Source organism: Gopherus flavomarginatus, chromosome 16 (assembly GCF_025201925.1).
Source record: "Gopherus flavomarginatus isolate rGopFla2 chromosome 16, rGopFla2.mat.asm, whole genome shotgun sequence".
In the NCBI taxonomy this organism is placed as follows: Eukaryota; Metazoa; Chordata; order Testudines; family Testudinidae; genus Gopherus; species Gopherus flavomarginatus.
This window is the reverse complement of record NC_066632.1, coordinates 6,986,124-7,108,019: the sequence shown is the minus strand read 5'-3', so window position 1 is coordinate 7,108,019 and position 121,896 is coordinate 6,986,124. Positions and strand designations below refer to the sequence as shown.

Genomic DNA, 121,896 nt, shown 5'->3' with positions numbered 1-121,896 from the left:
ATGTTGGTCTGGAAAGCACCTTGAGGGGTCACTAGTTCATCCCCATGCAGAGACAGGACCACGTAACCCTAGCCCATCCCTGACCCGTTTGTCCAACCTGTTCTTCAAAGCCTCCAGTGATGGGGATGCCACAACCTCTGGAAGGTGCCTGGTCCTGGGCTGAACCATCCTTACAGCCAATAAGTTTTTCCTAATATCTAACCTAAATCTCCCTTGCTGCAGATTAAACCCATTATTTCATGTCCTAATTCAGTGCACATGGAGAACAGCTGGTCACTGACCTCTTTATAACAACTTGGGACATATATGTAGACTGTTATCCGTCCTTCCCCTCCTTTCTTCTCAGCCCCGGCTGAGGTCTTCTCAGTGGCCAGAAGAGCAGGACACTATATATAAATTCATTCACCTTGAATGCTGCCTGCAGTTCTAGGAACCCCTCTCCACAAAGATATATTGGAATTGGCAACGGTACAGAGAAGGGCAACAAAAATGATCAGGGGGCTTCCTTACGAGGGGAGATTAAAAAGACTTGGGCAGTTCAGCTTGGTAAAGAGAGGACTGAGGGGGGGATATGGCAGAGGTCTGTGAAATCATGGATGGCGCAGAGAAAGTGACCAGGAAGTGTTATTTACCTTGTCAGGTAACACAAGAGCCAGGGCCACCAATTAAATGAATAAACAGCAGGTTTAAAACAAACTCCAGGAAAGTTCTTCACACAACACACACTGGGTCTGTGGAACACGTTTCCAGGGGACATCAGCAAAAACATAAGCAGGTTCAGAAAAGAATGAGCCAAGTTCCTGGAGGCTAGGTCCAGCAATGGTGACTAGCCCAGATGGTCAGGGATGCAGCCCCATACTCTGGGTGTCCCTAAGCCTCCAGCTCCCAGAAGCTGGGACTGGAGGACAGGGGATGATGGATCAATAGAGAGCCCCCTGTTCTGTTCCTTCCCTCTCCGAAGCATCTGGCAGTGTCGGCTGCAATACAAGCCCCATGCCAGGGGTCTCCATGCCTCAGCCTGAACATCTGCACTGCCCTGTTTACCCCCCCCCCCTTGGTGCTGCGGGTTTTTAGACACACTCTCAGAGACAAGCTACGGGACCCGTTGTCTGCCCCAGTGTGGCTGTTCTTCTGAAACAACCCCCTCCCCCTTGTCTGACATGTTAATCCACCTCCTCTGTGGGCAGTGAAGTGCAGGGGGTCAGTTTCACTTTCTCTTTCTCGTCAATTTCCTTTTCTCTTTCCCCTACCTCTGCCCAGCCCGACGGGGAGCGCAAACAAAGCTCTTTTCATTCAAACGCCGCCCCGAATCCCCTCGCTCTTTCCACTGGGTTAATCCTTCTCCTAGTTTTTTTTTTTTTTTTGACCTACATTTCAAGGACTTACGTTAACTTGGCAGCAGCGCTTGCTCTGGAACAGAACCAGCCGCTGTATTTGTGCGCGAACACTTGCTGAGTTGTTCGCCTGGCTTCTCCGGTGGGAATTGCAAACTTTTGTCCTTGATTTCAAGTGAAAGTAGCCAGCCCGGAGGTTCTCAACTTTCGAGGGCTTGGACTGCTGTGTGTGTTCGGGGGCGGGAGTCGAGAGCACCATAAAGGAGAGGGGGGGGGCTCCTGGTTTAGTTCCTGGGAGATGGGTGCGATACCAAAACGTGGAGAATCACTGACTGAACTCCACTAGGACATAGGTCGCCGATGCCCTCTATGGGGCGGAATCAAAGCTGCACAACGGTGTGTCATAGGCAGGGCTCTGGGGAGGGGGCTGGGCCGATGGGGGGGGGGTCAGTGCAGCATCACGCTCTGGAAAGAGCAGCTGTGTGGGGCACGGTGCAATGGAAGCAGCTGCGGTGGGGGAGGGGCGGGCCAATGCAATACACCGTCCCCTCCTCACCCCAAGAACCACACCACCCCCATTCATGAGGCCATGCAACGTCCCTCGGTGCAACTCCTTAGCGCGGGGCGGATAGACTCCTCCTGCATGCAACCCGGGCCGTGCAGCCACGGCGGGGGGTGGCTCGGGCTCTCCGGGTCCTGAGCTGCTAATCCCTTAATCTGCAGGGGAAGGGAAGGGATCTCGGGCGGCAGCTGCAACCCCCGCAGTCTCCGGCCTCGGGATCCCGCCCCCGTTATCCGCCTGCTGCAGCCGGCGGCCTCCTCCCAGCTCCCCCCCGCCTCCCTCCACTCTGGTCATGTGACCAGCCCGGCAAGTTAGGGACCCAGAGAGGGAGGGACAGAGAGGCGGGGTGGCGGCTGCAGCGCGAGCCGCCCGGACAGAACGTTCCCCGGGAGCGGCAGCGGCGCGAGCCGCCCCGGATAGAACGTTCCCCGGGAGCTCCTGGCTCTTCCTTGGTCCCCGCCTGTCCCGCTGCAAGAGGCTGGGGGCTTGCAGCGAGGGATCCGCGCACTGTGCACGCCCCGCAGCCTGGAGTAGGGGAGGAGGATGGAGGGGCGGCGGTGAGGGGGGCCCCCTTGGAGGACAGCCGCAGCAGCCTTCCCAAGGCGAGGAGGAGGAGGAAGCAGCCGCGGTGGCTTGTGCGGAGGCGAGGGGCAGAGATGGCCAACGACTCCGTTCAGGTAAGAGCGGCGGCCGGCGGGCAGTTTGTCCCCAGCCGCCAGGGGGCAGCCCCCCAGCACGTCTGGGACCTGCCAGGGGAGGGCAGGGCTTTGAGCCATTGCGTATTTGGGCTCTATAACAGGAGGGCGGGTGGACCCTCCCCATCTGGGATCTGTAAGGGGGGGAGGTGGAACGTGCATAGGGAGACAGGGGTGCTGGAGCTAGGGGTACGGGAGGCGGTAGCCCCCCCGTGGCTTGAAGTGTTTTTCATCATATACAAGGTTTACAGTTTTGTTCAAGGGCTCTCAACACTCCCGCTATACAAATTGTTCCAGCGTCGCTGTGGGGGGCTCTGGAGTGACTGCACATCTGGAGCCTGCAAAAGAGGGTGTTGAACCTCCTATCTCCCCTATACATCTGGGACGTGCAAGGGGTGGGCCCTATTCCCGTAGGGCCTCCCCGCACATCTGGGATATGCAGCCCCCCTACACCCATTGATGAAACAAGTAGCTCCATGCACAGCTGCCCCCCTCCCACCCATGGTGGGAAGGGAGTGTGGGGCAACCCCCGTGATACAGATGGGACATGCTGGCCCCCAGCTAGGCCAGGTTCTGCTCTTGCCATCTGTTTAAAGCCGGAGGAACTCTGCTGGCATCTGGCCCGGGGGAGGGAGATGGGGTGGGGGAGGGTGCTACAGGCCTTTCCTGGCCAGCTGGGCCATGTTTCTCGCACACATTTCTACTTACAAGTTCAGCTCCATCTGCTCTCTCTGCAGTCCCTGTGTCCCCCTGCCAGGCCTTGCCCATCCACACATGGGAACTTCTACCTCTCTTCCCATCCCTCCCCCCATTCTGGTATGCATCGGTTTGGAGGATCCAGCCCCAGAACCTGACTGTGTGATGCCCCCCCCAGCTCTTGCAGCCTCCCCACCCCAGGTATGACCACAAAGCAGACAGGTGCAAAACCTGATGCAGCTGAAGAGTGGGTGCTGTGAGATCTGGCCATAGAGAGCATTGGGTGTGTGACCATCCCCTGAATTAGATGGGGGTTACTTTTTTCCCCCCTCAGGTATTTCCAGGTTCCCAGTGCAGCTGCTCCTTCTCACTGAACCCCAGTTTGCAATGGCTGAACAGCTCACTTTCCCTAAGGGCACTGACCCTGCAGGTGTAAATCTAGATGCGTCGGCCCTGACTCATTCAGATCCTGCTCCGTTACCCCTGGCCAGCCCTGCTGTAAGTGAGAACAGAATCCGGTGCTCTGTGCTGCTTGGATGTGTGTTTACCTGAGTGACAGAGACCGAGGTGAAATCCCCTCTGGCGGCCCTGATCCTGCACTAGCTGGGCAGGGTGCGGAGGTCAGATGCATCATCTCTTATAGGGTCACAATTCCGTATAGGGGACTGGATCATGCACTAGCTGGGAGAAGGATGGGTTAGACGCTCCATCCCTTATAGGATCACACTTCCCTATGGGGTGCCTGCTCATGCACTAGTGGGGGAACTGGGTTAGTTCCCCCATCCCTTATAGGGTCACCCTCCCCTATAGGCTGCCCCCATCCCATGCTAGGCAACAGATGGGGCATGTGCTCTCTTCCCTGTCGGGAGCCCCTGATTCCATGCTAGCTGGGTTAGGGCTGAGTCAGATGCTGCGTTGCCCCATAGGGCACCCTCCCCTGTAGGGGCCCTGATCCTGCACTGGTGGGAGGATGGGGTAGATGCTCTTACAGTCACTTCCCCAGCGGTTGCTCCATGGCGTGGCAAGCTCTGGCCGCGTCCCCTGGGAACATCCCTGGTTGTTGTGGTTTCGCTCTCTTCATGCTTGTGCCCGCAGGGCCCAGCTGAGTGAGAACTCCACCGTGCTGGGGATTTGCCATTTGTGGCTCTGGCTCAGGAACTGGCCAGGGGGAGAAGGGCCCAGGCCGTAGTTGTGTGCGTGGACCCCACCAACAAGGATGTGCTACAGGGAAGCCCTGGTGCTCTACCTGAAGCTGCAGCAGCTGCTGCTTTTAGCTTGGGAGATCCCTGGTTCAACCGCAGGTGTGTTGGCCAAGATGGCTCCTGAGTCTGCCTCCGGCCCTGGCCTGTCCATGGTCATCCTCAGCTGCTTGTTTAAAGGATCGCTGTCAGGCTAAAAATCAATCGGCTTAAAAAAACCTTCCTCCCCTGCCCTGTTAGCAGCCTGTCAATTATTCAAGCCATTGTATTGATCGAGAACTGGCAGCCCCTTCGCCTGCCCGCCCCACGGGACTGGAAGAGATGCTCTCGCCTGGTTTTGCTCTTGTTTGCATTTTGCTAAAGGACTGAATAATAAATCTGTTACCCAGCTCTTCTGTGGAGCTCATTATTCCCCAGTGTACAGGTGGGGAAACCGAGGCACAGAGGCGCTTCCCAAAGTTACACAGCAGAGCTGGAAAGAGAACCCGGGAGTCCTGCTTCCTTGTCGGGTCTCCTGTCCACTGCCCCACGCTAGTTAGTTTCACTTTTGATTCCATAATACTGGCTCTCACGCAGTTGTGTTTGGGAAGCAAAAACCTGGATCTCGACAATGGGACCTTGAGCCGAGAACGTAATCCAAATAGCAGGCATTTCTCTGAGCGGCGTCTGTAAAATGTAAAGACAAACAAAGTCCTTTGTAGTGTTGACCCTAAACTTCTCTCTAAAGGGAAGCTGGTTGTTCCGGCCTGGCCCCAAACCACTGACAATCTCCTGGGCCTTCCCAGAGCCCTTAGGGGGGTCAGTCTGCATGGAGCCAGTTCCAGGGTCACCGTTCTGCAACAAGCAAGGTGTCGGGTTTTGTAACAAAACCCAGAGGCAGTAGAGAGATCTCCCTCCGCATTTAAAGACCAGATTAGCTGCCTGCACTCAAGGAGAACCCGAAAATGAAATTGACCATGAGCAAAACTGAAAAGGGAGCTCATTGTATATTTTTTGTTTTTGTTTTTAATAGTCCAGGCAGAGAGAGGCAGGAAGCAAACAGTTGGTCTCTATAGCAGAGAGAGCAAAAGAGCTTTGTAAAATATTCCTGGGCTTCTAAGGAGCCAGAGTTTTGTTAATGGCACCGTTCCCTGTGCTGCGTGAGTAACTTGACCCAGGAGGCTATCGCTGTCTCATTGTTTCCCTGCGCTCACCCCTGGCTGCCCACATCTGCTGGCTCCTGGCTGTGTAGATTGTCAGAGCGGGGCCTTGCCCCAAAGAGCCGTGTCCTGGGTCTGGCAAGGACTTGTCGTGCTTGGTGCTGTACGACTGGAGCTCCTGGGTGCTACCGTAATACACCTAATAAATAACGCACAGCGCCCAGCACAATGGGGTTCTGGGCCATGAGAGGGGTGCCTAGGTAGTACCGTAATACCCCTAATAATGTGGCTAATTCTGTTAACTTCAAGGAGCCTGTGCCCACAGTACTGAAGCGGGGAGGGTTTGCAGCAGTACGGAGCTGCAGGCTGGGAGCAGCGGTAGCCCAAAGCCCAGGGCTTCTGCAAGTGCCCAGCGAAACATTGGCGAGATCCGGGGCCTTCTAACAGCTGCAGATCGACCTGGGCAGAGAAATTCAGACTAGGATGCAACGTCTCTACAGGGCAGGCAGTGACTGTCCTGGTGTCTGAGGCCAGCAGGAATCACCGGGCTGACCTGCTGGGGAGCCCAAGCCATTAAATCCCCCCATTATCCCAGGACTGAGCCCAGTGACTTTCCAACCTGTGCATTTCAGGCCTTAAATTGCCCCTAGCCCCATACCCAACCTCCCCCCACCCCCAAGGGCCCAGCCAGACTGAGCTGGGGGAGCTGAGCAGCCAGGCTGGGCCCGGTTAGATTCTCTGCCCTCAAGAGGGTGAGGCAGGACATAATCCCAAGAGACCCAGGTGACTGTAGTGGCCCCATGAGGAAGGGGGGGAATAGCCCCCCCCCCCACTGCAGAAAGGGCTGGGGAAAATTCTGTGGCCTGTGTTTGTTTTGTATTCTGGAAACAGCTGCAGGCCCCCCTGCCCAGATCAGAGCGGTGCTGGCTGCGCCTGGTGCTGTGGGGCCCCCAACCCAGATCCGGGGGGGAATGTGCAGGCCTTGCACGGGCAGTCTCTGCCCCAGAAAGCTCCCGGTCTAAACAGATAAGGGAAGGATTCATCTCATCCCCATTATATGGCATGAGGGAAACTGAGTCACACAGCAACTGAGTGAGGTCCCCTGGGGAGTCTGTGTCCACCCTGGGCATTGAATGCAGATCTCCTGGGTCCACCCTCCCCACCTGGGTGTGGGTGTGGGTCAGGCTAGATGATCATTCTCATCTGGCCTTGAAATCTACAAATCCTCACTTGCTCAGGGGTTGGTGGTTTTTTTTAAGCTGTCCCCCTCCCCTCTGGCTTGTGCTGTGTCTGCTCCCTGCTGCGCCGGGCCTGGTGCGAGGCCCCGACTAGAGCAGCTGGCGTCTCTGTGGGCAGTGGTCCTGGCTGGCTGGCTGTTTGGGGAGCCGCTAGGTGATGGGTTTCCCTGCGCCGCATGGAAGCCGGGGGCGGCAATCACAGGGCACTGGCACTGCGAGACAAGGGCTTCCTCTCGGCGAGGCAGGCAGTGCTGGGGGACGGCCGGAGAGAGGGTCGTGGTGTCTTTGTCTGCACAGGAATAATTGACAGGCCGAGTTAATGCAGCTGATCCAATGCTCCCATCTGCAGCGTGTGTGCCGCTCGGCTCTCTGCTCACCATGGCGGGGGAGCAGCTGGCAGTTGCATTCCCACTGACTTTGCTTGTCACAGAGTCCCTTAACCCCACCCCAGGGTGCTGAGGCTGTATCCACCCCCCAAGTCCAACCTCACTCCCTGTCCCTCTATGTCAGCACAGCCTGCGGGGGAGGGGGGAAGGGCTGTGATGCACTAGCCGTGGGGAGGGGGGCTGTGTGAGTGGGGGGTCATTAGATCAGGTCCCTTCCCCCCCCCCACCAGCTGGTGCTTCTCTTCCAGCTTCAGAGCAGCTGCCAGCTTCCCCCAGCCAGTGCGAAGCTCTGTGCCTGGCAGAGCAGGATGGGTAGGGGGACACTACCCCCTGCTGGAACCCAGAGTCCAGAGTCAGCAGAGGAAACAGCACTGAGCTTTGCTAGCCCAGTGAGGGAGGGGTGGTCCAGGGGGGACAGGGCAGCCAACCAGGGCTTGGGATGCTGCCGTTTGATTTCCCAGATATGCCTCCCTGTGTAGTGTTGCTTAATTTGCCCCTTTCTGCCTCAGTTTCCGTCTCTATACATGGGGGTGACAGCAGGTCCCTACCTCTCGGGTGGGAGGGGATAATCCATTGGTGGCTAGAGGTGACTCCATGGGATTGGGGTGTGCCTCACTCCCTTCGGCTGTAGGGAAACCTCAGCCCTAATCCATTGGTGGCTATGTCTCAGGTGGGGCTTGGTGCCTGTGTGGAGTGAGTGGGGCTTTGCTCTGGGGAAGGGCACCACAGGGTGGAGACTGGCGCGGCGCTTTCAACACCAGCGGGGGCACCGGGGAAGTGTCCGGAGCAGGCCCTGGGCGGACAGCAGCAGTGGCAGCTCCTGGCGTGTGTTGGGCATAGGGCAGGAGGGTCTATATACGGCGCCTGGGGGCAGGAGACCCCACAGGTACCAGAGACCAGGTCTACCACTTGTGGGCTCCTCCCGGAACCTGCAGAGGGTGGAAGCCGGTTCTAACCCAAGTATGCCAAGGAGCAGCAAACTGCTTACTCCAGTGGCACCAGGCTAGGACTCCTGGGTTCTATTCCCCGCTGGCCCTGGCCCCAGCGGTGCCCAGCACAGTTGCTAGCAGTCGTGCTTCTGAGTGCTGCTGTTTGTTCCCTCTCTGCCCACGTGCCACCGACTCAGCCTCTCTGCGGACTCCCTCGTCCCTACTCCTGCCAGGGAGGGGCGTGGCATGCCAGCAGCCAGGGAGCCGCACAGGGCCTGACTCTGCTCTGATCGGTGCTGGTATCAAATGGCGCTTCCCCGCTGGCTGCAGCAGAGCTGCACCCAATGTAACTGAGGGCAGAATCGGGTGCTTTGTTTTTTAGTAGGTCCTATGTAAATATGACAAGCCCCCTCTCTCCTTTTTTTTTTTTTTTTTTTTTTAAACAGAATTCTGGGAAACCCAAACTCCTGCCTGGAGTTGGAATGTGGTCGGCTCAGCCTGGCCGAAGACACCGCACTGCCCATCTTTCTCCCCGCAAGGGGGTCTCCCCTGCCCTTTAACTTCCTTGTGGGTGCTGTTGTCCCTTTAAACACCCCTCCCCCCATCTTCTAGCCCCAGCGAGGCTGAGCTGCAGCAGCTGCAAAGACACACTGGCCGGGGAGTTGGCACCAGCTGCCTGGGGGCACCTGGAGCCTCGGATGGCTCTGGCTGCAAGGATGCCCACTGGCCACGAGGCCGTGCCCCAGCCCTTGGCCCCAGAGCTGGGCACAGTGACCCGGGGAGGCTTTGGTTGTTGTGCTTCATGCTGGCTCCAGGTCAGGTCCTGTTCCAGGCCGCAGACCTGTTATTCAGAACCCCCCATCCCAGGAGACTGGCCCCAGCCTGCGGTGGAACTACCATAGGAGCCTGTGGAACTGCTTGCCACTAGGAGACTGGGGGAGGTGGTCCCAGATGATGGAACCCCTCACTGCTAGGAGACTGGGGCTTTGGGCCCATGGTGATTGGAGCTGCAGTTAAACCCTCGGCTCTGCGATCAAACTTCCCTTCTTCCTGGAGACCAGCCTAATCAAAACACTGTTGTTAACGACTCCAGCTCCTTCTCTGACAGGCTGCGAAATGGGGCCAGGGGGTGGGGAGGAATTTCTATTTATAAATACATTGGAGGTCATCCCAGAATCCCTCAGTGATTTGGGGGGGTAATTACTTGGAGAGAAGTTGCTAATTGGTGGGGTTATGGTAGCACTTAGACCCAGAAAAGCACAGATGTCCTGCCTCAACGAGCTTCTGTTCTCAATAGACCCAGGGTGGAAGGGGAAACTGAGACATGCAGGGTGAAGCAACGTGCCCAGAGTCACCCAGCAGGGCAGTGGCAGAGCCAGGAATGGAACCCAGGTGTCCTGCATCTCAGCCCATTGGAGTCTGAGAAAATCCAGACTGTCCTGTTCTGGCTTAGGGGTGTGTGTGTGTGGAGGGGAGGAGGGATCATGCTAAAGGGGGCGCTAGTTTGGCAGGGACAGGGTGAGGCCAGGCTAGATCGGGGTGGCTCTTGCAGTCAGCATGCAACGCAGAGGGCACTAAAGATGGGGCTGCTTCCCCAAAGGGTCAATGCCTCTGCCTGTCCCTCCGCTGGCCCCCTGCTGACCCTCAGCTCTGGCTGCCTTGCGGAGGGGCATCTGGGCCTTCTTCCCTGCCCCTTGGTGCTGCCAGGGCAGAGGTTGGACCTGGCATGGTTGCGTTTCACACCAGAAGTGTAAGCCACCAGGGAATCGAGCACAGGGGCTCCCCACCACCAAGATCGAGTCCTTGCAGCCTCTGCCTCTCTTCCCTCCGTACACTTGCTCTCCTTGGCCTGCTCCTAGGGGAAACTGAGGCAGGGCTGGGGCAGCAGGGCACCTGGAGCACCGGGGGCCTGGGATATAGAGAATTGACCTGGAGATGACTAGCAGTCCCAGGGCATGTGCAAAGTGAGGCCAGGCCAAGACCCTGGTGCTGGGGTGGCTGAGGAGCATGGGGGTGGGGAATCTCTGTAAGATCCCCCCTGGTTTGGCGTCTCTCTCGTGTCCTGGCACTGATTTGATTCTCACTGGAGTTTTTGGCCTGCTCGGCACTTCCTGGATGCTTGGCACTTCCTGCTTTCCTAGCTTGGGGCTCCCTGGTCAGTCCTCGGAAAGCACCCCCAGCCTGGGGCAGCCCAGTTTCTTTTACTCCTTGGCCCAGCTCTGCCTCCCCTGATGTTCAGCCACTTCTGCAGCTGTGGGCCCTTCCTACCTGGTGGGGGGGCGACATGCTGTTATAGCGGGGGCAGGTTGGCCTCCTCCCAGTGCCCCCCGCCCCCAGCCAGGGCGCCCTAGCCTCTTGCATAGCAGGGCAGACAGGGGCTGCATCCTAATGGGGGTGTCTCTTGGGGGGGGCAATTACCTTGATGGTGTAAGATCCTTGTGTAATCTGAGTGTTGGAAGGAAGTGTTTAAACCTCCCCACTCGGCCAGGACTCCTGGGTTCTGCAAAGCATTCTCTCTCCCTCCCGTCCCGGACTCCTGGGTTCTGCACAGCATTCTCCCTCCCTCTCTCCCGTCCCGGACTCCTGGGTTCTGCAGAGCATTCTCTCTCCCTCCTGTCCTGGACTCCTGGGTTCTAACCTTCCGAGCAGGGGTGCTGAAGGCGGAAGCCATGGATTTGAGTTGTAATCACCATTTCAAGCTAGGGGGTGCGGCAGCCCCCCAGCACCCCTAGTTCCAGCACCTCTTTTGAGTCTGGCCTCTTTCTCCAGGCTGTGATCTGCTGAGTCATGGCCTGGCTTAGCCCCCACTTGCCACCAGTGCAGCCAACGGGGGTGGGGAAGGAGGGGCTGGCTCCTTCCTCCCGTGCTGATCTTGCTGTCACCCCGCAGCCCTGGTTACCCCCTATCACTTTCCCATCCCCCTTGCTCCCAAGGCTCTGTCTTTTAACTAACATGTTTTGCTCCAGCCCCCCCTAAATAAACCTGTCCAGGGGCCCCCTCCCCAGCCTGGGCCCCCAGCTCTCAGACCCCCAAGATACCAGCACAGGAGCTTGGCGAAGGGAGCTGGGTGAGCTGCTGGCGGGAGACCTGGGTGCTCCCATCCTTGCTGCAGCCCCTGTTCTTGGTGCTAGCCCAGCCCTGGATGCCCCTCCAGCTCTGCCGGTGCCCCTCAATCCTGACCTGCAGCCCCCTGCTAGCCCAGCCCTGGGCTCCCCTCAGTCCTGACCTGCGTGGCCTGGCCAGTGCCCTCCCCCCTCACACCAGGCGGGGCAGTTTGCGCCACTGCGGGGCCTGCACCGTGGGTCTGACACCAAGACCAAAGGCCCAGCGTAGGCACAATCAGGGGCAGTTTGCTCTGCTTGGGGTGGGCCCCATCCAGGCCATTCCCCCTTGATCAACAGCAGCCTCTGCCGGCTGGGCTGTGGAGCTGTTCAGTCTGGGAAGAGCCAATCTCACTTCCCTGTATGGACTGGAGGGGGTGTTTTTGCCCTCAGGGACCCCATCAGCAGCACCCCTGAAAGGTGCTAGGTCTGCCCAATGATCCTGCTGGTCTGGGGCGTGCTGGGGGGCACCCAGAGGTGCCATGGGCAGGGTGGCTGCCCAGAGCCGCTGGCAGGATCCTGCCTGATCAGAGCTGTGACCCCCGGCAGGTCCTGCTGCCGCCCCTTCCCATGACTCCGGGTGCAGAGGCATCATGCGTGGGGGTGGGACACTAACCTGCCCTGCGGGATGTGATCTATCTCGCGTGAGTCAGAGGGAGCAGTTCCTGGAGCCAGAACCCAACATGTGGGGGAGGGACTCAAACAGCCCCCCCACACACATACACACACTTCGGGCTGGAGGAGCCACTGGGGGCCCCCCTCAGTGCCCACAATCTGGCCTACTCCTGAAGGGCCCAGCTGGATGCTAACTGAGGGGTCTCCCCAGGCACCCCCCAACCCACAGGGCATCAGCCCAGTGAGTGGCTGGCTGGGGGCATAGGGCTTCATATGTAACCCAGCCTATGAACAGCTGGACCTGCCCCCCCTATGCTATGGGGCTCTAAGCCCTGGGCTGAGTGTCCTGCAGAGAACCTCCCGCCCCCAAAGAGACCGGGGATCTCCTTCTTTGCCAGGCTGTCAAGTGCCTTCTGCAGTAGCCTCTTTGGGTCTGGCTGTCCCCCTGCCATAATGGGAGCTGGGGAGCTGCTCCCCCCCCATCCATGGGGTGAGGGTTCTTCTCCCTGCTATGGGATCAAACTTGGGGTTCCCCCACCTACCGTCATGTTCGACTAGCTGGGGGGGACCCCACAGGGATTCCCCCTCCCCCTCATTTAGCTCTGGGGGATTATGGGATTAGCTCCCAGGCTCCAGATTTGTCTGTTTTCCAACTGTTTTTTTCCACTCTGAGCAAATCCCCCCTCCCCATTCCACGCCTGTAGCTTTAACCCCTCAGCCCCCCAAATTCCCCTCCCTCACCTGTAGCTTTAACCCCTCGTCCTCCCTCCCCCACCTGTGGCTTTAATCCCTCAGACCCCCTCAAATCCTCCTCCTATAGCTTTAATCCCTCAGACCCCCCCAGTCCCCTCCCCCACCTGCGGCTTTGACCCCTCATCCCCCAGGGCACCACTGGCCAGTGGCAGAGAATGACACCCAGAATCAGCCAGGCAACTTCCACCCCTGCCTCTATGGGGCAGAACAGAGCCCCGTCCTGCACTGCGGCAAGGATCCGCTTGGCACCTGCCATGGGCTGTGCACTCAAACTGTGGCATGGAAAGAGGAAGTGGCAGAGTTGAGAAGTCCCCCTGCCCAGAGCTGCGGATAGAACCCAGGAGTCCTGGCTCCCTGCGCCAACCCTCTCGGCCTGGCCTGGCTACAAAGCTCTGTCCCCTTCCACGCTGCTGGCTCCTAGAGCTGCTGCCTCTTCTCCTGCTAGGAACTGTCTGTTGCTGGTGCTGCATCTAGGCAGTGAAGGGTTAAGGCAGCTGAGCCTGGGATTTCCCATTCAACTGGAGCTAGCTGTGGGCGGGGGAAGCTGGGTGCTGGGGGGCAGTTTGGCTGTAGCAGGGTGCAGGGGGACTGGGCCTCGTGCACCCAGCATCGAAGTGAGGGGCGCAGGCCCAGCCCCGAGCGGTGTCCGGGTGCCACCCATCACTGGGAGCTGTATGGGTGCGGCCCACGGCCAGCCCTGGAGCATGGGGACAGGAGTGCTGGCAGGCAGGGCCGGTTCTTCCACTCCGGCTGGCTGCCTCCCGACCCGGCTCTATTCCTTTTCCTGCTCCATGTCCCCAGTGCCTGGGGTCAGCCTCCTCCTTCCTGAGCAGCTGGGTTGGGGGTCTGGGTCTGAGGCTGAACTCCAGGGCTGGGAGCCCTCAGCCAGTGCAGAGCTCTACTCCTCTGGGCTGGTTGGGTGGGGCGGGCAGCCCCCTGTGGCCCCCCAGGAGCAAGCCCTTTCCTGCCTGGGGCAGGCAATGGAGGTGAGCGGTTAGCTGGGTTCAGGGCATTAAGGGGGCAGCCCAGGGCAAGGGGGGGCACACTCACATTTTAAGTTTGGAGGTGCAGCCTCATCTCCCAGCCTGCATTGCCAGAGGTGCTGAGAAGCTCTGGGAAAGGCAGGGTCCATGTATGTATGTGTGGGGGTCCCTCTACCTACAGGCTGGAATGGATCCATGGGAATCTAGACTCCAACATGGGGAGGTCTGGGGCTCCAGGGCTGGAGTAACTGACCCCAGGGTCATGGCTGGGTGTGCCCCCTCCCACCAAGTTTCTGGGGATCTGTCTGGGTCTCCCTGCCTCAGGAAATGGTGAACTGGCTCTATCTGAGGCATCGCCCCGGCCCCCCAACCCTGGAGCATCTAGGTGCCTCACAACCTGTGATGTTTATTCTCAAATGCTTCCCCCCCCCACCCCGGCAGGGCTTTTATCCCCCTTGTACAGCTGGAGGAAACTGAGGCACAGAGCAGCTGGCTCACCCAAGGTGTCTGTAGCAGAGGGACTTGAACCCAGATTGCCTGCATCACAGGCTAGTGCCTGAATCATTGGGCCAACATCTTCATAGGAGGGGATTGCTGTCTTGTATCCATTGTAAATCAAATTGGTCCCCCCAACCCCATGGCGATGCACTGACCCTGGTTACCCCTCTCTTTCAGGCTCATCTGGGCCAGGGGTGTCTCATTGGGGGGGTTGGGGAGAGGTCTGTGAAGCACCCAGCATGAGGGGGCCCTTGATCTCAGTCTAGGGGGAGGGGAGGAGTCTGTGCAGTGCCCAGAGTGACAGGCCCCAGTCTCTGGGAGGGTCTCTATGTGCTACCGTAATACATCTAATAGCACTAGGATACTAGGAGCAACTTCTTTAAGCCAGGGCACTGGTTCAGTGGTGCCTTAACAAAACCATGGAGCAAAGGATTCTGGGATGGCACTGAGGAAGTCTGGTGGAGAGCATTGGCCTGGGGCCAGGGCAACCCGGGTTTGAGTCCCTGCCTCCCTGTGCAGCTTTGGCCAAATCACTTCCTTGCTCTGTGCCTCAGTTTCTCCATCTGTATTGGGGGTGCCACTGCCCTAGGCTGTGTGGCTCAGTCTGCTGTGGTGTGAGGCACTCAGATACTCCAGCAAGAGCTAAACCCTAACATCCGCCTCCTTTGTAGAGTCAGCATGCAGAAAGCAAAGGATTGTGGGATGGCAAAGGTCAGGGTGAGGAGTCTTGGTGCAGGGCTCCCCCAGGGGAAGTGGGGGCAGACGTATGCAGCTCTCTGCCTGGGTGCTGGGTCAGCAATGCTCCCCCCCCCTTGATGCTGACAGCCTCTGCCTCCTAGAGCGGCTGGCCCTGACCCTGAGGGAAGCACAGCCTAGCAGGGGTTTTCATACCAGGGTTTGGCATCCTCAGGGGCTGCTGTAGGACCGAGGTGAGCACCATCCCTCCACTCTGGCTTGGATCCCCCACCTTTTCCAGCCCTTGTATCAGCCAGGCACCATCCCACCTGCCTGCGTGGCTTTGGGCAGCGAGTCCCTCCCCTGGGCTGGAACACTGGGATAGGGACTCGGGTGCCCCTCCAGCACCTCTGATGGGATGGGTGCAGTTAACCCCTGCCGTACCAGTGGGAGGTGGCAGCTGCTAAATCTATCCTATGGATGGGAAGGAAACTGAGGCTTACTACTGGACATTACTGCCTGCCCTGAGGTGGTGTAGAACCCAGGGGTCCTGGCCCCCAGCTTCTCCCACTCTAACCACTAGACCCCACTCCCCTCCCAGAGCTGGGGATAGAACCCAGGAGTCCTGGCTCCCAGCACCCCCCTGCTCTGCTGTAATCACTAGACCCCACTGCGTGCCCGCTGTGCAGCTTATGCCCGAGCAGAGGCTGTGAACATACCTCTACTCTGCCTGTGCTCTCACCCTGCAGGGCCCATATGACTCTCTGTGGCCCAGGAACCTCCCCGGGCATTGCAGATCCTGAACTTGGAGTGGGTAGCAGCTGGGAGGGAGGAGCAGGAGTGTGTGACTTCCCTGGCATTAGGTCAGCAGTGGGGTGGAGGTGGGGGGAGGCAGGGAGCAGGCAGGGAGTTCCCAGCACCCAGCGAGGAGACTGCCCAGCCCCTCTGAATGACCAGCTTGGGAACCGGCCTTGGGGCCTGGCCAGCATCTGCTGGTGCCTGGCACCTGGGCGGAGCCGCTGTGCTGAGCTGGCAGCCTGAGCCACTTAACCCCTTCCCCTCCGCCTTGTCTGGTGTGAGTGGCGCCAGGCCTGGCTCGCTGAATGGGAAGGTGGGGGCTGAGTTTCCTCCTGCATTAGGTGAGGAAACTGAGGCACAGTGACAGGGACAGGACCTGCCTGGGATGAGATAAGAACTGGGAGCCTTGTGCCCTTCTCCTGGCCACTGCCCATGTGCTGTGGGGCACGGCTAGGCCCTGCCCTGGGGTCAGGGTCATGACAGCAGACTGTGTCTGTCTGTAGCTCTCCCTCACACTCAGTCACACGGGTCACAAGTGGTTGGGCTAGACTGGGCCTGCTCCTCTTCTCTCTCTCTCACCCTTGCACTCTGCTCCGGGGCCCCTCCTCACCCCCTGTAAGATGAGTTTGCCGGGTCTCAGCCCAGTTTCCAGAGGGACAGGCCCGTTGCCACGGCAATGGACGCTAACTGGGCTCCTTTGGGGCTGAATGGCTCTCGGGGAGCGAGCCTCCCTTTCTCCATTTGGAGGGGGTCCCTGCGGGGCTGGGCTGTGCTGCCAGCATGGGGGAGCTCTCTCTGCCTGGGCTGTCGCTGCTCAGTGGGCTAGAGCAGGGTGGGGCTGGGAGCCAGGACTCCTGGGTTCTGTTCCTGGCTCTGTCACTGTTAGCGGGTGACCCCTTCTCTCTGCCTCAGTCTCCCCGTCTGTGCAATGGGGGTTGTGAAGTGTGGTCCATGGGCGTGCTATTCTCAATGCACGTTGCCCCCCCTTATGCTAAGCATAGTGGCCAGTGCTGTTATAACCGTACTGGAGCTCAGATGCCCAGTGGACGGGAGTGCAATTGCGTCATGGTACTAGCAATTGGTGAGGCAGCTTGGGTCCCTGCAATGTGACTGGGCTCCCATTGGAAACAAAGGGAGAGTGCCTCCTGCTGAGCCCTGACCCCGCTCCCTGCAGCACAGCGCCCCCTGCTGAGCCCTGACCCCGCTCCCTGCAGCACAGCGCCCCCTGCTGAGCCCTGACCCCGCTCCCTGCAGCACAGCACCCCCTAGTGCCGCCCTGGGGCATTGGGGACAGCACTAACAAGGAGGGCACACCCAACTGAGTCCTGCTCCCTGCAGCACAGCGCCCCCTAGGGCTGCACTGAGGCACCCGGGTTTTGTCCCAGGCAGTGTCCCAATCCTTATCTCTCGGGAGCGATCCCGGCACTGAGCTCCAGCCATTGGCCGTCGTGCTGACTCGATTCCTATCTTGGCAGCAGCCCCTTAATGAAAAGGGCTTTGAGAAATGATCAGGTTAGCCGAGGCCGGCGCAGACAGAGGGCAGCGGGCAGGATGTGTGTGTGTCTGCCAGGGCCTGCGGCTCCCGGGACTGACTCATGCTAGGGAGTGATGGGTGTCTGGGTCGGGGAGAGGGCGCTGGAGCTGGGCGAGCGTTACTGGAGCAGCAGGGAGAGGGGATGTGATGGATCCCAGGTTGGAGAGAGGGTCTCTCAGCCCTGCAGGCTCCAGTGCCTTTTGGATCTCTGGGGGGGGGTGCAACCCCTCTTAGCACCCCCCTCACTCCCTTGTAGGAGAAGAAAGGAAGTCGGTTTCCCTTCATACTTTGGCCGGGCAGTGCTTTTATTTATATTATGCTGCCACTGAAATGCTACTGAGATCACCCTGCCAGGCCGGGAGCTGCAGGGACCCTGCATGAGAGACAGTCTCTACCTCATATTGCTTCCAGTCCTCGTAGACAAAGGCAGGCACCTTGGCCCCGTTCCTGCATCACATGGCCACGGTCACAGTGAGGTTGGTAGAGCCGGGAATTGAACCCAGATCCCCTGGCCTTGACCCGCCAGCCTCTCCTTTCTCGAGCGGCGCCAGCCTGCTCCCAGTCGTGTCACGCCCAGAACAGCTGTTGCCTTGTCACATGGTGGCTCCGTCCCCCCTGCTCCCCCAAAGCCTTTGGCAGAAGGGAGCTGGCACTGCTGCAGCTGTCACCCATGCTGGTGAGGCCCCCTCACTTGCTCCCAGTGCTCCTGATCCCCCCAAACTCCCGACCAACCCCGGGCACATGCTAGGGGAGTTCTCAGCCAAGATCCTGTCTCTCCCAGCTGGCTTGGACTCTGTGAGAGGCTGATACTAAACCCCCTCCCAAGACCTCCCTGCCTCCCCCGCTTGCATCGGGGCAGGGGTGTCATGGGAACAGGCTTGTGGGTCGCACTAGCAGGTCCCTGGGGGTGGTTCATTTGCACCAGTGCATGGTGACAATAGTACCACAAAGGCTGATACTCTCTAGCTCGTCTCATCCGTAGACCTCGTGGCGCTTTCCAAAGCATCACTTTCCCCAGTTTACAGATGGGGAAATCGAGGCACAGGGGGTGACTTGCCCAAGGTCGCCCAGTGGCTGGGCCGGAAACTGAGTCCTGGGGCAGTGATCTGACCACTTGGCCGTGCTGAGACACATGAATTCCCTTTGCACTGGTGAAAATTGCCTCAGTTCTGTCAAGTGGGCCTCTGCACGCGCCTTGCACTGGCTGCTGGGAGTGGCTCTGCCACAATGCCATGAGGCTCTGCATCGAGCAAGGGGCACTGGCCCTTTAAATCACATCCTGTCTCCCGCACGTGTCAGTGCCAGGGCAGGGCCCTGGGAAGGAAGCTACTGCCCACTCTGGGGACTCCTGTTAAAGGTGACCTGCAGCTGGGGGGGCGGTTGGCTGCAGACAGAGGCTGGGGGGGAGCGGATCTGAGCGGAGGAGAGGACAGAGTGGGCTGGCACGCTGGCTGAGTGGGGATCTGCTCATGCCCTAGAAATACGCCTGGGGCGGTGATGTCTCCCAAGGCTGGGCTAGGTGCCCTAAAGGGTTAAATCCCAGTGCACGGGCCCGGCTGCAGTGAATCCATGGGGGCTGCTGGACGCAGACAGACCCTGCGGTTCCCTTGGGCTCCTGTACGGCCTCGCTGAGGGGGATCCTGGACTGACCCCGGCCCATCCCTCGTGGTCTCTGCAGAGCCACGTTCGGGCGGATCCAGCTTCTGCTCTGGTTCGGCTCGGTGGTGGGCAGCGCAGGGGATGGGGAGGCGCAGGCACGACCCAATTGGACTAGGCTGCGCCTGGAACCACTATTTCTAGAACTTGTTTTCTGGCTTTCAGAGGCTTCGGGGAGGCAGGGGGATGCTGGAGTGCCCCCCTGCAGATCCCCCAAGCCATACTCCATCCGCCTTGTGCCACAGCGGGGCCCTTGGAGCAGGCGTCCTGTAGACTCCCTAGGTCAGGCCGGGACACTGCCACGCTGGGGCAGATCACCTGGTCTGTGGAGCTGGGAGGCATTCGGGTCTTGTCCCCCACCCTCCACGGCTGAGTCGGCAGCTATCTGGAGCTGGGGGTGGCAGCCCAGAGCCTGGATCTGTTACTGGGGGTGGTGGGAGGGACAGTCTCTCCTGTCGGCCTGAACCTGGGCCAGCCAGGTCTGCTGGGTGCTGCGCACACCTTGACTGGGATCAGGGCCCCTGCAGGGAGCCCCCTTCTGGGTCAGGGGAGGGGAGGGGTCTCTGCAGCACCTGGCATGACAGGATCTCGCTCAGGATCTATATGCCCAGTAGCACTAATACAGATGAATTTGCCCTCCTAGCTTGCCAAGTGCTGGCTCTCCCAGCTTGGGGAATTGCCTTCCCACTCCCCCCCCCCCACCTCTCTGCTCTGCCAGGGCAGTGCCCCCACCCGCCCCCGCGCCATCGGGCTCTGGCATTGAGCCCCGTGGTGCCGGTGGCCAGGGAGGGTGAATGGCTGCTTTGTGCTGCTCAAGGCTTAGCTGTCCGGAGATGCTGACGGGGGAACTGGACATGGTCCGACGGGAGCGGGTGTCCGGGGGATTGGCCCAGCAGTGGCCTGGGGCCAGTAACCCCCTGGAAGTGAGACCGAATGTGTCGGGTCTGTGGACCTAGGAGTGGGTGAATTACAGGCATGGCCCCATGCGCTCTGGCTGGAAATGGGCACCTGTTGACATCAGTGCCACGCAGGTCTCGTGGGCGCAATGCATCCCGGGCCCTCTCTGCCTGGCATGGCCTGATCAACGGGCACTGGGGTCAGTGATTGCACCGGGCAGCCCACAACCCACTGCTGCGTGCCACCACTCACTGGGTGCTGCCAGAACAGGGGGCAATGCGGTGACTGAATGAGAGGAAGCGCGGCCCAGTGGTTAGAACACAAGAGACCCGGGAAATCTGGGCTCAAGTCCTAGCTCTGCCACAGACTCCCAGAGTGACCTCTGACAAGTCACTCAGCCAGTCTGTGCTTCAGTTTTCCCATCTGTACACTGGGGGTAAGAGCCCTGCCCTGGCCCACAGGGGATGTGAGGGGCCCAGATGCTATGGTGATGAGGGCTCTATAATGATTAGATCCTGCTCTGCTCTCTCAGGGCACCAACCCCCATTACAGGTTTTACTGGGGTTTAATTGTTTTAGTGATGGCATGAGGGGGGAGCTAGAACACCTGGGTTCCATCCATCCCCAGCTCTGGGAAGGGAGTGGGGTCTAATGGTTAGAGCAGGAGGGAGCTGGGAATCAGGACTCCTGGGTTCCATTCCCTGCTGTGTCCCTGGTTCCCAGTACAACTTCAGGCCAATTTCTCTGTGTCTCAGTTTCCTCCCCCCGTGAGTGTGGGGATCATAGGCCCAGCATCCAGGGTGCTTGTGGGACTCAGTCAAGGTCTGTAAAGGGCCGGTAGAGCCTGTGCCCAGGGCAGATTGATTTGGGAGCCGTTGACCTGCGTGTGAGCCGAGGGCAGGGAGGTAGAAGTAGCTGGTGCAGGCGCCTCCAGCACAGGCCGTGGGGCTGCAGAGTAGCGTTGGAGGGAGACATGGGGCTCTGGGACAGCAGCCAAACCCACTTGGCATCCCAGGGTGGGAAATGCTGGGCTTGGGAGATGGCCAGTTGGCTGCTCTCTGCTCAGCTCAGCCTGGTTAACCAAGGCCGTGTTATTAGGTGTATTATGGTAGCACCTAGATGCCCCAGCTGAAACCAGGGCCCCATTGTGCCAGGTGCTGCCCAGACCCAGTGAGAGGCAGTCCCTGCCCTGGAAACCTCAGAGTGAATAGACCGAAGGTGGAAAAGGAAACTGAGGCACACAGCAGAGCGGGCATTTGCCTGTGATCACCCAGCAGTGGATAGAACCCAGGAGTCCTGTGCCCACCTTCCAGCACCTCAGTCCTGGCCTTACAGCATGTTTTCTCCATTCGCCCTGCCTCAGCCCTCCTGGCTTGTAAGACAGCAACAGCTACAGCCTGGGGGGCAGGTGCTTGTCCCTAACCGTGCAGGAGGTCCTAGTGCTGAGCTGGGGGCGCATCTAGCTCAGTCCCCTGGCAGCAGCAGCAGCTGCTGCAAAGGAGGGGGCAGGCACCATGCAGGCAGAGGGCAGCTGCCCCCCCACAGAGATTGGGGTGAGGATGGGGGTTCAAACCCAGATCCAGGCCCCGACAATCCCCCTAGAGCTGCAGCTGCCGAGGGAACATTGACCAGTGGAGCACAGTGGGGTTTGTATCTCTGGGGAGCGCAGAGGCTGACAGCAGAGCCTGGGTCTCTGAAAGGCTGCAGGAGGGAAGGGGGTGTCTTGTGCCTGTGCTGCCGCGCCAGCCGGCTCCTGGGTTTGCTCTCAGGGTTCCATGAAGTCCCTGCTCCCCGAGGCCATGGCTCCCCTGAGCGAGCTGCTCCAGTGACACCAGCGGGGCATCCGTGCAGGGGTCTGGGCTTGGGGCTTGGCACGTCCAGCTGGGGCCTTCCATGTGCAGTTTCCAGGCTGGATCCTCGGCAGCGAGAGGCCCAGTGACGTGGGGAACAGCGCAGCCAGGGCGGGTCGACACCAGCTGGGGGTCTGGCCCCATTGACCCCAGCGCAGCCAGGGCGGGTCAGCACTGGTCGGGGGTCTGTCCCTTTGACCCCAGTGCAGCCAGGGCGGGTCGACACCAGCTGGGGGTCTGGCCCCATTGACCCCAGCGCAGCCAGGGCGGGTCAGCACTGGTCGGGGGTCTGGCCCCACTGACCCCAGCGCAGCCAGGGCTGGTCAACACCAGCTGGGGTCTGGCCCCCTTGACCCCAGCGCAGCCAGGGCAGGTCAGCACTGGTCAGGGGTCTGTCCCCATTGACCCCAGTGCAGCCAGGGCGGGTTGGCACTGGCCAGGAGTCTGGCCCCACTGACCCCAGCGCAACCAGGGCAGGTCGGCGCTGTCCGGGGGTCTGGCCCCATTGACCCCAGCGCAGCCAGGGCGGGTCGGCAGCAGCCGGGGGTCTGGCCCCATTGACCCCAGCGCAGCCAGGGTGGGTTGGTGCCAGCTGGGGGTCTGGCCCCACTGACCCCAGCGCAGCCAGGGCGGGTTGGTGCCAGCTGGGGGTCTGGCCCCACTGACCCCAGCGCAGCCAGGACGGGTCGGCGCCGGCTGGGGCGTCTGGCCCCATTGACCCCAGCGCAGCCAGGGCGGGTCAGCACTGGTCGGGGATCTGTCCCCATTGACCCCAGTGCAGCCAGGGTGGGTCGGCGCCAGCTGGGGGTCTGGCCCCACTGACCCCAGCGCAGCCAGGGTGGGTCGGTACCGGTCGGGGGTGTGGCCCCATTGACCCCAGCGCAGCCAGGGCGGGTCGGCGCCGGCAGGGGGTCTGTCCCCATTGACCCCAGAACAGCCAGGGCGGGTCAGCGCCGGTCAGGGATGTGGCCCGATTGACCCCAGCGCAGCCAGGGCGGGTCGGCGCCGGTCGGGGGTGTGGCCCCATTGACCCCAGCATAGCCAGGGCGGGTTGGCGCTGGCCGGGGGCCTGGTCCCACCGACCCCAGCGCAGCCAGGGTGGGTCGGCACTAGCTGGGGATCTCCCCATTGACTGCAGTCGGACGATGCCCCTTTACGCCCACAGGGAATCTGGCCCCCAGACTGTAGCCGAGTCAAACCCCAGCACTGGGTCTGGGTAGCTTGTCCTGTTGCAAAGGCACTTGTGCGTGACGCTGATTTGCATACAGCTGCCCAGCCTGCCCCTCCTCCCGAGAGCCTGCCTGGGATGCTGGTTATTATTCCAATTTAATTTCTCTAAGACCAGGGACACAGAGAGCCCCAGCCCCGGCCGGTGCCTCTGATGTTATTTAAAGAACCAGTGCAGCTAATGCAACCTGGATCCCAGCATCCTCCCTCAGTCCCACACAAGGAGCCAACTGTCCAGCCAAACTCCTGCCCTTCCCCCTCAGGGCTGAGTGCCCCTCCCAGTCCTGCCAGCGCCCCCTGCTGTTCAGTCGGCGCAGTGCACTGTGGATCCAGGCGCATGCAACGTTTATATGAGGTTGTGCCTGGAGGCTGCACCTGGAATCAGGCCTCGTAGTGCTAGGCGCTGTCCGGCCCGGCTGGGCTCAGCTCCCGCAGTTCCGCTCCCAGTTGACCTCCAGAGTAAACAGGGCACTGGGAGCTTGTGGGCTTTGGAGAAGCTGGTTCTGGTGGGGGCTGGACAAGCCAGGATGCTGGGCGTGAAGCCAGATTAGCTGCACTGTTCCTTTAAATAACGTTAAAGGCGCCAGTGGAGGTGCGGGAAAGGAGCCATGGGGTCCAGATGGGGTCCTTGAGCCATGGGGTCAAGATGACACATTTGGGTCAGGCTCTAAAATCTGAAACAGTGACCAGGTCGCCCCATTGATGGCTGCTGGGCATGAGCAGGGTCTTTGCACATGGGTGAGGGTTTGGAATTGGAGCGTGGTTCTGGCCAGCACCACCAGGGGGTGCTGTTACAAAGCCTGACGTGCTCTTCGTGTGCGAGCGAGTGTTCAGCCTCAGTAGACTTGCTGCTGGTGGCATTGACATGCCCATACTTCGCAGAGGAGTTGCTGCAAGCGGCAGGGGAGTTTGCTCCCAGCCTGGGTCTCTCCAGCAAGAGTCAGTGCTTGGGACAGAGTCACTCCCTGGGCACCGGGCGTCGGTGTAGGGCTATAATCCAGGGTTGCCCTGCATTCTCTTGTGCCCATCTCTGCCCCAGGACTGCGGCAGTGACAATAAACTAGTTATACTGAGGGACTCCCCAGACACTGCACCATCGATTCCTCCCCCAAGAGGAAACTTCTCCATGCGGCCCGACCTCTGCTGCTGCTCAGCGGAGGGGGTGACAACACTTAACCCTTCCACAGTGCATTAGCACTGCCCTGATATGAGCCAGTTACCAACCCCTCCGGCAGGAAGCAGAGTCTATATCGTTCTCACCATTGTGCTGATGGGAAAACTGAGGCACTTAGAGGCAGTGACTTGCCCCAGGTCACCCAGTGAGTCAGTGGCAGAGCTGGGACTGGAACCCAGGGCCCTCTAGGTGGCCACTCCTGTTGAGTTCCCTGCTTCTCAGGAGCAATTGGCTCCTTTTGAATCTGAGCCAGGTGGTGCTGTTGGCCCCATGCTGGCTGCTATGGTAGAATATGTACCCCTGGATGTTCCCAGACCCTCGGCCTCGCAGCTCCCTCAGCAGAGCCCCCAGCGCTGTGACTCACAGACCAGGGGCCGATCGCTGGGAGTTAGAGTGGAAGGTGCATTGGGCAACTGCCGGCTGGAGAAGATGCGCTGGGTGGGCTCCTCGAAGAATGAGGTGTCTGCTGAAGGGAACCAGATCCAGGGCCAGTGCAACCCATTAGGTGACCTAGGCGCTCGCCATGGGCACTAACATTTAGGGGGCGGTGACTGCAGCGGCTGGATCTTCGGCCGCCCCGGTCATCGTTGGCATTTTTGGGGCGGGACTTTCCACTGCCTCTGTCAGGGGCGGAATTTCGGGGGTGGGACCTTCCGCCGCCTAGGACGGCAAAAAAGCTGGCGGCGCTCCTGACCAGATCACGAGGCCACCAGGTTTCCTGCCAGCCATTCTGGGCATGGGGCTGTGGATACGGCCAGCCAAGGACAGGGACGGTTCCTCCTAGCCGGTAACTCGTGTTTTCACTCCTTTTAAAGGGCTTCATCACTCCAGTCACGGGCTGAGCCAGCCTCCGCCTGTCCCTGGAAATCAAGCGCCTCCACCGTAGCCTGAATTTCCAGAGCGAGCTCTCATCTTGGGGGCTTGGGGATTCCCTGCTGCAAGCCGAGGGATGTGGGTCACCCCTAGCATGGCATTGGGGTCAGCACTGACTGCCAGGGGAGAGTGCCCTCTGCTGAGCCCTCCGCCCGCTCCCTGCAGCACAGTGCCCCCCAGTGCTGCACCAGGCCAGCACTGCCTCCAGGGAGCTCTAGTGAGTCAGCCGCTCTCGTTTCCTGCAGCCGGAGATCTCCCGACCAGGCATTGACCCTGTGATCTGGCCGCATGCCTGCGCTGGGTGGAGCTGCCCAGCCAGCGCCCTTGGACGCTAGGCCACAGGTTCTGTTCCCAGGGAGTCCCATCCCCTTCCCTGGTGCAGTGATGGAGCAGCACAGAGGGGTTGCCTCTTGCTCCCGTACACCCCTGCCAGCCGTGGGCTGGCCCTGATGCAGGCTGCTGGCCCCGGGCCTGCTGACCTTTCCAGGAACTGCCAGGATTTGGGAGAGACTCCGGCCTCTTCCTGTGACTCACTGCAGCCTGGTCTGTGCCGGGATTTGCCTCTCGTGGAGACACCCCCTGTGCAGGCCCCGGGTGCAGAGGGGAAGAGCTGCTGTTTGCACCAGTGCAGCTGCCCCCTTGCCCCGGCGCAGACCCCGGCTTTGTCAGCTAGTGTGTGGGACGGCAGCACCAGGGGTTGTAACTGGCGCCAGTCCCCAGGGCAGAATGCCCCCCACCCCCACTTTACTGGTGCTGAGTCTCTGCAGTAACAGGGCTTGCTGCACCTGTTTGGCCTGTGTGCTGGGACCTGGCCTGGCCCTGGCTAAGCAGCTTTGGCCTGGGTCCAGTGCTGGCTGGGAGAACTCAAACCAGTGGGTAGGGAGAGGGGTCGGAGGCGCTTTCCAGTTGAGTCAGTGTTAGGCCCCCGGGACACTGCGGTGCTGCAGGGTGGGGCAGGGCCGCCCAGAGGATTCAGGGGGCCTGGGGTCTTTGGCAGCGGGGGCCCCCCACCACTGAATTGCCACTGAAGACTCGGGGCAGAAGGACCCCCCACCCCCTGCTGCCGAATTGCTGCTGAAGACCCAGAGCGGAAGAAGCCCTGGCTGAGCCCCCACCCCTCTGGGCGGCCCTGGGGTGGGGGCTCAGCCAGGGTTGCTTTCTCGTCTTCCAGTCTGTGCTGCCCCCAATGCCCCCACGTGCCACTAGGGGGTGCTGTGGTGTGGGGTGCTCAATAGGGGTGCCCCAGTATGGCACTAGGGGGCGCTGTGCTGCAGGGAATGAGGGGGGAGGGTCACCCAGCAGAGCCGGGGATGGAACCTGGGTGTCCTGTGTTCCAGCTCAGTGCCCAGTGGTGAGCCCGTCCCATGTCGCACGGGGGCCCATCTGTAGCTCTGGGGTGGGGACAGGGCAGCAGGGCTCTTGTGCAGCAAGGTGCGGCCAGCTGGGGTGGGCACAAGGCCTAGCCTGGCTGCACTGATGTGCGGAGTTACACAATCTGCCCCCCACCCCGTGTCTGTTCAACATCCCCCACGGCTCGGGTGGCACATGGGGAGCAGCTGCTGCGACAGCTGCTCACAGAGGGCCAGAAAAGGGGAAGGAGCTGCCCCCCCTCCTCCCCCATGCTGTGGGTCCCTTCCCAGCTCCGAGTCATTGGACAGGAGAAAGCTGGCTGCCCGGGGCCTGCGCAAGGCTGGTGGGTCTCTAGTACAGAGTTGATCAGGGTGAAGGGAGAGTGCACCCCCCAGGCGCCTCTGGGGTGGGACATGGGGGCTGTCTATACAGGAATCCCTCACCTGGAGCTGAGATGCAGCCACCTCTGGGGTGGGACAGGGGGGCTGTCTATATAGGGATCCCTCACTTGTCGCTGAGATGCAGCCATCTCTGGGGTGGGACAGGGGAGCTGTCTATACAGGGATTCCCTCACCCTGTGCTGAGATGCAGCCACCTCTGGTGTGAGACAAACGGGGCTGTTCAGCTGGGATCAGTTTTGGGGCCCTGAGGGCTCTGCCCTGGGATGTTTCTAGGGGGAGCTTGGCCAGTGTCAAGGCGCCCTGTGTGCAGAGTTGGGGGCAGCATGTTGGGGCGGAGCATTGTCTGGGGGCTGCAGTTTGCAGCCACTTAAGGCATGGTTCAGGGAACTTCTGGAGGGCGTGGGGTGAGCCGTTTGGTCCCTGGGGGTGGGCACTCAGTGGGTTGTCCCTGGGGGCATTTGGGGGTCAGCCAAGCTCTGACCCTGGCTCTGGGGGGCTGCACTTGAGGGAATCTCCCCCTTCCCTGTTAACCCTTTTGGCCCAGGCCTGGCGGGGGCGGATTCAGGCCCAGCCTGAGGTGCTCGGGTGGCTGCAGGCAGTGCTGCGAGGCGCGGGAAGGGGAAGTGGTTTTGTGACATGGGGGGCGGGGAGGGATAGACTCTGAGCAGCAGGAGGCTGGGTGTGGCCCAGCGCACGGACCCAGGGACGGACTGGGGGCCCGGCCTGGATCCCCCTGGGGCCAGGATGTCGCTCTCCGAGTCAGACTCCTGCTCTGAGCACGATCTGGAGGTACCCGGCTGGGTGGGAGCCCCAGGCGGGCACAAACTGCCCCCATCCTGCTGCCCTGGCACAGTGGAGATGGGAAGGGTGGCCCAGCCTGGCAAAGGGGCTGTGGGATTCCCCCTGGGAGGGGAATCAGCCAACTCTCATCCCATAAAATAAAATATGGCTCTGCAAGGCAGGGCACCGTGTGGGCCTGACGGGGGATGAGAGCCAGGGTGGGACTGATACTTGGGTGGCACCATGCAGGGGGCACGGTGCTTTTCTGCTACTGCGCCAGCTGCCTGCAAACAGCTGAGGGGGGAGGGGCGGAGAGGAAGGGACAAGGTTCTGCCCCCACGCCGCCATCTTCTAGTCAGCCCCCCCGCTGCTCCTCCGAGAGGCCATGGCAGCTCTGGGGTGGCGCGTTGTTAACTAAGGAGCCTCCCCCCCGGCTATGCCATGTCCCGGGGGGTGGAAGGCTGCAGCGCCAGGGCTGATTACCCAGTGCCCTGGGGTGGGAGGGGTGGAAATCCCACTGGCAGTGGGGCCAGGAGCCTGCTGGGCTGGATCTGGATGCAGATTTCCAGAGGACCCCCCACGCCCCCCCAACTGACCCCTCCCCAGAGACCCTCTCCCAGCCATCTCTGTGCCCAGAGAGGAGCTGGTATTGTCCATTTTATAGTAGGGCCTACAGGCCCCAACTGGGATCACCCCCACCCCCCCAGTCACTGCCCAGACCCCAACCAAGATCAGGCCCCTGATAGCACTGGGCGCTGCCCAGACCCCGACTGAGCTCGGGACAGGGGGCTGGGATGGGGTTGGGGAGGCTATGAGCACAGGGGGGATTGAAGGGCCGTTGGGCCAGCAGATGCACGAGTCTCGAGGGGTGGGTAGGGAGCTGTCAAGGGTTGGGGGCAGCCGTAGAGGTGGGTGGCAGGGAGGGGGCTGTCAGGGTGAGGGGCTGTCGGGGGGCAGCCGTGGAGGTGGGGGCCAAGGGAAGGGGCTGTTAGGGGGTGGGGGGCTATCAGGGGGCAGCTGTGGAGGTGGGTGGCAGGGAAGGGGTTGTCGGGAGCGGAGGCTGTCAGGGGACAGCCCTGGAGGTGGGCAGCCCAGGGGGAACTATCGAGGGGCAGCTGTGGCGGTGGGCAGCAGGAGGGGGGCTACCGGGGGCAGCCATGGCATGGGTGGAAGGGAGGGGGCTATTAGAAGCAGCTGTGGAGGTAGGAGGCAGGGAAGGGACTGTCAGGGGACAGCCATGGAGGTGGGCAGTGGGGGGAGCTGTTGGGGGACAGCAGTGGAGGGGGACAGCAGGGAGGGCGCTGTCAGGGGGTGGGTGGCAGGGAGGGGGCTATTGGGAGCAGCTGTGGAAGTGGGAGGCAGGGAAGGGACTGTCAGGGGGCAGCTGTGGAGGTGGGAGGCAGGGCAGGGGCTATTGGGGGGCAGCCAAGGAGGGGGCAGGGAGGAGGCTGTAAGGGGGTGGGGGACTGTTAGGGGGAAACCGTGGAGGTGGGAGGCAGGGAGGGCGCTATTGGGGGACAGCTGTGGAGGTGGCTGCAGGAGGGGTCTGTTGGGGTCAGCTGTGGAGGTGGGCAACCCAGATGGGGCTGTCAGGAGGCAGCTGTGGTGGTGAGTGGCAGGGAGGGCACTGTCTGCAGACAGCCGTGGAGATGGCCAGCAGGAAGGGGGCTATCAGGGACAGCCGTGGAGGTGGGCAGCCCGGAGGGGGCTGTCGGGGGGCAGCTGTGGAGGTGGGCAGCCTGGAGGGGACTGTTGGGGGGCAGGTGTGGAGGTGGGCAGCCTGAAGGGGGCTGTCGGGGTGCAGCTGTGGTGGTGGGCAGCCTGGAGGGGACTGTTGGGGGGGCATCTGTGGAGGTGGGCTGCAGGGAGGGGGCTATCAGGGGGCAGCCATGGGAGTGGGGCAGGGCCAGGTGCTGCAGGCCCCTCACCTGCGCTCTCCCCCGCAGGGCGAGCAGAGCTGGTCGTTCCTGGAGCAGCTGGCGCTCGATCCCAGCCCCGACCTGGCGGCCAGCAGTGTCCAGCAGCGCCTGGATGAGGAAAAGGAGCGGATCCGCCGCGAGATCCGCAAGGAGCTGAAGATCAAGGAGGGGGCGGAGAACCTGCGCCGGGCCACCACCGACCGCCGCAACCTGGCCAGCGTGGAGAGCCTGCTGCGTGGCTCCGACCGCAAACTGCAGCAGCTGCACTGCCGGCTGCAGCACCTGGACGCTCACATCATGGTCAAGGAGCCGGAGGAGAGTGGAGGTCAGGGGGCAGGGGCATGGCGGGAGGCTGGGAGGACATGCAGGGGTCATTGGGGGGGCACGGAGCAGGGGTCATTGCTGGAGGACACGGGGGTCATACAGGGGGTCAATGCCAGGGGGCCCAATGAGATGTTTTAGGTGCATTGAGCCAAGTAAAGGAGAGAAACCTCCTGTCTCAGCTCCCAGCAACTCTCCCCTAAGAGCCAGAGACTGGAGATCCCTCCCGCACGCCTGCAGGGTAAAGGCTCAGTGCTCTGAGTGCTAGGGAGGCTTGGGATGCTGCTATCTCAGGGCTATCTGTCCTGGAGAGGAGGCAGGTGCCAGGCGGACCCCACTAGTAGCTGGGGTTCATCAAGGGTCTGGCACTACTCTTCCTCCTGAAATGCGATGCAAGAAGCAGGGAAGGGAACCACAAGGCAGCAAATGCTGAACAGAACCCAGGGGAGTCTCCATCACCCGGCAGCATTGGTCAGCGGAACTTCCCACCACTAGGTCTCAGTGAGGCCAAGGGTTGGGCAGGATTCAAACAGGCTGGGGGGGTTGTCTGGTGTCTGGGGCTGGAATGGAGGCCTCTGAACACCCGCAGGATTGGCAGGGAGCCCCCACCCCGTGGTGTGGTGTCATAGTGTTAGCACTTGTGCCAAGATGCAGCCACCTCTGGGGTGGGGCAGCTCTTTGTACAGCTCTCCAGCTATCGGGGGCAGGAGGGCTCAGCCCTGAGAATGGATTCCCCCATCCCTGTGGGGATTTGCCTGCTTCTGCGGTTGCTGACAGCCTCCACCATCAGAGACGGGATACCAGGGTAGATGGGCCCATTGAACTGCCCTGCCATGGAGATTCAGGCTGCATTGCTGAGATGGCCCCAAGGAGGATTAGGAGGCAGTGCAGACCCTGTGGGTCACAGCCACAGCTCCTCCCAAGGAGCATTTTCACTAGCTCCCTCCTCCCTATCCAGCTGGGAATTGCCCCCGTCAGTGTCTGACTTGAGCTCCCTGAGTGCCAGGCCCCTGTGCGGTGCCAGGGCTGTACCAATGACTGGGATTTCATAACAGGAAGCCACTACATGCCACCTGCCCCAGCAGCAAATCGCGGCGCGAGCCGGGGGGTCTGAGGCAGGAAGCGACACGGCTGCTTCCTCTATTAAGCTAGAAAAACAAATTATCCGGTGCCTGCAACAGCCCCTCCCAGCCCAGCAGCCCCGAGTGCCCCTTCCCTCCCCGAGAAAGTCCATCTGCTTCATTATGCCTTAATCGGCCTCAGAGAGACGTGGTGGGATAAGTCTCGTGACTGGGACATGGGGACGGGGTACAGCTTGTTCAGGAAGGCCAGGCCGGGGGAAAGGAAGCTGGTGCATTACACAAGAATACATAGGCTTGCTCTGAGGGCTAGCAGGAGGCGTCCGTCAGACCAGTTGAGAGTCTCTGGGTAAAGATAAAGGGGGGGGGTGCTGCCCTGGTGGGGGGTCTCCTCTAAACCACCCAGCCAGGGGGAGGAGGCATTTCTAGAAGGAATCACAGAACTATCCAAACACATGCTCTGGTCGGAATGGAGATGTTATCTCCCACACAGGGCAAAGCACAGAATTTCCAGTCAATTGTTGGGACGTGCTGGGGCCAGCTGTTTGTTCCACGAAGGGGAGGAAGTGACGAGGGGGTGGAGGGTGGGCAGCCCGGGATTCTGACCAAATTGGTTTTGCATCTGAAGGCGATTTGGGTGGAAGCGATCGGGAACTAACAGATTTCAGGACTCTGAGGAAAGAAAGCAGCAGAATAAGGGCAATCAGGAGAAAATCTCCAGGATGAAGGAGTCGAGCAGTTTGTCAAAGAGCCAGTGTTAAAGGCACAATTGCAAACCATCCCGAGCTGAAGGCAAGAGAGGAGGAATAGGGAGAGGCCAAGATGGCTCCGTCAGGGACTCGCTAACGACTTGAGAATCAGAAAGGAACCTACAAGAAATGGGAACAGGGACAGATGGCCCAGGAGGAGAACAAAAGCACAGCACAAGCTTGCAGGGACCATATCAGAGGGGCTAAGGTGCAGAATGAATTTACATCTAGCCAAGGACATAAACAGCAGTAAGCAGAGACCCTTTAAATCCATTTGGGGCAAGAGATGATGAAGGAAAGTGCAGGTCCTCTGTTTAGCGGGGAAGGAGAGCAAACAACCAGTGGCATCAAGAAAGCTGAGGCATTTCATGCTTGTTTCGCTTCAGTCTTCACTCAAAAGATTAATGGAGAGCAGATATTCAGCACAATTAGTATTAACAATCAGGGGAAGGAACATGAGCCAATCTAGGGAATGATCAGGTTAAGGAATATTTCGAGAAGTTAGGTGTATTCTCGTCGGCAGGGCCCAGTGCAATTCGTCCTATTTCAGGAACTAGCAGCAGCAATCACACCTCCATTAGCAATTATCTCTGACAACTCCTGGAGGGCTGGGGAGGTCCCAGAGGAGGGAGAAGGGCAAACGCAGTACCTGTCTTTTAACAGGGGAACGGAGAACCCGATCAGCCTGACTTTGATAGCTGGAAAGACACTGGAACAAATTATTAACCAATCAGTTTGTAAGCGGTTAGAGCGCAGTAGGGTTAAGAGGAATAGGCAGCATGGATTTGTCAAGAATAAATCATGTCAAACCAACCTAATTTCCTTCTCTGTCAGGGTTACCGGCCAAGTGGATGGGCGGAAGCAGTAGATGTGATATGGTTTGATTTTAGTGAGGCTTTTGACACAGTCCCACATACGCAAGCTAGGGAAATGTGGTCTAGATACAAATACTCTAAGGTGGGTGCACAAGTGGTTGAAATACCGTACTCAAAGAGCAGGTCTCAATGGTTCGCAGTCAGACTGGGAGGGCGTGTCTAGTGGGTCCCACAGGGGTCAGTCCTGGGCCCGGTTCTAGTCAATATTCTCATTAATGAATTGGGTAACGGAGTGCAGAGTGTGCTGATAAAACTTGCATCTGACGCCAGGCTGGGAGGGGCTGCTAGCATTGTGGAGGCCAGGATTGGAATTCAAAACGACCGTGACACATTGGAGAATTGGCCTGAAATCAAGAAGATGAAATTCAGTAAAGACAAGTGCAAAGTACTTCACTCAGGAAGGAAAAATCGAATGCACAACCAGAAAACGGAATACCTGGCTAGGCAGGCAAAGTGCTGGAAAGAGCTGAGGTTATAGCGGATCACAAATCGAATGTGAGTCAACAGTGTGAAAAAGGCTGTTGAAAAGGCTGATCTCATTCTGGGGTGTATTAACAAGAGTGTCGTATGTATGATGTGGGAGGTGACTGTCCCACTCTGCTTGGCACTGGGGAGGCCTCAGCTGGAGTCCAGTGTCCAGTTTGGGGTGCCTCGCTTTAGGGAAGATGTGGACATGTTGGAGAGAGGCCAGAGGAGAGCCACAAACATGATCAAAGGTTTAACAAACCGGATCTGTGAGGAAAGGTTCAAAGCTGGGCATGTTTAGCCTGAGAAAAGACGACTGAGGGGGACCTGAGAACAGTCTTCAAATATGCTAAGGGCTGTTACAAAGAGGACAGGGATCAGTTGTTCTCCATGTCCCCGGGGGGTAGGACAAGAGGCAATGGACTTAATCTGCAGCAAGGGAGATTTCGGTTGGATATTAGGCAAAACTTTCTAACTCCAAGGGGAGTTCAGCTCTGGAACAGGCAACCAAGGGTGGTTGTGGAATCCCCGTTGTTGGAGGTTTGTAAGGACAGGTTGGACCAACCTGTCAGGGACGGGCTAGGGTTACTTGGCCCTGCCTCAGTGCAGGGGGATGGACTAGGTGACCTCTCGAGATCCCTTCGAGCCTGACATTTGTGTGATTCTATGACTCCCTTCCTGGTGCAAAAAATGCAGCTGCCTCTGGGGTGGGGCATGGCAGGGATTGTGTCATGCACAAGGGGATTTGACCCTCTCCGCTTAATGAGATGTTTTAAGTGCATTGAGCCAAGTGAAAGACAGAAACCTCCTGTCTCAGCTCCCAGCAACTCTCCCCCAAGAGCCAGATACTGGGGCTTTCCTCCCCAGTGCCTGCAGGGTAAAGGCACCTGGGGCCAGGATGAGTTCTTTGTCATTAGGGCCCTGGGTTCAAATGTGACCCTAAGTCAAACTCCCTCTGGACAGCGGGCCAGATCCCCTAGATAGCCTATGTGTGGGGAGCCCTGGGCTGGGCTAGCAGTGAGCTGCCGGTCAGGATTGAGGGGCACTGGCAGAGCTGGGGAGTCCAGAGGAAACCGTCACACCATTACTTTGTCCTTCTCCCTGGGTGCAGACCCCGTTTGGGGGTGGGCCGGGACTGATGCTCTTGTTAACCCATGTGAGCCTAGGAATGAAGCCAGCGTGGCAGGGCCGGAACCAGCCCCAGTGAGGGACCAGCCAGCAGAGATGGGGGCAGGTCGGTGAGAATGCCCCTCCCCTGCCTCATCCAGCCCCCTCCCCCCGGGGGGCACGACCTCCCTCCCCAGCAGGCATTTAGACACCTTGGCTCTGCTGATGCCCCTCAAGCCTGACCCGTAGCCCCCTGCTAGCCCCGCCCTGGGCTCCTGGGTCCTGGAGGGGTAGGGCTACCCCCTGCCGGGCACTGCTGACCCTCTCCCCTCCCCCTTGCAGATGCCCCCCAGTCGCCCAACAGCCTGAGCCGCTCGGCCGCCAACAAGCACCGCCTGGCTGGGCTGGAGAAGCAGCTGAACATTGAGCTGAAGGTGAAGCAGGGGGCAGAGAACATGATCCAGATGTACGCCAATGGCTCCACCAAGGTGAGGGGTCCCGCCCCCTCCTCCACCTGCCTCCTATCCCACCCTCCCCTGCCTGGCCCCCGCCCCCATCCCACCTTCCCCTGCCTGGCCCCTGGCCCCTGCCCCCCATCCCACCTTCCCCTGCCTGGCCCCTGCGCCCCATCCCACCCTCCCCTGCCTGGCCCCTGCCCCCCATCCCACCTTCCCCTGCCTGGCCCCTGGCCCCTGCCCCCCATCCCACCTTCCCCTGCCTGGCCCCTGCCCCCCATCCCTTGCCTGGCCTCTGCCCCAACCCACACCCTGCCCCCTAACCTCCATTCTCCCACCTCTCCACCACAACCCCCTTGCCCCTTTGTCCCCATCTCCCAACTTCTCCCCTCCCCCTTCCCTGGCCTGCTCCCAACCTCCCCTCCCCTCCTCTCCCCATGCCTTTCCGCACCTGGCCCCCAACCCACCTCCTCCCCCACTTACCTCCCTCCCCTCAGCCTCTCCACCCCCCAAGCTCCTCTCCCATCCCAGCCCCCCTTGGCCCCCTGCCTCCCAACTTCCCTGCTCCCTTTGCCTCTCCAACCTACCTCCCATTCCTCTTCCTTCTCCCCTCCCCCCACACTCTCCTTCACCTTTGCCTGCCCCCTTTGCTCCTTGCCCCTCACATCCCCCCTCCCCTGCCCTGGAGGCTCTGGGACCGAATTCCCAAAGAGGCCTCCAGCCCCAAAGAACGGACATGGAGGGAGGAGAGAAGACATGTAGCCCCTCCACCCCACTGGGCAGTTCCCACCCGTCTGCTCTGGGGCACTGATGGAGGGGCTCATGGGGGGGTCAGGGCCTGTAGGAGGGAGCTGGCTTTAGCAGCGAGTTTATATTTAACCCCATAAAAGACCCGGTTCAAAGGGACCCCACCAATGGCCCTGCCCCTCCCCCTAAGCATACAACAGCCCCCCACCCCCAACCGTCCCAGACCACAACCCCCAGCCAGTGTGTGGTTCCTGGGGGACCTTTTAACCACAGTGAAAGCATGTCCCCCCCCACCCTCCTCAGCTTCCAGCCCCTCCCCCTGCCCTCAGACCCCTCCTTTCTCCAACCCCCCCAGCCTCCTGCCAGCCCCTCCCCTTGCCCTTCTCAGCCCCCAGCCCCTCCCCTTGCCCTTCTCAGACCCCTCCTTTCTCCAACCCCCCTCCAGCCTCCTGCCAGCCCCTCCCCCACCCTCCTCAGCCCCCAGCCCCTCCCCTTGCCCTCAGACCCCTCCTTTCTCCAACCCCCCCTCCAGCCTCCTGCCAGCCCCTCTCCCACCCTCCTCAGCCCCCAGCCCCTCCCCCTGCCCTCAGACCCCTCCTTTCTCCAACCCCCCCTCCAGCCCCCTGCCAGCCCCTCCCCCACCTCCTCAGCCTCCAGCCCCTCCCCCTGCCCTCAGACCCCTCCTTTCTCCAACCCCCCCAGCCTCCTGCCAGCCCCTCCCCCACCCTCCTCAGCCTCCAGCCCCTCCCCCTGCCCTCAGACCCCTCCTTTCTCCAACCCCCCCAGCCTCCTGCCAGCCCCTCCCCCACCCTCCTCAGCCCCCAGCCCCTCCCCTTGCCCTTCTCAGACCCCGCCTTTCTCCAATACCCCCCAGCCTCCTGCCAGCCCCTCCCCCACCCTCCTCAGCCCCCAGCCCCTCCCCTTGCCCTTCTCAGACCCCTCCTTTCTCCAACCCCCCCTCCAGCCTCCTGCCAGCCCCTCCCCCACCCTCCTCAGCCCCCAGCCCCTCCCCTTGCCCTTCTCAGACCCCTCCTTTCTCCAACCCCCCCAGCCTCCTGCCAGCCCCTCCCCCACCCTCCTCAGCCCCCAGCCCCTCCCCTTGCCCTTCTCAGACCCCTCCTTTCTCCAACCCCCCCCAGCCTCCTGCCAGCCCCTCCCCCACCCTCCTCAGCCCCCAGCCCCTCCCCTTGCCCTTCTCAGACCCCTCCTTTCTCCAACCCCCCCCCAGCCTCCTGCCAGCCCCTCCCCCACCCTCCTCAGCCCCCAGCCCCTCCCCTTGCCCTTCTCAGACCCCGCCTTTCTCCAACCCCCCCGCCTTCTCAGCCCCCCCCAGTTTCCCTTTCTCCAGCCTCTTGCCAGCCACTCCCCCACCCTTCTCAGCCCCCTCCTTTCTCCAGCCCCTCCCCCTGCCCTCATCAGCCCCCTTCCTTCCCCAGCTTCCCGCCAGCCCCAGGCCTGCCCCCCCGCCCCTCCTCAGCCCCCACTTCTTCAGCCTCCTGTCAGCCCCTCCCCCACCCTCCTCAGCCCCCTCCTTTCTCCAACCCTCCCTCCCGCTCTTCTCAGCCCCCCAACCCCCATTTCTTCAGCCTCCTGTCAGCCCCTCCCCTGCCCTTCTCAGCTCCCCTCCTTTCTCCAGCCTCCCCAGTCCCTCCCTCTGCCCTCATCAGCCCCCTTCCTTCCCCAGCTCCCTGCCAGCCCCAGGCTTGTCCCCGCCCGCCACTTCCCTGGCTGTCTGCCAGCCCCAAGCCCTTCTCTCTTTCTCCCTCTTGTGTGGGTCTCCCCCAGTAATAATCAGCTGCCCCCTGCCCAGCCTCAGCTGCTCCCTCATGGCACAGGCCAGACCCAGCTCCCCCCACGCTGCTGCTGTGGCACAGAACCCAGTGCGCACCACTCAAGGACTGACAGACTATTTAAAGGGACGCCGCGCTATTCCCAGGCACGTCCCCACTGTGTGACTCAGTTTCCCCCAGGGGTAGTGACAGTGTTGTGGCTCTGGCAGGGAGATACGGGGAAAGCAGCAGGGAGGGGTGAGGTGCTGGTGATGCCCCAAACCCCAGAGTTCCCCCATAGTGGAGAGAGGGGATCCTGCTCCTCGGGGCCCATCCAGCCCTCAGGGGGTACGAGGGGTTTGCCCCACAAGGGCTGGGCTGAGACAGGGAGCTGCCCTTGCTATGGGGGTTCGGACTCGTGTGTGTGTGTGGGGGATGGAGGGAGCTCCTCAGACAGCTCTGGGCTCAGCAGCCCTCCCAACCCCCTGCTCTGTCTGCCCCCCAGGACAGGAAGCTGCTGCAAACGGCCCAGCAGATGCTGCAAGACAGCAAGACCAAGATCAATATCATTCGCATGCAGATCCGCAGAGCTGCGCAGGCTGACGTGGTGCCACCTGAGGGCGAGGACGTGCAAGGTGAGAGGGGCAGTGGGGGGAGGGGAAATAGGCTGGGGAGCCATGAGGCATGGGGTAGTTGGGGGGTGGGGAGACAAGGAGGGGTGAGGGATGAGCAGCAGGGTGGGGGCCAGGGTGGTGTGTCCATAAGCTCCTGCTGTAGATACTCACCCTGCCCAAACTCCCACAATCCTCTGCTCCCCATGGCCTCGCTCACTAGACCGCTGTGGGGCCTGGTGGGCAGATCCTGGAGCCCTGTCAACTTGGGAGGTGTTTATCCAGCGAACCCACCCCCTGGTGTCGCATGGCCCAGCCACAGGGTAGGGGGCAGGGATCCCCCCTAACACTGGATCCCCCTGGTCAGGGCTTCCCCAGCACCCAGGTAGCTCAACTCGGCTGCCCCGCCCCCCTGCAACTCTGGCTCTATCCCTCTCCCCGCAACAAATCCCAGGTGGTTCTGCCAATGCCCCTCTCCTGGCAGCTCTGCACCAGGGCGTTTTACTGATCCAAGCACCCGTCACCCTGGCAGTCCCCTGCTGCTGCCTGTACCCAGAGCTGCACCCGTCCACGTGCCAGCCGGACCATCACTGCAGGTCCACTGGGGCCCCTGCAGGCCCCCACCCTACCCCCCGCTCCAAGCCACAGCCACCCTGTTTCCTGCAGCCCATTTCCCAGCCCTCCAGGCCTGGCCTTTCCCGAGCTGCATCCCCCCTGCCTCCAAACGCGGCTCAGTGGGAGGGAACCCTGGCAGCTTTGGCTACAGCCAGGCCCATGGGACAGGCACAGCTGTGGGAGAAACGGGGGCACAGCTCTAGTGCTATGCAGGGTGGGCAGGGAAGGCGGCAACCCGGGGAGGCGCTCCGTTCTCTCCAGAGCCCCCCAAGGAGCAGTGAGCCTGGCTTTGATCATTAATTCCTAGCCTGGTGCTCACCGGTCAGCCCCTTGGAGCTGAGACCCGTGGAGAGGAATTGGCTGGGGTTAATGGGACAGGACACTGGGATGCGCCCCAGCTCCTAGATGTGCAGCCACCTATGGGGTGCGGCACAGAGACAAGTTATACAGGGACCTCTCTCCTGGTGCTGAGATGCAGCCACTTCTGGGGTGGGACATGGGGGCTGTTTGAGTTCACAGTCATGAAACTCAGCTCCGTCTCCTCTTCCATGGTCGGAATAGAACCCAGGAGTCCTGTTCACTGTTCTATGGCTGCAGGGCAGGGCCTCTGGGTCTACCCCCCAACCCCTAGCCGGGAGCTCCCCAGCCAGGGCAGGGGTCTGACCCAGCACTGTGCGTCCCCCCCTGCAGGGAATCTGGACCTGAGCTGCATGGAGCTGCGCATCGAGGAGCTGCGCCATCATTTCCGCGTGGAGCACGCTGTGTCCGAGGGGGCTAAGAACGTGCTGCGCCTGCTGGGCTCTGCCAGGACACCGGACCGCAAGGCCATTGCTGAGGTACTGTCCGTCCCCCTCCTGCACAGGGCCATCGCTGAGATACTGCCCCCCCCGAACCCTCCTCAACCCCTCCCCCGCAGGGCTATCACTTGAGGTACTGCCCCCCTCTAATCCCCTCTCCACAGGGCCATTGAGGAGGACGAGGTCCCAGGGCAGCAAGCAGAGGTGGCTGTAGGGGGGAGCAGGGGGTATCGGGGGTGGTTTGGTGCATGGGGCTAGGGTTTATCTGTGGGCGCAAGGCCAAGATGCCTGGAGGGCCACGGGGGGCACGATGAGTGCATGTGGGGTCACGGGGGTCTCTGGAGCTGTGCCCACACTATGCCTATTGCAGGCCCAGGCGAAGCTGACCGAGTCGAGCCAGAAACTGGACCTGCTGCGCCTGGCACTGGAGCGGCGCTTGGGGGAGTTGCCCGAGGATCACCCCAAGGGCTGCCTCATCAAGGAGGAGCTGATCATGGCCACCTCATCCGCCTTCAGCACCCGCAACAACACCCCCTACCAGCACAACCAGTACAGCACGCTCTGCAAGCCCTCGCCCCTCACAGGTACACCAAGGTACCGGCCCCCCTGGGGAAGTGTCCCCTAGCGTCCCACAGGTACCAGCCCCCAGATACCCCCTGGGGAGCAGCAAGTCCGCGAGAGAGCTGGAATAGAACCCAGGAGTCCTGGCTCCCAACCTCTCTCTGCTCTAACCACTAGTCCGTTCCCCTCCCAGAGACAGGGACAGAACCCAGGAGTCCTGGCTCCCAGCCCCCTGCTCTAACTCCCCCCCTCCCCAGGGATGCTGGAGGTGCAGCTGCTGGGCTGCAGTGGGCTGCTGGAGTTGGTGCCTGGTCGGACCCGTGGTGGTACTGTCTCGCTGCCCTGCAACAACCCCGGCGAGGTGCGCACCATCTTCATGAACCGCCCTGGGCGGGGGCTCTACAGCCGCAGCGGCAGCCTGAGCGGCCGGACCGTGCTCAAGTCCGACGACTTCAGCAGTGAGTGAGCCAGGGCCCCAGCCTCTGACTGGGAACACCCGGGGGTGGGGTGTTGTGCTGCAGTGGGGATTGGGTGAGGGGATTGGACGGATGCAGGTGGGGATGGGGGAGGGGATCCTGTAGGATTGCTGCAGAGAGGGAGGGGACCGAAGGAGGGTGTTGTGCTGCAGGGGAGGGGGATCAGAGGGATGTGGGAGGGAATTGGGGGGGTGCTGTAGAGGGGAGGGGATCGGGGGTGCTGTGTGGGATAGGGGACGGGGAGATGGATTAGACTCTGTCTGCCTCAGCACAGGGCTGGCTTGGAGGTGGAGGATGGTTGTTGTGGAGGGCAGGGGGTGGTTGTAAGGAGTTGTCAGCTGACAGGCATTCGGGGGGCATTAGCACTATCACACAGGCACACCCCCACACACAAGGCAGGGCGGTTTCCCCTTGGGGGAGAAATCATGACACAGAGTCTGGGGAGTCCCTCAATGAAATCAATTCATTGTCGCTGCCCCAGTCCTGGGGCAGAGGTGGGCACAGTAGCATTCAGGGCAGCCCAGGACCACAGCCCTGCACCAACTCTTGATGCCCAGGAAGCAACTCTGCCCCAAGCACTGACTCTTGCTGGAGAGACCCAGGCTGGGATCAGACTCCCCTGCCGCTTGCAGCAGCTCTCTTGTGAAGCATGGGCACGAGAGTGCCACCAGCAACACGCAGCGTGTCTCCCGAGGCTGAACACTTACTCGCACGCAAAGAGCATCGGGCTGTGTAACAGCACCCCGTGGTAGCTATTGGTATAATAGCATTTACTGTGGTACCCACTATGTCAGAGGTGGGCAAAGTACAGCCTGCGGGACCATCCTGCCCGGCCCTTGAGCCCCCGGCCCCTCCCCCGCTGTCCCCCCGCCTCGCAGCCACTCTGCCGCACGTGCAGCGCTCTGGGTGGCAGGGTTGCATGCTCCTGCAGGGCAGTGCAGCAGTGTGTCTGGTGGCGCAGCGCCCAGACATGCTGCTCTGAGTGGCATGGTAAGGGGGCCGGGGCCGGGGGGTTGGATAAGGGCCCAGCTCCAAGGAGGCAGTGGTAGGACAGCTAAGGGATGACGTGCGCCTCTCCCCACAGATGAGGTGAGCGCCGTGCTGAAGCTGGATAACACTGTGATGGGGCAGACAGCCTGGAAGCCTGTGGGCCAGCAGGCCTGGAACCAGACCTTTGCCCTGGAGCTGGAGAGGGTGAGTGTGGGTGGGAGGTGCAACCATCAGGCCCTGCTGCTCCAGGACGCTAGGTCTGGTCAAAGAGCAGCCATGCACCTGAATCAGATGAGCCTCTCTGAGGGAGGTGGAGCCAGGAATAGAACCCTGGTGTCCTGACCCTCAGCACCCCTCACCCGATGCTGTAACCACTGGACCCTACTTCCCTTCCAGAGCCACGGACAGAACCCAGGAGTTCTGGCCCTCCGTCCCCCCTCCCTGCTCCAATCATTAGACCCCACTCCCTGCCCAGCACTGGGGATAGAACCCAGGAGTCCTGATCCCCAGCCCCAACCCCAGCCTGATTGCTGCACTGCCAATCCAAGCCTGGTAAGTGACCAAAGCTGGGCTTCCAGTGCTCAGCTGCTCTGTCCCCCGGACCCTGGGTTCTTAAGCACATTAGGGCACCTGGTTCCATCATGGCCCAGCCCTGATTCTGCTTCATTGTCACACTTTGTAGTGTGGATGGGTCCTCCCCCAGCCCGAAGTGTTTAGCAGGGCACAGACAGCTCCCGTCTGCACTCTAGCTCTAACCGAGTTGTAGTCCCCCCTCCTCGCCCAAAACTCAGCTGAGCCACAGCCGGAACAGCTACTGGAAGGGGTTAAAATGGCCCCAGGTCAGTGGGAAACTGTTTACACTGGAACTTAATAATGGCTCCAGTTCTGGGAACTGTTTTAGTGCTGGACATTTTAGCCCAAATATCCAGCTCCTTGGGGGGGGTTGTGGGTTATGGGTGGAGCTTCCAGGTGGTGGGTGGGGCTTCCACACTGCCTTGCCCCCCACCCCCAGCTGCCTCATAGCCCTGGGCCCTGGGGCCTCTCTCACTCCTGGTTTTGCCACCCAGGCGCGGGAGCTGGAGATCTCGGTGTATTGGCGGGATTACCGCAGCCTCTGTGCCTTGAAGCACCTCAAGCTGGAGGATTTCCTGGACAACCAACGCCATGAGATCCACCTGGACCTGGAGCCCCAGGGCACCCTGCTGGCCGAGGTGATGCCTGCAGAGGGCGAGATCGGGATAACAGCGAGGGGGAGCAGGCCCTGGGGGGAGGAGTGGGGAGCAGTCCTGGGAAGGGGGGAGCAGGGAACAGAACCTGGGGTGAGGGGAACTGGCCGTGTCCCCTTCCCAACACCTATCAAGGTAAATTCACCGGCGGGGGGGAAGCTGCTTGGCCCCTACTCCTCTATACACGGCCAGTCACCCCATGGGCTCGCTGGAGTGTGGCCTGTGGTGGCCCCACTGCACTGGGGGGGTGGGAGCTTCCCCATAGCCCCTGGGAACAGAGCAGTGTTGCAGCGGGCGGGAGGGGGGTGCAGTGACCTCACCCTGTCCTTGCCCTCCCCTTCCTGCCCAGGCCCAGCCTCTCACCCTGGTCTCTTGCCGCCCCAGGTGACCTTCTTTGACCCTGTCATCGAGCGCATCCCCAAGCTCCAGAGGCAGAAGAAGATTTTCTCCAAGCAGCAAGGTGCCATCTCGAGGGGGCAGGACCTAAATGCAGGGCCCATTGCCCCAGGGGGGCTCCTGCGTGAACTCCCCAGCCCAGATATGGGTGGGCACCGGGTGCCAGCCTGTGTCCCCCTCCCCCATTGGGGGCTGACACTGCCCCTTGTCCCCATTCATCCCTGTGGGGGTGGGCTCTGCCTCCTATGCCCCCCTGCCTTGGGGGCTGACACTGGGCTCTGCCCCATATCCCCCTAGGGGATGGGCACTGGGCACCGGAGCCTCTTGCTGCTGAGGCTCCAGGTTCGGCTACATTCCCAGCCCTAAAGCAGATCTGGGGGGGTGACTGGAGGTATGGGGGGGACCAGTCCCACCATGACCTTTGACCCCCCAGGCAAGGCCTTCCTGCGCGCCCGTCAGATGAACATCGACATCGCTACCTGGGTGCGGCTGCTGCGGCGCCTCCTGCCCACCGCCAGCTCCACCGGCGCCTACAGCCCCTCGGCCCACGTGCCCACCGGGCCCGGCTCCGAGGGCCACCACAGCCTGGCCAGGTGAGCCCCTGAGGGTCCCTGGGGCAGCGGGAGGAGTGGGGGGCTGGAGCTCACTGCACCTGGCATGGCCCCCTGGGTGGCTCATTTTGCCCTCGCTCTGGGGCCCGGACTGTGGGGGTTGGGCAAGGTCCCCAGGGACAGCCCCCTGCTGTGGAGTGATAGAGGGACGGGCCCCACACCCCCAGCAGGCAGGCCAAGCTGTCCCCCAGAGGAGTGATGGGAGAGCCCAGATCTGTGGGGCAAGAGCCCAGATACTGCCAGGAGCCTGGGGGTGCCTCACCGCCCAGCTGTGGAAGGGGGCAGGAGGTTTGCCTGGCCTGCCCCACAAATGCTTACGGGGGGGATCACAAGGGGGCAGGTATCTCTTGTCGTCAGACCCGCCAGCCCAGCTCCAGCTGCTCCAGGGATCTTGGGGGAGGGGGCTGTGGGGGGATCCCATGGGTCTTCCACTCTGAACTCTGCCTTCCCTGCCCCGCAGAGACTTCTCCATTGAGAAGCTGAACCTGGACATTGATAAACCGCAGCAGGAGCAGCCAGGCCAGCTGGCCGACGGCGGGGAGCGACCGGAGAGGGGCGCACTGGTAAGACTCCCCCTGCTATGTGGGGGGCTGGTCCTGTCCCTTTGAGCAGCTCCAGGGTGGCGGGGATGGGCTGGGTCCCTGGCGCCAGGCACAAGAACCACCCATTGCCAGGCAGCAGTGCCAGACCCAGGGAACCGCCCATCGTAGGCTCCAGCCACCAGCTATGGGGACCCAGCAGCCCACACCCAGCCCCACAGGGAACCAGTGCCAGACTCTGGGGCTCCCTGCAGTCAGAGCCCAGGGGAGGGAACGGGCCCCCTGACACCAGCGACTGGGGACCTGACTCTCGCTCCCTCCTGTTTGCCGGGGCTGCCATCAGCTGCACCCAGAGTCCATGGGGATGGGCACCCTGGAGATGAAGCGAGGGATTGTGGATGGAGATTCCCTGCCTCATGGCTGGGCCCCTCTGTACCCCAGTGGGGAAGGTTAGGCCCTGCTGACCCCCGGACTCACCCCTCCAGCCTTTGGCACCACCCAGTGCTGCCATGGGATGGTGCTGCCATCTCAGCTACCCCCCCCCACACACACAGCTAGTGCAGCGGGCAGTGAGGGGGCTGGGTGAGCTCCTGTCTGCCTGACCCCCCTCCCCCGTCTGTCCCCCAGAGCCCGCAAGCAGGAGATGAGGAGCTGGTGCCGGGAGGAGACACCCGAAGGCCTGGGAATAGCGCCCTGCACAGGTGAGGGACCCCTGCCCCCATGCTGCCCCCCATCTCCCGCCTGCCCAGCCCCAGAGACCACAGGGTCCCTCCCAGCCCCATTTGCTCCTGACCCAGACCCCCAGCCGCTGTCCCCCCACGCACCTCACTGGTGGTTGCCCCCAGGGCAAGGGGGGACCCCTTCTCCCAGCCCTGCTCCAAGCCCAGCCACTCCGGGGATAAGGCTGGCAACAGAGCCCAACCCAGCCTGATACCTGCCACATGCCAAGCCCCGTCCCCACCTGCTGAGCCCACCCCTCTATCACTGGCCCCTCCCCCACCTGCCAGCCCTGCCTCTCCATCACAAGCCCTTCTCCTGCCTGCTGACCCAATTCCGCCCCCACTTGCCCCAGCCCCACCTGCTGGCCCCACCCCTCCACACCCCCAGGCCTCTCCCCACTTCCTGCCTTGCCCCCCACACCCACTTGTCAGTCCCATTCCTGCCCACAGACCTCTTCCCTTACCCCAGAGCTGCCTCTTGGGACCCCTGCTGGCACTGTCACCCCATCCCCATGGTCCCAGCCTGTCCCCCTCAGCCTCCAGCAGGGGCTCTCAGTGCCCAGGGCTGGCTGACAGAGGGGGTCGGGTTGTGCGGGGGGCAGGGGTGAAGCGAGCAGCCCCATCCCTCCTGGGGCCCTTCTCTCCCCAGAGGGGGTGGGGATTAGGGGGGCACCATTCGCAGCCGCCCTTGCTCAGGGTTGGGCCGGGGGAGGGGTAAGGGGACTCCCTGCCCCATGGTGCGCAGGTCCCTCTCTGCCGCGCACCGGCTGCCAGCCGCAGCGGTGCCCAGTTCTCACTCTGACTCTGCACCCCAGGACGACGCCTTTGACGCTGGATGAATTCAGGTTCCTGGCCGTGCTGGGACGCGGTCACTTCGGCAAAGTGAGTTTTGGACCCAGCCCCACCCGTGCCCCTTCCCCCAGCCCCTCCCCCCTAGCAACCCCCCACTCATTCATCTGCAGCCCCCACCACTGTGTGTGTGGCGGGAAGTCTAACGTGCCCCCCACCCCATCCAGGCCCTTCCCAGCAGACAAGTGATTTGCACCCAGTTGTGCCATGAATCCTTGCCAGAGCTGGGGAGAAAACCCAGGAGTCCTGGCTCCCAGCCCCCTGCTCTCACCACTAGACCCCACTCCCCTCCCATGAGCCCTGGCCCCCTGCTGCAGTGCGGCCCCTAACGCCGGCTGTGTGTGGCTGCAGGTGCTGCTCTCCGAGCACAGCCGCACAGGGGAGCTCTACGCCATCAAAGCCTTGAAGAAGGGGGACATTGTGGCACGGGACGAGGTGGAAAGGTGAGTGCCCAGCACCCCCCCGTGCCATGGAGATCCAGCCAGTCCCCTCTGGAGACCCCTGCTGGGGGCAGAGGGGCTGGGGGCCTGGGGAACCGTCTCCCTTACCCCACCCTTGCCTATGTCCCCCTGCCCCGCAGCCTGATGTGCGAGAAGCGGATCTTCGAGACGGTGAATAGCTCACGGCACCCATTCCTGGTGAACCTCTTTGCCTGCTTCCAGACGCCGGAGCACGTCTGCTTCGTCATGGAGTACACGGCCGGCGGCGACCTCATGATGCACATCCACACAGATGTCTTCACTGAGCCGCGGGCCACGTGAGTGCAGGGCAGCCACGCATCAGCCCACAGGGCCTTGCTGGCAGTCCCAGCAGGCCTGGAACCCAGGAGTCCTGGCTCCCAACCCCCTGCTCTAACCACTGGACACCACTCCCCTCCCAGAGCCAGCCTGGAACCCAGAAGTCCTGGCTCCCAGCCCTGTGCTGTAATCACTAGACATTGCTCCCCTCCAGGGCTAAGAATGGAACCCAGGAGTCCGCACTCCCAGCCCTCTGCTCTAACCACTAGACACACTTCCCCTTCCAGGGCTAAGATTGGAACCCAGGAGTCCGGGCTTCCAGCCCACTCTTTCTCCCGCACTGGGCTGGGTTTGCTCTGTATGGCAGAGCCAGCAGGGAGGGGCTGCCCCAGCACAGGCTGTAGCACTGACACCCACCCCCGCCTCCATCATCCCCTGCAGGTTTTATGCCGCTTGCGTCGTCCTCGGATTGCAGTTTCTTCATGAGCGCAAAATAGTGTACAGGTAAGAGACTCAACGGGGGAGGGGGGAACGTTCCCTTGTCCAGCATGGGGCTCCCTGCTCTGCACCCTGCTGTACAGGTAGAGAAACTGAGGCACACAGCCGGGAAGGGATTTTGTGCATAGCTGGCGATAGAACCCAGGAGTCCAGACTCCCAGCCCTCCCTGCTCTAACCACTAGACATCAGTCCCCACCCATAGCTGGTGATAGATCCCAGCAGTCCGGACTCTCTGCCGGCCTGCACAAACTGACCCTCGCACCCTCCTCCTTCAGGGACCTGAAGCTGGATAATTTATTACTGGACAAGGAGGGTTTTGTGAAGATCGCAGACTTTGGCCTATGCAAGGAAGGTGGGTGCTGGGAACAGGGCAAGGGAGGGGGGCAGGGGTACCAGGGGCAGCTACATGTGAGTGTCAAGATACTTTGCCACTGGGGCCCGGTGGGCAGCTGGGGGTCTCTGTGCCCATTCCACCTGCTGCTGCAATGCAGCCACCTCTAGGGTGCGACATAGAAGCTGCTTATATGAGGGTGGTTCAGCCAGTGCCGGAGTGCAGCCACTTCCGTGGGGGGACATGGCAGCTGTAGGACTCAGAGGGGACGCAGCACTTTGGGACAGGAAGTGAAGGAGAGGTGTGTATCTGGCTGCAGGGGAATGGAAGCGCCGTACTGGGGCACCAGGACAAACGCAACTCTGGGGGGGAGCTCAGGGGTTGTTAATAACCACCCGGGGTATGGCAGCCCCTGCAGCACAGCGCCCCCTGCTGAGCCCCCCACCCCCTGCAGCACAGTGCCCCCTACTGAGCCCCCACCCTGACCCCCTGCAGCGCAGCACCTCCTACTTAGCCCCCCACCCCCTGCAGCACAGCGCCCCCTACTGAGCCCCCACCTCCACTCCCTGCAGCACAGTGCCCCCTACTGAGCCCCCACCCTGACCCCCTGCAGCGCAGCACCTCCTACTTAGCCCCCCACCCCCTGCAGCACAGCGCCCCCTACTGAGCCGCTACCTCCACTCCCTGCAGCACAGCGCCCCCTGCCGAGCCGCTACCTCCACTCCCTGCAGCACAGCGCCCCCTGCTGAGCCCCCCACCAGCACAGCACCCCCACCCCCTGCAGGACAGCGCCCCCTACTGAGCCCCCCACCTCACCCCCTGCAGCACAGCGCCCCCTGCTGAGCCCCTACCCCCTGCAGCGCAGCGCCTCCTGCTGAGCCCCCCACCAGTACAGCACCCCCACCCCCTGCAGCACAGCACCCCCTGCTGAGCCGCTACCTCCACTCCCTGCAGCACAGCGCCCCCTGCTGAGCCGCTACCTCCACTCCCTGCAGCACAGCGCCCCCTGCTGAGCCCCTACCCCCTGCAGCGCAGGGCCCCCAAGTGCCACACTGGGGTATTGGGGCCAGCCCTGCCTGAGGGGATAGTGCCTGCTGCTGAGCCCCCACCCCACCCCCTGCAGCACAGCGCCCCCAAGTGCTGCACTGGAATATTGGGGCCAACCCTGTCAGAGGGGATAGCACCCCCTGCTGAGCCTCCACCCCCTCTCTGGGAGCTCTCTCCATGCACTGACCCTGCTTAGCTTGGGGGCAGTCAAAGGGGGGGTAGTGGGGGCAGGAACCTTGGTGGGTCTGTGGCCTCCAGGGAGCTGGGAGGAAGCCCCGAGCGTAGCCCCCACCCTGTGAAGGGTGGGTTGCTCAGTGCATGGGGGGGACCCCAGGGTTTAACCCTTTCCCCTCCCCGCTCAGGGATGGGCTACGGCGACCGCACCAGCACGTTCTGCGGGACCCCCGAGTTTCTGGCGCCTGAGGTGCTGACAGACACGTCCTACACCCGCGCCGTGGACTGGTGGGGGCTGGGTGTCCTGATCTACGAGATGCTGGTGGGGGAGGTGAGTCGGGGGGCAGGGTCTTCTCCTGGGCCTTCACATGGCCACCCCAGGGCTGGTGGGGGTGGGGGAGGGCAGTTGGAGGGGCAGGAAGGTGGGGGAGGGGCCAGAGTGAGGACTAGTTCAGAGGCGTGCTCCCAGCAGGATGGGGGTTGGGTCTGAATGGAGGGAGGGGGTGTGGCTTGGGCTGGGGGAGGGGCTGGGTCACGGGGGGGGCATGGGGTGGGGTGCACTTGGGACAGGATGGGGGCTGGGTCAAAGGTGGGGAGATACTGGGTAGGGTGGAGGTGGGGGGCGCTTGGTTCAGGGTAGGGGGCTGGGTCAGGGCTGAAGTGCGTGGGCTCAGCCCAGTGGGGTTGGGGTGGGTGCTCGGGGCAGGGTGGTGGCAGGTTTGCACTGGGGGTCGCTCTGAGCTGGGAGGATGTTGACCCGCCCCCCCGGCTCCCCCCACAGTCCCCATTCCCAGGTGATGACGAGGAGGAGGTGTTTGACAGCATTGTGAATGACGAGGTGCGGTACCCCCGCTTCCTGTCCACCGAGGCCATCGGTGTCATGCGCCGGGTGAGTGTGCCAGGCCTTGACCCCATCACACACACACGGGTCTGGGCCAGGGAACAGGGCAGCTCCCGAAGGGCCTGTTGGAGCAGGGAGTAGGCTCTGGGGGGAGGGGCCAGACGCTGGGGGCGGGGATGGGCACCGAGGGGAGGTTGGGGTCCTGCCCCCCGCATGGAGCAGCTCCTGCCCCTCCAGCATGTGGCTTATCCGGTCCAGCTATCCACATGCTCCAGGGCTCTGCTCTGGGCGGGGATCAGGAAGGGTGGCTCAGTGCAGTGCCTGTGTTCCCCTGGGGATGGAGCGTGGTCATGAGGGGTTTCCAGGGATGGAGAGCAGGGGCAGGGAGGGGTTCCTGGGGATGGAGAGTGGGGTGGAGGAAGGGCACTGGAGAGTGACTGTGTCTCTGTCCAGCTCCTGCGTAGGAATCCGGAACGTCGCCTGGGCTCCAGCGAGCGGGACGCTGAGGACGTCAAGAAGCAGCCGTTCTTCAGGGTCAGTCACCACCCCCATGTTAACCCCCCTCCTTCTTCTCCAAACATCCTGCCCTGCGGCCATCCCCCCCACTCCAGACAGAACAACCCTCCACTGCAGCCCCCGGCCCTGGCTACAGCCTGGCTCCTGCGGGGGTTCCCCCTATGGATGCTGGCATTGCCATGCCTGGCTCAGCCAGCAGGAGGCGATGCCCCCTCCCCCCATATCCAGGATGAAGTGCAGCCCCCTTGGTCTAAGATCACGTTAGACAACAGCGACCCCTGGTGCTGCACAGGGGCCTTGCGACCAGCACTGACTACCAGGTGAGAGCGCCCCCTGCTGTGCTTCCCATCCTGCAGCTGCCTTCCGCTGCCCAAGGCTTGGCCAGGGACACCCTGGCCTAGCCTGGTGGAGGTTCCCAAGGGCAGGGCTGACTCTCAGTCTGGCTGCAGCCACCCCCATTTGCTCACTGCTCCGCTCTCCGCCTCAGGTCATTGACTGGGAGGCCTTGCTGGCCCGGCAGCTCCCTCCCCCCTTCGTCCCCATCATCAAGGGGCGTGAGGACATCAGCAACTTCGACGAGGAGTTCACGGCAGAGGCGCCCGCGCTGACGCCGCCCCGCGAGCCACGCCCACTCACCGCTGCCGAGCAGGAGGCCTTCCGTCATTTCGACTACCTCGCGGACACCTGCTAGCCCGGGGGAGAGCTGGACCGCGGGAACGGACGGAGGGTTTTCCACCAGCGCCCCCTGGACTCTGAAGGACTCACTGGGCGGGGAACCTGCCCAGATCCGTGATCGGGGGGCAGTTTGGCTCCAAGGCTGCAGAAGCAAGACAAGGGGAGGTGGATCTCTTAGAGTCCCTGCCAGGGACTGCTGCCCCCCAACCCAACCCGCCCCGTCTGAGCCCCCGGCTGCCCTCTCTGCCCGTGACTTTCTCTTGGACCACTGTAGTTTTGCCAACAAGCAGAGGGGGGGGAACTCAGCGCTGGCCCCACCCTGGTTCCTACCCCCAGCCTGGGTCTGGCCCTGGCACTGCCGTGGGTGAAAGGCCAAGCCCCACTCCCTGCTCCCAGAGGTGGGTGCAGTGACAGGAGGGGTCTGTGCCCTGCATCCTGGGTGGAGGGAGGATGGGCACTGAGGGGAGGTGGGGGCAAGCTCATGGGGGTGGGGAGCTGTTGGTCCCTTGGGGCAAGTAGGGGCCACCCTGAGGGCAGAGGAGTGGCACCCAATGTTGAGTCCTGGGAGAGGACTTGTGGCTAGGTCCCAGAAGGGTGCCCAGGAGGGTCCCCCTCCTGCCCCTGCCATACAGTGACCCACCCCCCTGCCCCTCTCTGAGGCCCTTATCCTACTGCAGCTCTACAGAGGGTTCAGCTGCCCTCTGCCCCTGGCTCTGGGCCCATCTGCTCCCTCAGGGCCAGGCGAAGGTCAGCCTAGCCCTTTGCCTGAGGGCTCTGCCTCATATCATGGACCATCTGGAGCCAGGTGATGCAGGAGCTGGTGAGGGCAGCTGCCGCTGGGGCAGAGCATGGGGGCTATTTATACAGGGATCCCTGACCTGGCACTGAAATGCAGCCGCCTCTGGGGTGGGCTGTATCAGCTGCTTAACAACCACCAGCAACAGCGCAGAACAGTTTTAGGACTGGAGGGGAAAGGGGATCGTATGGGGACTGTAGGCACGTGGTAGGGGGCTGCCCTAAAGGGACTTTGGCCAGGAAGCTGGCGCTCCCACCCTGTCACTGGCCATGGGCTGGGGCATGTTTTTAAGAACATGGTGGCCAAACACCTGTCAGGGATGGTCTAGGTACCGGTGGCCCTGCCTGGGTGCAGAGTGCTGGACGTGACCTTGGGTTCTGCGATGACTGATCAGGGCTCCAGCTTTAGGGAGAGTGGATCCCTTCCCCGCAGCACAGCGCCCCCTAGTGCCGCGCTGGTGTTCTAGGGTCAGCAGTCACTGTGAAGGGAGAGCGCCCCTGCTGTGCTCCCCCACCCTGCTCCCAGTAGCACAGCGCCCCCTAGAGCTGTATGGGGGCACTGAGCCCGTGTCCCACTCCCTGCATTTTCCTTGTCTCTCACCTGTCTGACTGCACTCGGCATGATATCCTAGCCCCCGTGCATTGCATGAAGGTTAGAGGGGCTGGAGCCACATCACTCCTGATAAAGGGGAGCAGGCGGCTCCCTGGGTATGACTGGGGTGAGAGCTGGGAGCTGCTGGCCCCATGGGAAGGTCAGGCAGGCACAAGGGCTGAGGGCACAGCAAATCCACAGGGGCTGGAGGAAGGGGTTCCCTGTGTACCCCCATCCCCAGGGGTAGGGGGAGGCCACTGTCTACGTTCCCACCCACAGGGTGCTGCCCTGTCCTGCAGCACCTCCCCATGGGAGCTTCATGCACCTGCCTGCTGCTCCAGCCCCCACTGAGCTGTGCCCCTCACCGCAGTGTCGGGGATGCAGGGAAGCGTTGCCACAATGGGCTGTTCTCATCCTGCTTGGCAGGAGTCGAGCCCATTGCTTATGAATGGATGCGGGGGACTAGTGATGGAGGTGGGGCTGGGAATCAGGACTCCTGGGTTCTGTTACTGATGGGGAAGAAAGAAGGGTCTAGTGGTTAAAGAGGGGCATATGGCCAGAAGTCAGGGTTTTGTCCTGGACCTAGGAGAGTGGATTCTAGTGGTTAGAGCAGGAGGGGCTGGGAGCCAGGATTTCTGGGTTCTGTTCCCGGCTCTGCCACTTACTTGCTGTGTGTGCCTGGCCGAGTCACTTTCCTTGTGCCTCAGTTTCCCCTTTATCATTCCCACCCCTGTCTGTCAGCCTTTGGGGTGTGGTCGCTCTGGCTTCAAAAAAAGGCTCAAGGTTACAGTCACCCCGCTGCCTGTCTGCCTTTTAACTACCTCTGTCCCCACAGGGAAACTCCCGGGCTGTGTTCTGTGGGGCAAGAGGGAGCCAGTCAGCTGCCTTTGTGGTATGATGTGAGTTGTAAATTATAGACTAGTTAAGCAAATGTTGCAGCCCAGCTGTCAGAGGCGTCTCATTGCAGGAGGCTAGAAGAGCCCTCAACGAGAGCAGCGCTGTGGGAAACCCTTTGGGAGCAGCAGCTGGGACTCAGGACTCCTGGGTTCCATGCCCAGCTCTGGGAGGAGAGTGGGGTCTAGTGGTTTGAGCAGTGGGGAGGGAGCTGTGAGCCAGAACTCCTGGGCTCAGTTCCTGCCGCTGCCACAGACCTTGGGCAAGCTTCCTGTGCCTCAGTTTCCCCACTGGTAACTTTGTGAGACTGATGCTCCCCTCCCCCTGGTTAAGAAGCACATTGAAGGCTGGGTAGGAAGCTCCCCACAATGGTGCTAAGAAGCTGCCAGATGGGACAAGCCAGAGGGACTGGGCAGAATGTGGTGGCACCATGGCTGGGCTCTCCACCTGCTGCAGAAGGCCCAGGAACCAACAGAGGCACCTGGCCTCAGTGCAGAGGGGGTTGATATGGACCTGGTGAGTTCAGTGGAGAGGAGAATCCCCTGGCAGAGATGGTAGCTGCAGCGCCCCCTTCTGGGGAACAGGGCAGTGCTGCAGGGGCCTGGAGTTTATTTAGCTCATCCAGGGCCCTGTGCATGGCAGTTTGGGACAGGAAGTGGAGGAAATGCCCAAATCCTGATGCTCCTATATGGGGATTGAGGGAGGCAGGGGGGATTTTCATGGAGGGAGCTGGAATGGAGCCTGGGCTCTGGGGGATCTATTCAGCATGCCTGGCCAGGATTGATGTCTGTTCTGAGCAGTAGACCTACTAGCAGCACAGCGCCCCCTATTGCCCCACAGGAGCATTGGGGTCATCACTGACTGAGGGGAAATGCTCCCTACTGACCACAGCGTCCCCTAGTCCTGCTCTTGGGTATTGAATTTGGTGCTATCTGCAAGGGGAGAGTGCCCCCTACGAGACTCCCTGTCCCTGCAGCACACCGCCCCCTGCTGCTGCAAGGGGGTAGTGGGTTCATACAGACTGAGAAGAGAGCTCCCCGTACTGGCATCTGTCCAGCTTTCTGCGGAGCCGCTCCACACGCCAGCAAATGCTTCAGCAGCCTCCTACGTGTCCCACTCATGCCTGGTCTTCCACCCAGCACTTGGGGCATCATGGCACAAATGCTCGGAGTCACCTCCCCAGTGGGGCTAGTTGCCAGCTCTCCATTGGTGCCCTACACTGACACCAGCTGGGGATCATTGACACCACTCGCGCAATGCTAAGTTACCTCTGCTGGGGCTCTGCCCTTCTGATGTGCTCCCAGAGCACATGGGGGCTGGGCAGAGGGGCCTTACCTTCTGCTAGTGTCTTGCCTCCAGACAGATGAGCCCTGGAGGAGCTGCACAGGATGTGGGGTGCACCTGGCTCTCCACCCACCACTGGGGAAGCCCACGTGGGCCCTGAGCCCTCCTACTGCTAGAGGGTAGCGGCTGAGCAGGTCAGCCATGGGCTGGTCCTGAAAGCTCATTCATAGCCATTGAGGAGAAGGGATCAGCGTGACCAGCTAGTCTGACACCTGCAAGGCTCAGCTCAGAGGTCTTGCAGCCCAGAGCTCTCTAGACACCTGTTTTGGGCTGGGCTGGGGCACCTGGGGGCCCAGGCTGGGTTGGGCAGCGGTTTGCCTCTCATGCATGTAACAGGCCCAGTGTGCCTGTACTCAGCTATTAACTCCCAATGCCGTGATCCCTGGAGGGCGCATCTCATGGCACCCATGCTGGCCCAGCACTGCCTCCTTGTGTCTCCTTCTGGCCTTGTCCTTAGCTCCTCTCTCGGCAGGAAGTGATAAAAGGCCTGATGCCAAGGTGATGGGCAGCGTGGTCTAAGCTAGCTCAGGGCTCAGAGGGAGGAGAAGAGAATCATGTTTCTTACAATGGTGTCAGGGGAAGCGACAATTAAGAACAGACACCTGCTGGGGGTGCTGTGCAAACACAGAACAACAGACATTGGGATGGCTTTGTTCGGAGCTGCACGGACACCTGCTGAGATGACCCTCGTCCCAAGGCCCTTGCAATCTAAATCAACACAACAAAGGTTAGGGGACAGCTGTAACCTGCAAGCCCTGCCCTCAGTCCCCAAGCCTGGTACAAGCCAGATGTTTGGGCTAAAATTATCAATTGTTAACAAACTGGCCATTTTGGCTGTTGTTGTTAGGGACCAGAGTTAACACCAACCAATATGGAGCATGGATAGTCACCATTGTGATGAATCCATAAGGGCTGGAATCTGGAATTCTGCAGAAATCAATGGAGAAGCTGGAGAAGAAATGAGCCGGCAGCCTATAGCACCTCCTACTGGCTAATCTCTGAGCCACACACCAATGAGTAAGGGGACATCCAGCATTGCTAACCCCAGGCATTTTAAAATCCTGAGTCACCCTCCCTCCACGCCCCAAATTGCAAGATTGTCCTAAAATGTCATGAGATTATTTTAAACAATAAACAGGGTGTGGGTTGCCAAATATATTTTCCATTCAAATGACTTTGTTTAACACATATTGGCTTTTTGATGAAAACTTGGAAAAACCCTACAACAAAATTTTGCCCTAAACTTTAAAAACATATTTTAAATTTGTTCCCAGGAAAACAATTCTTTCCTGGCTTGTTCTAACCCACGGCTCAGTTTATTCTGGTCTCTGAGTTCAGAGCATGTTGGGATCACATTGTATTAGTTAGTTAGTAGGTGTATTATGGTAATGCCTAGGCACCCCAGTCAGACCAAGACCTGGTGCTCAGTGCTGTACGTTATTAGATGTATTACAGTAGTGCCTAGGCATCCTAATCATGGGCCAGGAGCACATCGTGCCAGGTGCTGTACAAATACAGGCCAGGAAGACAGTCCCTGGCCCAAGGAGCAGCATCTCCCTGACCCCAGGACCTCTGCCTGCCAAATCCATCAAAGGTCCCTGTGTCACCACACGGGGGCGCTAGAGCTGCTGAACCAAATGGTTGGGAAAAAATTTCCACATGGGCTAAATGGCCTTTCCCCCTAGTTGTGTGGTTTTAAACTCCCCAAGTTCACCTGAAGCAGATACCCGGCGGGGGATGTTTTGTCCCAAACAATGAAACTTTGGCAAAGTTCTAAGCAGCTGAAAACGGAAACCTGGGGCAAAAACGTAGCTCCAGGCAGCTTACTGACGAAGTGCGTATTCACCCACAAAAGCTCATGCTCCAATACGTCTGTTAGTCTATAAGGTGCCACAGGACTCTTCGCTGCTTTTACAGATCCAGACTAACACGGCTACCCCTCTGATACTTGCTACTAGAGCTGTTCTATTAGTGGAATAACTGCATCCACACGGGGTCTTTACCCTGCTTTCGCAACAGGTCTGATCCAACTCCCAAGGAAAAACTCCCACCCACATCTAAACGGATGGAGCTAGAGCAGGAGGCCAGCTGTGTCTGGCTCAGGCTGATCTGGCCCTTTAAAGAAGATGGGTTTAGCCCACCCTCACCTGTAGTTAATTAGCTGCCCCCCCCAGGTGATGGGTTTGAGAGTGGGGCAGCAGAGAGCGATAAGAGGCCACCAAGCCAGGTGGTCAGAGAGACACAGCAGACCTGCAGGGAGCAGGTAGGGGCCTACAGAAGCTGGATCCTGGGGCAAGGGAAAGAATCAGGTTGCTTTGATTTCTCCTGTCTTGTTCTGGAGCATGAACCCCTTGCTGAAGAATGGGGCTGAAATCCTGCTACTGCTGGGGTGGGTTTATGTGTGCCCTGGTCCCACTGGCCTGCTATAGGGCTGGGGTGCCCCTCTGAGCCCTGGATCTGTATCAGTTTAGAGTCACCTAAGTCTCTGGCCTCAGTGTGGGGTATCGGGGGGGGGGGGGGGTTTCATGGGCTGTACTATACAGGGGGCCAGCGTAGATGATTAAATAATCCCTTCTAGTGTCAATTCTATGAAACGCCTCTTCATGTATGGGGGTAAAAGGCTTTGCTGCAGAAACAAATCCTAGGACTCCAGCATCTGGGGCTTTATGGGTCAGAGCTGGCTCCTCTGGCCAGAAAAATGTTCCTTGGATGAAACTGACACTTTGGCAGGACTGGGTTGAGGCAGATGAAATGTTGAAGGGCCAGAAGGAACCACTCAGATTCCTTGTTTGTAAATTAGACTGGTGGAAATATTTTAAGTACCCCACCCCACCCCCCAAAAAAATTCAGCATGGCCAGTTGTGATTTTTACCATAATGGCAGGTGCTCCTCAACCCAGATCAACAGCTAGAACAGATTCTAATTGTGCTTTAGGGAAAAGTGTGATTCCTCTGACTCCTTCCCACATTTGTTTTCCTTCCACATGGGACCAAAAATCTGTTTTTTTCCGTGAAGTGGCAGTTCTGTCTCCTGGCCACGGCCCCTGCAGGGGGGTGTCAGGGTCAGGGACACCCTGAGCACCCACAAGGAGGGTCAGAGTGGGCAGCCTTGGGGATGTCCCACTTTGTGCCCCCCCCCCCGGGGGAGCTGCTCCCTGCCCCCACACATGGATCCTGGACAGGGGTTGACAATCCAGGTCCCTCAGTGCAGCTTCTGCAGAGGGGGAGGAGTAGGGTGCAGGGGGCATGGGGGGGGTGGCTGTAAGGGCTGTCTGGGCCCCTAGCATGGGGGGGAAACTGGGGCCCCCGCACAGGTGTGGAGCTGGCCCCTTAGCAAGGGGGTCCCTGCTGCAGACACGCCCCCACCCCCTTGATTTGCTCTTCTCTGCCTGCCAAGGCCCCTCCCTCTCCTTTGTGACGCGCGGGGCCACGCCCCTCCTTTGGCCCCGCCCCTGACGGGAGCGGCGGTGGGAAGTGGCCCGCGCGCGAGGAGCAGGAGGAGGAGCAGGTGAAGGGGAGGGGAACCAACCGCCACATGGCCACGCCCCTATCGCTTTGTCCCGCTCCAAAGCTGCCCTGAGCCCCGCCTCCAAGGTCATAGCCCCGCCCACCGCCCCTGCAGTCTGACCTCCAAGAACCCCTCTCGCCCGTTACACCAGTGGGGAAACTGAGGCAGTGAGGTTAACACTTTCTCAAGCAGCCACTTACCTGGGGGCCTGGTGGGAGATGCCCCCTCCCCTTGCCCAGCTCCTTGTCATTGGGGCGCCTAGCCCGGAGCTGGGGCTGCTCCCACTATCGGGCACAGCCCCACCCTGGCCCCCTGCAGGAGGTGGCCTAGATGGGCCCTAACAGGGTTCCCCCGCTGCAGGGCCCTGGCCTGGGGGCTCCTGGGCACACCTGGGCAGGGGGGTTGGCAGCACCTCTGGGTGATCCTGAGACCGCCAAAGCAGGGGGCAGGTGAGGGCCTGTCCCCTCTTCCCCACCTAGGGCAGGGCCTGATCCCTCTCGGGGATTCTCTACAGCCAGGGCGAATCCGGCTTGGGGGCACCTCTATCTGGAATGGGAGCGTCCGGACGGACGGCTCATCTGGTTTGAATTCACCCTGTTAGCTAATTCAGATTATCTTCTCCGTGTAGACGAGGCCTTCACCCCCCACCCCGAGCTGGCGTGCTCTCCACTGCCCTTGGGAGATGCATGGGGGACTGGCGGCATCAGGCTAGGGGGCCAAGTAACCCGCTCTCCTGGCCGATTCCTTCAGGTAATGACTGCTCCCTGGTGGGGGCAAAACCCACGGCCCCCTGCCCCAGCCTCAGTGGCTCCCTGTCTTGCAGACGCTGAGCCAGGACCCTGGGATGACAGCCAAGCAGGGGTACGGTGGCACCTTCTGCCCAGAGGGCTCTGCCAAGGCCCAGTGCTTCAGCCCAGGCAGTGCAGCGAGCCTGGCTCCCTGCAGCCCTGAGCGCGGCCTGTTCTCTTCGCCCACGGCTGAAGCTTGCTGGCTGAGCTGCCCCGCGCCACAGGCCAAGTCCCCGACCCATGAGAACCTCGCGCTAGAAGAGCTGCTCACCCCTGTCACGGAGAAGCTCAAGTACCTGCTGAAGAAAGCAGAGGATTTTCAGACATACCTGCTCTACAGGTGGGGCGGGGGTGGGAGGGTGCCTGGCACTGGAGGGGGCTGGCGTGAGGGGATGTGGGGGGGGTGACTGGCAGAGGGGATGGCACCTAGCATGGGGGCAATGGGGAGGGGAGGGTGTACGGCAAAGAAGTGGGCCAACAGTGAATGGGGGGACAGCAGGGTAAGGGGGTTGGTACCAAGGGGGCAGTAGTGGTGGGGCAGTGGGGAGAGAAGGGGCTGGTGTGGGGGGTAGAGGTGATGGGAGGGGGAAGCCTGGCACAGAGGGGAGAGAAGAGACTAGCATGAGGGGTAAAGGTGGGGGCAGTAGGGGGAGGGGGAAGCCTGGCACAGAGAGGGCAGTGGGGAGTGAGGGAGCTGGCATGGGGGGCAGCGGTGGGGGGCAGGGTTAAGGGGAAGCCTGGCACAGAGAGGCAGTGTAGGGGGGCAGTGGGGAGAGAGGGGGCTGGCGGGGGGGGACAGATGTGGGGGCAGCCTGGCAGCAGGGTGGGAGCAGTGGGCCAGTTCACCTCCACCCCATCCCAAGTGGCTCTGTGTGCTGAAGGGAAGGGTCCAGGTAGCATTGAGCTGGGCAGAGCGGCTGACGCTGGCGAGGAGGCTGGGAACGCAGGGGAGGATGGACCCAGGATGGGTTGGAGCCCGCACTGGATCAGACAGTGCTGGGCAGGATTAATGCCTGACCAGCAGTCACCCCCCTCACAGCATCTCTCAGCCAGTCTACCATGCACAGCTCCCGGTGTGGGCAGTGCCGTGCCGGGATCCCAGCTGTCCTGCTGAGGGGCCAGGGGCTCATCTAGGCAGTACCCCACATAGTGGGGAGGCATGCCCTGCTAGGAGTCTGCCCTCCAGGGGAAAAGGAGAATTTGCCGGTCACCTCTGATCTAACCCAGCTGGGAGTGGAGGTTTCAGGAGCCATCTTTGCCCCCTGGAAGAGGCCAGTCTGTATCAAACAGGAGCTGTGGGTGCCCAGCTCTCTGCCAGGTGGCTCGTGGGCACTCTGAGCCCCAGGGCAGAATGGGGAGTGGTGTTGGGGCAGTACCCCCTGGAGATGCAGAACTTGCAGCTACCCAGGGCCAGGAGTGGGCTGGTGAGGAGCCAGGGAGCAGTAGGGGCCGCTCTTGTCTTGAAGTCACTGTTGATCCACATGGCCCTGCCTGGCACTGGGGCCCTGTGATTCAGGGTCAGGGGTCTCCACTTGTCGTCCGTGCCAATGAGCCTCCTCTGGCCCCTCGTGACCGGGTGCCCGCTGCCTTTCCAGCAGGGACAGGATGCAGAAGGAGCAGTTTGCCAAGGCCGTGCCCACCTTCCTGCAGATGTGCCAGCCCTACTTCGAATACCTGGAGTCCACCGCCCGCAGCTACAACTCTGGCCTGGGTGCCCTGCAGACGTCCGTGCGCAAGAGGGTGAGTGAGGCGGGGGTGGGGGTAGGATCACAGATGCCTGCATAGAGATTTGGGGGGGAGTGGGATGCGTCTGCCCCGCATCAGGGGCAAAAGGTCACCTGCCTTCTCTACTCTCCTGTTAAAGGTGTTGGATGGGGTGGAGGGAGCAGAAAGTGAGAACTCCTGGGTTTTACCGCCAGCTCGGGGAGGGGAGGGGAGTCTACTGGTTAGAGCAGGGGTGCTGGGAGTCTGGACCCCCAGCTCAGAGCTAACTGACACATACCTTGGATGTGACATTGTGATGCATTTGAATACAGGCTCCAGGAGCAGAACTGAAGGCTGAGGGTGATGTACTGGGCCAGAGGGCATGGGGCAGTGGTGGTAGTGGGGGCATTGTGCAGGGTGGGGGCTAGAGGTTCAAGGGGGGGCTAGGTAGCTGGGCATAGTGTGGGGTGTGGCTGAGGAGGGACAAGGCAGGGCTTGGCTGGGGTGTCGTCTGGATCACTGTTGGGTCCAGTCCCATTGAATGTCCTCACTAACGAAATGGGGGGGGGGCTCCAGCCCCCAGTGCAGACCAGCGAAGGGTACCCGTCCTCCAGCCAGGCTCTGTTGGGGGGTAGAAGGGGCCAGGTTACCAGCCTGCCCTAGACACGCTGGGCTGGGATGCCTGGAGGCCGGTGGCTGGCAGGACACAGGAGGCTGCCATTGGGCTCAGTGACTTGACGAGGGGTGGCAGCCCTCCTGTGAGTAAGACCAGGAAGGGGACTGAGCTGCCCATCCTGGGAAGGCTTCCTTGTGACTCCTCCTGCCCCTCACCCCGGTATCAGGGCAGCCCCGAGATCCAAGCTGTTGATTGTGACTGAATGCTGACTCTCGGGGTCCCTCCCTGCCTGGTGCTGCGGGACACCCTCCCCCTCCAGGGTCCTGCCCTCAGCTCAGTGCCAGGTCCACACCCAGAGGCTCCCTGTCTATCTCCCCTGCAGCTGCTGGAGATCTCAGAGCAGCTGGCGTTGCGACTGGAGCAGCTGGTGCTGATGTACGCCTCCTTCAGCTTCGTCTCCCTGGAGGACACCGATCCCTTCAAGTATGTGAGGGTGGGGGCTCAGCAGGGGGCGCTCTCCCTTCGCAGTCAGCACAGACCCCTGTACATCATTAGGGGGCGCTGTGCTGCAGGGAACGGGGTGGGGGCTCAGCAGGGGGCGCTCTCCCTTCGCAGTCAGCACAGACCCCTGTACATCATTAGGGGGCGCTGTGCTGCAGGGAACGGGGTGGGGGCTCAGTAGGAGGAGCTGTTCCTTTTCAGTCAGCCCCAATGCCCTTATGCAGCGCTAGGGGGCGCTATGCTGCAGGTGGCAGAGGACGCTGGCCCCTCCATGGCTCCCCCTGCTGGAGAGGGGCCTTTTACCCCATCTGTTTCATTTTTCTCCCCCTCCCCCAGCGTCTCATGTTTCTTCTGCGGCCGCTTCTGGCTGAGCGAGTGGCGCCAGCTCTCTGTCTTCCGCTTCTGCATCTCCGCGCCCTACACAGCCGCCCACCTGCCCCGCAACCTCTACAAGAAGATGCGCTGGAACCTGGACATTCTGGAGGAGGGGGTGGGCGCCGGGGGGCAGCGGCGGGGGCACCGCACTGAGTAGTGAGCTGCTGGGCCCTGGGGTGGGGCCTGGGCCCGAGGGAGATTTGATGTTGAGCTGCAGCGATTCAGCCGAGCCCCGGGGTTAGGGGACAACCCTGCCCCCCATCCCTTCCTGCCTCGTAGGCAGGGACCTAGGGGCATCTGTGGTGGGAGGGCAGCAGGGAGCTCAGGTATAGATGGAGGGGTTTACTTGGCCCCCCATTGGGCACTGTGTGCCCCCCTGACTACCACCCCTTCCCTCTGCCAGGCATCTCACCCGATCTCCAATTTACACTGCTCCCTGCAGACTCCTCCCCAGCCCCCTGCCCCAGATTGTCTCTTGGGGCGGGGGGGGGGCTTTGCCCCAGTCCGACCCCTCCCCCTACCTTCACCCCCAAATTTTGTTGCAGCTACTTCCTGTGCTTCCGGGACACGGGCAGGGAGAACGCTGTCAAGATGCAGAAGCTCTGGTCCATCGGGCGCTGGGTGCCCCTGAACCCAGATGCAGAGCACTCCTCTGACGTCCTGCAGTGGTGAGTGCCGGGGCGTGGGCCAAGGGGCTGTGGGGCAGGGAGGGGTGTCTGGCTGCAGCAGTGAGAGATGGGGAGCTGCCATGAGGGGGTAGGGGTTTGCTGTCAATCCTAGTGATGTGGTCCGACCCAGTTGACCCCACGTCCCCATGACCCTGTCTCCACCCAAGACCCTCCCTGCGGAGGCAGTGCCCAAACCCATCCTGCTGCAGGCATCGCGGGCTGAGCCTTGAGTGACCCTGGACCAGGGAACAGAGAGTAGTGCCCCCTCCTGCCAGGGCTGACAAGGGCCCCAGGGTTGGGGTGGGGGTCTGTCAGCCAGGTGGGTGAGGGGCAGCCAGAGGGCTCAGGAGACAGGGAGGGGCAGGGAGAGCAATGGCTGGGTGGATCGGAGCAATCTGAGTGCTCTGACTGGGTTGGGCGCCCCTGGCAGTGGGTGAGTGTGGTCCTGGCAGGGTGTGGGGGCCCGGCTGGCTCTGGGCGGGGGCTGGGCAGGGTGCACCTGGGCAGGGCTTGGCTGGGTGCTGGCTGGCCTGGGTGCCCCTGGGCCTGGGCAGAGGCTGTAACGTGCCCCTCGCTCTCCTTGCAGGGTGCTGTGCCGGCAGCCCACGGGTGACTTCCAGCCACTGCTGACCATTGGTTTCGAGGAACCCTCGCACACCCTGGCCACCGACCTGCTGGTGCAGATCCTGAGCGCCCCGGCCTGCGCACCCCTCCCCTGCCCAGGCACCAGCAGGGAGCCCTTACACTGGGGGAGCCCAGGAGGGCAGGGACAGTAGCACAGCCCCTGTGTGGCTTCCTGGGGCGCAGGGGGCAAGTGCTGGCTACTTGCCTCCTGCTGGGCCCCTCACCTTGGTGCCAGGGCAGCCCTGACACCCAAACAGGCCCATTGTATTTTAATTGACACTGACTCTTTTAAAACTCCTCTGATTCTAGGCCCAAGAGGGTCGTTAGCCTTCGCGAGGGGAGGCTACTCAGCCCTGACTCCACTCCGCCCTTGGGGCTGGAGGGCAGGCTGGGGACCCATCTCTGCAGAGTTCACCCCACTGCCTCTAGAAGGGCTGTTACCCGGGAGGGGTGGGGCAGCTCAGGCCCAGTGGGGTAGTGGGGGTAAAAGAGAAGAGGGTTGGGGCTGCTCGGTCCATAAACCCTCCCCTGAAAAAGCCCCAGACAGGGGCTGGATCCCTGCTGTTAATGCAGAACAGGGGGTCTCCACAGGCTCCCCTGATCTGTGAGCAGCCCCATAATCCCACCCCAGGCCCCATCTGCCGGGGTTTCGTCTCCCTCCCCCTCCTGTTCCTCAAACTTGCTGGGCACTGAGAATCCTCCTCTCCCCCCCGCCCCCACCCCCACCCAATGTGCACAGAGCACCATAGGGTCTCCTCCCCTACCCGAATTTGAGCTGGAGACCCCTCTCCCCTGATCTCCACAGAGCCCTGTGCAAGGGCTCCCCCTCTTCCCAACCCAAGTGCAATTCTTATTTATAACCTTGTGTTTTTGCAATAAAAGTTTGGTTCTTGGCACTGGGAAGGCTGCTGGGCTGATTGGCTTGGGGTGGGGGCTGCAGGACTGGCTGGGTCTGGCAGCGTGGGGGGAGAAGGCTTGAAGTGGCACAGCCTAGTGGACTCTGGAAACCTGAGCTCCATTCCCACCTCTGCCACTGAACTGCTGAGTGATTTGGGGCAAGGTTTGTCCCCTCCCTGTGTCTAAGTTTCTCCATCTACAGCACAGGAATAATGAGACTGAACTTGTGTGTGCAGAGCTTTGAGATCTACGGCTGGGAAGCGCTAGATAAGAGATGGATGATGCTATTATTCTGGGGTAAATGGGAGAGTGGACCTAGCGCCCCCCATTGGGAATACCCTGATGGCCTCTGATTAGCGGTGCCTGGTGAGGCCAGGATGTCTTTTATGGGCCCATCCAGCAGCTCCTAGCTATGTGGGGAGCTAACCCTGTCTGCCCCACAAATGACAACAAAGGGCCCTCCCTCCCAGAGCTAAGAAGCCCAGCCCAGCCTGGTTCTGAGGTTGCCACATGCCAGGGCAGACAAGGCCTAAGCCAAAGGGCCTGGCTGGATCCTTATCCCAGTTACTCCAGAGTGAATCCAGTGCAGCTACTCCAGTTTCACGCCAAGGCAACTGCAGCAAGATGCTGCTCTGTACACATGGCCTTCAGCATGGTGAGGGTATGCTGGGGAGGATGGGAACTAGAGCTGTGATGTTTTTCATCCTTTTTTTTCCCCAGCACAAAAATGCAGACTTGGTGATGCTGAGTTTGCCAAATTGTTTCAGTTGGGGCAAGGGGGAATCAGAAAAAATCGAAATGTTTCCATGAAGTTTTTTAATGCAGGACATTTTGAACCAAAAAACCCCAAACAAATCAAAATGGAAGCATTAACTTTGACACGAAACCAGACTCTCTCTCTCTCTTTTTTTTTTTTTTTTTTTTTTTTTTTTTTTTGGCCAAAAACATTAGAGATGCCATCCTGGATCAGCCCAATGGTCCATCTGGCCCAGTGTCCTGTCTCTGGCAGTGGCCAGTACCAGAGCTTCACAGGGTGTGTACAGGACAGGGCAATTGTTGGGTGATCCATCTCTGTCTTCCCCTCCTAGCTTTTGACAGTCAGTCTTAGGGTCACTATGAGCATGGGGTTGCATCCTTGACTATCTTGGCTAACAGCCATTGATGGATCTAATCTCCAGGAACTTATGTACTCCTGTTTTGAGCCCTGTTATACTTTTGGCCTTCACGGCGTCCCCTGGCAATGAGTTCCCCAGGTTAACTGTGCATTGTGTGGAAAAAGTGCTTCCTCTTGTTCGTATGAAGCTTGCTGCCTTTCTGTTTCATCGGGTAACCACCCGTTTTTGTACCGGGTGAAGGGGTAAATAACACTTCTCCACACTATTCACGATTTTGTATCCTCCCCCCCCCCCGTTGTCTAATTTCGAAGCTGAACTGCCCCAGTCTTTTTACTTTCCCCTCCTATGGAAGCCATTCCATACCCTTGACCATCTTTGTTGCCTTTCCCTGAACCTCTTCCAGTTCCTCCATATCCTTTCTGAGATGGAGCAACCAGAACTGGACACCGTATTCCAGGTGTTGGCACACCATAGTGGCTCTGTGATATTTTGTCTTATTTTCTACTCTGTTCCTAACATTGTTTGCTTTTTTGACCACTGCTGCACCCTGAGTGGATGTTTTCAGAGAACTCTCCATGATGAGACCATGAAGCCAAACTTGAACAGCTTAATGGGACAAAATCGGAGGTCCCAGACAATCTTCATCCAAGAATATTAAAGGAACCGGCGCATGAAATTGCAAGCCCATTAGCGAGAATTTTTAATGAATCGGTAAACTCGGGTTGTACCGTACGACTGGAGAATTGCTAACATAGTTCCTATCTTTAAGAAAGGGAAAAAAAGTGATCCGAGTAACTATAGGCCTGTTAGTTTGACATCTGTAGTATGTAAGGTCTTGGAAAAAATTTTGAAGGAGAAAGTAGTTAAGGACATTGAGGTCAATGGTAATTGGGACAAATTACAACACGGTTTTACTAAAGGTAGATCGTGCCAAACCAACCTGATCTCCTTCTTTGAGAAGGTGACAGATTATTTAGACAAAGGAAATGCAGTAGATCTAATTTACCTCGATTTCAGTAAGGCATTTGACATGGTTCCACATGGGGAATTATTAGTCAAATTGGAAAAGATGGGGATCAATATGAAAATTGAAAGGTGGATAAGGAACTGGTTAAAGGGGAGACTACAACGGGTCGTACTGAAGGGTGAACTGTCAGGCTGGAAGGAGGTTACTAGTGGAGTTCCTCAAGGATCAGTTTTGGGACCAATCTTATTTAACCTTTTTATTACTGATCTTGGCACAAAAAGCGGGAATGTGCTAATAAAATTTGCGGATGACACAAAGCTGGGGGGTATTGCTAACACGGAGAAGGACCGGGATATCATACAGGAAGATCTGGATGACCTTGTAAACTGGAGTAATAGTAATAGGATGAAATTCAATAGTGAAAAGTGCAAGGTCATGCACTTAGGGATTAATAATAAGAATTTTAGATACACGTTGGGGACGCATCAGTTGGAAGCAACAGAGGAGGAGAAGGACCTTGAGGTATTGGTAGATCACAGGATGACTATGAGCCGCCAATGTGATACGGCTGTTAAAAAAGCTAATGCGGTTTTAGGATGCATCAGGCCAGGTATTTCCAGCAAAGATAAGGAGGTGTTAGTACCGTTATATAAGGCGCTGGTGAGACCCCACCTGGAATACTGTGTGCAGTTCTGGTCTCCCATGTTTAAGAAGGATGAATTCAAACTGGAACAGGTTCAGAGACAGGCTACTAGGATGATCCGAGGAATGGAAAACCTGTCCTATGAAAGGAGACTCAAAGAGCTTGGCTTGTTTAGCCTAGCCAAAAGAAGGCTGAGGGGGGATATGCTTGTTCTTTATAAATATATCAGAGGGATTAATATTAGGGAGGGAAAGGAATTATTTAAGCTTAGTACCAATGTAGACACAAGAACGAATGGGTATAAACTGGACACTAGAAAGTTTAGACTTGAAATTAGACGAAGGTTTCTAACCATTAGAGGAGTGAAGTTCTGGAACAGCCTTCCAAGGGGAGTAGTGGGGGCAAAAGACATATCTGGCTTTAAGACTAAGCTTGATAAGTTTATGGAAGGGATGGTATGATGGGATAGCTTAATTTTGGCAATTGATCTTTGATTACCAGCAGATAAGTATGCCCAGTGGTCGGTGATGGGATGTGGGATGGGATGGGATCTGAGTTACTGCAGAGAATTCTTTCCTGAGTGCTGGCTGGTAAGTCTTGCCCACATGCTCAGGGTTTAGCCGACTGCCATATTTGGGGTCGGGAAGGAATTTTCCTCCAGGGCAGATTGGCAGAGGCTCTGGAGGTTTTTCGCCTTCCTCTGCAGCGTGGGGCATAGGTCACTTGCTGGAGGATTCTCTGCAGCTTGAGGTCTTCAAACCACAGTTTGAAGACTTCAGTAACTCGGACATAGGTTAGGGGTTTGTTATAGAAGTGGATGGGTACGGTTCTGTGGCCTGCTTTGTGCAGGAGGTCAGACTAGATGATCACATTGGTCCCTTCTGACCCTAAAAGTCTATGAGTCTATGATCTTTCTTGGGTGGGACCAGCTAATGCAGATCCCATTACTGCATAGGCACAGTTGGGATTGTTTTTTCCCAGTGTGTATTACAGTACTTATCAATGTTGGATTTCAGCTGCCATTTTATTGATCATTTTGTTGCCCAGTCGCCCGGTTTTCTGTCATTCCCCTGTAACTCCTTGCAGTCAGTTTGGGCTGAATTCACTTGAATAAGTTTGTATCATCTGCCAACTTTGCCACCTCACTGTTCACCCCTTTTTCCAGATCATTTATGACTACGTTGAACAATGCTGGTCCCATCACAGATCCGTGGGGGATCCCGCTGCTCACCTCTCCCCATTGTGAAAACTGAGCATTTATTCCTCCCCTTCATTTCCTATCTTTTAACCAGTTTCCAATCCATGGGAGGACCTTTCCTCTTATCCTATGACAGCTTACTTATCTTAAGAGCTTTGGTGTGGGACCTTGTCAAAAGCTTTCTGAACGTCCAAGCATATCATATCCACTGGATTCTCCTTGTCCACATGCTTGTTGATTCCCTCAGAGAATTCTAATAGAGTGGTGAGGCATGATTTTCCTTTACAAAAGCTGTATTGATCCTTCCCAACATACTGGGTCTGCTAATTCTGTTCTTTACTATAGTTTCAGCCGATTTGCCTGGTTTACTGACCAGGTTAGGTTTAGCAGCCTGTAATTGCCAGGAATGTCTCAGACTAGATGATCACATTGGTCCCTTCTGACCCTAAAGTCTATGGACTCCTTTTTAAAAATCAGTGTCCTCTGCCTAGCCACCAGCCATCTGGGTCAGAGGATTTCAGTGCTAGGTTGCATAGCAGTTAGTAGTTCTGCAATTTCATATTTGAGTTTCTTCAGCTCTCTTGGGTGAATGCCAATTGTCCCCAGTGACTGATCAATCTGTTCTAAAACCTCCTCCACTGATGCATCCATGGGAGACAGTGCTTCAGGTTTGTGGCCCAGAAAAGATAGCTTTGAAATGGGGATCCCCCCCACCCCTGCCACCCTCTGCAGTGAAGACGGATGCAAAGAATTCGTGTGACTTCTCAGCACCAGCCTGGCCTGAAATGACTTTTTCGGGGGAGATGCTGGAGCATCAAACAACTGGTGATTCATCCACCTCCCCCAGCATTACCATCCTCCCTGGCAATCGCAGGGGCAGCTGAGCGGGATGCTGTGGGCCTGAAGCTCCAGCAGCTGTGCTGTGATGTGGCGGCTGGCGACTGCTCTGGCCTGGGTTAGGCAGGAGGGCAGCGGGGACGGCTGCAGGATCTTTGCAGCCTAGCTGTCTTGGTCATGCTTGGATTTCACTGTGTTCAGAGCAGCTCCCTCGCCCAGGCCTTTTCCCTGAGGGCAAGGTGGCATGTGAGGGAGATGCTGGGACACATCTACCCCTTCTCCAGCCTGGATAAGCAGAGAGGGGCTGGGCACGGGGGAGCCTTCCTCTCCCTGGGGTGCCAAGGCTCTGCCCTCCGAACCAGAGATTTCCTCCCCCTCCATCATCCAGTTCTGCGGGGTGGGGGCTGCCGGATGTTCTGGGCCCACTGCCCCTTATTTCCCATCCTTGGCACCAGGCTCCCAGCAGCACACAGGAGGGGTATAGAAGGCCCAGTGAGCAGTTTTCCCCAGGAATTGAAATGGGAGGTGAGCGATGTTCAAAAATCCAGGGAGGGGCTTAGGAACGGTGAGGGGTGAGACCGTTAGGGTGAAAGTGGGCTGTACGGCACCATAGTAAAATCTGAAAATTGTTTCACGATCACTTTATTAGATTTAACTTGTTTTTAAATCCTCACACAAATTAAGGTTGGCTACATGAGCCTGCTATGAAGCACGATAGCTACATCCTTCTTGGTTTCTTGTAACTTTGCACAACTCTGTTAATGAACTTCTCAAATGCAGGGCATTCATGTTCATGGGTCTGGTACTTCCAGTCCTTCGTGATATGCTCATGATCAGGCAAAAGGCCACTTTTTTCAGAACACAAAATTCTATTCGATGAGGAAAAACAATGCTCAGCTGTAGCAGTTGTGACTGGGAGTAGAAAGAGATGAATTCCTCCTCCTTTCGTTCCAGGAAACATAGCACAAAGATCGGGTTGAGCCACAAGTGATGATAAAGAAGAAGTTGAAGTCAAATTTTGATTCATTTGTTGTATGATATTCCACTCTGCGTTCAGATTCTCTGGTCTGCCCTGATCACATGGCAGCCCCGTGGCTGGTAGTGCCTCATTCTGTCAGGGTTTTATAAGACCGGCATCTGTAAAAGCTACACAGGAGTTGAGTAGAATCCAGAAGTTACGGTTGTAGAGATGCAAGAATCAATCTGTGTACTTTACTTTTTCAGCTGGCTTAACAAACACTTCTTGTCCACTTCATTTAAGGCAGGGGTCGGCAACCTTTCAGAAGTGCTGTGCTGAGTCTTCATTCATTCACTCTGATTTAAGGTTTTGCATGCCAGTAATACATTTTAACCTGCTCTTAAAAATCTCCAGTGACAGACAGTCACCTGCTGTGACTCCCTAGGCAATTCATTCCAGTGTTTAACCACCCTGACAGTTAGGAAGTTTTTCCTAATGTCCAACCTAAACCTCCCTTCCTACAATTTAAGCCCATTGCTTCTTGTCCTATCCTCAGCGGTTAAGGAGAACCATTTTTCTCCCTCCTCTATATAAATCCATGGTACACACACATCTTGAATCTTGTGTGAAGATCTGGTCATCCCATCTCAAAACATATATATTGGAATTGGAAAAGGCACAGGGAAGGGCAACAAAAATTATTAGGGAGATGGAACAGCTTCCATATGAGGAGAGATTAGTAAGACTGGGACTTTTCAGCTTGGAAAAGAGACGACTAAGGGGGGGGGGGCATGATCGAGGTCTATAAAATCATGACTGGTGTGGAGAAAGTAAATAAGGAAGTGTTATTTACTCCTTCTCCTAACACAAGAACTAGGGGGCGCCAAATGAAATGAATAGGCAGCAGGTTTAAAACAAACAAAAGGAAGTATTTCTTCACATGATGCACAGTTACCTGTGGAACTCCTTGCCAGAAGATGTGAAGGCCAAGACAATAACAAGGTACAAAAAGAACTAGATACATTTATGGAGGCTAGGTCCATCAATGGCAATTAGCCAGGATGGGCAGGGATCGCGTCCCTAGCCTCTGTTTGCCAGAAGCTGGGAACGAGTGACAGGGAAAGGATCACTTGATGATTACCAGTTCTGTTCATTCCCTCACTGTCGGAAGACAGGATACTGGGCTAGATGGAGCTTTGGTCTGACCCAGTATGACCATTCTTACATTCTAACAACCTTTTATTTACTTGAAAACTGTCACGTCCTCCCTCAGTCTTCTCTTCTCCAGACTAAACAAATCCAATTTTTTCAATCTTCCCTCATAGGTCATGTTTCCTAGACCTTTAATCATTATTCTTGCTCTCCTCTGGGCTTTCTCCAATTTGCCCACATCTTTTCTGAAATGTGGCGCCCAGAACTGGACACAATACTCCAGTTGAGGCCTAATCAGCGTGGAGTAGAGCAGAAGAATTTCTTCTTGTCAGTGCTTAATTTGTAATGAAAGAGGTGCAGGGACTCAAGCAATTTTTTTACATTCATAACTGATGCAGCAGGCCCAGAGGTGCCAGGACTATGAACTGCCAAGCCCAGAAGTGCCAGGGCGCAGCTTTAGCAAAAATAAAGCACTGCTTCCTGTGTCTTGCTTACAACTCTCCTGCTAAAACATCCCAGAATGATGTTCACTTTTTTTGCAAAAGTGTTACACTGTCAACTCATATTTAGCTTGTGATCCACTGGGACTCCCAGACCCCTTTCCGCAGTGCCCCTTCCTAGGCAGTCATTTCCCAATTTGTATGTGTGCAACTGATTGTTCCTTCCTAAGTGGAGTACTTCGCAATTGTCCTAGTGAACTTCATCCTATTTACTTCAGACTATTTCTCCAGTGTGACCAATCACTTTGAATTTTAATCGTATCCTCCAAAGCCCTGGGAGACCCTGCATGTCCCAGATAACCATCCACAAATGGACCCACACAAATGCATCCACTCAACCAATCCCACATTCACACCCACCCAGCTGCACCCTGGGCCCTGCACACAGGGACATGACCCCCACATTCACCCAACTGACTGCTGCCCTGGTCCCTTTGAACTTGGTCCTTCCCCCCTGCCCCCCACTGACCACCTGCCCCCTCAGCCCAGCTGCTCTGGAGCAGAACCAGGCACCAACAGTGAGCAAAATAACTCCTAACCCTACCCCTGCCCCTTCCCCTCCCCCTCCCCCAAATACCCTCCACACCACACCCCTTCCACCAACCTCACCACTCCCCCACCCCAACCACCCCCCACCAATCCCCTCCTCTCTTCCTAAATACCCCCAACACCCCTTCCTCAACCTCACCTCTCCCCCCAAACATACCCCCACAACACCCCCCCACCTCAACACTCCCCACCAAAACCTCATACACCACAAACCTCCCCCAACCCTGCCCCACCACTGCCCCTTCCCCTCCCCCAAACACCCCCCCCACCTCACCCTTTCCAGCAACCTCACCACTCCTCCACCCCAGCCACTCCCCTCCTCTCCTCCCAAATACCCCCAACATCCCCTCCTCAACCTCACCTCTCCCCCAAATATCCCCCCACAACACCCCCTCCCCACCAAAACCTCACACACCACAAGCCTCCCCCACCACTGCCCCTTCCCCTCCCCCAAACACCCCATCACACCACACCCCTTCCACCAACCCTGCCCCACCACTGCCCCTTCCCCCCAGTACTTGCCCACAGCACACCCCCTTCCCCTCCCCCAAACACCCCATCACACCACACCCCTTCCACCAACCCTGCCCCACCACTGCCCCTTTCCCCCAGCACCTGCCCACAGCACACCCCCTTCCCCTCCCCCAAACACCACACCCCTTCCACCAACCCTGCCCCACCACTGCCCCTTCCCCCCAGCACCCACCCACAGCACACCCCCTTCCCCTTCCCCAAACACCCCATCACACCACACCCCTTCCACCAACCCTGCCCCACCACTGCCCCTTCCCCCCAGCACCCGCCCACAGCACACCCCCTTCCCCTCCCCCAAACACCCCATCACACCACACCCCTTCCACCAACCCTGCCCCACCACTGCCCCTTCCCCCCAGCACCCGCCCACAGCACACCCCCTTCCCCTCCCCCAAACACCCCATCACACCACACCCCTTCCACCAACCCTGCCCCACCACTGCCCCTTCCCCCCAGCACCCGCCCACAGCACACCCCCTTCCCCTCCCCCAGCTAATCAGTCCCCCAACCCCCCCTTCAGCTCTGGGATTCCCCAGGCCAAACACCCCCCCCTCCGGACCAAAACTCCTCCAAACCACCCCTCCCCCACCGCCCGCTCCCCACCCAGCGTCACTGGTGGTCACCCCCGGTCGCTGCCGCTCCCCGGGTGTCCGCGGGGGGGCGCGGGGCGGGGCGGGGCGGGGCCAAGCTCCAGCAGGGGCGGGCGCAGGCAGCGGCAGGCGCTGCGGGACGGTTCGGGGCGGCCCGGGCGGGGTAGCGCAGCTGAGATGCCGGGCCCGGGCGGGGAGTAAGTGGGGGCGCTCGAGGGGCTCCACCCGCGGGGCGGGGGGCAGTCGGGGGGGGGCTCCTACAACCCCCCCGCCCAGCTGGGAGGAGGCTCAGCCGGGGGAGGGGCTGGAAAAGTTTGGATCCGAGCTTGCGGGGGGGGAGGTGCCTGCCCCCAAGAGGGGAGGCTGGGCGGGGGCTTTGGCGCGGGGGGACCCCGGGTTTGTTGTTGTGGCGGGGGGGGCGCAGCTGGTGTCTATAACGGGCGATGATCCCACGCCGCGGGGTATTTATAGGGGCGGCTCTTGGCACTGGCTGGGGTGACACACGATCCCCTCCCCCCGCACGCGCCCGGGACTGGCACGGAGTCAGCCTGGCAGAGGGCAGCCCCGCCCCCAGGGGCCCCCGGGGGGGTCGTTTACAATTTCCTAGGCGCGGGGCGGGACACAGACAGTTGCTGGGTCCGTTCCAGGCCCGAACCCGGGCCCCGCCTGTGCCGAGAGGCCAGGCCGAAGCTGGCAGCGGTAGCTGGTCCTTTACCCTGTGTGTGCCCAACTCCTCCCCTCTCCTCTGCTGCTGTGACTCCCAAATCCTGGGGGCCTGGCTGAGAACCAACCCGCTTCCCATGCCCAGGGCCTGGCTGCAGGTTCCTCCCCCAGACACCCCAAGGCCTGTCTGTAACCCCCCCGTGACCAGACAGCAAGTGTGAAAAATCGGGTTGGGGTGCGGGGTAATAGGTGGCTATATTAGAAAAAGTCTCAAATATCGGGACTGTCAATATGAAATCAGGACATCTGGTTGCCCTACTCCCCCCACTCTCTCCTGTGCCTGTCTGTGACCCCCTAGCCCCCAGGTCCAGCTAGGATTGCCTCTGCTCCCTCTTCAAAATACAATGTGCTTTAGGTTTCCTTGTGTCCCCTTGGCCCCCCTAAAGTCAGGCTCCCAGACCCCGCTCAGCTCTGGGATTTTGCAGATCAGGCACGCTAGGGAGGGTTGGGGTCTGCAGGCCTCTCCAAGATTGACATCCTCCCCCCACCCCCAAGGAGTCCCGGCTCCCAAGCCCTGCATCTCCTGCTCTCCCTGTCTGAAGGGCCCATGGGGGCTGTCTCTGTTCTCTTCGGGGTGGGAGACCCTCTGACCTCTCTCCCCTCTGCAGCCCCAAAGGGGAGGATTACTCCACGGCCATCCTGCGCCAGAAGCGTCGGCCCAACCGGCTCCTCGTGGATGAGGCGGTGAATGAGGACAACAGCATTGTCAGCCTGTCACAGGTACGGCCCCCGTGCCACATGGGGACCCCTGCCCCAGCCACCTGGCCTGCCAGGAACCAGAGCCCCTTTGCCTGCAGGGACCCCTACCCCATGGGGATCCCATGCCCCACTGCCCAGCCAGCCACCTGGCCTCCCAGAAACGCCCCTTCCACCTAGCGGGCAGAGACTGCACAGAGGGGTTGGCCGGGAGTGGTTGGGGGACGCACACAGGCTTTGCTCTGTAGCTGAGCTGAGGCCCCTGGGAGCTCCCTGCTGCATCCCGGGACACTCACTGACCAGCAGGGATTGAACCTGGATTCCCCTACACTTAAAGCGCCTGTCCTCTGAGTTCTGGGAGAATCCCCTGCTGCTAGCAATACAGGGGCTAGGACCCATAGCTAGGCAGGTTGGGTGTGAACCAGGAGAGTGTGAAGGTAACACGCGTGTACACACACCCCTATGCATGTGTATACATACTCACATGCCATCTACATACATGCACACTCATCAACACACCATCTACATACACCCCATGTGCATCATGTACCCCCCAATGCACGCACACACATCATGTGCACACACTCATTATTCAAACATTGCACATGCGTAAACCATGCACGAACACACGCACCTCTACATACCCCAAGTGTATACACACACCTGCATGCGTACTACCCCATCCACCCATGCATATGCACATCATGCACATCCACGCTCCAAGCACACACACCATGCAATCTCACATAGGCACCATGCAGACATACACCACACACACACAGTCTCAACACACCCTATGCCTATGCACACACAATGAACACACATCATGCACATACACGCTTCAAGCACACACACCGTGCAGTCTCACATATGCACTATGCACATTGTTACTCCTGGGGGAATACTGCATCACTGCACGTGTGCAGAATTCATGCTGATTTCTTTGCTTTCCTGCAGAAAAATGACTTCTAATGGGAAAGCAAAGGGAAGCCACAAGAGCAGTCATGCGTCCCTCCCTGGCAGCATAGGCAGGTCGGTTCAGGTGCCCGAAGCAGCTAATAGAGACACAAATCACCACTGGGAGTGTGTGAAGGGGTGAGCAGTCATGCATGAGAGAGAGAGACACTGTGTCCCTCTCCCTCACTATTGCAGCACATTCTGCATGGAGTGGGAATGTCTGAGGATGTAGGCGTGGTGCAGGTGATCCACTCAGAAGTAGCAGCCTGCCTGCTTAGTGAATTGTTCTGATTGTCTTCGTGAGTTCTCCCGGGAGCATAAAACAGGTGTTATAAGTTTTAAGGCTCCTTTAAATGGCCAGAGTGGTGTAAAGGATGGTCTGGCCTTATCAGTGCTTATTCTGCTTTAGTGATTAGAACTGGTCTAAGTTTTTGGACTGGAAACATTTCTTATCAAAATGTGCTCCATGACCTGTTTGCTACTGACCTTTCTGGAGATGGTCAGCAGCCAATACAAATTGTGAGTTTGATTACCCAGCCCTTGCTTGTTCTTCGCTGTGATGTAACACTGAGCATATGGCCGCACCTATTTGTTGACTAATAACTAGAAATAAAGGGTCAAACCTAGCTACATTACTAGTAGGTAAAGGGATTTGGGGATTTCCTCCAGGGCTCCCCACTCCCATTCTCCATCCATTGTATTGTAGTTTAAATAAATTACCTACCTAGTTGAAACCAGCCTGATTATATTGCGTCGTTTTGACAAATAAAATATGCAGAATTTTCAAATATCGTGCGCAGAATTTTTAATTTGTTGGCGTAGCATTCCCTCAGGAGTAGCACATGTCCCATGCACATACCCCTTGACACACCCTTTGCATATGGACACACCATGCACCCCACGCACTCTGCAAATGCCTCCCTCCCCCACACCCCGCGTGGTCCGTCATGGCCCGTCTCTGTTGCAGACCAAGATGGAGGAGCTGCACTTGTTCCGGGGTGACACGGTGCTGCTGAAGGGCAAGAAGCGCCGGGAGACGGTCTGCATCGTCCTTACTGACGACTCCTGCCACAGCGAGAAGATCCGTATGAACCGCGTTACTCGCAACAACCTCCGTGTGCGCTTGGGCGACGTGGTGAGGTGAGTGCTGGGTGGGCCCCTCCTCTGCAGCTGGCAGGGGCTGGCCTGCTCTGGATGCAGATGGGAGACTGTGTTGCTGGGGGTGGGGGCTCAGTACGGGGCGCTGTGCTGCAGGAAACGGGGGGCTCAGTGGGGTGGGGACTGTGCTGCAGGAAGTGGGGACTCAGTAGGGGGTTCTCCCCTGGCGGTCTTTGCGGGGGGGTGCTGTGCTGCAGGAAGCGAGGGCTCAGTAGGGGGCATTGTGCTGCAGGGAGTGGGGGGCACAGTAGGGGACACCCTCCCCTGGTGGTCTGCTCTGTGAAGGAGGTGCTGTGCTGCTGGAGTGGGGGCTCAGTAGGGGGCACTGTTCTGGAGGGAGCGGGGGCTCAGTAGGGGGCGCTGTTCTGGAGGGAGCGGGGGCTCAGTAGAGGGCGCTGTGCTGCAGGAAGTGGGGGCTCAGCAGGAGGCTCTCCTCTGGAGCTCTGCACTGCGGGGGAGGTGCTGTGCTGCAGGAGTGGGGGCTCAGTAGGGGGCACTGTTCTGGAGGGAGTGGGGGCTCAGTAGGGGGAGCTGTTCTGGAGGGAGCGGGGGCTCAGTAGAGGGCGCTGTGCTGCAGGAAGTGGGGGCTCAGCAGGAGGCTCTCCTCTGGAGCTCTGCACTGCGGGGGAGGTGCTGTGCTGCTGGAGTGGGGGCTCAGTAGGGGGCACTGTTCTGGAGGGAGCGGGGGCTCAGTAGGGGGCGCTGTTCTGGAGGGAGCGGGGGCTCAGTAGAGGGCGCTGTGCTGCAGGAAGTGGGGGCTCAGCAGGAGGCTCTCCTCTGGAGCTCTGCACTGCGGGGGAGGTGCTGTGCTGCAGGAAGTGGGGGCTCAGTAGGGGGCGCTGTGCTGCAGGAAGTGGGGGCTCAGTAGGGGGCGCTGTGCTGCAGGAAGTGGGGGCTCAGTGAGGGGCGCTCTCCCCTGGAGCTCTGCGCTGTGGGGGAGGTGCTGTGCTGCAGGAAGCGGGGGCTCAGTAGGGGGTGCTGTGCTGCAGGAAGTGGGGGTTCAATAGGGGGTGCTGTGCTGCAGGAAGTGGGGGCTCAGTGAGGGGCGCTCTCCCCTGGAGCTCTGCACTGCGGGGCAGGTGCTGTGCTGCAGGAAGTGGGGGCTCAGTGAGGGGCGCTCTCCCTGGAGCTCTGCGCTGCGGGGGAGGTGCTGTGCTGCAGGAAGCGGGGGCTCAGTAGGGGGTGCTGTGCTGCAGGAAGTGGGGGCTCAATAGGGGGCGCTGTGCTGCAGGAAGTGGGGGCTCAGTGAGGGGCGCTCTCCCCTGGAGCTCTGCGCTGCGGGGGAGGTGCTGTGCTGCAGGAAGTGGGGGCTCAGTGAGGGGCGCTCTCCCCTGGAGCTCTGCGCTGTGGGGGAGGTGCTGTGCTGCAGGAAGTGGGGGCTCAGTGAGGGGCGCTCTCCCCTGGAGCTCTGCGTTGCGGGGGAGGTGCTGTGCTGCAGGAAACGGGGGCTCAGTAGGGGGTGCTGTGCTGCAGGAAGTGGGGGCTCAATAGGGGGCGCTGTGCTGCAGGAAGTGGGGGCTCAGTGAGGGGCGCTCTCCCCTGGAGCTCTGCGCTGTGGGGGAGGTGCTGTGCTGCAGGAAGTGGGGACTCGGGGGGGGCTCTCTCCCTGGAGCTCTGCGCTGTGGGGGAGGTGCTGTGCTGCAGGAAGTGGGGGCTCAGTGAGGGGCGCTCTCCCTGGAGCTCTGCACTGCGGGGGAGGTGCTGTGCTGCAGGAAGTGGGGGCTCAGTGAGGGGCGCTCTCCCCTGGAGCTCTGCGCTGTGGGGGATGTTCTGTGCTGCAGGAAGTGGGGGCTCAGTGAGGGGCACTCTCCCCGGAGCTCTGCGCTGTGGGGGAGGTGCTGTGCTGCAGGAAGTGGGGGCTCAGTGAGGGGCGCTCTCCCCTGGAGCTCTGCGCTGTGGGGGAGGTGCTGTGCTGCAGGAAGTGGGGGCTCAGTGAGGGGCGCTCTCCCCTGGAGCTCTGCACTGCGGGGGAGGTGCTGTGCTGCAGGAAATGGGGGCTCAGTGAGGGGCACTCTCCCCTGGAGCTCTGTGCTGCGGGGCAGGTGCTGTGCTGCAGGTGCCAGGCTGAGCCAGTGTCTTTCCTGCAGCATCCAGGCCTGCCCGGATGTAAAGTACGGGAAACGGATCCACGTGCTGCCCATTGACGACACCATCGTCGGCCTGACCGGGAACCTCTTTGACGTGTACCTGAAGCCCTACTTCCTGGAGGCCTATCGGCCTGTGCACAAAGGTGAGCCGGGGTTGGGGGGAGCCCTGAGAGCGACCCCCCCCTTCCTGGGATGATGACGTGGGGAGCAGCACGAGGCTGGCTGTCTTGTCTCTGTTAGGGGAGGCGCCCAGCCTGGAGCGGGTTGGATAGGGCTGTGCCCCAACAGGGGGTGCTCCCGCCAGGTGTGGATTGGACTCCCCCGTCCCTCCAGCTGGCTCGGAACGATATTCCCTTCCCCCACCAGGTGACATCTTCCTGGTGCGCGGCGGGATGCGGGCTGTGGAGTTCAAGGTGGTGGAGGTGGATCCGAGCCCCCACTGCATCGTGGCCCCCGACACCATCATCCACTGCGAGGGGGAGCCCATCAAGAGAGAGGTGGGTGCAGCTCCTGTGCTCTTCTGTGGGTGCCCCAGAGACTGTTGGATCCTGGGAGCAGGGCCCATGGTGCTGGATCTGAGGAGGGGAGAGAGCAGGGCCCATGGTGCTGGATCTAGGTGGGGGGCAAGGCCCATGGTGCTGGATCCTGAGGGAGCAGTGTGGGTTGGGGCTGGGTCCCAGCGGGGTGGGGGCAGTGTGACTGTCTGTGGGGATCAGGGTCTGGTCCCAGAGCGGGAGGGAGTGGGTGCTGGTCCCAGTGTGGCTGCCAGAGTTTTGGGGGGCTGGCTTGGCTGCACCTTGACCCTGCCTGTCACCCACGCAGGACGAGGAGGAGAGCCTAAACGACGTGGGCTACGATGACATCGGGGGCTGCCGGAAGCAGATGGCTCAGATCAAGGAGATGGTGGAGCTGCCCCTGCGCCACCCAGGGCTCTTCAAAGCCATCGGCGTCAAGGTACCTTGAGCCTGGCAGGGCAGGGCCACCTCATCCAATCCCACAGCCGAGCTGATCTCATTGCTAGGGCATCCCTGCATAAACAGCCCTGCGCTCCTCCCCAGAGGCAGCTGCATCTCTGTGCTGGGCAAGGGATCCCTGTATAACCAGCCCCAGCACTCCATCCTTGGAGCTGCTTCCCCGCTCAGAGCAATGGGGTCAGGCTCTCTGCAGACTCAGGCAGCGGCACTGTCCCTGTCACACGCTCTGTCACATTTTTCACCATTTCCTCCCAACCATGAGGGCTGGCAACACACTTCTTAGTGGAAGCTGAAATACTGACATTGTCCAGGACCCTATTTGCGGGGTCCCGTGACACAGTCCTCAGTCTGGCCTGGGATTTCTCCAGAGCCATCTGGAGGATCGCCTACCTCTGCACCCAAGGACAGGACCATTTCAGCCTCGATTAACACCACAGTCACCTCCCCACAGCACCCTTCCTGATGGGACACTGGGTCTGGGGGCGTCCGCCCTGCACATCACGCACCTGCTTGGGGAGACTGCATTAGGCACTTTTCCCGTCAAGCGCCTCTTGCCAACCAGGTCTGTTCCCTCTTCAGCCGCCCCGAGGCATCCTGCTGTATGGCCCCCCCGGCACTGGGAAAACGCTGGTGGCCCGAGCTGTGGCCAACGAAACAGGAGCCTTCTTCTTCCTCATCAACGGTGAGAGACGCCAAGCAAGAGGGGGAGCCCGTCCATCTGTCCCCACATTTCTGGCCATCCTTTCATGTGTCCGTCCATCCCTACATGTCCATCTGTCTGTCTGTCCCTACGTACTCCCCTCTCTCTCATCTCTGGCATTTCTCATGCCCCTCTCACTGTGATCTCCAGCTGCCTTCCCTTTGGGCGGCACCCCCCCACCCCCTCCTGGTGCTCTGCTAGGAGTGGACTGGGTGCCCTCCGGTTTCCCTTCGCCCTGACGCTCTCCCATACTGGCATGGTGATGCTGCCTGGTGCAGAGCCGGGCAGCTGGCAGAGAGGCACCATTGTGCCTTGGGGTTTTCATGGCTTCCTGACCCCTTGCTGGGGATTCCCTTCTGCCCTGAAGCATGCGAGTGGCTAGCCCCTGCCATGGCCCTGGAGTCTGGCATCACTCCCGGCACCACCCCAGCTGCATCTCAGTGCCAGGCAAGGGATCCCTTTATAAAGAGCCCCTGCTCCCTCCCAGGTCCGGAGATCATGAGCAAGCTGGCGGGTGAGTCAGAGAGCAACCTGCGCAAAGCCTTTGAGGAGGCCGAGAAGAATGCACCAGCCATCATCTTCATCGATGAGCTGGACGCCATTGCCCCCAAGAGGGAGAAGGTGAGATGGGGTGGGGGATCCCAGTATAAACAGCCCCTGCGCCCCACCCCAGAGGCAGCTGCATCTCAGCACTGGGTGAAGGATCATATGTGGACAATCTAACCCATCCGGGTTAAAGCTGATGGAGAAATAGTCGATGTTATTGTCATGGATCCACGGGCCCAGTGCTCTCGCACGACTCTGGGACAGTCCCTGGGAAGACTCTTTCAGTCCGTCAGCCCCCTTAGGGTCACACTTTCTCACTGGGGTCAGCTTCTGGCTTCTCCACCTCCTGGAACCGAACCTCCGAGCCATCAGCATACCGGGGTCATGCCATGAGCTCCCCATGACGAGTCCACCTGGATTGGACCCCTGGGGGAGACTTGCACCCCGAAAGGGAGCAATGCAGCCCCAGTTTCCTGACTCAGGAATGACTCTCAGCCAGCGGTGCATAACAGCAGGGTTTATTAGGGAACACAGCTTAGAAAGTCTTTAGTTAACATGAGAATGGAAAGTTACAGCAAAGTCCATTTGGCTTGGGACCCAGGCCAGAGCCCTCTTGACTCCTCTGTAGTCCCATCCAGAAACTTCTCCTGCTTCCAACAGCCCCCACTTACCCACCTCACTTGGCCCCTCCTCCATCCTTTGTCCTTGTTCCCAAACATGGTCACCTGGCTTCCTCCTTAGCCCGTTGTTCTCCTGCTGGTCCAACCTGGCTGGCTTTCTGCGGAGGGCGGGTCATCCGTGGTTATTAGTCTCTAGGTACCAAATGTCCGGGCAGTTGGAGTGAACATTGTTTTCTGGGACCATCCGTGGGCCTGGGGCCAGCCGCAGACAGCCAGGTGTCAGTCACACCTGCATCTCTGGGTCTCTGCAACCTTTTTCCCTGGCCTAGTTATCTATATAGATCGTGGGAGAAACTGAGGCACACACAAGACTCATCTAAAATATTATGAAAAATTCCCACTCTGTCACAGTAATATTTAAGCTGGGCTTTTGATGCAGTCCCACATGGCATTCTCATATGCAAAGTAGGGAAATGTTGTCTAGATAAAAATACTATAAGGTGGGTGCACAACTGGTTCGAAGATACTCAAAGAGTACTTATCAATGGTTCGCAGTCAGACTGGGAGGGCGTGTCTAGTGGGTCCCACAGGGGTCAGTCCTGGGTCTGGTTCTAGTCAATATTCTCATTAATGAATTGGGTAACGGAGTGCAGAGTGTGCTGAGAAAACTTGCATCTGACGCCAGGCTGGGAAGGACTGCTAGCTCTTTGGAGGCCAGGATTGGAATTCGAAATGACCGTGACACATTGGAGAATTGGCCTGAAATTAAGATGATGAAATTCAGTAAAGACAAGTGCAAAGTACTTCACTCAGGAAGGAAAAATCGAATGCACAACCAGAAAACAGGGAATACCTGGGTAGGCAGGCGAAGTGCTGGAAAGGAGCTGGGGTTATAGCGGATCACAAATCGAATATGAGTCAACAGTGTGATGCGGCTGTGAAAAAGGCTGATCTCATTCTGGGGTGTATTATCAGGAGTGTCTTATGTATGACGTGGGAGGTGACTGTCCCACTCTGCTTGGCACTGGGGAGGCCTCAGCTGGAGTCCAGTGTCCAGTTTGGGGTGCCTCGCTTTAGGGAAGATGTGGACATGTTGGAGAGAGGCCAGAGGAGAGCCACAAACATGATCAAAGGTTTAACAAACCGGATCTGTGAGGAAAGGTTCAAAGCTGGGCATGTTTAACCTGAGAAAGGATGACTGAAGGGGACCTAAGAACAGTCTTCAAATATACTAAGGGCTGTTACAAAGAGGACGGGGATCAGTTGTTCTCCATGTCCCTGAGGGGTAGGATTAGAGGCAATGGGCTTAATCTGCAGCAGGGAGATTTCGGTTGGATATTTGGCAAAACTTTCTAACTCCAAGGGGAGTTCAGCTCTGGAACAGGCGACCAAGGGTGGTTGTGGAATCCCCGTTATTAGAGGTTTGTAAGGACAGGTTGGACCAACCCCTGTCAGGGACAGGCTGGGGTTATGGGGGCTGGACCTGGTGACCTCTTGAGGCCCCTTCCTGTCCAACATCTCTAGGATTCTGTGATCATTGATAATAAAGAGAGGCCATGTCGTGGCTGTTGGAGGCCCCAGGAGACACACGTGCGCACACACACACACCTGGCCCTGGCTGGCTGGCTGGTGTTTCTCGCTGTCTTGCTCTGATGCCAGCTGCCCTGATTTCCTGCTTTGGCTCGGCAAGGGGGGTTGGTATGGGATGGAGCGAGCCCTCTCCTGGCAGGGGTTAGGGCCTATGGGATTTTACAGCGCCAGATCCTCCTGCTCCATCTAGGATGTGAGGCCAACGGCTCCCAATCGGAGTGGGAAGAGCAGGGAGTCCTCAGGGGCATCCTCAGTCTGGCACCAGGGAGCACCGTTCCCTGTGCCTTGTCCCCATACACCCCCCAGCCAGGCACCAGGGGGTGCTGTGCTGCTGGGAAATCCATGTGTCCATGGCTCAGCCTGGCCCAGAGCAGCACAGAAGTTCCCAGGGGCCCCGGTCACTGCTGCTGCGAGTCTCCCCGTTCTCAGCTCATCCCCATCTCCCCGTTGCAGACACATGGCGAGGTAGAGCGCAGGATCGTGTCCCAGCTGCTGACGCTCATGGATGGCCTGAAGCAGCGCTCCCATGTCATCGTCATGGCTGCCACCAACCGGCCCAACAGCGTTGACCCCGCCCTGCGCAGGTTTGGTAGGTGCCCAGGTGTGGGGCTGCATCGGGACCCCACCCAGGACCCTCACTCTGGTGGGCAAGTAAATCCTGGACTGAAAGTCCTGGCTTTCCATCTTCCCTGTGCTGCTGCAGTAACTGGGGATAGAACCCAAGAGTCCTGGCTCCCAGCCCCCGCTCTGGTTGCTAGCCCCCAGCCCCCGCTCCTGGGGCATGGTGGTTCCACACGACATGTATGTTTTCGAGGGGCTGGGCTGAGACGCCACCCCTCCTCCTTCCCCAGGGCGCTTTGACCGTGAGATTGACATCGGGATCCCAGACTCAGTTGGGCGGCTGGAGATCCTGCAGATCCACACCAAGAACGTGAAGCTGGCCGAGGACGTGGATCTGGAGCGGGTGAGAGGGTTGGGCTGGATGAGGTGGTGGGAGGGAGAGCTGGAGGGTTGTGGACATGGATGTGGGGGTAGGGGCAGGTGTGGAGGTGCAGGAGTCTATAGATAGGGGGAGGGTCATGTGTGCTTGGGTAGAGGGTGTAGCAGGGGAGCTGTGATCCCTTCCCTGTGCCTGGCTGGCCCCTCCCCATAGCTCCATCCCCAGCTAGTTCCTCCCCCCTATGGTCCTATCCCCAGGCTGGCCCCTCCCCAGAGCCCACTGCTCTGTGCCCCCATTCCCTGGCTGCCCCCTCCTTGTGCCCCCATTCCCTGACTGCCCCCGTGGCCCTGTTCCCTGAACAGCCACATTCCTTGGCTATCCCCCTTCCTCCAGGTGGCCCCGTTCCCTGGCTCCCCTCTCACCCCCATGGCCCCATTCCCTGGCTGCCCTCCATGGCTCTGTTTCCTGTGCCCCCATTCCCTGGCTGCCCCCCATGACCCTGTTCCCTCATTCCCTGGCTGCTCCCCGTGGCCCTGTTCCCTGACTGGCCCCGTTCCTTGGCTGTCCCCTCCCTGTGCCCTCATTCCCTGGCTGCCCCCCCATGGCCCCGTTTCCTGACCTGCCCCATTTCTTGGCTATCCCCCCTTCCCCTGGGTGGCCCCATTCCCTGGCTGCCCCCCACACCCTCATGGCCCTGTTCCCTGGCTGCCCCCTGTGGCCCCGTTCACTGTCGTTCCCCATTCCTTGGCTATTCCCCCTTCCCCTGGGTGGCCCCGTTCCTTGGCTCCCCCCGTGGCCCCGTTCACTGACCTGCCCCATTCCTTGGCTATCCCCCCTTCCCCTGGGTGGCCCCATTCCCTGGCTGCCCCCCACACCCTCATGGCCCCGTTCCCTGGCTGCCCCCCGTGGCCCCATTCACTGACGTTCCCCATTCCTTGGCTATTCCCCCTTCCCCTGGGTGGCCCCGTTCCCTGGCTCCCCCCGTGGCCCCGTGTCAGGCGCCCTGTGGCTGCAGGTGGCCAGGGAGACGCACGGGCACGTGGGCGCAGACCTGGCGGCGCTGTGCTCCGAGGCTGCGCTCCAGGCCATCCGCAAGAAGATGAACATCATCGACCTGGAGGACGACACCATCGACGCCGACATCCTCAATGCCATGGCCGTCACCATGGATGACTTCCAGGTAACCTGGCGACCCCTCCTCGGGGCCCCACCCCTCCTCTCCAACCCGAGGCCACACTCCTCATGCTCTTCCCCTCCTGCCCCCCCGCACAGTGGGCTCTCAGCCAGAGCAACCCGTCGGCGCTGCGGGAGACGGTGGTGGAGGTGCCCCAGGTCTGCTGGGAAGACATCGGGGGGCTGCAGGAGGTGAAGCGAGAGCTGCAGGAGCTGGTGCAGGTGAGTGGGGGCTGCACTCGCTTTGCCCAGGCTAAGTAGGGATCCACCTGCTTGGGGTTTGGATGGGACTCTCCCTACTCAATGCCAGCCCCAATGCCCTACTAGGGGGCACTGTGCTGCAGGGGGGGCTCAGCAGGTGGCACTGTGCTGCAGGGGGTGGGGTGGGGGGTCAGCAGGCAGCGCTGTGCTGTAGGGGGTGGGGTGGGGGGGTCAGCAGGGGGCACCTCCATGGTGCAATGAAGGGAGGGGGAAGTGCTGGCTTTCTGGGGCCCCCCATCCCTGACCCCCGGCTGTCCCCCACCCAGTTCCCGGTGGAGTACCCGGACAAGTTCCTGAAGTTTGGCATGACGCCGTCACGGGGCGTTCTCTTCTACGGGCCGCCGGGCTGCGGCAAGACCCTGCTGGCCAAGGCCATCGCCAACGAGTGCCAGGCCAACTTCGTCTCCATCAAGGGCCCTGAGCTGCTCACCATGTGGTTCGGGGAGTCCGAGGCCAACGTGCGCGATGTCTTCGACAAGGTGCGAGGGGTGCCGGCCCAGCTGGGCCTTGGGGTTCCCCCTCCCCCCACCTGCCTAGCCAGCCTCGAGGTCCCCCAACCATTCAGCCGGGCCTTGGGGTCTCTCCCCCACCTGCCTGGCCGGGCCTCGGGGTGCTGGGGCATGGGGGGGCCTCTCTGCTGCTCCTACCCATGAGCCCTGGCTGCAGAGTCTGTGTCATCCCCTCAGCCTGCTGTTCTCACCAGTTGTGGGGGTGATGCCTGCACAGCCAGAGGGGTGCAGGTTTCGGGGGATTCCTGCTAATCGGGGGAGGGGAGCTGCACGGTGCCCCAGCCTGACCCAGCAGCAGGGGAGCCCTAGTCATAGCACTGCTGTCGCCAGCGAGTACCCCCAACCCAGGCCCGGGGTCCCCCCCTTCCCAGTACATTCTGCCCCCCACCAGGTGTCCCCCACCAGGCCCACCACACCCTCTCTCCCCGCTCAGGGGCTCCCTGCACACCCTGTTCTCTTCCCCCTTGGGGGCTCCCCCCTATTCCCCACCCTCTCCCCCTGCACCCCAGGCTCGCCAGGCCGCCCCCTGCATCCTGTTCTTCGACGAGCTGGACTCCATTGCCAAGGCGCGGGGCGGCGGCGCGGGGGATGGCGGGGGGGCGGCGGACCGCGTCATCAACCAGATCCTCACCGAGATGGACGGCATGACCAACAAGAAAACGGTCTTCATCATTGGGGCCACCAACAGGTGAGGCCCCCCCTTCCCTCCCTAGGACACCCTGCTCCTCAGGCCCAGCCCAAGGGTGCAGTGTCTTAGCTAGCGGCTGCTGGGACCAGGACAAGCCCCTCTGTGCCACCCTGCTGTGTGCTCCTGCACCGTGGGAGACCTGGCCATGGGGAGGGGGGTGAGGAGCCCCCCCCATCTATATGAGCTTGGAGAGGCACCCTGAAGGCAGGAGTGGGGCAAGGTCCCTGAGAGGAAGGGGGCAGGGTCCGTGGGGTTGGGGAGGCTTCCTTGGGGTGGACAGGGTCATTGGGGGCAGGAGATGGGCAGGGCCCTTCGGGGCAGGGGGTGAGCAGGCTCTGTGGGGTGGGGGAGGTTCCTAGGGGCAGGGCAAGCTCCATGGGGGTAAGGGAGGGTCCCTTGTGGGGGATGGGGTCCCTGGGGGCAGGGGGTGAGCAGGCTCTGTGTGGGTGGAGGAGGTTCAGTGTGGATAGGGGAGGGTCCCTTGTGGGGGATGGGGTTCCTCGGAGCAGGGGGTTAGCAGGATCTGTGGGGGTAGGGGAGGGTCCCTTGTGGGGGACGGGGTTCCTGGAGCAGGGGTTAGCAGGATCTGTGGGGGATGGGGAGGGTCCCTTATGGGGGATGGGGTTCCTGGGGGCAGGGGTTAGCAGGCTCTTTGAGGGTGGGGGAGGTTCCCTGGGGGTAGGGGGTGAGCAGGCTCTATGAGAGTGGAGGAGGTTCAGTGTGGATAGGGGAGGGTCCCTTGTGGGGGACGGGGTTCCTGGGAGCAGGGGGTTAGCAGGATCTGTGGGGGTAGGGAAGGGTCCTTTGTGGGGGACGGGGTTCCTGGAGCAGGGGTTAGCAGGCTCTTTGAGGGTGGGGGAGGTTCCCTGGGGGTAGGGGGTGAGCAGGCTCTAGGGGGGTGGAGGAGGTTCAGTGTGGATAGGGGAAGGTCCCTTGTGAGGGATGGGGTTCCTGGAGCAGAGGTTAGCAGGCTCTTTGGGGGTGGGGGAAGTTCCCTGGGGGCAGCGGATGAGCAGGCTCTAGGGGGATGGGAGAGGTTCAGGGGGGCAGGGCAGATTCTGTGGGGGTAGGGGAGGGTCCCTTATGGGGGATGGGTTTCCTGGGGGCAGGGGTTAGCAGTCTGTCTGGGGGCGGGGGAGGTTCCCTGGGGGTAGGGAGTGAGCAGGCTCTGTGGGAGTGGGGGAGGTTCCTGGGGGCAGAGGGGCTGGGCAAGTTCCGTAGGGGTGGGGGTAGGGGAGGGTCCCTTGTGGGGGGTAGGGTCCCTGGGGACAGAAGGTGAGCAGGCTCTATGGGGGCGGAGGAGGTTCCCTGGGGGCAGGGGGTGAGCAGGCTCTGTGGGGGCGGGGGAGGTTCCCTGGGGGCAGGGGGTGAGCAGGCTCTGTGAGGGTGGGGGGAGGTTCCCTGGGGGCAGGGGGTGAGCAGGCTCTGTGAGGGTGGGGGGAGGTTCCTGGGGGCGGAGGGGCAGGGCAAATTCCGTGGGGGTAGGGGAGGGTCCCTTGTGGGGGGTAGGGTCCCTGGGGACAAAGGGTGAGCAGGCTCTGTGGGGACGGGGGAGGTTCCCTGGGGGCAAGGGGGCTGGGCAAGTTCCTTGGGGGTAAGGGAGGGTCCCTTGTGGGGGACGGGGTCCCTGGGGACAGATGGTGAGCAGGCTCTGGGGGGGGGGGGGGGGTTCCCTGGGGGCAGGGGGTTGAGACAAGTTCCGTGGGGGTAGGGGAGGGTCCCTTGTGGGGGGTAGGGTCCCTGGGGACAAAGGGTGAGCAGGCTCTGTGGGGGGTGGGGGAGGTTCCCTGGGGGCAGGGGGTTGAGACAAGTTCCGTGGGGGTAGGGGAGGGTCCCTTGTGGGGGGTAGGGTCCCTGGGGACAGAAGGTGAGCAGGCTCTGTGGGGGCAGGGGAGGTTCCCTGAGGGCAGGGGGTTAGGACAAGCACCGTGGGGGTAGGGGAGGGTCCCTTATGGGGGACGGAGTTCCTGGGGTTTGGCTCCTTTTCTTCGCAGTCCAGTTTCCCTGGAGAAGCTTTGTGCAGCCCTAGTCCCCGTGCTCCCCAGGGCTGCTCCGGTGCCAAGGGAGGCCAGTGGTGGGCGTGGGTGTATGTGGGAGCTGCCCCCTCTCTGGAGGCGCCCCAGGATGCCCCCTGGGTGGGTGCTGGGCAGGAGCTGAGGCGCTCTCTCCTTGTCACCTCCCCTACATCCCTAGGCCAGACATCATCGACCCAGCTATCCTGCGCCCCGGGCGGCTGGACCAGCTCATCTACATCCCACTGCCTGACGACACCTCTCGCGCGGCGATCCTGAGCGCCAACCTGCGCAAGTCGCCTGTGGCCCGGGTGAGTGAGCATGCCCGCCCCGCCGTGCCATCTCACCCCAGGCCTCGCTGCACCTCCTCCTGCAGCCACACGATTCTCTGGTCTCGAACAGCCGCAGCTTTGCCAACTCTCAGCATTGGATGCTGAGACTTATGATCTTTTGTTCCCTAAATCCCCAGCTCCCGGACTCATGGGAGTACAGGGGAATCTCGGCTTTCACGTTCGCAAAGAAATGATTTTCTAGCTCTTGTGGCTGCAGAGAGGAGCTGGAAAATATGAGCCCAGGAGGCAAAGGAAGAGAACCCAGCTTGCATTGTTCAGTTTTTAAATCTCGTGATTTTTAGGTTGGTCTCATAGAATCATAGAATATCAGGGTTGGAAGGGACCTCAGGAGCTCATCTAGTCCAACCCTCTGCTCAAAGCAGGACCAATTCCCAGCTAAATCATCTCAGCCAGGGCTTTGGCAAGCCTGACCTTAAAAACCTCTAAGGAAGGAGATTCCACCACCTCCCTAGGTAACCCATTCCAGTGCTTCACTGCCCTCCTAGTGAAATAGTGTTTCCTAATATCCAACCTAGACTGCAATTTGAGACCATTACTCCTTGTTCTGTCATCTGGTACCACTGAGAACAGTTTAGATCCATCCTCTTTGGAACCTCCCTTCAGGCAGTTGAAAGCAGCTATCAAATCCCCCCTCACTCTTCTCTTCTGCAGACTAAACAATCCCAGTTCCCTCAGCCTCTCCTCCTATGTCATGTGCTCCAGCCCCCTAATCATTTTTGTTGCCCTCTGCTGGGCTCATTCCAATTTTTCCACATCCTTCTTGTAGCGGGGGGCCCAAAACTGGACACAGGACTCCAGATGAGACCTCACTAATGCCGAATAGAGGGGAATGATCACATCCCTCGATTTGCTGGCAATGCCCCTACTTATATAGCCCAAAATGCCGTTAGTCTTCTTGGCAACAAGGGCACACTGCTGACTCATATCCAGCTTCTCATCCACTGTAACCCCTAGGTCCTTTCTTGCAGAACTGCTGCCTAGCCACTTGGACCCTAGTCTGTAGCAGTGCATGGGATTCTTCCATCCTAAGTGCAGGACTCTGCACTTGTCCTTGTTGAACCTCATCAGATTTATTTTGGCCCAATCCTCTCATTTGTCTAGGTCCCTCTGTATCCTGTCCCTGCCCTCCAGCGTATGTACCACTCCTCCCAGTTTAGTGTCATCTGCAAACTTGCTGAGGGTGCAGTCCACACCATCCTCCAGGTCATTAATGAAGATATTGAACAAAACCGTCCCCAGGACTGACCCTGGGGGCATTCTGCTTGATACCGGCTGCCAAGTAGACTTGGAGCTATTGACCACTACCCAATAAGCCTGATGATCTAGCCAGCTTTCTCTCCACCTTATAGTCCATTCATCCAGCCCATACTTCTTTAACTTGCTGGCAAGAATACTGTGGGAGACTGTATCAAAAGCTTTGCTAAAGTCAAGGAATATCACATCCACCGCTTTCCCCTGATCCACAGAGCCAGTTATCTCATAATAGAAGGCAATTAGGTAAGTCAGGCGTGACTTGCCCTTGGTGAATCCATGGCTGACTGTTCCTGATCACTCCTCTCCTCTAAGTGCTTCAGAATTGATTCCTTGAGGACCTGCTCCATGATTTTTCCAGGGACTGAGGTGAGGCTGACTGGCCTGTCGTTCCCCAGATCCTCCTTCCCTGTTAAAGATGGGCACTACATTAGTTATCTGGGACCTCCCCCGATCACCATGAGTTTTCAAAGATAATGGCCAATGCTCTGCAATCACATCCGCCAACTCCTTTAGCACCCTCGGATGCAACGCATCCGGCCCCATGGACTTGTGCTCATCCAGCTCTTCTAAATAGACCTGAACTGCTTCTTTCTCCACAGGGGGCTGGTCATCTCCTCCCCATACTGTGCTGCCCAGTGCAGCAGTCGGGGAGCTGACCTTGTGTGTGAAGACAGGCAAAAAAAGCATTGAGTACTTTAGCTTTCTCCACATCCTCTGTCACTGCTCATTCAGTAAGGGGCCCACACTATGTCTCTCTTCCCTCCCCCACTCAGGATGTGGACCTGAACTACCTGGCCAAGATCACCCATGGGTTCTCGGGCGCTGACCTCACTGAGATCTGCCAGCGTGCCTGCAAGCTCGCCATCCGCGAGGCCATCGAGACGGAGATCAAGATGGAGCGGGAACGCCAGAGCCACCCGGATGCCGTCATGGTATGGGGGGGACCCCACGGGGCAAGGGGGCAAACCCTCCCTGCTGCAAGGCGCTGGGGGGTTTGAACCCCTAGCTCTCTGAGAGTGGGGCAACAGCAGTGCCTGAGCTGCCCACTCGCTGGGGGATCCCTGGAGCCTTGGCTCCTGCCCCCTGGGGCACCCCCAGCAGGCCAGTGAGAGGGGAGCCGGCCACTCGCATGAACTTTGTTTGCTGTGGGAGGCCCAGACCTGGGTTGGCTGATCAGGGCCAGGCTGGGTGTGACTACATTGTCCCCACCACCCTGGGCAGGACGATGACTATGACCCAGTGCCTGAGATCCGGCGGGATCACTTCGAAGAGGCCATGCGCTTCGCCCGCCGCTCCGTCAGCGACAACGACATCCGCAAGTATGAGATGTTTGCCCAGACACTACAGCAGAGCCGCGGCTTTGGCAACTTCAGGTAGGGGGCAGATCCCCCAGCGTTGTTCTCGGCCCCAGGATCCCCCCAGCCCTGCCCTTGGCCCCCTGGGATCCCCTCAGCTCCTTAGGATCCCCCCAGCGATGCCTTCGGCCTCCTGCGAACCCCTCAGCTCCCTGGGATCCCCCCAGCACTGCCCTTGGCCCCTATGATCCACCCACCTGCCCTCACCCCCCTGGGATCCCTCCAGCCCTGCCCTCATCTCGAATCTGCCCTGTCCCCAGCCTGACTCCCACCCTCCCCAGGACTACCCCAGCTTCAGTCTCAGCCCTTTGGCCTAGCTGTCACCCTGAGCCTCTGGATCCTCTGCCTGGTCTCCTCCTGCCCCAGTATGCCCCCATATGCCCCCTTGCCCCGCGGTGTCACACTCAACCCTGGGAAGAACGGCCCTCCCGTGGCCAGCACAAGGGGACCCCAGGACTGCTGGTTGCACTAGACGACATCTCCACCTGCCTGTGACAAGGGCGGGGTTCCCTTCCCCCCATCATACTGAGCCAGCCCTGCTCTCTCCCCACAGGTTCCCGGCTGGGAAGCAGAGCGGGGACGGAGGGACTGATCGTGCAGGTGGCTCCCGGCAGGGTGACAATGGCCGGGGCGGCCTCTTCCAAGAGGAGGGGGACGATGACCTCTACAACTGATGGGTGGGATCACTGGCCCCACCCCCTATGCCAAAGCATCAGCTCCGCCCCTTGTGCCAGACAGCCCCGCCCTTTGCACCGGGGCATCTTGTACCGAAGCCTCGGCTCTGCCTCTTGCACCAGAAAGCTCTGCCTTCCCAACCAGACAGGTCTGCCCCCTGCCTCAAAGAGCTCCGCCTTTGCAACCAGAAAGCCCCGCCCCTCGCTCCAGAGAGCTGTCTTTGCAACCAGAAAGCTCCGCCCCTTGCTCCAGAGAGCTCCGCCTTTGGAACCGGAAAGCCCCGCCCCTCACTCCAGAGAGCTCCGCCTTTCCAGCTGGAAAGCCCTGCCCCCCCTTGCACCAGGAAGCTCTTCCCAAGCAGGCAGCCCTGCTCCCGTGCCAGCTGTGATTCCCCGCATGCCCCAGTTGCTCTTGGTTGTGTTCTTTTGTGTGGTAACAAGCCCAGGTCTCCCAGCCCCCACCCCTGACCCTGTGGAGTCCCGTGAGTGTGGAGAAAGACCCCACCTCTGTGTCCCTCACAGCAGCCTCCTGCTTGGGATTACAGCTCCACCCAGCCATGTGGCTCCTTCTGTCAGCAGCCGCCGCCGCCAGGCCTGGGCTTATCCTGCAGGCTGTGAGGCTGAGTGTGCCAGCCCCCAGGGAGAGATGCCCCCACTCCCCCAGCCGGGTTGGTGCTGTCTTAGCGCCAGCTTTGTTGTTCTGCCTTTCGGCTCTGTGGCCCGGGAATGTGGGGAGCGAAGAGCACGACTCCCCCTGAGCCCCACCCCTGAATCTGGGGGGAAGCAAGAAGATCTGGACCCTGGGTTGCCCTGGCACCTGGGCATCATCCTGCCTCTGAGGGCACCCAGACCCCACCCAGCACCTCACCTCCCTCCCCCAGAGCTGGCGACATGCGCAAGGGCCGAAGGGCCCTAGTTTTGGGCGAGAGGCTGTGGGACGTCCCAGATCCCCCCTTGCAGGAACCAGCCGCATGCGTGTGCCCATCGCGATCTGTAAGGGCTGGACACTAGTAAAGATTTGGAGTGTGGGGGCTGTGTCAGCTGGGGGCTCTGCCTGAGTCAGGCGCCATGACGGAGCGGGTCCCATACGCAGGAAAAGGGTAGGGGCAAGAAATGGGACATGGGGCCTTTCCCCTCTAGGGGGCACTGGCTATGATCCAGCCCCACGGCAGGGGACTGGCTGGCTCAGAGGGGTGGGAAGTGGGGCCTTTCCCCTCTAGGGGGTTCTGGCTCTGATCCTGCCCCAGGGCAGGGGACTGGCTGGCCCAGAGGGGTGGGAAATGGGGCTTTTCCCCTCTAGGGGCACTGGCTCTGATCCAGCCCCAGGGGAGGGGACTGGCTGGCTGTGGGGCAGCTGCAGGGGTAGTGGCCAAGCATTGGAGCCATCTGCTGAGCTGGTTGGAAGCTGCAGCTTGGGCTGAGTTTGCTGGGCCTCAGCCCAGTTCCCACTAGCTCTGTGGGGTGGCGGTGGAGTTGGGGCTCCCCTAGGATGGGGGCCCCTCCCTGGCAAAGGTGAGGGCAGGGATTCAGGCTGCCAGCTGTGAATGGGGGAGATGGGGACTCGCAGACAAACCAAACCCCAGGCACCAGAGCGATCGGTAAAAGCTCTTTATTGTACAGAGCCCCTAGCGCTGCCCTGGGCGTGGCCCCATGACATGCTGGGAAATAAACACCCAGCTAGGGGCCGCATCCCCCTGCCCTGGCTTTCCCTGTGGCCATTGGGGGCTCACTTCTGACCCCTCTCCAGCCCTCCCCCCCATGTCCTGGAGCTCTGCAGATGCTGGCTGGCCCCAGGCAAGGCGTAGGGGAGTGGAGTGGAGCTGGGGGGCTGGTGGCAGAAGGGGGGTGGGGTGGGGGGCATCTCCCCGACCGTTCTGGGAATGGCACCAGCCCCTTGGGGAAGAGAGCAGAGCCCCTCCCAGCTACCTTTACCTCCACCCCCACGTCCAATGAGGGCTTATTCCCAACCTGCCCCCCCTCAAATATTTGCCACTCCAGCTCAGCCTGGGGGCAGGGGGCTCAGCTGGGGCCCGTGAACAGGGAGGGTGGCCTGCAAGGGGGAAGCTGTCCCCTGGGTCGAGAGCACTATACACAGCTGCAGCCACCTCTGGGTGGGGGGGTGCAGGGGCTCTATATACAGGAAACCCTTGCCCAGCACTGGGATGCAATCACCTTTGGAGTGGGGCACAGCAACTTTCTAACAGCTGCATCCCAACACTGCCCACGCCAGGCCAGGAAATGAAGGCAAATCCCCTCCAGGGGGCTGAGGGAGGCAGAATGGATTCGTCCAGGGCAGCAGGTGGGCCCTGTGAGACTGGTGCCATCGCCACCTTTCATTGTGCCTCAGTTTCCCCAAATGTTAAGCCTGGTTCAATATGCTGCTTCCCGAGAGACCCAGGCCCTGAGCTCCCCTAGAGCCACGGTTTGCTCAGAACCCCCGTGTCCTGATGCGCAAACTGAGGGTGTAACCACTAGGCCCTGCTACCTCTCAAGCGAGGCCCTCTTAGCACAAGCCACCCTGCACCACCACTCCTGCATTTCACCATGGCATTGTGCCCCTCCCATGCCCACACACCCTGTTTCCAAGGTGCTTCCTGCTTTGAGCCAGCAGCAGGGTCGGCCCCGGCAGCACCATTGCTGCAGGCAGGGAAGCAGGATTAAGACACCTCCCCTGCTCCCCCGATTCCATTTACATCCTGTGATGCAGTAGGGACTGTCTGTGTGGGGAGTGGGAGAGCAGGGGAGGACTTTAAGGGATGGACGATGCCAGGGCCTGTAACCTGAGCTAGGTAAGGGAGGGGAAAGGTCAACACCTTTGCCCGGGAAGGGGACAAAGGAAGGGAGCGGCAGGAGGGAAGCAGTTGGAGTTTGGGCTTGGGGCTGTGTGGGCGGAATTCAGGGTATCCTAGCTAGGATCCAAGCACCCTGAAAGCCCAGAAGGACTCGGTGGAGGGGTCCTGACTGTGCCTACAAGCTCTGCTGTAACCTGTGTTCCTGTTGTCCAATAAACCTTCTGTTTTACTGGCTGGCTGAGAGTCACTGTGGGTCCCAGGAAGAGGGGTGCAGGACCGGACTCCCCCACACTCCGTGACAACTGGTGGCAGCGGCGGGAGATACTGCACCCCGTGGACGGCGCTTCCTGCAGTAAGTGACCGGGGAGCAGTAAAACGAAGGGGTGGTTAACCCCTGGGAGTGTGTGCCCAGTGAGAAGGACTTTGCAGTAACAGGGTCCCCCGGGGGATTGCAGCGAGCGGTCCCAGGGGCGGAGGAGTCTGCAGCTCGACCCTGGCAGAGAGGTGGTGACCTCAAGAAGGGCTGGTGCACTAGGGGTCCCCCTGGAAACCCGGGGAGCGGCGAGCACCCCGGCCTGTGAGTGGTCAGCAGTAAGATGTATGCCAAGCGGCGCAAGTGTGACCTGCTGGAGCTGTGTAAGCAGAGGGGGCTGCACCCGGGGAGACGCACCAAGGACCAGCTGATTGCCCAGCTGGAGCAGGGAGACCGCATGAATGAACGGAGCCCTGTCTCTGAGGGAAGCAGCCGAGCAGATGCAGCGCAGGCACCAGTGACTGTCCCTGCTGGGAGTGATCAGCCGGCAGACGAGGGCTTCCCGAGACCCCCCCTTCCTAGGCGTAGAGGAAGGGCGGGGAGGAGCCCAGTGTATACCGAGGGCACCGTGAGCCCCCCGGCCAGCAGGGGATCCTCCCGGCAACGCTCGGCATCCGTGGAGCGGATGCGGCTGGAATATGAAAGGGAGCTGAGACGGGAAGAGCTCGAGTTAAAGAGGCGAGAGCTGGAGGAGAAGGCGAAACAGCGTGAACATGAGGAGAACCAGCGTAAACATGAGGAGAACCAGCGTACACATGAGGAGAACCAGCGTAAACATGAGGAGAACCAGCGCCAGCGAGAGTGGGAGGAGAAGGAGAAACAGCGTAAACATGAGCTGGACCTGGCCCGGCTGAGGAGCAGTGAGGCTCCGGCTGCAGTGAGTGAGGGGGGACCCAAGCCTACAAAGAGCTTTGATAAGCACTTGCTGCCCCGGCGTAAGGAGGGGGAGGACATAGATACCTTCCTGACGGCCTTTGAGAATGCCTGCGAGCTGCACAGGGTTGACCCTGCAGACAGGATCGCAGTTCTCACCCCCTTACTGGACTCCACAGCCGTGGAGGTGTACAGCCGACTGAAAGGGGCGGAGGCAGGGGACTACGAACTGTTCAAACAGGCCCTGCTCCGCGAGTTTGGGCTGACTCCTGAGATGTACCGGAAAAAGTTCCGGAGCCAGCGTAAAACCCGTGAGGTCACATACCTACAACTGGTCAACCGGGCGCAGGGGTATGCTCGCAAGTGGACAGCTGGGGCCCAAACTAAAGAGGACCTGCTTGACCTATTCATACTGGAGCACCTGTACGAGCAGTGCCCGTCCGACCTGAGGCTGTGGTTGATGGACCAGAAGCCGGAGAACCCGCAGCACGCAGGCCAGCTGGCCGACCAATTTGTGGACAGTCGGGCAGGGGATGGCAGGGAGGAGTCTCGAAGGAGCAGGCCTGCCTCAACGCAGAGAGAGAGTCATCATGGGACCTCCCAAAGGGGGCCTATGGAGAACCCCCCCAAAAGGGGAACATCCAGCGGCAGGTCCCTCCGACCCACTCAAGGGGACCCACGAGATATGGGCTGCTATCGCTGTGGCCAACGAGGTCACATACGGGCCCAGTGCCCCAAGCTCAGGGACAGACCAAGCAGACCCAACCCGCAGAGGGTGGACTGGGTAAAAACCCAATCGGAGGAGGGGCTACATTCCCAGGAAAGGGGGGCTGGCAACATACCACCTGTGGATGCTCCCGGTTCAGGGTTTTTGGTTTACCGGGTGGGCGCGGGGCTACCCCTCCGGAAGGAGTGCATTGTTTCCCTGGAAGTGGATGGGAGGAAGGTCACTGGGTACTGGGACACGGGCGCAGAGGTGACGCTGGCCCGGCCCGAGGTGGTGGCCTCAGATCGGATGGTGCCCGACACCTACCTGACCCTGATGGGCGTGGGCGGGACCCCATTCAAGGTACCCGTGGCAAGGGTACACCTGAAATGGGGGGCCAAGGAGGGCCCCAAGGATGTGGGGGTACACCAATATTTGCCCACTGACGTGTTAATGGGAGGGGACCTTGAGGACTGGCCTAGTAACACCCAGAGTGCCCTGGTCGTGACTCGTAGTCAGAGTCGGCAAATGGCACTGCTCCCCGACAACGGGGAAGGTACTCGACCTGAGGTGCAGGACCCTAACTCAGGGAGCGGGGAACGCCCAGGGGCACGGTGCAGAGAGGCTGCGGCCTCAGACCCAGCCAGCAAGAGAGAGCCGGTCCCCATTCCTGTCCCAGCTGCTGAGTTCCAGGCCGAGTTGCAGAAAGATCCCTCCTTGCGGAAGCACAGGGACCGGGCTGACCTTAGTGCGGTACAGACCATGAGGAGAGGTTGCAAGGAGAGGTTCCTGTGGGAGAAGGGGTTCCTGTACCGAGAATGGGCTCCCCCAGGGGAAGTAGAGTCATGGGGGATCAGGAGGCAGCTGGTGGTTCCCCAGAAGTTCCGTCACAAGCTGTTGTACCTGGCCCATGACATCCCTCTCGCAGGGCACCAGGGAATCCGGCGCACCAGGCAGAGGCTGCTACAGAACTTTTACTGGCCTGGGGTCTTTACCCATGTCCGACAGTACTGCCAATCCTGTGACCCCTGCCAGAGGGTGGGGAAGGCCCGGGACAAGGGGAAAGCGGCTTTGAGGCCTTTACCCATCATAGAAGAACCTTTCCAGAAGGTGGCCATGGACATAGTGGGACCCCTCAGTAAGACGACCCGGTCAGGGAAGAAATACATCCTGGTGGTGGTGGATTTTGCCACTCACTACCCCGAGGCGGTGGCCTTGTCCTCTATCGAAGCAGACACAGTGGCAGATGCGCTGCTGACAATTTTCAGCCGGGTGGGGTTCCCCAAGGAGGTCTTAACGGACCAGGGGTCCAACTTCATGTCGGCCCTGCTCCGGTCCTTATGGCAGAAATGTGGGGTCCAGCACAACTGGGCCTCAGCGTATCACCCCCAGTCCAACGGGCTGGTAGAAAGGTTCAACGGGACGCTGAAGATGATGCTAAAAACATTTATGAACCAGCATCCGCAAGATTGGGACAAGTACTTACCTCACCTGCTGTTTGCGTACAGGGAGGTACCCCAGGAATCTACCGGGTTTTCACCTTTCGAACTGTTGTATGGAAGGCGGGTGAGGGGGCCCCTAGACCTGATGAGGGACGAATGGGAGGGGAAGGCCGCTCCCGAGGGAGAGTCAGTGGTGGAGTATGTCCTGACCTTCCGGGAAAGACTGGCCGAGCTCATGGGCCTGGCCAGGGAGAATCTGGCCCGAGCCCAGAGGAGGCAGAAGGTCTGGTATGACCGCACAGCACGAGCCCGTGCCTTCGCCACAGGGGATCAGGTGATGGTTCTCATCCCCGTGAGGAGAAACAAACTCCAGGCCGCCTGGGAAGGGCCCTTCAAGGTTATCAAGCAACTGAATGAGGTAAACTATGTGGTGGAGCTGTCAAACCGGGCACATCACCGTCGGGTGTACCATGTGAACATGATGAAACCATACTATGACAGGGGGAATGTGGTGTTGGCCGTGTGTGGACATTGGGAGGGGCAGGGAGATGACCCCTTAGTGGATCTATTCCCTGGGACAAAAACTGGTTCCCCCCTGGAGGCGATTCCCCTCTCTGAGCAACTGACCCCGGGCCAGCACGCTGAGATCAGAGGGGTGCTGCATCTATACCAACAGATGTTTTCCAACCAGCCTGGACGCACTAATTTGACTGTCCACCGGGTGGAGACCGGGTCACACCCCCCTATAAGATGCTCCCCTTTTCGGGTCACTGGTAAAACTGCCCAGGATCTTGAAAGAGAGGTCAGGGACATGCTGGCTTTGGGGGTGATCCAGCCGTCTTCCAGCCCTTGGGCCTCGCCAGTAGTGCTGGTTCCCAAGAAGGATGGGTCAATCCGGTTCTGTGTGGACTATCGAAAGCTCAGTGCCATCACCGTATCTGATGCCTACCCTATGCCCAGGCCTGATGAGCTCCTAGACAAGCTGGGAGGTGCACGGTACCTCACCACTATGGATCTTACCAAAGGCTACTGGCAAGTGCCGCTGGACGCAGATGCCAGGCTGAAATCGGCCTTTATCACCCCTCTGGGGCTCTATGAGTTTTTGACCCTGCCCTTCGGCCTCAAGGGAGCGCCGGCCACCTTCCAGCGCCTGGTGGATCAGTTACTGAGGGGGATGGAGAGTTTTGCCGTGGCGTATATTGACGACATCTGCGTCTTCAGCCAGACCTGGGAGGACCACGTGTCCCAGGTTAAACAAGTCCTGGACCGACTCCGAAAGGCTGGGTTAACAGTAAAGGCTGAGAAGTGCAAGGTGGGGATGGCTGAAGTATCTTACCTGGGCCATCGGGTGGGGAGCGGCTGCCTGAAGCCGGAACCAGCCAAGGTGGAGGTGATCAGAGACTGGCCTGCTCCCCAAACCAAAAAGCAGGTCCAGGCCTTTATTGGGATGGCGGGGTACTATCGAAGGTTCGTGCCCCACTTTAGTGCCATAGCCGGCCCCATCACTGAGCTGTGCAAAAAGGGGAAGCCAGACAAGGTGATCTGGACTGAGCAGTGCCAGGAGGCTTTCCAGGCGCTGAAGGAGGCTCTGGTTAGTGGCCCAGTTCTAGCAAACCCAAATTTTGACAAACCCTTTATGGTGTTCACTGATGCCTCAGATACGGGACTGGGGGCAGTGTTAATGCAGGAGGATGAAAAGGGGGAGAGACACCCCATCGTGTACCTGAGTAAGAAGCTGCTACCCCGGGAACAAAGCTACGCGGCCATCGAGAAGGAATGCCTGGCCATGGTGTGGGCCCTTAAGAAGCTAGAGCCATATCTCTTTGGGCGACACTTCACCGTGTACACCGACCACTCTCCCCTGACCTGGCTGCACCAGATGAAAGGAGCCAACGCCAAGCTCCTGAGGTGGAGCCTGCTCCTCCAGGACTATGACATGGACGTGGTCCATGTGAAGGGAAGTGCCAACCTGACAGCGGATGCGTTGTCCCGGAGAGGGGACCCTGAACTTCCCCAGGTCACTGGGCGGAGTGACCCCGCTCAGTTCAGTCTCGAAGGGGGGAGAGATGTGATGCAGTAGGGACTGTCTGTGTGGGGAGTGGGAGAGCAGGGGAGGACTTTAAGGGATGGACGATGCCAGGGCCTGTAACCTGAGCTAGGTAAGGGAGGGGAAAGGTCAACACCTTTGCCCGGGAAGGGGACAAAGGAAGGGAGCGGCAGGAGGGAAGCAGTTGGAGTTTGGGCTTGGGGCTGTGTGGGCGGAATTCAGGGTATCCTAGCTAGGATCCAAGCACCCTGAAAGCCCAGAAGGACTCGGTGGAGGGGTCCTGACTGTGCCTACAAGCTCTGCTGTAACCTGTGTTCCTGTTGTCCAATAAACCTTCTGTTTTACTGGCTGGCTGAGAGTCACTGTGGGTCCCAGGAAGAGGGGTGCAGGACCGGACTCCCCCACACTCCGTGACACATCCGGCTCAGCTCCTGCCACATCTGCAGTGGGGAGGCCCCCCAGGCGGGTGCGGCGCCATCGTCCAACCTGGTGGCATCCAACGTCCCCCCCAAGTATGTCTCCAGCAGGCACTGGTGCCAAGGCCCTGCCAGGGACATGGGGCAGCCGCCCTGTCTTGTCCGGCCGGGTCCTTACGAGCGGGCAACCATGCTGCGGTCGGAGCTCTGGAAGGAGCTGACCTCCCAGCGCTCGAAGCGGCTGCCCTTCCCCGGGGGCTGGCGGCACAGCACCCTGTACAGCTTGCGCAGCACGGCCCGGCGCAGCAGGATGTACACCCAGGGGTCCAGGATCTGGTTCCAGGAGGCCAGGCGCACGCCCAGGAACAGCAGCCGCTGGTAGTGCAGCGCGCCGGCCTTGTCGCCCACCGCCAGCACCACGAAGATCTGCAGGGGAGGGAGGGGGCTTGGGTGGGGTTTGACTCCAGCCCCTTGCCCCTTCTCTGGCCCTAAATCTCTGGGACTGACCCCTCAATCTGAGCCCCCCCCCAACTGCCTCATCCCCTCCCAACCTGAGCCTCCCAACAGCCTGCTCCCCCTCCTCCCAACCTGAATCCTGCGAACAACCTCTTCCTCCCAGCCTGAACCCCCTTCCCCCTCCCCTTCCCAACCTGAGCCCCCCCCAACAGCCCAATCCCCCTCCCAACCTGACCCACCTTCAACCTAATCCACCCACCCCAGCCAGTTTGGGGGGACCCAGCAGTATATACAGCGGGAGCAAAGTGCAGTTACCAGCCACACGAGGGCGCTGCTGTATCAGCCTAGCGACCCGCTGCCCCCAGCGGAATCCGCTGGGCAGATACACCTGCCCTCGTCTCCAACCTCCGAGGTCAGGGTCCGGGGGCTGCAGGGGGTAATTCTCCCCCCGGGGGGGGGAATCAGGATGGTGCCGACTGGGGCTCCTGCATCACCTGGGCTCCCCACCACCATCCGGCCAGCACCAGCCTTTTCCAGGGCAGCCCCCACGGGGAGAGGGGCTGAGGGTAAACCCGGTACCCAAGGGGAATTCCCTGCCCCCCAGAGAATCCCCCAAATCCTGCACCCACGGGGAATCCCACTGTAGCTCTCAGTGAACTCCCTACACCCACGGGGAACCCCCCAAACCCTGCATCCACGAGGAACCCACCTTTCCCCCCGGGAACTCCCAAACCCTGCACCCATGGGGAACCCACCTTTCCCCCAGGTAACCCCCAAACCCTGGACCCATGGGGAACCCCCTGTCCACCCAGAGAACCTCCAAACCCTGCACCTGTGGAAAACCCCTGCCCCCCAGGGAAATCCAAAACCCGGCACCCATGGGGAACCCCCTCAGTGTATCTTGTCCCTGCAGAGAGAACCCCCAACCCTACACCCATTTTGAGCCCTCTCTGCACTCTGATCCCCCCAGGGAGCCCCCTCAAACCCTGCACTTATGGGGAATCCCCCCACTTCACCCTGACCTGCCAGGAAACACCCCCAAGCCCTGCACCCATGGAGAACACCCACACACTGCACCCTGTCCCCACAGAGACACCCCTAACCCTGCACTCATGGGAAACCCCCCTTCATCCTGAACCCCAAGGAGCCACCTTGTACAGTACACCCATGAGGAACCCCCCTGCACCCTGACCCCCAGGGAAACCCCTCAAACCCTGCACTCACGGAACCCCCCCCTTCATCCTGACCCCCAAGGAGCCACCCTGTACCCTGCACCCATGGGGACCCCCCCTGCACCCTGACCCCCAGGGAAACCCCTCCAACTCTGCACCCATGGGGAATCCCCTTGCACCCTGACCCATAAGGAAACCCCTCCAACCCTGCACTCCTGGGATGACCTTCCCACTGCATCCGTGGCACTGGGGGGACCCCCACCCTACCCCCTCACTCACCAGGATAGGGCTCCAGCAAATGCAGGAGACTACCATGATGCCCACCAGCTGCACCACCATCTCGATGTCGTGGGCCTTGGTGTGCCGCTGCCCGCATTTGCGCTGGGCCCGCAGCCGCGCCCGCACCAGGCTGAGCCCGCTCAGGGTGTTGCAGACCAGGGCGACCAGCAGGGAGGCCAGGCCCAGCAGGGAGAAGAGCAAAGCAAAGGTCACCTCACACCAGCTCTCCGCCGGCTGCACCTTGATGAAGCACCAGGTGCATGAGTGCTGGATGGTGTAGCTGCCGAAGCTGAAGATGGGCAGCAGGGCAATGCCCAGGGCTGAGGCCCAGAGCCCCAGCAGGGTGAGTTTGGTCCGGACAGAGGTCACCAGCAAGGCGTGGAGCAGCGGGCGCGTCACCCCCACGCAGCGCTCCACCGCCATGACGCAGCCCAGGAAGAGTGGGCATAGGCCAAAGAAGACCATGCAGGCGCCGAAGAACTGGCATATGGCGCCGGTGCTGTCCATGGCATCCCATTTCTGCCGGGTGGCGTAGAGCCGCAGCACGAAGGCGCCCGGGATGACGTGCCCGGCGAAGTCCGTGATGACCAGGCTGCTGGCAAAGAGCAGGAAGGTGGCCTTGGAGCGGCGCCGGAAGCGGGCGTAGGACTGCACCAGGATGGCCAGGGCCACCATGTTGGAGACAGCACCCAGTGTCATGGAGAAGATGGGCATGGCTGGTGAGGGCAGGGGCTGCTTCAGTGGCTCCACCCGGCACCCCGAGGAGTTCCCCGGCAGCAAACCACTGACAGGCATGGGGAGGGGTGCCCCGGGGCTGGTGGGCCCCCCCAGCAGGGAGACGTTGGATGGGTGGCAGGTGAACATCTTCTCAGCAGAGTCTGCAGCTGGCACCAGGCATGGACATCTGGTGGGGTGGGAGAGAGACGGGCATCAGGGGAGAGCCACTGCCACTGGGCCCCGGCAATGCCCCCACGCACTGGGGGCTGAGCCACACAGTCCCCCCACCCCACACCGCCACCCCACACTGAGGGAGGTGCCCTCTGCCGGTTCCAGAGGGAGCTGTGGGCTCTCAGTTACACCCCCACTCCCGGCCTCCTGGGGTGGAAGCAGCAGTTTGAAGTTGGGGGGAAGCAATGGGGGAATCAGGGCACGTTTCCCGGCTCTGTGAGGGTCCCCCAACTTTCAGGACATTTGAACCCAGGGCAGCGCTGCTGGAGCCCAGGGTACTCCTGCGGATTGGCACCAAGCAGCAGGACTGGCCCCTCCTGCCGCCTGCCCTCCCCTGAGCCCGGGAACGACTCCCCGGGGAGCCCCGTGTGACCCCACGGGAGACACCCCTTGGCACTGGGACGCTGGGCTGGACAGAGCCGGGGGGTGACTCTTGGGGGAGCAGAGAGAGGAGAACCCAGGAGTCCTGACTCCCAGAAACCCCCCTTCCCTCGATCTAGACCCCTCCCCCCCGAGCTGGGGAATGAACCCAGGGGTCCTGGCACCCAGACCCCCCCCCCCCTTCCCCGTGCAAAGAGCAGACAGCGCTCAGCACCGGCCCCGGCCGGGACGGGGTGGGGGCAGGTTCTCTTTCATTCACCCCCCCCATCAGTCCCTCCCATTCCGGGGCCAGGAGCCCGGACCCTCGGGGCGCCCCCCCCAGAAGGCCTCGTGGGGCCCGCGCCCCCTTACCGTGCTCAGGGGCTCCCCCCGCGCCCCACTCCCAAGCGGCCGGATCGCTCCCTCCGAAGGGACCGCGCGTCCGGGCCCCGGGCGCCCCGTCCCGGCTGCGAACGGGGCAGAGACCGAGCCGCCCTGGCCGAGGGATCGACGCCCCGTCGGGGCCCGCTGGGCTCGGGAGGCGCTCGGAGACCCCCCCGCCCCGCGCCTCAGCAGCTGCCTTTCCCGGTGAGGCGAGTCCCAGCCCCGGGTCCCGCCGCTCCTCGCCGCGCTGCGCTCTGCCTCCCCGGCCGGCCGTGCGCAGGGACCGCAGCGCCGAGCTCCAGAGCGCCCCCCTGCGCCAGGCCCGCTCCGTCCGCGGGGGGTGAGCTCCGGGCCGCCGCCAGGGGGCGCCCCCAGCCCCGTGCCCAGCTCAGTGCACGGGCTCCCCCCGCACCTCCCAGGTAGGGCCAGGGCTGACCCCTGCTGCCAAGCGGCCCGGTGCTGGGCTGGACGGGGTGCCCAGTACCCGGCGCTGGAGCCAGCTGGGACCCTCTGGCTCTTTCCATGTTCCGGGCGCACACCACCCTGTGTATGGGAAGTGTCCCCCTGCCCCTGCCTAGGGGGTGTGTCCTGTGCCACCCTGCCCCGTGCCATCCTGCCCCTGCCTGCAGTGTGTGTCCCTTATGTTACCCTGCCCCATGCCACCCTTCCCCTGTCTGCAGTGTGTCCCTTACGTCACCCTGCCCCATGCCATCCTGCCCCTGCCTGCAGTGTGTCCCTTACGTCGCCCTGCCCCATGCCATCCTGCCCCTGCCAGCAGTGTGTGTCCCTTATGTTACCCTGCCCCATGCCACCCTTACCTGCCTGCAGAGTGTGTCCCTTATGTCACTCTGCCCCATGCAACCCTTCCCCTGCCTGCAGAGTGTGTCCCTTATGTCACCCTGCCCCATGCCACCCTACCCCTGCCTGCAGAGTGTGTCCCTTATGTCACTCTGCCCCATGCCATCCTGCCCCTGCCTGCAGAGTGTGTCCCTTACATCGCCCTGCTCCATGCCACCCTGCCCCTGCCTGCAGTGTGTCCCTTACGTCGCCCTGCCCCATGCCATCCTGCCCCTGCCTGCAGTGTGTTTCCCTTATGTCACCCTGCCCCATGCCACCCTGCCCCTGCCTGCAGTGTGTGTCCCTTACGTTGCCCTGCCCCATGCCACCCTGCCCCTGCCTGCAGTGTATCCCTTACATCGCCCTGCCCCATGCCACCCTTCCCCTGCCTGCAGAGTGTGTCCCCAATGGCACTCTGCCCCCTAGCACCCTGTCTTGGGCATAATCCCCATTTCACCCTGGCCCATGGCACCCTGCCCTTGCCATGTCTCCTATGGCACCTTGTCCCATGCCACCCTGTCCCTGCCTACGGTGTGTGTCCTGTGCCACCCTGCCCAGGCCATGTCCCCTATGGCACCCTGCCCTATGCCACTGGAACCTATCTGGTGCCCATTCTGCCCCAGTTCATGGAGGGTCATAGCAGGCACACTGTATGCAGCATGCTACCCACTGGGGCTGTGGACTCTGCAGGGATGTAGAGATACCAGGGCAGATGGGCCCCTTGGGCTGATGGAACTGAGCTCACTGGCCCACAGACCCAGGGAGGTGACACATTCCTGCCCCAGGGGGACTAGGTGGGCACACTGAGGTGCAGCGAGGGGAAAGGACTTGCCCAAGGGCAGTCAGGAACAGAACTCAGACGTCCTGAGTCCCAGTGTTCTATCCCATAGGCAACACTGTCCTTCAATCCAGGCTGAGATGGACCATTGCTCTGCTCTGGCTGGAGTCTCCGGCCTCACCCATCCCCTGGGTGTCAGGGCTGCTTGGAGTTCAGCCACTCTGGAGCTCAGTGCCTGGAGCCACATGAGTCAAAGGCCTGTTCCCCGTGGGGCACTGCAGCCATTAGATGCCAAGGACAGGACAGTGCCTGGGGCCAGCAAGGTGGCCCAGCAGCCCATGCTGTGTCATTACCCCAGGTGGGTTACAAAACACTGCACAGATGCTGTGCCCCAGGGGAAAGTCACCCAATGGCCCGGCCTGTCCGCACTCCTCTACCAGAGCCAGAAATAGAACCTAGGAGTCCTGTGTCCCAGCCCCCTGCTTTAACCAGTAGCCCCCACTCCTCTTCTGGGGCTGGGGATAGAACCCAGGAGTCCTGTGTCCCAGCCCCCCCTGCTTTAACCAGTAGCCCCCACTCCTCTTCTGGGGCTGGGGATAGAACCCAGGAGTCCTGTGTCCCAGCCCCCCCGCTTTAACCAGTAGCCCCCACTCCCCTCGCAGGGCTGGGGATAGAACCCAGGAGTCCTTGTTCCCAGCCCCGCTTTAAAGAGCCCTGAGACCTTTCAGCTGACTGACCTCTAGGCCAGAGCGGGAAGGAGACTCTGCATGAGGCCTGTGGGTGGCATCAGTCCCTGCCAGTCACTGTTTACCCCCAGCCCAGTGAGATCTGAGCGGCTCCAGCCCAGACAGGTCCCTGGGCGCTGGCAGGTCCTGGTGCCTTAGAGCTGGAGAATTGACAGCACCAGGGGCTGTCATGACCCCAAGCTCTCATCGCTGCCTGGAAAGAGTCCAGTGGCTCCCCCGGCCTGCTGGGTCCAGGCAGCCCCAGGCACTGACCTGGAGAGGCCCTTGCTGCAGGAAACGGGCCCCGGGAGCAACATGGTGACTGTCAACAGGCCCAACCCAGCCCCACCGCCCCGGAATATCTCCGGCCCTATGCCCAGCCCCACTGCCCCAGCATAGCTCCAGCCCTATGCCCAGCCCCCCAGCCCCGGCATAGCTCCGGCCCTACGCCCAGCCCCACTGCCCCGGCATAGCTCCGGCCCTACGCCCAGCCCCACAGCCCCGGCATAGCTCTGGCCCTCCGCCCAGCCCCTCTGCCTCGTCATATCCGGCCCTACGCCCAGCCCCACAGCCCCGGCATAGCTCCGGCCCTACGCCCAGCCCCACTGCCCCAGCATAGCTCCAGCCCTCCGCCCAGCCCCTCTGCCTCGTCATATCTCCGGCCCTACGCCCAGCCCCACAGCCCCGGCATAGCTCCGGCCCTACGCCCAGCCCCACTACCCCGGCATAGCTCCGGCCCTATGCCCAGCCCCACTGCCCCGGCATAGCTCTGGCCCTATGCCCAGCCCCTCTGCCCCGGGAGCCCCTCTGCCCCGGCATATCTTCAGCCCTACACCCAGCCCCTCTGCCCCGGCATATCTCCGGCCCTACGCCCAGCCCCACTGCCCCGGTATAGCTCCGGCCCTACGCCCAGCCCCACAGCCCCGGCATACCTCTGGCCCTACGCCCAGCCCCTCTGCCCCGGCATATCTCCGGCCCTACGCCCAGCCCCACTGCCCCGGCATAGCTCCGGCCCTACGCCCAGCCCCACAGCCCCGGCATACCTCTGGCCCTACGCCCAGCCTCTCTGCCCCGGAATGTCTCTGGCCCTACGCCCAGCCCCACAGCCCCAGCATGTCTCCGGCCCTCCGCCCAGCCCCACTGCCCCGGCATAGCTCCGGCCCTACGCCCAGCCCCACTGCCCCGGCATAGCTCCGGCCCTACGCCCAGCCCCACAGCCCCGGCATACCTCCGGCCCTACGCCCAGCCCCTCTGCCCCGGAATGTCTCCGGCCCTACGCCCAGCCCCACAGCCCCGGCATATCTCCGGCCCTACGCCCAGCCCCACCGCCCCGGCATATCTCCGGCCCTACGCCCAGCCCCACAGCCCTGGCATACCTCCGGCCCTATGCCCAGCCTCTCTGCCCCGGCATATCTCCGGCCCTACGCCCAGCCCCACTACCCCGGCATAGCTCCGGCCCTATGCCCAGCCCCACCATATCGCCAGCCCTATGCCCAGCCCCACCGCCCTGGCACAGCCCAGGACCCAGCACACACCAAGAGTTCTACCAGCTCTTGTCAATATCTTAGCAAAGCACAGGAGAGAGACAGACAAAGGTTTAAGGTGACAGATCAAGCAATAGCTGGGAGGGTGGGGTAAGGGGCTAGATGGGGCTAGCTTGGGATGGGATTAGATAGGGCTGGCTGGGGACGGGGCTGGCTGGGGATGGGGACAGACAGGGCTGACGGGTTGGGGAGCCCTAGATGGCTGGCTAGGGACAAGGACAATGGGGCTGGCTTGGGAGGGGCTAGAGGGGGCTGGCTGGGGACAGGGATAGATGGGGCTGGCTGGGGATGAGGATAGGTGGTGCTGGCTGGGGATGGCAACAGGCGGGTTTGGCTGGGGATGGGGACAGACTGGGCTGGCTGTGGATGGGTTAGATGGGGCTGGCAGGAGATGGGGTTAGATGGGGCTGGCTGTGGACAGGGACAGATGGGGCTGGCTGGGGACGGGGACCAATGGGGCTGGCTGGGGACACAGTTAGATGGGGCTGGCTGAGGAGCAGGGCTGACAAGGCTGGCTGGGGATGGGGATAGATGAAGTTATCTGGGGACGGGGATAGATGGGCTGGCTGGGGTCAGGGACAGACCAGGCTGGCTGGGGTCGGGAACAGATGGGGCTGGCTGGGGTCACGGACAGAGCGGGCCAGCTAGCTGTGAATGGGGCTAGTGTTCTGTTTCCAGGCTGACCCATTGTGCGAGGCCATGAACAGCAGCCAGTCGCTCTGATGACCAGCCCCCAGCCGGGTCTCCCATCCCCTGGCCTCCCCTTCCCCTGGTGCCTGGCATGGCAGCAGGTAGGACTCAGAGCAGGGGCAGGACCCTCCCCTTAGGGGACAGCGGGGGCCAGTGCCATGCTGGCAGCAATGTGAATCCTACCCCAGCGGGGCCCCGTTCATGGCAGGGCAGGTGCCCATGTCCATCCCCGATGCCCATGTCCTGAGCAGGTGCTGGGGTTAGGGCACAACCCTAGGTAAGAGAGTGCCAGCTCTGGGCAGGCCTGGTGCCCACACCATCCTTAAGCCTCTGCCCCAACTTACCTTTGGCCATGTGCATTGTGGGAGAATCCAGGCTGCTCTCCTGTCATGCAGCAGCAGGAGGTGAGAAGCACTGGAAAGGGGAGCAGTGCATTCTGGGATGGAGAGCCCTTGGGACTTGGGGGTGGGTGCCAGCTACACTAGCCAATGTGCAAACCCTGGTTAAGCCGCTGGAGGGCAAGGCTGAGCCCAGCACCTGGCAGGGGGATGCCTGGTAGCCGGGATACTGCGGCCCCTTGTGGGTTATCAGCCTCACATGGTTCCTGGGCTGAGGGGGCCATGGCGCTGTGAAGTGCTGGGTACATAACGACCCAGGAATGGGCCCATCTAACCCGATATCCTGCCTCCGACAGGGCTAGCTTCAATAGCCCCTATACGTGCAATGGGGGATCAACTTGCTCCCCCACCCCCACCCTTGCCAAGGCTTTGGGGGCTTGTCCTTGGTGTTGGGTGATGGGAAGTGGGGGGTACCAGGGACTGCAAGGGGAAGGCAGGGCTGCCCGGTGGGGGCAAGAGGGGCAATTTGTCCTGGGCCCCGCAGGGGCCCCCACGAGAGTTTTTTGGGGCCACTGGAGTGGGGTCCTTCACTCGCTCCGAGGGCCCTGGAAAACTCGTGGGGCCCGGGCCCCCGCAGCTTCTTCTGCTCCAGGTCATCATTGGCAATTCGGCAGCAGGGGGTCCTTCCTCTTCGGGACCCGCTGCCGAAGTGCCCTGAAGACCCGCAGCGGGGGGTCCCGGGGTGAGTCTTTGGCAGCAATTAGACAGCGGAGGGTCCTTCCACCCCAGACCCACCGCGGAAGAGCCCGGGCCCCCTGAGTCCTCTGGGTGGCCCTGGGGGAGGGACCCTGAGGGGGAGGTGGGGAAGGAGGAGTTACAGGGGAGGGAGGGAGGCAGGGGACTATGAGGGCGGGGAGGGAAGGGGTAGGGAGGGGGTCATGGGGGAGATGGGGGGAGGTAACAGATTCCCCCATGCTCCCCAACAGGTCTGTGGAAAACCATTGAGCACCCAGGAATTAAGTCCCATGGGCCCTGAGCACAGCCAGGTCTGTGTGTGGGTGGCAGGGTGGGATGGTTCCTGGCATTGCTGGGTGAGCCAGGGACACTGGGTGGGATGGGCCAGGCTCGGGCAAAGCGGGCAGGGGAGCAGGGGTGGCTGGTAGTGGAGGTGGATGGAATCAGGACCTGGGGGGACCCCAGTGTTCCCAGTTCCCAGCCTGGGCCCAGAGCTGCAGCCCAGCACCATGACCCCTCCCATGCTGCAGGGAGGGCTTGTGCCAGCCTGGCCCTGGCCAGCAGGGGGCGCTGTGGGATGTGGGGCAGGAGCCTCTTGGACCTGCCCAGCTGTTGCCACACATGGGCGACTTTGCGGCAGGCCCTGCTGCACCCAGGCTCCAGCTGGCGGCGTTTCCCGGCAGAGCCACCCCACATGGCGCCCATTAGCGCTAATGGCTGCAGGCCGCGGTAATGCAGTGATAATGGAGCTGCGGTTGCTGGCTCCGCATTCCCAGCAGCCATGAGCTCATGCGGGGCCTGCTGGTTGGGGGATCTGCCCTGGGCTGTACCCATGCCAGGACCCAGCCTCCCATGCAGGTCCTTTCACACATGGCCCATTGGCATGAACAGATCACTCAGCCTCCTGCGCTTGGGGGGACATGCTGGGGAGCAGGGCGCACAGGCTAGGGCAGTGGGGGCGCATGGACCAGAGGCTCATATGGCAGGGCTGGGGGGCGAATGGGGCAGAGTGGGGGAGCACATGGGCCTGGGCTGGGGTGGTGCATGGCATGGGGAGGGGCAAGGCCACAAGGGCAAGGGTCGGGGGCACGCACGGGCCAAGGCAGCGAGGGAGGGGGCATGGGGCTCACCTGGCCTGGGACTGGGATGTGCAGCTCAAAACTCCAGGCAGTGCCTGTCTGCCAGGTGCTGAAGCCAAGTGCCTGGATACTGCACAGCTGGGGGTGCAGGGAGGGGCCCGCGGCCAGGAACTGCTGGCAGGGGATGGGGTGTGTGGCGGGGGCGGCTGCCAAACACGTGGCAGTTCCAGGCCAAATGGGAGCTGGGTTCTCCTGCTTCTCAGCAATGTTTAGGGAAGGGGAAATGTACCAGCCAGGGACCTGTCCTGCCTGGGGCACGGGGGAGGTTTGAGCCAACTTGAGTCAGGCCAGCGGATTCAGGGGACAGAAGGTCAGAGAGTAGAAGAGGCAGACCAGGATTGAGGGGCACCAGCAGAGCCAGGGGGCAGGACTGGACTAGCAGAGGGCTGGGGGTTGGGATTGAGGGGCACTGGCAGAGTTGGGGGGGAGGGGGGCAGGGCAGGGCTAGCAGGGGGCTGGGGGGTCGGGATTGAGGGGCACTGACAGCTGAAGGGGGAAGGATTGGGCTAGCAGGGGGCTGGGGGTCGGGATTGAGGGGCACTGGCAGAGCTGGGGGGAGGGGGGCAGGGCAGGGCTAGCAGGGGGCTGGGGGTCAGGATTGAGGGGTACTGGCAGACCTGGGGGGGGGAGGAGAAACGTTCTCTCTGTCAGGCTGCCCGGCCCATTCCCACTGGGGTGGGGGCTGGAATGTGTGAATGAGTCACCCTGTCAGCGGGACACGTTTCCTTTGATTTGGTGCCCAGATTGGAGGGGGGTGTGGAGAGGGGTGTCTGTGGCAAGAAGCAGGTTGGGGGGGGGGACTATGGAGGGGGACAGGTTGCAGGGGGCTGTGATGGGGGAGGCGGGTTGCGGGGAAAGAGGGGCCATGGCTGGTGGCATAACCTGGGTGCAAGCCATGGGCTGGGGCGGGGGCCAGGGTCAGAGTCCTTGGCAGCCCTGAGCCACTGGCTCTGTGGCTCAGACGTCTGCAAGGAGAAGGCTCCAGCAGCCTCTAGGCTCTGCTGATTAACTCCCACGCAGCCTGGCAGGCCATGGGACACTCCCCCTGTGATGCAGCCAGCTCTGGGCTGGGGCAGCCCTGTGGTGGCGCAGTAGAACAGGATGGGTGGGGAGAGGCATTTGAGAGCCCAAAGAGACTGAACTGAGGTGATGCCTGGCTCCAGGGCAACGCACCCGACACACATGCAGCTCCGGGTGTGTGTACAGGGGGAGTCTGCCATGAGCAGGGCACAGCTCCCTCCCACCAAGCCCCCCAACCCTCCCACTCCTTGCAGCACGACCCCCCACCCCCGAGCCCCACAACCCTCCTGGGCTCCCTGTAGGATGCCTTCCCTCCCCTGCTCCACTGAGTCCCACAACCCTCCTGCTCCCTGCAGCAGCCCGGCTTGCCCCGGGAGTGAAACGTCTCCAGTACAAACAACACTGGAAACTGGGAGCAGATCACCAGCAGGGACCGACACCCCCGCCCAGCCCCTCACAGACTGTCTGGGTCTGTGCCCTGGGAAGCAGGTGACACGATCCACCCCCACTCCCTGCAGCCCGGCGCCCCCTACTGAGCCCCCTGCTCCCTGCAGCACAGCGCCCCCTAGGGTCGTGCTGGGGGCCAGCACTGACAGCGAGGGGCGAGTGCCCCCTGCTGAGCCCCTGCCCTGCAGATCCAGACAGGCTGTTTATGGTCAAGCTCCAATGCTCTCAGCAAGGGGCGAGCCCCCCCCTCCCCCCCAGAATTGACTTGGCTTCTGGCATCAGACGGGAGGGGGGGTCTTGGCTAAGGGCCCAGATGGATCATATCTGCAACACAAACATCTCAGGGCGTAACTGGGGGGATGGTGGAGGGTTTTCCACAGGGGGAGGAGTTCTGGGGGATGGGGGGGGACAGATGACAATTTCACGTAATTCTGAGGCACTAGACAACTCAACAGATGTTACACAGGGATCCCTCACCTACTGCTGGGATGCAGCCACCTCTGGGGTGGGTCTGGGGGTTGTTTATACAGGGATCCCCTGCCCAGTGCTCGGGCATCAGGATACCTGGGCTGTATTCCAAGCTCTGCCCCTGCCCTGCTGGGTGATGCTGCAGGGCAGAGTCCTCTTGGTGCCTCTGTTTCCCATCATCTGTAATGGAGGTAATGGCTCTGCACCCCATGTGACCTGAGGGCCCTGTGGGAGCCAACACACAACGGCATGTGTGCCCAGGACACGACTGGCAGCAGCAGACTGGTAAGGGGTAGCCTGGCTTGGGGGGAGGTGCTGGGGGGCACTGTGGAGGGGTCAGGTTTTATTGGCAGTCTCCTCCCCACACCCTGCCCCATGCCGATCCCAGTGGAGTGCGCCCCCTGGGGGTGGCAGGCAGTTGAGTCCATGTTGAACCTGTTACTCAACCCCTCCCCGCTAGGGGACTGGGCAGCCTGCCTTCTGCCCCCTTCGGATATGTGGCCCCTGTGGGGCAATTTCCCCTTGGGCCTCCCGTCTTGATGCATTGCGACAGGGTGCAGGGGGCGGGAAAGGGAGAGGTTGTGTAAGGCCCAACCCCCCCCGCCACTCCCCGGTCAGGCCCCAGAGACAGATGCTGAGGAAATCTGAGCCCTGCTTCCGGCTCCAAGATGGGGGAAGGACTGAAATGAGCTGGGGGCAGAAAGGAGAGACCACATGGGGATCCCCCAACTAATCCCCCCCACCCCAGGGCCAGAAAAGGACCAGACAGCTCCTAAGGGGCTGGATATCAGAGCTGAACTTCTTGGTAACAGCAACCAGAATGTGATGACATTGAACATCCTTGTGGGGTGGGGGCGGAGGACAAATACCAAAGAACATTCTTTCCCCTCCCCACCCCACCCCACCCCGGCAGTGTCAAAAAAGGGGAATGCCACAAACCTGAGTTAAACGGCCATTCAGTGGAACAGTCCCAAGGGCGAAACACCTGCAAGCTGCATGGCAACCTTTTAAAAACACCATCACAGAGGCTCAAGCTAAATGTGTAGCCCCCAATTGAAAAAAGAAAGCAGTGTGAGGATAAAAAAACAACAACCCCCGCCACCACCCTGGTGGCTAAACAACAAAGTGAAAGAAGCAGTTAGAAGCCAAAGGCGTCCTTTAAAAATTCAACGTCAAATCCCATGGTGGGAAATAGAAAGGCACATAAACTCTGGCATGTGAAGTGTAAAAATATAATTAGGGCGAAAAAGTATTTGCAGAGCAACTAGGAAAAGTTGACAAAAACTAACAGCAAACATTGTTTTAGGTACATGAGACGCAGGAAGCCGTGGGGTCACTGGATGATCCCAGAGCTAAAGGAGCACTCAAGGAAAACAAAGCCATTGCAGAGACGCTAAATGGATTCTTTGAATCTGTACTCACTGCAGAGGCCGTGAGGGAGATTCCTGTGCCTGGGCCATTCTTCTTAGGGAACAAATCTGAGGACCTGTCCCAGACTGAGGTGTCAGTACAGGTGAGTTTGGCATAAATTGACCAGTAATAAGTCACCAGGGCCAGATGGGATTCACCCAGGAGTTTGGAAGGAACTAAAATGAGAAATTGCAGAACTACTAATTGTGGTATGTAACCTGCCACATAAAGCAGCCTCCAGACCAGATGACTGGTGGCTTGCTAATGTGGTGCTGATTTTTTTAAAAAGCCCCAGAGATGATCCTGGCAAGTACAGGCAGGTAAGCCCAGGCAACAGTACCAGGCAAATTGGCTGAAACTGTAGTAAAGAACAGAACGATCACACCTAGATAAACACAATATCTTGGAAAGAGTCAACATGGTTCTTGTAAAGGGAAATCATGCCTCACCAATCTATTAGAATCTTTGAGGAGGTCAACAAACATGGAGAGGGGGGATCCAGTGGATATTGTGCACTTGGACTTTCAGAAAGCCTTTGACAAGGTCCCTCACCAAAGGCTCTTAAGCAAAGTAAGCCGCCATGAGATAAAAAGGCAGGTCCTCTCATGGATCAGTAACTGGTTGAAAGACAAGAAATAAAGCGTAGGAATAAATGGGCAGTCTTCAAAGCAGAGAGAGGTAAACAGCCGGGCCTCAGGGATCTGTACTGGGACCAGTGCTGTTCAACATAGTCATAAATGATCTGGAAAAAGGGGATGAACAGTGAGGTGGCAGTTTGCAGATGATACAAAATTACTCATGATAGTGAAGTCCCAGGCAGCCTGCGAAGAGCTACAAAAGGATCTTACAAAACTGGGTGACTGGGCAACAAAATGGCAGATGAAATTCAATGTTGCTAAATGCAAAGTAATGCACATTGGAAAACAGAATCCCAACTATACAGAGAAAATGAGATCTCAATGAGCTGTCACCACTGAAGAGGTCTTGGAGTCACTGTGGACAGTTCTCTGAAAACATCCCCCCAGTGCGCAGCGGCTGGCAGAAAAGCAAACAGAATGTGAGAACCATTAGGAGAGGGACAGATAAGGTGACAGGAAATACCACAATGCCGCTCTATAAATCCATGGTGCACCCACACCCTGCATACTGGGTGCAGCTCTGGTCGCCCCATCTCAAAGAAGATTTATGAGAACTGGGGAAAGTGCAGAGAACGGCAACAGAAATGATCAGGGGGATGGAACAGCTTCCGTATGAGGAGAGATTACCAGGCCTGGGGCTGTTCAGCTTGGAGAAGAGACGACCAAGGCGGGATCTGAGAGGGGGCTACACAGTCAGGAACAGTGTGGAGAAAGTGACCAAGGGAGTGTTATTTTCTCCTTCTCATAACACAAGAACCAGGGGCCGCCCAATGGAATCAGTAGGCAGCAGCTTTAAACCAAAACAAGGATGCTGCCAGAGGATGCTGTGAAGGTCAAAAGTATAACTGGGGTGAAAAACCCACCTATATAAGTTCCTGGAGGACAGGTCCTCCAATGGCTATTAGCCAAGATGGTCAGGGAGGCAGCCCCATGCTCTGGGTGTCCCTAAACGTCTGAGGGCCAGAAGTTGGGACTGGAGGATGATGGATCACTCGCTAATTGCTCTGTTCTGTTTATTCCCTCTGAAGCATCTGGCACCAGCCACTGCCAGAGACAGGCCACTGGGGTAGCTGGACCCTTGGGCTGCCCCAGGGTGGCCATTCTTATGGGGCGAAAGGGCAGGGTGGCTACAGGGGTAGTTATGGGGGTGCTGGGGGGTGTATGGAGTTGGATCGATCCGTGGCCAGCTGGGTGGGGATAGGTGAGCTGAGGGACGGGGGATAGACAGGGGTGTAAGGGATGGGGGTAGATCCATGGGTAGGTGAAGGGGTGTGTATGGGCACTGGCAGAGCTGTGGGTGGGCAGGGGCATCCAGGGCTGGGCTAGCAGGGGGCTATGAGGCGGGATTGAGGGGCACCGGCCCAGGCGGGTGGGGGAATTTCTCCAGCTCTCGCTATAGCTCTCTGCAGTATTTGAATCCCATCCAAGAAGGTGCCAGCCTGGGAGATTTCCCAGCCGCCCAATAAAATCAGGGTTTATTTACCTCCCTTAATGGCTTTGAAGGGCCAACGCCGCCCTGCATCATGGCAGCGAGGTGAGGGGTCCCAGCATTGCAGGGGCAGGCACTGGATGTGGCCAGGTGGGACTGTCCCCCTGCACTGGCCCAGGTCTACACTCCATCTCTGGCAGAGAGACCGAGAACAGAGCAGCCCATGGTGACCCATCCCCAATATTTCCAGGCACCGCCCATCCCTGCAGAGACTGACCTCTGCCCCCCAGCTCTGCCAGTGCCCCTCAATCCCGACCTGCAGCCCCCTGCTAGCCCAGCCCTGAGCTCACCCTCCCACAGCCCTGTGGGTGCCCCTCAATCCCAACCTGCAGCCCTGGGCTCCCGCCACAGCTCTGCCGGTGCCCCTCAATCGCAACCCGCAGCCCCCTGCTAGCCCAGCCCTGGGCTCCTGTAGTGTATCCGACTACAGGCGTATCCTTTTAAATGGCCTGTGAGCCCTGTATTGGTGTTCCCCATGTTCTGTGTTCGAGACGCTGCCAGCCTGCCCCAAGCTGCAGGGGGTGGGTACCTGGCCCTGGCCCTGGCCTGGTGCTTTGTGGCCCAGCTGTGCCCACATGGCCCCTTCCCATTGCTCACTGTAAACAGTGAAAGACCCAGCAGGTCCCAAAGCTCATCCATCCTGCCCCAGCCACGGAAATGCAGCCACCTCCAGGGAGGAGCAGGACAGAACCCTGCAGAAGCCCCTGGCACTAGGACCCCTTTGGAGTGGGGGAATTGATACCACCAGGGGTGATGCAGCATGTAGAGCCCTGGCCTGATGGGGAGGGGAGGGGCTCATTAGAAGAAGGGGTGGGAGGTGGCTGAGACGGGAGCTGCGGCAGGACTGACCACCCGGCTCTATTTACATAAGGGACTTAGTGCTAATGCCCTGCTGGCAGGGACAGGCGAAAGATGGGGCGGGACTTTGTTGCTGCTTGCTGGCTACCATGGCAAGAAACCAAATTCCAAGCCCCCTTCCCCCTCAGGACCTGCCTTCCCCAGCTCCCTCCCAAGCAGCAGCCTCTGAATAGCTGGGCTAATGGAAGGGCCTAGCCAGTTATTCTGCCCCAGCCGGGATCCCACTTCCCCAGCATTCCCAGGACAGGCTTGGAATGCCGTGGTGCCTAGTGGTTAGAGCAGGGGGCTGAGACCCAGGAGTCCTGGGCGCCCTCCCCAGCTTAGGGAGAGGAGCAGGGTCTCGTGGTTACAGCAGGGTTTGTTGCAGGTCAGAACTCCTGTGATAGACTCACTGTGTCATCTTGGGCCAGCCCTCTCCTCTCTGTAGGCCTCAACCCACCCCACAGTGTCACCTCTCTGCTGTCAGCGAAGAGGGAGATGCAGTGTCAGCAAGCAACTGGCAGCAATGCACCCAGATCCCCAGCCAGGGCCAGTGCTACCATTAAGGCGAACTAGGCGGTTGCCTAGGGTGCCAAGATTTGGGGGCACCAAAAAGCGGTGCCCCCAATTTTATTTTTCACAGCAGTTCCTCCCTGAGCACGCGGTCACTGCTCCACTTCTCCTGCCTCCCAGGCTTGCAGCGCCAATCAGCTGTTTGGCGCCGCAAGCCTGGGAGGAGAATTAGAGGGGGGCAGCGTGCTCGAGGAGGATGCGGAACAGAGGTGAGCTGGGGTGGGGAGGTGCTGCATGGCTCCCCGGTGGGGGAAAGCCTCAGGGCAGGGGGGGAGCTGCTGCGGGGGTGGGGGCGCCTCAGGGTTGAGGGGGGCGGGGAGCTGCCGCAGGGCTGGCGGGGGGCGCAAGGTGGAAGTTTCGCCTAGGGCGCGAACTTCCTTGCACCAACCCTGTCCCCAGGTGGTGTAAACGGGCATCACTGCATTGGAACCAGATCCCCAGCTGGTGTAAACAAGTGTCACTCCATTGGAACCAGATCCCCAGCTGGTGTAAACGGGCGTCACTCCATTGGAGCCGGATCCCCAGCTGGTGTAAACGGGCGTCACTCCATTGCAGCCGGATCCCCAGCTGGTGTAAACGGGCGTCACTCCATTGGAGCCAGATCCCCAGCTGGTGTAAACGGGCATTACTCCATTGGAGCCAGTGGTGCAAGTAGAAATAATTTCTTGCCGGTATTGCACTCATGGGAGGGACACAAGGGGGTGGGGGCACGTGACCTCCCTACATGACCCTCCATGTGACTCCTCCTCACCATGCCCCCAGCCTGGGGCCCCCACGCTCTCCCCGTCCCCTCCGACAGATGCAGTTGTAAAATGATGCTTTGGGCCCCTGGTGCCACCTATACTCCCAGGTGTCACTGAGGATCCAGCAGCACCTCAGATTGAAAACTTTTAAATGAAAGAAGGTTAGGAAGGAATCACCCCACTTTCCCTTAACACACTTCCAGTGGTCTCCTTGTGTCCAAACGAAGCTCCTGCCAGCTTGCCTTTCTCTTCGGGGTTATGTCTTCACTCCTGTGAGAAAGTCAGCAGACATCTGAGCTTGGTCTAGTGCAAGGGAGAATCAGCAATCAACGAGGCTAGAACAGGCTCTGTACCAGATCCAACTCACAAGTCCATCTGCAAAGGACAAGGAAATATGAAGGCTCCAGATTACCTTCAAGTCTTCGGTCCCCTGGTTAGAAGGCTCCCATCAGTATATGTTCATAGTCCAGAGGCTGGAGCAGGAATGAAAATACCTTCCCTCGCCCCCACCCGTCCCCTCTTGAAGACTCCTGACCAACTCAACAGCACAGGACACATGCTCACAAACTTAAACACAGCCTTTGTTTACATTTGTTAGCATATGTATTGTGCTGTGAAACCGGTATCAAGAATGAATGCCCTCCCTAGCCGGTTCTGCTCCTTTAAGGAGCAGAGTGCAGCTCCACACACACACACACACCGAGGGGGGAGAGGGGTAGCCTCCCCAAGTCTTTCTGGTACCCCAAACCCACGAAAAAATCTCTTGCCGGTACCGCGTACGGGAGCGTACCGCTGATGGGGTCCCCAGCTGCAGATCTAGTGCTGCATTTACACTGATGCTCTGACAACAAAGCCTAATGGCCAGGCCTAGGCCTGGAACAAACAGCAACCCAGGACAGGAACTGATTTCAAAGCAAGACTCACCCCAGATAACTAGCCTGCGAGACTCCCTGCCACTGGGTGTCAGCGAGGCCAGGGCACCGGGGGCTTAGTCGTGGGGATGGATGGCAGAAGTGTCGTCCGGGCCTGCACTATGTACTGGGGAAAGGCGCTTCCATGCTTGCCACTGAGCGCCTGGGGTCAGGCAGCAACTTCCTCTAGAGGGGGGTTATCCCATCATCCCAGCCAGGGCCAGCTCCAGGCACCAGCAGGCCAGGCATGTGCTTGGGGCAGCACCTTGGGGCGGCACGGCGCTCGGGGTTTTTTTGTTTTTTTTTGGTTCAGCGGGGCAGCGCTGGAGGGTTTTGTTTGTTTTTGTTTCTGCCGGGCGGTGCTCGGAGGGGGTGGGGAGTGTTTTGGCAGCACAGTGCTTGGGGGGGTGGAGGCTTGGGTGATGCGGTGTTCGGGGGGGGTTCAGGTGGCGCGGCTCGTGGGGGCGGGGGCTTGGCCAGTGCGGCACTCACGGCGGGGGTGGGGGCTTGACTGGCGTGGCATTTGGGGGGGCAGGGGCTTGGGCAGCCGGCGCTCGGAGGGGCAGGGGTTCGGGCAGCGCGGCACTTGGGGGCGCGGGGGTTCAGGCAGCGCAGCACTCGGGGGGGCAGGGGTTCAGGCAGCGCGGCACTCGGGGGGGCGGGGATTTAGGCAGCGTGGCACTCGGGGGGGCAGGGATTCGGGCGGTGCGGCACTCGGGGGGGCAGGGGTTCAGGCGGCTGGTGCTCGCAGCGGGGTGTTATGGTGCTGCAATGCTCTTTTTCTTTGCTTGGGTGGCAAAAAGGTTAGAGCTGGCCCCGATCCCATCACTAGGGGTTCGCCAGGCTAGGTGGTGATTCAGGGGCAGGGAGGAGACGGGATACTAGGCTAGATGAGTCCATGGGGCAGCAACTCCTGTGACTCGGGTGTGCGGGTGGGGGAGCCCCCATCTAACTTCTGGCCGTAGCGAACAGTCGGCTGCGCCTGTCACCGTTACATCAGACCCCACCCAGACGGATCAAAGGAAGCTGCCACGCGGTCTGTCCAGCAGGACGCCGAATCCTGCATTCAGTGATGGTAGCGTCAATCCAGAGGGCCCCCCAAGAGCAGTGGAGTAACTCAGGCTTTGACACCCTGTAATGGAGGGGGGAGGGAATGTGGGGAGGTGGCTTACCCAGCTGCAAGTATCTTCGCTGGGGGTTGCAGACATGGGCGGGCCTTGGTTACAAACAGGGTGTAGAGACAGCGGGGGAACTGGAGCTGAGCAGAATGTGGGACGGGGCAGGGCTGTGTAGGAGGAGGCTCTTGTGCCAGCACCAGGGATGGGGAAGATTTGGGCCAGGTGGGGAGGAGGCAGGGCAGGGGGATGAGATCCAGGGAGGGTGGGGGTACCTGGGCTGGGCAGAGAGGGTCAGGGGGTGGAGGTAGCTGGGCCAGATGGGGAGGGGTGGGGAGTGGAGGTGCCTGGGCTGACTGGAGAGGAGCAGGAGTGGGGGTCCCTAGGCTGACCAGAGAGGGGTGGAGGCTGGGGGTCCCTGGGCTGACCAGAGAGGAGCAGGGGGGGTCCCTGGGCTGGTCAGAGAGGGGTGAGGGCGAGGGTAGCTAGGCTGGCCAAGGGGAATGGGGTGTCCCTGGGTTGGGCGGTGTCGTGTCCCGCATACATTTCACCACCCGAGCGGGACAGGAAGTTGCCCCAGGCTCTTGGGTAACTCCTGCCAGGGCAGGGCCAACTGGGAAGCTGGGGGTGGGGGGAGGCAGATAAGAAGGAGGGGGGCTGGAAGCTCTGAGAAGCAGCTTTCTCTGGGTGCACCCCCACATCCCCTCTGGCAACAAGGTCCCCCTCTCCTCCCCCACCCAGAGGGGAGTCCCAGCCCCCTCCTCTGCCAGCCCCCTGGCTCCTCCTGTCTGCGGGGCTGACAGGGGCTGTGTCCCTGCTGCGCCAACAGTTACCCCCTGTCCTGAGCCTGTGGGGGTGGGAGCAGGGGCTACCCCTTGGTGACAGTGCCAGGGCCCAGCTCGGCCCAGCGGATGTGTTGGCGCCTAGCCGGGCGCCAGCCCCCTGGTGTGAGATTCCCCAGCAGGATCCGCCAGGGCCTCTGGATCTCATCAAGGGGATGCCTGGGGATGGGGGTGGAGGGTGATGACATACTCCAGGCCCCAGGCTCAGAGGAGCCCCCCCTCCCCTGGGTAGCACCTGGATCATGGGGAGGGGAAGAGCCCTTCCATGGGGGGAGGGAGCAGCGAGTGCCTCCTGGGGTATCTGGCCTCAGAGGTGAGATGCCTGGACTGGCTGGACCATCAGTCAGTGTCCGCATGGAGTGAGGTCAAATAGTTAGAGAGGAGGGGCTGGGAGCCAGGACACCTGGGTTCTATCCCCAGCTCTGGGAGGGGAGTGGTATCTAATGGTTAGAGCAGAGGGACTGGGAGCCAGGACACCTGGGTTCCATTCCCAGCTCTGGGAGGGAAGTGGGGTCGAGTGGTTAGAGCGGAGGGGCTGGGAGCCAGGACACCTGGGTTCTGTCCGAGCGAGCTCTGGAAGGGAAGTGGGGTCAAGTGGTTAGAGCAGAGGGGCTGGGAGCCAGGACACCTGGGTTCCATCCCCAGCTCTGGAAGGGAAGTGGGGTTGAGTGGTTAGGAGAGGAGGGAGTGGGAGCCAGGACACCTGGGTTCTGTCCCAGCTCTGGGAAGGAAGTGGGGTCGAGTGGTTAGAGTGGGGTGAGGCAGCTGGGGGC

General features: G+C 60.5%; 4 protein-coding genes across 22 annotated transcripts; 3 read left to right on the top strand and 1 right to left on the bottom strand.

The window, feature by feature from the left end:
- Positions 1-2,204: 2,204 nt before the first annotated feature.
- Positions 2,205-52,356, top strand: PKN1 (protein kinase N1). Of its 2 annotated transcripts, none has more exons than XM_050925196.1 (22): positions 2,205-2,573; positions 29,289-29,586; positions 34,200-34,345; positions 37,334-37,463; positions 38,745-38,890; positions 39,222-39,435; positions 39,670-39,870; positions 40,973-41,082; positions 41,946-42,089; positions 42,489-42,564; positions 42,934-43,093; positions 43,572-43,674; positions 44,278-44,351; positions 45,185-45,251; positions 45,570-45,661; positions 45,799-45,975; positions 46,397-46,459; positions 46,730-46,806; positions 48,195-48,337; positions 48,788-48,895; positions 49,301-49,381; positions 49,851-52,356. In XM_050925196.1, the coding sequence occupies exons 1-22, from the start codon at positions 2,553-2,555 to the stop codon at positions 50,052-50,054; spliced, it is 2,835 nt and encodes a 944-aa protein (XP_050781153.1). In that variant the 5' UTR covers positions 2,205-2,552; the 3' UTR covers positions 50,055-52,356. The 2 variants fall into 2 exon arrangements, with proteins under 2 accessions (XP_050781153.1, XP_050781152.1); XM_050925195.1 differs by lacking the exon at positions 2,205-2,573 and adding an exon at positions 27,236-27,351.
- C16H19orf67 (chromosome 16 C19orf67 homolog) lies at positions 50,340-63,285 on the top strand. Of its 2 annotated transcripts, none has more exons than XM_050925227.1 (7): positions 50,340-50,436; positions 57,994-58,298; positions 59,557-59,698; positions 60,661-60,761; positions 61,116-61,310; positions 61,700-61,822; positions 62,409-63,285. In XM_050925227.1, the coding sequence occupies exons 2-7, from the start codon at positions 58,015-58,017 to the stop codon at positions 62,596-62,598; spliced, it is 1,035 nt and encodes a 344-aa protein (XP_050781184.1). In that variant the 5' UTR covers positions 50,340-50,436; positions 57,994-58,014; the 3' UTR covers positions 62,599-63,285. The 2 variants fall into 2 exon arrangements, with proteins under 2 accessions (XP_050781184.1, XP_050781183.1); XM_050925226.1 differs by having other exon boundaries at positions 59,554-59,698.
- A 9,210-nt stretch (positions 63,286-72,495) lies between these two features.
- Positions 72,496-92,121, top strand: LOC127035390 (transitional endoplasmic reticulum ATPase-like). Of its 16 annotated transcripts, none has more exons than XM_050925197.1 (18): positions 72,496-72,583; positions 73,718-73,829; positions 75,730-75,902; positions 78,008-78,150; positions 78,374-78,504; positions 78,830-78,961; positions 79,561-79,663; positions 80,169-80,302; positions 82,891-83,026; positions 83,289-83,401; positions 84,393-84,557; positions 84,650-84,772; positions 85,078-85,290; positions 85,830-86,008; positions 88,202-88,331; positions 90,401-90,559; positions 90,849-91,000; positions 91,536-92,121. In XM_050925197.1, exons 1-18 carry the CDS (start codon positions 72,564-72,566, stop codon positions 91,654-91,656), a joined length of 2,439 nt encoding a protein of 812 aa, XP_050781154.1. In that variant the 5' UTR covers positions 72,496-72,563; the 3' UTR covers positions 91,657-92,121. The 16 variants fall into 16 exon arrangements, with proteins under 16 accessions (XP_050781154.1, XP_050781157.1, XP_050781169.1 ...); XM_050925200.1 differs by lacking the exons at positions 72,496-72,583; positions 73,718-73,829; positions 75,730-75,902 and adding exons at positions 76,336-76,379; positions 77,207-77,344; positions 77,756-77,824 and having other exon boundaries at positions 77,963-78,150; XM_050925199.1 differs by lacking the exons at positions 72,496-72,583; positions 73,718-73,829; positions 75,730-75,902 and adding exons at positions 76,507-76,550; positions 77,207-77,344; positions 77,756-77,824 and having other exon boundaries at positions 77,963-78,150.
- Positions 92,122-100,251: 8,130 nt separating this feature from the next.
- On the bottom strand, positions 100,252-108,832 carry PTGER1 (prostaglandin E receptor 1). 2 transcript variants are annotated; one of them, XM_050925223.1, is made up of 3 exons: positions 108,763-108,832; positions 102,153-103,056; positions 100,252-100,671 (listed from the first exon to the last, which is right to left on the bottom strand). In XM_050925223.1, exons 1-3 carry the CDS (start codon positions 108,807-108,809, stop codon positions 100,420-100,422), a joined length of 1,203 nt encoding a protein of 400 aa, XP_050781180.1. In that variant the 5' UTR covers positions 108,810-108,832; the 3' UTR covers positions 100,252-100,419. The 2 variants fall into 2 exon arrangements, with proteins under 2 accessions (XP_050781180.1, XP_050781181.1); XM_050925224.1 differs by lacking the exon at positions 108,763-108,832 and adding an exon at positions 103,833-104,053.
- Between the last annotated feature and the right edge of the window lie 13,064 nt (positions 108,833-121,896).

Coding starts and splice junctions, on each gene's coding strand:
- PTGER1 (XM_050925223.1), bottom strand. CDS start 108,809: ATGACAGGAGAGCAGCCTGGATTCTCCCACAATGCACATGGCCAAAG. Junction 103,057..108,762: donor CACAATGCACATGGCCAAAG/GTAAGTTGGGGC, acceptor CCACCCCACCAG/ATGTCCATGCCTGGTGCCAG. Junction 100,672..102,152: donor TTTGCTGGAGCCCTATCCTG/GTGAGTGAGGGG, acceptor CCTCCCCTGCAG/ATCTTCGTGGTGCTGGCGGT.
- LOC127035390 (XM_050925197.1), top strand. CDS start 72,564: ATGCCGGGCCCGGGCGGGGA. Junction 78,505..78,829: donor GGGAGCCCATCAAGAGAGAG/GTGGGTGCAGCT, acceptor TCACCCACGCAG/GACGAGGAGGAGAGCCTAAA. Junction 86,009..88,201: donor ATCATTGGGGCCACCAACAG/GTGAGGCCCCCC, acceptor CTACATCCCTAG/GCCAGACATCATCGACCCAG.
- PKN1 (XM_050925195.1), top strand. CDS start 27,307: ATGTCGCTCTCCGAGTCAGACTCCTGCTCTGAGCACGATCTGGAG. Junction 37,464..38,744: donor TGAGGGCGAGGACGTGCAAG/GTGAGAGGGGCA, acceptor CCCCCCCTGCAG/GGAATCTGGACCTGAGCTGC. Junction 45,662..45,798: donor GCACGGGACGAGGTGGAAAG/GTGAGTGCCCAG, acceptor CCTGCCCCGCAG/CCTGATGTGCGAGAAGCGGA.
- C16H19orf67 (XM_050925226.1), top strand. CDS start 58,015: ATGACAGCCAAGCAGGGGTACGGTGGCACCTTCTGCCCAGAGGGCTCT. Junction 60,762..61,115: donor GAGGACACCGATCCCTTCAA/GTATGTGAGGGT, acceptor CCCCTCCCCCAG/CGTCTCATGTTTCTTCTGCG. Junction 61,823..62,408: donor TCCTCTGACGTCCTGCAGTG/GTGAGTGCCGGG, acceptor CTCTCCTTGCAG/GGTGCTGTGCCGGCAGCCCA.